Below are 144179 nucleotides of genomic sequence, written 5' to 3' on the forward strand. Positions count from 1 at the left end.
GAGGGACGCGCACGTTACCTGGACACTCCGCTTCGCCGGGGCTCGGCCCGCCGGGAACGCTCCGCTTTGCAGGCGCAGGGCGGGCGTCCCCTCCCGCGCCCCCCGCCCCGCACACACCGCCCGCCGCCGCCGCCGCCGCCTCCTGCGGGGGTGTCCCCTGCCGGCACCCGGCCCGGGCGACCGAGCCACCCGCGGCGGCCACGGCCCGGGCGGGAGCCGGACGCCGCCCTGCGCCGCTCCCCCTCCGCCCGACCCCCGACTTGCCCCGCGGCCGCCGCCCCCTCGGCCCCGCGTCTGCCCGCCGCCGCCGCCGCCGCCCTCACCCGGCGCCGGAGGTGCCGCTCCCGCGGCCGGCGGGTCTCTGCCCTCGGACCGCGCTGCGCCGGCAGCCGCGGCCGTGCCGGGAGGCGGCGGGCTGCCGTGCCCGCCCTGCGGCCGCACCGCCCCCCCCCCCCCCGCCGGCGCGCCCGTCCCCGCCGCCCGTCCCGGCAGGGAGCGGCGCGGGGGGGCCGTGGCCGGGGCCTCCCCCGGAGAGCATGAGGTGGCCGCAGCGGGGCAGCTCCCGAAGGGCTGCTAAGCCTGGACGGGGCGGGCCGCCTGCGTGAGCTGACCCTCGGCGCTGGCATGGGGCACCGCTACCCAAAATATGGAGTGTGGGGCGGCCCAGGGGGGGTGTGCGAGGGGGGTGGGGTGGGGTGGGTGTGTGGGGGGGTGGGTGTCCCCAGCTTGCCTCTGCAGCCGGGAGAGGGGACCTGGCCGCGGACACCCCCCTCTCACCTCCAGCAAGCAGGGAGGGACATGCCTCCCGAGGGTCTCTGAACCCCCGTGGCCCTCCCACAGGCACAGCGCTGTCCCTCTGCAAACTGATGGCGACGAGGAGAGCAGGTCCCGGTGCCCGGTCACCCAAAAATAGCGGGGAAAAATACAGCTCTTACCTGGAGCCTTGCTCATTTTAGTCTCAGTTCTTCGCGTTACACATTTTTTTTGGCTGCAGTCCCTCAAACTGCACCAGCAAAATGACACAGGACATCCTCCTGCTCCTGCCCGACGCAAGCAGCTAATGTCTGACAAATTCTGGCGTGAAAACAATGCAAAAAGTTGGCATCTGGATGTAGCCATATGTGACCCTTTTTGGCTACAAGCTTTGTTCTACCGCACAGGGAGAGGCCGTGGTGCAGCTGCACTAGTCTGTTGTAAGACTTCTGGCCTCTGGGACATGCCTTTACACAGGAGCTTGAAAAAATCCAACCTGGGCCTGAAATCAGCAGTCTTTGCATTTTTGCTCTTAAAATGTTGCCCTGTGAAGAATATTTCAAGTTCTCGGTCTTAATTATTGCGTCTCATTGGAAACACAAAAGTCAACATCTGGCGTCTTAGAGTACATCAAGGCACCAGCACATTCCCTACAGCTGGATGCATAGGACCATACTATACCAAACTGGCTTTGAAAGCTTTTTACAAGATCTAGAAATTTTAAGCATTGATTTTTAACATAGTTTTTTTACATTGTACCAAAAGGACTCTAGACTATCTATCTATTTTGAAATCCCTTTAAACTGTTTTGAAAATCTCACTACAGCCAATCCGTATTTATGTGAGCCTTTACCCAGCCATTTCCCTAGATCCAGTCATAGCCACATGACAAGGGAACCTGCACAGAGGTTTTCCATTTATACCTGATATTCTGAGAACTGGACAGATTCATCTAAAGATGGATATCATACCTGGGTTTTTCAGTGCCTACACTACAAGCTATGTCAAGCTTTTTATAATATTTATTTATGATAACAAATAAAGGGAGTCACAGGGTTAGAATTTTATTTCATTTTGAAACTGAAGTTGGCGTTCCTGAACCTAAAATCCCTCGGTTTTACTTTTTACATTTTTCTCGTGTGACCTAGAATACTTAGGATCTATTTTTAAGACTATTTAAGCCATGTTATTACAGTAATCCAATTTACAATGGGAACTTCAACCACCTAATAACTCAGGTGACGGCTTAGAATTGGTTGATTATCTTGCATTTTTATTAGATCTTCCCAAATGTCCTCTTAAAGTATAAGAGCTGTAGTTTGGAGTCATGCCAATACTCCCTCTAAAATATTTTTCTTAGAATATAATTTACTATATTTCCTTTAATGATTAATCTCTTTGTCATTTATTTTATTATTTGGGCAGATGGTTTGATTTCTCAAAAACCCCTTATGACTACTATTTTTAGCTTAATGATGAAAATAATTGGCAGATGTCTTTCATTTTCTGGGTTATAACAAAAGGTTTATTCAGAAGAATGAACCTGCAGTTATTCTCCCACGAAGCTAGTATTTATACTGTAGATTTACATTCAGCAGCTCACTTTTCCAGCAGAAACTGGAATTCAGTGTGCTGATCAGCTACGGTGCTTCGTTTGTGTAAGGACACATGAGGAAAGAAGAATACACCCAACCATCATATATATCACCATTACAGATACTAGTGCCAAGATACAGTCCTGCACTTAGCTTGGTAACATTAGGTGAAGGCCTTGACATCTTTCTAGCCCATCTGGATGTCTTCTGAGGGAAAACCCAACCTGCGTATTCCTTCAGACTGATGTAGTGGTATTATTGCTTCTGAGGCAGTACGAGACGCTGCTCGCCTTTCCTCATGCAGTCCGTGTCTGCCGTGTACAGGTGGGATTTCACGTGTGGTGTCCGGTATGGAGCACTTCAGACACCTATTTTAAATCAGACTCAAATCGAATGCCTGGAAGAACTGTCGATGCCAATAAGTGAGATGGTTACTATATGGCAAGAAGGTCTTCAGGGATGTGCATGTTCCCACTGTGGCACTGAGAGAAAAATCCTTTCTGCGAAGGAGCAAATCGGTTACCTTAGTGATGTTCAGTAGTGGAAAGCTGTTTTGAAGCAGCTGGGATCAACTTATTTTCTGCTGTGGGCATGCCTTGACAGAAACGTGGAGCATGGCACTTAGAGCCACAACAGTGTTTTCTCTTCCCTTTCTTTTTCAAAACCTGCTATTTCTTTGATTTATTTTCATTTTTCCCTCCTTGCAGCAAAATCAATGTCACTTGAAAAACAGATTTTATATCTGTAAAAGGCTTGTTGAGAAACTTTTCATGCTGTAGCTCTGTGTAGTTTCTATATTTTTAGACATCTGGAGGATTAGGAAAAAATCCTAGTGTACTTTAATAATATTCATGCCAAGCCTTTCTTTCTTTATATTATATTGTACATATTGTTGAATGTTTCAGATAGATAGAAAATAATATACGATTAAATCCCAAAGAAGCTTCTAATGAAATCAATTGCTATCACAGGAAACAACCCAGTGAGAAAAATACTGTAGATGACTATTTTTGAATTCCAGTTGAGAAATTTATGAAGAAGATTATGTTTTACTGTGGTGCCTAGAAGCCAGGGAATGAATTCAGTGACCCAGATCCTTGCTAGTCCTGTGACCATGTTCCATGTTCCACCTGGCATCTAAAATTTTTAAGATAAACAGGATATAAATAAAGAAAAAATGAAACAAAAGCAAAATGCGATTATTTTGGTCTCTGTGCGGTGCCCCCACTACAGTGGGCACTGGCGATGCTAGCTAGCCAGGAGAGGAAGGGGACCGCACCTGGGGAGCGGCAGGGAGCGGCAGGACCACCATCCTTCTCCGTTGGCCACCTCACTGGATGGGCCACATAGCAAACCTCCTGCCAACGGCCCTTCCCTGAGCTGGGGATAGACCTATGCTGAGCTGGGTTTTCATAGGATCTGAGCAGCCACAGTACTGGACGTAGCAATGTATCAGAGGCTCAGGCTGCCTTTTAAGCTGGAGAGAGAGTTTTGCCTCAGTAAAGGCTTCTGAACTCTCTCCTTTCTCCTAGAGAGCTGGCTTTAGAAAGCTGACATTTTGCCCTCCTTAAAGCATCGTCTTAAGAGATGCAGAATAAATGACTATTCCTTGTAAAAAAGAAAAAAAGATTCTTAGAGGGCTATAAATAAGATGACAGAGCTAAGTAGAAGAAGAGGCCTTATCTGAAGCTAAAAGGCATTTTTCAAAAAGTGGAAGTTGTGTGCAAACAAGGGAGCTTACACCAATCATAAACCCAGACAAATTAGGCTTAAAACTATAAACAAAGATTTCGAAGAACAACTTGCTAAAGGCAAGTATAGAAGTTACTAATAAAATCTTAGACCTCAAGAACTAGGAAGTTTTGCAGAGCTGAGAGATGATCAAGGAGTAGGAGGATCACAAAAAAGGCCATGGAAGAGGTGCTAACGCAACCCTTTGTTGCAGTGTTCGCCACCAAAGAGCTCGGAGACACTCCATACTCTTTCTTTACAAAAACCAGGTCTGAAGAGTTATCTCACATTGAATGGTTGGAAGAAAAAAAATAGCTCAGATAACTAAAATGGGTAATAAAGTCAGCTGGCCTAAGTCCTATTCACCCAGAAGTTCCTAGAGAGGTCAGTTATTGAATAGCTGTTCCACTAACTGAAGTGTAAACTTACTATTCAAATAGTTTTTGAAGTCAGCCAAATAGAAAGTACCAAATCTTGAAAAGGGCTGCAGACAGTATTTGTATTTGAGGCAATCCACTTAAAAATATCCTAAAGAATAGTATCAGTTGGCACATGAATAACTCTGAACTAATGGGGAAGCATCAACCTACCTTTTGTGGAAGGAAGCCATGCCTCCTCACTACCTGCTGAAGGCTTCATCAAGCTCCTTCGTATGTAAATGATCCAGTCTATACGGGACTTTTAAATACCACTAATGTTTCTGTCAAGGTCTTTTAGGAAAGACCTCTGAAGACCTTTATGAATAAACTCAACTATCTTGAGATGAAAAGGATTAATAAGTACTTAAAGGCCCATCATGGGATATTAAGGAAAATGGTCCAGATGCAACTTCTGTTTCACAACACAAGAGGCACTGAAAGAAATCCTCAGACAGTGGGTTTGAAACAAATAAAAGGAAGTACTTGTTCCACACGGCACATTACTAAATGACACTTTGCCCACATAATCAGAGAATGATGTAGAAACAAAAATCATAAACTGGTAAAAAAGTGCAAATTATGGAAGAAATATCCATCAGGTGCAATTAAACACAAAAATTCAGATTTCCAGTTCTTTATATGTGTGAGGCCTCTAATAAATGACCGAAAGCAACAAGGCTTATAATAGGCTACCGAAACAGAAAAGCAAGTGCATCATCTGTGTCTCAGCTCCCTGCAGCTGTAACGCCTGCAGTCTTCGTGCTTACTTGGGGAAAGCTCAGACACTGGAGACATTCAGAAATCTTCTTGAGGAGAATGTTAGTTGGAAAAGGTGTTTCTGTAGGAATACTAGAATTTTTATTTACTTATTTACCACTATTTTCATTAAAATACTGACAGCATGAGCACTACATGGAGCCCTTCCTAGTTTGCATAGCACAATTACTCTAAGTGGCAACATCTTTTTGTTGTACCATCGTACCCTCATGTTGATCAAAACCAGGAGAGGGCCTCCAACATATTGGCCTCCAGCAACTGGCCTCTAAATTAGCACAAAGCAAGAGTTAACTCCACAGAAACTGAAAGCAAGTATGAAGCAAAAATCAAGCTTCTGATTCATGAGATTACATGTACGCATCCAAATACATGCGAACTTCCACATGCAAGCGTCCTGTCATCTGTGATACAGCATCAGGCTTCAAGTCTCACTGCGGCCTAGAGCAGAACTGACAGCTATATATGGGCTTTGAATTAAAGCACTCTAAGGAGAAGGGAGGAGATTACATTGCCTAGATTCAGAAATGTCTGCCCAAAGGATCTGCAGATGAAATGTGTGTTCATATCAGAATGACAAAGCCAGGGTTTGAACAGACATGCTGCTTTTTCAGCCCGGAGTTGGCCTTGACAGGTTGCATGAGAGATGTGCCCTGCGGATACCCAGCTCTTGCCTCCTACCCTTCCTCATCTGCAGGCTCCCACACACATTCATAAAAGGATTACAGCATTTGAATAGCCTGGTTACAAAATTGTAGTGAAACATAGATACTGATGCAAATTGTACAGCCTGTTGGCACTATATGAATCATGCCAGGCCTAGAATGAGTCTACATTAATTCCAAGTGTGCTGTATTTCCATTTCCAAACTCGTTCTCTTTTGATATTCATATTGCGAGTTGCCTTCATTTAGATTATTTTCTTTCTTTTTGCAATTTTCCTTTGCATCTATTAATGCTCTTGCCAAGTCTCTGTATACATAGCTAATTTCCAAAGCTTCCCTCATCCTGTTCTGTGTTTGATCTCCATTTCTTCCAAAGGAATGTAAACAATGGCAATCAGAAACTGAGATAAAGAAAGAGGCATCTCTTGAGCTAGCCGTTACAGACAATTCTTTAATAGAAACAGAACCAAAAGAATCAAGAAAGGGTCCATTCCCACTGTAAAGTTCATTTTTGCATCCCAGATATACATACAGTTGACTTGTGTCCTATCATTTTGGTCATGCTCACTTCTTTCATATGAAAAGTATGCGCTACCCTTTGACGCCTGTTCCTGCTTTCTAAGGGAAAGCGAGCTGTTCTCATGCCACCTCCATGGAGAACACAGGCACACGTGTAGCCTCACCAACAGCACATACACCATGACGTCAAGAGCAGTCTTCTCTTCAAAGAACGGAGAAGGAAGACAAGTCAAGCTGGTGATACTGCCACTGAGGAGGCTACTCGCTGTGACGGCTGGTGTGATGAATGGCCACATTCAGATGATACATTTGAGAGTGGCTATAAAACACGTGTCATTAGGAGTTTGCATTTATCAAGTCAGATGTTAACTTTGGTGAATCTGGTACCTGTGGGGATTAACGGGCAAAATACGTGCAACCTCGCGCACTGCAGCAGCTATTGCAAAGTCTCTACGCTTTTGTTTGATCCTTGCTACCAAAAATTACAAAAACACTTGTAACAAATATGGTTGTTCATAAATCCCTGGCATAGCCTGCTGGGTGAAAAGTTCATTAAAAGTCACATTCAATTAACAAATGACTGTCATTGCCAGATGTGTATATCCTGAGGTACAGTTTAATATATGTCAGACACAGCCAAAATGACAGGATAAATGATGATTAATGCTTAGCTGACTATTTCACAAAGCATCACACTAAGTGAATTAATACCTCTGAAATAAACACCCTAACCCTCATAACTTAAGCTAGCTGAGGTGAAAATACGAACTAAGGGAAAAAAGATGAGGTCCAAAAAATACAGAGAATTGAAATGTGTTCACAGTCATTCCCCAGGCTATGTTTCCATGCTTCACCCAGCTAGGGAGGAAACATCTCCTCTTCAGATCAATAAATAGACAAACTTTTTGTTCAGAAGTGATAAACCACAGCAACAGAGTTCCAAGTTCGTTCCCAAAAGGACAGCAAAGGCAAGGTAGAGTCTCAAACATGACTTGCTAGACTTCTGAAGAGAAGCAGCACTGTGTACAGGCTCAGAAAAACCCCCGTGGTGGTGCTCACGAGCCTTTCCAGAGCTTTGTGGAATGTTTTCCAGGCCTAACACATATTACTGCGATGTTACAACTGAAATACAGGCAGCTGAGACTGTGTTTTCATTATATGAGTGCACTGGCAGCAACATCGACTTAAGGAGTTCTTCTGCCCCCAACACCTACTTCACAGATGGTCAATTTTAGCTCCATGAAATGGTGCATCATCTCCTCAGTTGTTCTGTACAACTGGCTGTGGGGTCATGCTGTAAACTGGAGCAGCAAATGGTGGGGTAGGGTGGGCCACAGGCACTAATGAATATTGCCAGAGTGGTATCATGAAAGCATGGTCTCCACTCAAGCTCTGCTATACTGCAACCATCTATATGTGCTTAACTTAATTGTCAGGTGGGTCCTTGAGAACTGGGGTTGACTATGCAGAGCTATGCATTAGCAGATAGACTGTGCTCAAACATTGCCCTTTGCTGGGGTGAAATGCCCAGTTTATGCATTAGCATTTAAAGAGAAGACACTGATTCCTTTCATCATACAACTCGAAGTTCCTAGTGCATCAGAAGCAGTGCAGAAAAGTTGCCAGGCCATTACCTGTCTCCTAATAGTTGAGTTTTGCAGCATGAGGTACAGGAAAGGTACAATGCAGGCACCGGAAAATTGCTGCCTGCCTGCTTTAGAACCGTGAGAAAAACAATGCAAATTGCTTTTGTGTTGTGAAATAGTTTCTTCACACTCTTTGGTGTGCATGATTTCATCTTGTCTACTCAGTCACCCCAGGCCTTCTGTTGATAGAAATTACTTAGCAAGCTAGCTCAGCTGGAAGATTTACACAGTTCCTGATTTCTAGGATATCAGATTTTGGTCCAAATACACCTTCCTTTTAAATTTATCTTTTTATTCATTTTTCCTCATTCTATTGGAAAGCTACAAGGAGGTTGGATGATATTTACTTGTATGGCTGTCTGCAAGGTGGTTTTTTTAGGACGGAAGTCACTTCAGCCTTCCAGAGCTGCTAACACTGGCTGCTGCAGTAATGTCATGTCGTGCGCGAAACCCTGGGCTGAACATTTTGACTTTTTCTGAGCTAGCTGTCCTCTGCACGCCATAGCAGTCAGACAAAGTGATCATATGGGATGAGGATACCAACCAGTCCCAGCTGGAAATGTTGGGAAATTGTCCTACCAGGAGCAATCTGGTCAGATGTCCAGAATAAGCTGTAATGACTGAGGAAAGGTGCTAAAAAGGCAGAGAACTGAGAAAAAAAAAGTTTAATACAAACAACAATCTCCAGTTTTCTCACTCCAAAAGGGACAGGCTGAGAACATCCCTCTTGTCCGCTTCCATGTTTCCCTCCTCCAAGGGTGTTTGACCCGTCCCTCAAACCTGGCCACATAAAGTATATGCCTGTCACAAGCACATGTTGCTCAAAACACAGAAAGGCAAGTAGCAGTGGGACATCCCTTCTGCCTGCACAGGAAGGACAGATGTGATACAGAACAAGACATGGCATATGCAGTCTAACAGCAACCACAGTCAGCCAGTGCTCCTGGCATCAGATTAACTCCACCAGCAGTAAGGACCGCTTGTACAGCATCATATTGCGAGTCAGTTGCAAGAAATAAGGCTAGAAGAGTCACAGCACCTGATTCTCTCCTATAATCCCAAAACAACACATTTCTTCATCAAATGACTAGACACTGTGTGTTGTCATTCATTTATGTTATGAGTACACAGGCTACAGTGACGTCCCTGTCAGGTCTTACTTCTCATGCAATTTATAATGAATTTGATACTTCTGTAACTGCTTTACAACATTATTCTCTCCGTTTTCCTTTTTTTTCCTAAAGCAAAGCAAGTAATGACTTCTCTTTCAGCTATAAATTCCCAGGGCTTTGGAGCACTGCTCTTTTCAGAGTGCCAGTCCTGGCTAAACGAATGCCACGTTAAGGTACCCGGCTTACCTTTGTCATCTCCAAAAAGCCAGATTCTTCCTCAGACTTTTGTTAACTAGGGAGCACTCTTCAGTAAGTGCTGCATAAAGGAGCGGGAGCTTATAAAAGAATATAAAACAGCCTCTCTATGGCTGCAACAGCTAGAAGAGCAAACAAGCCCTGAGACACATTAATGAGGAATGAAGCACAAATTGGCAGAGAGACAAAAGACAAGAGAAACACCATTGTGGAGAATTATCTGCATGTCATCACAAGGTGATCAGAGAACTAAAAATATTACAGGCATCCAAGCACATGACTATCTATTAATTTGGCATTAGTTGTCATTTTAATTTGGTATCTGAGTAATCTGGACTAAAGAGTTCCAAATAAAGAAGACACTTAATGCAAGTAATTTGGAATAAAAAAATCAGAGAATAGAATGGACTTGAGTCTGAGTTCCCACTTCAGATGTAGAGATCATTATGCCAGGGATGATGAAAGCAGCAATAAACTTGCACTGTGTCTTTCTAGGGGGTACTCATTTCATGGCTGGCTCAGAGAAGTCTCCAGGGAGAGAGCACATGGATACCGAATAGCAGCAAAAACCAGTTCTGAAGAGGGGTGAAAGGACATTTTGTCTTTAAAAAAAGGCCGAAAGAAGATGTTTCATGAAAGAACCTCTCAGAATGAATCAGCTCTTTGGAGTGCGTCAAGTTAGCTTTACAAAACAGACTGTTTCTATGTATTCACCATTCAGAAACCTTCAGTGAATCAGTGAATTAATTTCTTTCGGGAAGTTTCTCAAAAGTGCCTCGCCAACATTACTGGAGAATTAATCTTTATAATTCAGCTGTCAAGCAGTGTGACTGATCACCTATAGTCTTATTCTTGCTCCCTCATTAAATCGTCTCCGCTTTAAAAAGACTTTTTTTCTCTAAAAAACAAATCCTTACCTAGTCACAAAATTAATCTCAAATTTAAGCAGCCTTGAAGATCAAAGTTCTTAACTTTGTGTTTATTAGTCTCCGCCAGAATTATAATTACCTGAAAATACTAGGAAAGCAAAAGTTCTGTTCCTTAGAAAGCTCGGGGGGAGAACATAACTAGGGCATAGACAATGGATTTGAAGATACAGGCTGACCCTCTTAAATAACCTTGTACAAGACTCACCGGGCTTCTGTAAAATGGGAATATTAATAATTCAGAAAATCATTAAGAGAATGATCACTGTGGATTTGGAGGTCCAAAACATTATACCAGGTAATGAGACCATAGGGAAAGAGATTAAGGATGGACATATCTGAGATTTGATCAATTCTGAGGCAGGCAGTTTGAGCAAGAATCTAGCCGACAGAAAGACCGTCAGTGAAGGGTTGGGAAGACAGATGAGCTTTTAGGAAGCAGAACCGAAATATTTCTCCCCCGATGGTAATTAAAATGTGGAATGTCCAACCAAAACTACCAAAACAGTTGCAACAAAAAATCATATTCAAATAAAAGTTGGATGTAGTCAGATGGTACCAATTAGAAATCGTATCTTCATCCAGAACCAATGAATGGGTGTATCTCCAATTTATTCATATGTTATTAGGGTGCCACAGCAGTGCCTCTGTTTGCAGACTTTCCATGATTGTGAGAACAGCTGTAATGATTCACACAAAAGTTTGATGACTACAGAAATGGTGCATGTGGTCTTTCCATAATTCAAACTTACTATGAAGTTCCTGCCACAACAATTTAGCAACAGTAAAGAGCTTGGTTATTGTAGAATGCAAAATTTTCAAATCATCACTATGTAGAAGACACACAGCCTGAGTTTTTTTCCACTCTCATAATCCCTGAAAGATATGTTTCCCCTAATTGTCCACTAGAAAACATTATTTCCTCTTCAGAGTTCTAGACATACCATGGCACAGTTCACAATACGCAGAGATGGCTGGTCTTCTAAATTAATAAACCGAATGATTTGAGGCACTGTCACTGGAAAGTTCATTTGCTATGTTGTTTAGAGTTTATGCAATGTTTACTCACTGGAATATGCTTCTAAATTTAATAGAGCTGCTCCTATAAGTAAGTCTTCACCTAGAAGACAGACAAAGTGGTCCTTGCTATATGGAAAGTGCTAAATATTGACTTACATTGTTTCTGTTTTGGTTTCGTGCAACACAACAGAATGTGAATTTCCTCTACTACACTACAGATGTGAAATATATAAATGTATAGGAAAAAGATGTTTGCCAATCAGAAAATCTGAAATTTTTTTTTAGGGTTTTGTGGTTTTTTTAGTTTAGTTAATTTAGGTCAATTCAACTTGATCATGAGAGAATAATATTTGGAACCAGAAAGTGAAAAGAACAAAAACCACAAATACTGCGAAAGCCTGGTACTGTAATGTTGAAATACGGTTTTGGGTGTAAACTAATGCTAGCGCATCACTCATAGAATCATGGAACATCCCAGCTTGGAAGGGACCTCAGAAGATCATCTGGTCCAACCTTTCATTGGAAAGGGAGTTCATCAATTACAACCACTTACGTGATGAATCCTTTTCTAATTTTCCATGCATGTTGATTTAGTGAGTCCCATGGAGTAGAAATGTTAATGCTGGCAATATTAAATACATAAAGCATTCAAAAGCAGAGATTTCAACCATCGCATCTTATGCTGTTGTCTTTTCAGTTTTCATAAAAGATAAACTATATGACATCCTTAGCCTATACCTTTGCTTTCACTGAAAATTTTCTGATTTTGTTGAAAAATTGTAAATGATGCAAAAAATGTAATTTTGGGGACATTTTGGAGGGGTTGTTTGTTTGTTTGTGTTTGTTTGGTTTTTTTAATAGAAGCCTAAAGGCAGAGAAAGTCTGGTAGAAAGAAAAAATACTTTTCATTGAAACACTGAAACATAGGGAAAAACATTTTCCAAACTTTTTAGTTTTAATTAGCACCTATTAGACTACAGCCCCACATCCAAAGCAAAAGTATGACAACATCTTATTCAGAAAAAAAATAAATGCTGATGGCAAGATATAACTTCCACAGGGTTTTCCTCCATTGTAAGGAACTTATAAGGATGTTTAAATGTGTATGAACCTTTTAATTATTTTGCTCTTAAGCAGTAACTGGATAACCAGGTAATGCTACAAATATCAGGAGCTGAAAGTAAAATATATGGTACCAAACATAAACAGTAAAAACTAGGTGAAACTAGCTTAGGCTGGGTTGTTCCAATACACATTTTTGTTGTAGGTGGTTCTCCTCCATAGTCATTATATTCTTATTTCATCTAGGTTTTCCTTCCCTCCTAGATCACACAGTGCAAATTAAGGAGGCATTGCTGCCCTAAGACTCCCTTCCACAAAATCCCCGTGAGATGGTCACGGATGTGCCAGCGTAGGAGTACAAAGGATCTACAGTTTGCTCCCTTCTTTTCATTCACCAGGGCATGAAAGTTTCTGGGACTCACCTTTTTCCTTTCCTGCAGTCAGCTTTAAAAACATTTTTTCAGCTAATGTCATGTTGATTCTTGACACGAGAATGCCACAGTGATCTGCAAAATGTTTCCTAGCCTCCTAAGCTTGACTATCTGTGGCCCTTTCTTTAGAAAGCTGTGCATAAACACTTGTATAAACATGAGTTTCAGCAAGAATCAGCATTTATACTGCTTGGATATGAAAATACCTGCTACTAAATGGAATGCTAGGGATGCTACCTGGGGTCCAGAACAGCATCTGTCACTAGCTAAGTCGATAAGGATAAAAACATAACACTGTAAATTCAATTTATAAGCATGATATAAAAATATTAATCATGGGGTTAATGTATTTCTTTTGCACTAATGTCTATGTTTTATATACAAAGATATGCTGCATATTTATAGGCCCAAACCACGTCACACATGCTGGGACACCAGAATGTGCCCGCTTGGATTTGCAAGTCCGGATTCACCCCAACTGATTGTGCTCTTGCAGGCTGCTCTCCACTTTCATTCTCCATCCTCTGGATTAGGATATACACACAGGAAGGAGATTGTCCGCCTCCTGAAACATGCCTCCAGTCCTGAGGCTTGGAGTCCTGTCACCAAGATGCCAGAGTCCAAAGCGCTCTCCCCCCAGACTCTGTGCTTAAATCAACATGAAAAATAGCAGCAGGTTAACTATTATCCGCTCGCTGACTACACAGGGGAGCTCGGGGAACCAGACGGTTATCCAGGGCACATCATTTAGGAAAGCATTAAGAAAGCTTTAGAGTGCCCTTCAATTTGGCATGTTGCAAGAGATAGATGAGGGCATTTCTGGGCCTCTAATTTACCCAGTATGACGGACATTGGATAGTGACCTTTAATCCACCCCCAGCACCACTTGGACCAGCACCACTTGGACCTTTCTCTTTCACCATCCTCATTGCCCTGAAACCGCCACTGACCTCCTTCAGACCTGTTATATCGTCTGCCTCACCTGACGCACTGCTGTCACAGATTTTACCACCCCGGAAAGAAGACAAATTACATTTTATTCTTTTTCTTGGAGCACTGAAATTGAAATCTGCCTCTGTTGTTGAGTAGCCTGGAGCTGGCTCTTCCTATGTGGATATCAGGCGGGTAGACAAGATCAACATTTTTGTCCCCAAGCTCTGATTCACTGCAATGAGGAGCTGGCAGAAGCTGTCCTGACCGTGCTGCTGACTACTGCAGGTTCTGGAGAGCCAGAGGAGCTGGGAGTCGCCACAGGCTAGAGCCCTGACAGCCCAGAGAAGGAGGGAGGTCAGGTAGTATTTGCTTTAGATGAACACTTTTTCTCTACGGTTGCCACACATTGCCTATGGCACATGTTGTCATTGAAGACAGATGTTTTCTAGGATAAAAGTTAAGCTGCCATGAAAGTCAAGAGACAAGATAAGAACAATATTTTTCAGTCTGGATCTGAAAAGATTTCCATATAAAATAACTTATTTGTATAAAATATAGAGAACATATCATGCAAATTTGCCATAATAATATGCTGGGAAAGCCTGGAAAACCTAAGAAAGCAAATCTAGACCAGGCAATATTTATGTAATAGATCATCAGTGACTTATAAAATCAATGTTTGTAATTAAGTGAGACAGATGAAATAGTAAAAATCCAGTTGCACTTGTATGAAAAAAGTACAAAATCTTGTGTTGGTAGAGAAATAAAAATTACAGTGATTCTTCCTCCTGCCTTAGGTTACAATCAACTGATCTGCAACTGGGATCGGGAAGAAAATCAGGAAGCTATTAGTAATGAATAAGATGTATTGCCACATTTGTGGTAGTGCACTAGATAGACCCCTCCTAAACTCTTGCATGGTTAAATAACCCCCTCTCTTGTTTTCAGACATCAGAATTTTTATATACAGGAAATGGGTCCTATAGAGGACGTGTTGAATTCACAACAGACTATGTAAACATTTCCTGACACCATTGTCATTGTATGATATTTGACCAGTGTCCCACCTTGTCATAAGGCTTCAAGAAGAAAAAGAATCATTTGTCATAGTTACAGAAACAAATACAGGTGAAATGACAGTCTAAAGACAAAACTTAAAACAGTTGAATGGGAAAGTGAAGTGTTAGTGCCTTGAAACAAAAGCCTCCTTGTTGCTAAGTTGTATCTTCAAAGCCTTGTCGATTGGCCAGAATATTATCCAGTAGACCTCAGTCAAGAAATAGTTTATTTGTATTGAAGTAAATACCTCAAATACATTTACTTTTAATACCTGCTAGTACACATCTTTCTTGCTAATGTCATGTGGGTCAATGCTTGACCATCAAAGGTGGTCATAGGTCATGATGTAGTAGTACCTGAGATGCCATCATCCTTGCGTGCCCTTGTGAGCTTGCTGGTCAGATGAGTGGAAACAGGGCATGCCATCGAGATCCAGGCTTCACAGAGCAGACGGGTTATCTGTCAGTTTCATCCACCCATCGACTGGGCCTTTGTTGTCTGCAAACCAAAAAAATGGTTCTGGTCTGATCCCTCAACAGCACTTAAACACCTTGAAATTAGTTGTGACTCTTGATAGAAAGTCTCTATTCAATAAATAAGGAAAATTACTGAGATTCCTGTATTTTTCATTATAACAAACTTCCACATGCAGAGCAGTGAACCAGATGCACGCAACAAAACCTTGCTGTGCTTGGGTAATTTCATATGCATAAGGAGAAAATAAGTGCTGAACATATTCCAAAGCAGTCACAGAAGTACCTATGCTTCTGAACGCTTCCTCCAGCCTGTGGCTTTTCCATCATTATTACAAAGCACCTGCTCCAATACCATTACTCCAGTGCAGAATACCATGAATGATGAAGCTGAGATTTAGCAGTAAAAAACACTGTTTTTCAAACCAACCTGTCAAGCCAGAGAAGAAAAATGGCAGAATGAGGCTTATGTTGTTCAATTTTTTTTCTTCTTTCATAGTACTAAATCAGTTTAACTTTAGTTTCTGCAAAATAAGTTGCCCATCATCACAAATAAGCAATTGTTAAAAATTAATTCTGGCTCTAAGCATTCTCTCAAGGTTTTTTTTTTAAATAGGGACCTAAAAATAGGCATGATTTCTGGGTGGCCTGAATGGTCTGCTAGCTGGAGGTCCAGAGAATCAGCAAGTTCAGCTGAAGTTAATGGGACTGCAGAGGACTTATTTACATATTAATTTAGGCATTCATCTCTGAAAACATTGATTCTTTTTCTCTCTTTTTAAAAACTGGTTCCATATGAAGTCAAAGGATTCTGAAAATAAACACTGATTTACTTCCTTGAATTCATTGATCAGTACATCCATGGTGTCTTTTACTATTAGGCAACACTTGCACACAGGCAATTTGTTCCACTCCAAAAAACAGCAGTGAACTGTTCCAGCTTGCCAAGAGATCATACCGACACCTTAACAGACTGAGCGAGCAATTTGTCTGTTTAGTACGTAGACATAAATCTTTTCTCCTAACAGCTTTGTTTAAGGGACAGGACTGCTTGCTTCTACACCTGAACCTGTCACTGACATATATATGGTCACGCTGGGAAAGAAGTGATAGTGAGGGAGAATGCTTACATTTACAAAAGTTGACTTGAATAGCGTTGCTCTCTCTTCCGTGAGTTTATACAGATGCAGAGTTCATGTTGCAGTCCGAACTTCCCTCGTGTTCAGTACTTCAGTGCTTGTGGCTGTGCGAGTTACTAAAGCGTAGCCATGTCAAGCACGCTTGTACAAATTCCGCCTCTGATTTCCCTGCACAAGGGCAGCTCTTGGGTTCAAGGATTATGGCCGACACGTGTCCCTGCTCGTCTCCCAGGCCTCTGCAGAGGAGATCTCTTGTCACAACTCATCAAACTGCAGGAACTGTGTTCCTTTCTCCAAAATTTTCTAAAAGCAGTAGGAATGATAGATTTCTGCACTGCCCAATGGCTCAAATTTTGTAAGTTTGATATCCTCCATAAAAGAAGCTATTGATGTGGAAATGGTTGTTCTATTTTTCAATAAAATTATTAAGTTATGTAAGGAAGAGCCCTTTTATCATTAAAAAGAGGAAAATACAGATACTTTTTATTACTCAGAGCATATGACACATAGCTAAGAATATCGGAAAGGCTGCATTAGGTCAGGGTAAAAGTCTTCTTGCCCAGCATTATGTCCCTGACTGAGGCCAATAGCAAAGGCTTCAGGAAAGAGTGTAAGTGAAGGACAAGCAGGTGGTGATAGCTTTGCCATCCCGGTTCCAGCAATTACCATTTTAAGGATTTCCTGAATAGAGGTTGCAACTGGACAATTATGTTTAATAGCCCTTGATGGATCTTGCTAGTAGCTATTAATCGAAAAGGGAGCCTCTCTTGTCATTTCATGACTGATTAGTTGCTTTGAAAGCTCTTAGTGAGGACCTTGTGTAAGGCTTTTTAGAAATCCAGGTACGCTGCAGATGCCAAATCACCCTTATTCATATGCTCACTAACTTTTTGAAAGAATGCTATTAGGTTTGTGAAGCATGTGTTCCCGAGAGGCTAAGCTGTGCAGGTGCCCCCAGAGCCTTTGGAAAAATTGGCATCACATTCGTTGCCCTCTGTCTTCTGGGACAACTGCCAGAGCCAGTTAAATAACAGCTAGTGGTTCACCAATTTCATATTTTGTTTAAAATAGCCAGTGAACAGCATCTGATCCCACCAACGTTATTAATTTCGAAGAAATTAGCCATAGTGCCCGAAATATCAGTCCCAACAGCAAAATGATCCCTAGCTGTCACTTTCTTGTTGCTGCAACAGGTAAGCGTTTTTATAGAGCAAATACTAAAATCCTACAGCTTTACCTCCTCGTGATTACCTTTTAAAAAATTAGGACCTCTGTATTGCCACTCCTGACTGGCAACCTTTATGCTTAGCCGAAACTCATAATTGAGGGAAATACGTCCTCATTGCCTTTGAAAATGGAAGGAAGGTCATTAATAATACAGACCACTAACAGCTGACGTATATCAGCATAGCTCCAATAACATCCCTGCAGACACAAAAAAATAAATCAAAAATTAAATTATCTTCTCTAAAAATATAGCAACTTTCTGTAACAGTTTTGCTTTTTGTATGTATGTATGTATGTATTTTAAGGGTTATTTAAAAATACTTATTTCAATAATCAACTGGTTCCAGATACTGCTATCTGGAAGAGATTGACTAGATACTGTCTAGACCACTCTCTTCTTCTAATCTGGGCCTTAACTATGAGGTACAAAACTCTGAGGCCATTTAGAATTAAACTGTCTCATTTAAAACTTGCCTATTAATCCTGAGATAAAAATATCTACATTTCTTGGTCTATTTTTAGATGAGACACTAGTTACATCTATTTGTCAAAAGAGATGCAATTAACAAAAATGTTACAGCTCATATAATTATATGTGCTGTCTACTATATATATAAAAATCATCATCTTTGGGGCACATACACCTCCACCAAATTCAGTGGAGAGAGGTAATGCTGTGGCCAGTTACGGTTCTGGCCTGGAGGTAGATTTCACATAGAAGTTGAGGCATTTATAAAAATTCAGGAGAATGACTTGGCTCCAAGTTAGCCATTACTAGTAAAAAGAAATAAGTAAAAACCAAATGGCTCTGTATGTACAGTGTTGAAGAGTGAAGTGCCAACAAATTCATTGGAAGTGCTGGTACAGCATAAAGATCCATGGCAGTTCTTTTCAAGTAACATATTAATGCATACAGGTACATATGTGTATGTGTTTGTGTACCCATATATGTACACCAGTGTGCAACGTGCCGATATCTAATTACACACATACATATTTATCTATATACACACATCTACATGAAAAATGAGAAACAACAAATATTCTGTGTGTGTCTGTACCTATGAGGATAACTTATACATATATAATGAGATGGTGATAGCATGGCTTTCAGTTCTGAACTAGTTTTTGTTAAATCTGCTCAGAGTAAAAGCCAAGGAAACCAGGCCTGTCTGCAAAAGAAAAAAAAAGAAATCCAGTGAAGAGAGGCAGGTTCCCATTTAACACTGAACATGCATGAAAGATGCGCAGGGGCAGCTTTCACAGCATTTTCTCTGTTCTTGTTAGGCTGTTGATCGGTGTTCATTCATGGGCAGGGGAACAGGGCAGCAGAGCAGTCACAGCCCGCCCGCCAGCGTGCACCCAGGGGACCCCGGGCGCAAGCCTCCCTCCAAACCTGTGCTGAAAGCTGCCTTCGGCAAAGCCACCGTGACCAGGTCTCTGGTCACTGAGGCTTGAGACTGGAGGCAGCCTAATGCAATGCCCGTTATGTGCCCTCAGGTCCTCTCAGACCCCCGGGTGAGCCCTCCAGTACCCAAGAGAGGATGATTTTGAAGAATGCAGATGGACCCAGGTCTTCTAAAGTCTCACTGGCTGACAAAAAATAAGGGGAAAAAAAATCATTCCTTGATGAATTCCACAGGTTTTTTTTAGACTTATCCCCAGGATAATACAAACACAAAGCTTCTGATGGCTGGACCACTAGGCAAGATGGGAACAGACTGAAAGTTGTCAGTATTGGGTTTTAAAGGCATCCATCACACACTGGTACAATGCTACGGCAGTCTCCAAAATGCCAATTATTTAGAAACACTGAACCATACTATGCTATACAAATTGAAGGGGTTTGATTTTATTACAAATATTTCTGTCTTTTCCTGTTAAGAACATAGAGCATTATGTAGTGATGTGGAACTGTCTTGTTAATTTACCCTTGGAGAGCATTTTTTCCAAGCAAACAATACAGTAACAGAGGTAGAAATTAGTTTTCCTCTCTCACTTGCAATGACTGTGATGGGACTTAATAGGAACGTTAATAACAATCTTGATCCAATCTGCATTTAATCTTCTGTTGCCATGAATGGAGTGACAGCAATTTGCACAATCTGATGATTCTTTGTTCTTTGCTTCATGACAGTAGCTGTATAAAACAGTTTCAGATTATTCACTCTTTTCTAAAGAAGGATTAAATCCATACATACTTACAAAAAATATGTATGTTGTTAATAAATTTCTACTCAGTAATGTGTTTTTGGAGGTGACAAAACATAATTTTATAAACATACAAAATAATGCTTTACCATTTAAATCCATTGAATCATTTGATCTCGATCTACTTAAACGGGTATTGTTAGAACAAAAAAAAAACTTGTAAGAGGGAGATAAAGAGAAACATTTATTCTATAGTCCTATCTATTTATTTGAATCAGTATTAGATTTACATCTAGGTCAGTCCTTGAAAAATATGGCCTCTGAATTCCATTTAATTTCAGATATCTCTATTACGAGTCTTTGCACAGTCCATCAGAAACAAGAATTTTATTCTTTTGTGCTCCACTTCTCTCTCACAATAGAGATATAACCCTGGATATCATAATCTGTTATCACAGACATTATTTCAATATTACTTTTCATTTAGAGGATCAAGGGGGAAAAAAAGGGATTTTTGTAGATTTCACTTAAATATGGCTCAAAGTGAGTGAAATGTAGAGTCGTACTGCGTACACAGATTTACTCCAGAAAATACATCCCTGTAGACTCTTTTTCTGTTAACATTGTTGAGATAAAAAACACATCTTCAAATTGCCGATTTCCATTTAAACGCCGCCAGGGAGACATTTCCATTCTTTAAGTTGCACTGCCCTCTGGGGGAGAGGATCTTCAGATATATCTCCATATCCATGTCGAGAGAACAAAAGCCTTCCTCGATTTCTCCTTCAGTTTTAAAGGCTGGACATTTTGCTTCCTCCAAATTTTATGCCGATGCTTGGTATGACTTTGGCATCGTAGCACAAAGATGAGAGAGGCCCCATTACAGTCACCTTTTATTTGCTCTTTTATTCCCTTACACGTTCTCTTTTTTGTGTGTGTGCTTGGAAATCTTGTCTGGGAAGGCCTGGAGGTGCTTTTATATTTTTCTGAGATTTGTGGATGTAAGGTAGTCTATCCACGGTGCAAGGTCTGATGCTGCTGCACTGTAGCGCTGAACGCTTCACGAAGCAATGCCCTACATCCCGGAGAAACACGCTCACGGCTTCTGCACAACTGGAGGTGGACAGAAAACATATCAGACTCAACACTTTTCACAAAATGTTTTAACTTCTGCTTACGCAGTGCACATTCCTAACGCATACATGGGCACTGCATAACTATATGGAGAACTGCTGGGCTTATGGTGCACATGCTACATGCATGGTCACCGTACATATACCTGGTGTTTCCTGCAAGCTGGAGGGTTTATTCTGTGTACGTCAGGCAGTAGAGTATTTGCATTGTATTCCCAGCCTCCTACTTGCTTGTTCCTTCAAACAACAAACGCAATGAATGGTAACTCAACTACTGAGGGCAGGAATTCATGGCAAGAAGTGCAGCCTCCCTCAGCGCGAGGCAGGCAGGCAACTTGTCCACCTCCCATTCAGAGCAATTTTCAGGATTCTCCCTCTCATGCTGTTTACCAGTGTGTTGAACCACTAACAGAAAACTATGGATTTGGAAAAGCCTTGCCTAAAGCATAAGCCCGTTCAGCGTATCTTGTTCTGTCTAGCTCGCCCTTCCTCTTAGTGGTCTGAGGACACGAACTCGAGACAAAATGGTCACCAGGGCTTTTCTGCTGGAGGTTAAAGTGTATGTAGCCATGTTTGGGATCCCCCACAAGGCAGCTCTGGGCTCTCTACAGGCCTGGTGTTCCCTGAAGGAGCTGATGGAAGTTGCTTGTGCAGACCACGGAACTGACAGAGAATTCAGAAAGCTACTCAAATAATGGGCAAGTACGATTCTCATATCCATACAAACTCAAGAGGCTCCCAGGGAAGCAGGAGATCACACTGGGGAAGCCATCTAAGACAGATATCTGGGTATGAACGATTCCACCCCCATTCAAACTGAATAAAACTGAAGCACCGCAATGAAAATACAGGACTCAAACCTAGCAATGCTGCAAGAGGCTTTTCCAGTGGCAAGTGGACTGACAGCAACTAGTTAAAAGAAACCCCACTACAAAGGAAAGTATTTACCATCATGGCTGAAGGTACACAAAGTCCTAAGCATTTCCATAGCAGCATATAAACAGCCAAAATAGACCTCCAAATTCACAAAGAACAACATTGAGAAACTGCTAGTTTCTACACAACTGAGACTTCACGATATGATTTAAAGCTGTCAGGCAAGCTGTATGACTTGAAAGTGAAATAAAACTCCAGAAGAGAAATTCCTGTAGCAGATAGTTTCTCTCTTACAATTTCTTAGAAAAGATGTGTGATGAAGGAGGAGGACTTGGTTCAGTGAAGTGTATCTAATGCTTCAGTATCTTTCCACAGTAGATGCTCCAAATAAGACAGCAGAAATAATGGAAGAATCAGAGAACAATGGTGTGATTTAATATTTTGAAAGAGAAGAGATCAGGTTGGTCAAGACAGAAATAGTCTGCCTTGGCTATCAGAAGTTCTTGCAAGGAAAAAGAGCGCACTGTGAAGATTGCGGGAATACTAAAGCAGAAAAAAATCAGTAACTAATGAAAATTCATCTTTGGAGAAGATTAAGGGCTTCACAAAGGAGAGGGAACGGACTCCTGTTTTGAGAGATTATGAATTCATCATGCGAAGCAAGCCACGGTGTTAGCTGTGAGCTGACGTTGAGCCTCCAGGACCTTCTGGCTATCGTGGTGGTGCTATGTAGAAGATGAACACAGCACACTTCACTGGCTCAAACTAGTGCACAAACAAAAGTGATCATTAAGAATTACTATTGTGGATCTACCGGCCAAACTAAAGGGACTCCAACGTTTTTCCCCAGCCCCTGCCCTCCCATTGCCCTTCTGAGGAGACACAGGACGCAGGAGGACCAAATCCTCATTCACCGCCAAGCCCAGCCTCGCGCCCCAGTGACAGGGAGCAGGAGAGAGGAGCACTCGCTGCCTTCCTCTCCCCACATCTTTTCTCCTCCTTGCCACAGCTGCAAATCCACTTCCATTACCCTGCCTAACATGGGGGAAGGTCCCGTTACACTACAGTGAGTCTTGCGGGGGAACATGGCTCAGGCTCCGGCTCAGACCAGAGCTCATCCGCACCTGCCTCACTGCAGGACTAAGAGGTGCTTATCGGCAATAGACCAAGGACAGCTTGGTGGCCACTGGTGAGTAGACTGTCTAGCCAAGGAGCACATGCACCCTAACTAACAGTCGATCCCATCTCCCACTCTCAAGTACTTCCACTTTTTATAGAGACTTTCCAAAGCTTTCTTAACCTTTAGGTAAGGACAGGCATGCTGCATTTTATTTCAGTTCAGCATTCAATGTCCACTAATTCTATGTACTTACCTTTCAAACTAATAGCTATAACCATTTTGTTAATTATTGCCATTCCCTTTATCACTGGACAATCACAGCCTTAAACCTTCAGCCTGCAAAAGTTCCTTCTTAGCTTGTTCTTTTCATGTTTGGTTTTGAAAATGATTGCCTTTAAAATCAATTATAAATGATAGGTTTAGCAACATTCATAGGTAAGTCCAATCTGAGCAGTAGCTCAGTAAGTAGTACCATAATCACTGCGTATGTTAGTAAGAAAATAAACTTGAGTCAAAAATGTTTAATTTGTAAAATGATATAAAACTCCATATGAAATGTTCTGCCTCATACTGCTAAGTATTTTATTTAAAAATCCAATTTAATTCTTTATCCTTCTAAGTGCCTACTTTTGGATATTAAAACACATTTGACAAATGAAATGGTTGTATTTCTCAGCTGAGACAGTATCCTCAGTATTATTATGTCTGTATTATTAAAATGTACATTTGCTGTTCCTTGATTGTCCAATTATTTTATAAAGATTTTTGAAGAATACTTTTTTTTTTTTGGACTTTTTTCTTTTTTGGACTACGGTCATCTTCTACATAGCACCACCATGACAGCCAGAAGGTCCTGCAGGCCCTTATTAGTACTTGTAAGAAATGCGGTCCCTAATGAGACTCGACGTGGTGAAAATTTTATATGGTTTTTATGGGATGAAGCCTACCTGTTAGCATTGCTCAGGTAAGGGAGACTACAGCCACCCAGCTCCAGCCTGCTAGCTGATGTCGGGAGGTGTTGGGAAACAGCACGGCGAGCACCAGCAGCTGTTGTGGGGAGGCTGGCCTATCGCTCCGGGCAACACCTTCCCCGCTTTCCAGCACTCCTTGGTTTAGGTACGTGCGGGAAGGCAATGAAGAAGCACAGGCCAACTCTTAACCCCTTTATATCCTGTTAAGACATCAGGGGACGTGACCAAAACGCGATGGCGACGCAGGCCGCCACAGCCGGGCGCCCGCCTTTCCAGGGGAAGCCGGAGGCCGCCACCGGCCTAGGCCAGCCGCCACCTGCAGCGGTACGCGGGTCAGCCGGGCCCCGCCTTGCCGCAGCCGGGCCGCTCCGGGCAGACCAGCCCCTCTTTCAGTCACGAGCTCAGGGACGATGAGCCTGAGCCCGAGCCCGAGCCCGAGCCCGAGCCCGAGCCCGAGCCCGCATTGCGGGGGGTGTGCGCTGGCAGCAGTACTCCCACCGCACCGCCCGGGCCCCGGCCGCCACTCCCGCTTGCCTTCCTCCCTCCGGAAGTGACGTTCGCCGCTGCCGTCAGAGCAGCCGGAAGCGCCGTTGGGAGCGGTAAACAACCCCGTCGAGAGCGTGCGGCCGCTGCGCTTCCATCTTTGAGGAGCCGGAGCCCGCCGCGGACCATGGGCGGCGTCCTGGGCCTCTGCTCCATGGCGAGCTGGGTAAGGTGGGGGCGGGCGGCGCGGTGGGTCCCTGCCTCTCCTTGTCCGTCGCAGGCCCGGAGCCGGCGGCCGGTGATGTCCTCCCCTGGGCCTCGCCCGTCGCCTCCCTGGGCCTTTGTCTCCTAGGGGCGGGGGCGTCTGTGGCGCTGCCTTCCCGCCTCCTCAAGCGCGGGGAGGCTGCAGGCCCCCTCCCCGCTCCCACCCTGGCTTTCTCTGCCCCAAGCGGCCGCCGCCCCCGCTCCTCCGGGGCAGGACTCTTTCCCCGGCAGGCTGGAGGAGGCGGGCCCTGGGTCGCGCCCCCGCGGTGGTCCCCCCTCTCGGGATTCTCCGGGGATCCCCAGGGATCCGCCGCAGCCGTTTCGCTGGGGCGATGGGGAGCTTCGTACTTACTCAGACGGGCCGGCCTGTCGCGCTGCTGGTCGCTGCTTAATCCGCGTTACTGTGTGGGAGGTGTTACTGTGTCCGCTGAAATCCCCCCCCCCCATTCTGTAAAGGAGTCAAAATCTAATCAGATGCTTGGAAGTTCGGCGTTTCTTTGGGGGAAAAATAAAAACTCGCGTGTTTCCCTGATCCTAATGATTGTATTTAATTCCTCTTTCTTACGGCTTTGTCTTAGGCAGCTCCACCCTTTGTAGCATCTTTGTCTTATCGAGCCATCGTTTTCTCACTGCACAGTAGTCTGTGGTGATGTGTCACCACCATGCTGAGCATCGTCAGGTGATTTTTCTTAATGGGAAGCAGTAGTTTGAGATGGTTTTAAAACTGTTGGCACTATGCAGAAAAGCAGAGAAGTTGGTAGAGATCCTGCATGGCAGTCCTCAGCTGAGGCATTGCTGTCTTATCCTTAAGTGATGATATGTCTTTCCAAGCCTAGTCCCTATGCAAATAGACACAATCAGGTGGATTGTGAATCTGTAGACATTTGGCTTAAAAATGTCAGTGGGATTGTGAAAACCTGAATTTTCCACACCAAAAATATCGTACCATACTTGGATTAAATGAAATTATGTATATTTAAGCAGTTCATACACGCAACTTAGTGGTCTAACAAAACTTCATATTGATTCAAGCTCCCATTTTTTGTGCTATCGATATATATGGACTTTGGTTTCCCTAGTACAGAGTGATATTTAATTAGAGAGATGATACTTAACTCCTTAATCTCCTGTACAAATTCTATGAAATGGTGCTAGAATTGGTGAATTTGTATGAGCTAAGCTTCCAGGCTGATATGCATATAAATAAGTGACTAGAACACTGATAATACCCTGTTAACGAAGTACTGTCAGTGGTCATTTTGCTTTAATTAATATTTTAAACCCTACTTAATGGATTAGCCAGTTAAGCTTTAATTACTAGCTGAATATAGTTAACGTTAACATTTTTAATTGTTGTCGAATACTAAGCAACAGTATAACTATAGGTTTTAATTCAAATACTTGAGTTAATATATACGGCATTTTCAAGTGCATAAACAACCTTTCTGGTAACTAGCTAGTGTTTGTAGTGCATGAAGAATCCCTGTATACTTGCTCTTGGTTGTGAGTGTTTGTTTCTGTACAGAGAAATTCAGCTAATGGTCTTTTAGATAAAATGATTACATGAGCATGTAATCTTGATTAAGTCAGATTTACTGTGGGTAACTAACGTCCATCCCTTCCTTTAAAGTACCCAAACAAATCAGTTGGTTTTGGTTTTGGTTTTGGTTCCCCCCCCCCATGGCTTTAAAGTGTTGATTTTCTTTCCACATTTAAAGCCACAGCTAATCAGCACTTAAAGCCTGTATGATAGTTCTTATAGGAGAAATCTGTCTGCGCTGGTCTCTAAGCATATGTCAGTATAAATGCTGTTTGTGGCTCTGAAAGAGAAACAAACTGTGAGGGTGAGGTAGCAGGGGAACCAGGTGTAGCTGGGTTTGTGCTAGTGCAGACTGTGCCACGGCCAGGAAGTCTGCTCCTCTTGTGCCTGGCAAGATGCTGCTGCCAGCGTTGCTTCAGCTGTGTAGCTTCTCTGCAAGGCCGTGTGTTGTGCCATGCAGAGCTGCGCTGGGTAGCTGACCTCGGCATCTGGCCTCATACCTTTATTTCTTCTGGGGTTTTTGTGTGGTGGTAGTGGTGGTTGTAGCTCTGCCCTACTGTGTGCTGATCAGGCAGTGTTTCAGTTTAGCGTTTTTAAGAGCAAAGATGAGCTTATCAGAGATGGGGGGTGGGATGGGGGGAAGGCCTTAAGAGCACTGTCATGTCATCAAAAGTCTTCTGATCCTGACAACCTAGATCGGTCAGGCAGTGCCGTTTTCATTCTGCTGGGTCTTGCCTCTATTGCATTGTTCTCTGAAATTGCTCAGCTGCTGTTTTGCTCACTTTAATACTCTCTATCAAGGCAAAGATCTTGATTGAATCGGTTCCTTTAAGCATATGAGTAGGGATGATGTAGCTAAAACCTGACTAGGCCCAGCGGGGGGCTTAGTGTTTTTGCGAATACTTAATTCAGTATGTAATCATGTAGTCATTAGCCCAGTAAGAAGATTATGTTTGATATTAAAAACTTGTTCTGTGTGCATCAGGGGCAGTAACACTTGACTTTCAGTGATTTTGTGGGGTTTCCTCTCTCCTTCATCCTGTTATGTGTTCCTCCTGCAATTTCTACTGTCCTAGAGAAGGAAGTGACTAGTTCAGCAGGCATGAATTAACTTGTCTGCCCAGCTGGCTGCTCCCAGAGTAGGTGTGTGGGTCATCTTTTCTTATTTTGCCTCAGTGAACACCACTGAGCTGCTTATTTTTCTCAGAAATGTGCAGGGATGTGAGTTGGTTGGTAGGTCCAAAAGTTACTGGATGGCAATAGGCTTATGCAGTCATGACTTACTAACTGTTGCCCAAGCTTCCTTAAGAAAGCAAGCTCAAAACTAATTGCAGAGTAACTCTTTGTCTGCATCTCTGACTAAGCTGGGCTTCACCTGGGGAGTTAATATTAAGCTTTGATCTGTGTAGTAGTATCTTACTGTTTGTACTGTAGTATTTTTTGTAGGAGGTGTGTTCTGAATTTAGGAAGAAAGTGACACAACCTGTCCTTGTCTCCTCTGCTGATAAACTCAATTCCAGGGGCCGAATGTTCTTTGCTGTCTGTTCTTTTTGAAGTCTGTTACTTGTTAGAAGTGTTTTTGCCAATAGTACAATGATGTTATTTTATTGGAGTGGTATATATTTTACTCTGTCTTGCTAAAAGAAAGAGGGACTTGGACTGTAATGTGATTCCTTGTAGAAGTGGCCAACTTGTATAAATAGTATCAACTATCAATAGGTCTCTTGTTCAGAGATGTGTATGAGCACAGCTTGTAAGGATGAGCTGTTTGGGGGCAAAATGTTTTAAAAGCTGGTGTTGGAGCTCAGACACTTAAATGAGGTATATTGCCTCATTTGAGGCACATTGTTTCCCAGTGAGGGGAAGACAGTCATCTTCATTTCAGCCACTGCAAGTCCCCCCTGTCTCTAGAAACATGCATTCCTGTGTGTTCCCCTTGACGCACTCAGGAGGAAGCTGCTTGAATTACTTACGTATTTAACAAACAATTTAACACTGGGATTCTCCAGAGAAGTCACTTTTATGCCAGACGGTCCTTGCACCAAATTTTCTGCAGCAGATGAGCCTAGGCTTATATTCTACTCTGCCAAATTCAAACTTTTATTCAACAGTATCTTTAAAAATACTAATGCAGACAGCATTAGTTCAAGAAAGTAATTTTTTGAATAGAGAATAGAAATGTTCTTCACTAGAAAGGTTATTTGTGTGTGTGGAGGAAATAGTGTAATACATTAGTACTATAAAATCCTGATGCATCCTAAGCTGATATTTGTCATACATTTCCTGCTTACTAAGCATAGATGCCCCTAACGTAGTTGCTTGCAGTCATAGAACAGCCTCAAAGCGTCATCTGGTCCAGCCTTTTGTGGCAAAGGGAGCCTAGATGAGATGATCTAGCACCTTGTCCAGTCGTGTCTTGAAAACCTCTGCTGATGGGGACTCTACCATGTCCTTGGGGAGGTTGTTGCAGTGACATTGTTCTCACTGTAAAAAATTTCTTTCTTATATCAAGATGAAACCTTTTCTGGAATCAACACCTTCATACTCTTTGTGCTATAATGATACTCAGCAGAGGAGGTAAAAAAGGGCAATATAATATCTTTTACTGTAGCATAGTGGAGTGAAAATTCTTGGCTCCTCCATCCTCGGAAAGGAACACAAGTACAAAAAGAATACAAGGAAATTATTTAAAAGACCCAGTTTGTGGGTCCAGTGTGTGGGTCTGGTTGAACCTGTAAGAACAGATAATGTGAGCCTTTTCCTTAGGGCTTCTCAGGAGGCTGCTGAGAGTGGCAGTCTGTCTGCTCTTCCCTGCAAGCCCTGGGGCCTTCCCGGTAGCAGCAGACTGCTGGCATTTTTGTTTGTCATATGACTGAACTTTTAACAACAGTCTCTGGCACGTGCCAGTCGTACTGGATGATTGACTTGCACTGGTCATGTGGCTGTGTAACTAGTCTTGTTCTTATGTGACTGACTGGGTTATCTCATGTGGTGATTAACAGCTGTGGCTTTTGTCACATGGCGGAGGTGTCCCTGCGTGTGTGCTGGGGGAGAAGCTGGGTTTTACCGCTGTTCAGTATCTTTGTCGGAGGTTGCATGGTCTGTTGTAGCTCAGATAGGGCAGCGCTCGCTTGGTAACTTCACCTTAGCTAAAAAAGATGTGGCCTCCAAAACTTAGCTGTTAACTGCTCACTGGGATTTCCCATGTCTTCTAGGCAAAATAATTTATTTGTAAATAAAAAAAAAAGCCACAACCCAAAACATTTTGATTGTACCTTTTCTCTTTTGGCTTATGTTTACTTGTGGAACCTTGCCCTTCTTTTGCTTCCTGAATTGACACTCAACAAGTGGCAGAAAATTGCAAAGGGATGAAGTCCGTTTCCTGCCGCGCCGCCCCCCCCCCCCCCCCCCCCCCCCCCCCCAGTGAAATAGCACTATCTCCTCCCTTTCCTTCTTCCCACAATTTTCTTTTTAAAGATTAAATACAGGTAAATTTTGTCCTATTTTTTCCCTCGTAGTACCACAACTGCACAGCATTCCTGTCCACTTCTGCTGTTGATATTTGGTAGCAATAATAATATGTGTATATGTTTGCTTTGTTCTTGCGGTTTGTAACTTTTACATTGCATAAGTTAATTTTGCCAGCTAACAGAATTATGTGGTATGTGAGTAGCTGCTAAATATGCAATAATTTGCAACCTAACCTTTAGGCTATTTTACCTATTGTTTGTGCTCCAGTAATGTTTATGGTCCCAATGAGGATTGTGGCCCAACTCTGCCAGATGCTGAAAGTGTACCTAGATGGCAATTGCGCTCAATTTTTTTTCCTGCAGTGTATTTGTTTAATCTCTGCAGCTGTGGAAGGGAGGATGTAGTTGTTAACTAAAAGCAATCCTTGCATCTCATTTCACTGAAATGAAGTAGAATTCAAGAGAACAAATGAGCCTGAATCCAGTCTTTATTTCCTCTGAATGGATAAATGATTACTTTTGACATAGCACTAATTTCACTGTACAGTGGTGCATTAGGAAGCACTGCCAAGATTGTTAGGGGGCTCTGTAATGTGTTGCAGTGACTTAGTCTACACTAGTGATGGGATGCGTAGGATGAGTCATTTTCCATCATAACTTCTGATGATCTACACAGCCTGATTAAATACTGAAATCTAGCTGTCCTGGTTTCGGCTGGGATAGAGTTAATTTTCTTCCTAGCAGCTGGTATAGTGTTACATTTTGGATTTAGTGTGAGAATAATGTTGATAACACACTGATGTTTTAGTTGTTGCTAAGTAGTGTTTACACTAAGTCAAGGATTTTTCAGCTTCTCATGCCCAGCCAGCAAGAAGGCTGGAGGGGCACAAGAAGTTGGGAGGGGACACAGCCAGTACAGCTGACTCAGACTGGCCAAAGGGATATTCCATACCATATGATGTCATGCCCAGTATATAAACTGGGGGGAGTTGGCCAGGAGAGGCTGATCGCTGCTCAAGAACTAACTGGGCATTGGTCAGCGGAGGGGTGAGCAATTGCATTGTGCATCACTTGTTTTGTATATTCTAAATCTTTTATTATTATTATTATTATTAATCATTATTATTATTTTCTTCTTTTCTGTCCTATTAAACTGTCTTTATCTCAACCCATGAGTTTTACTTTTTTCAATTCTCTGCCCCATCCCACTGGATGGGGGGAGTGAGTGAGCGGCTGCGTGGTGCTTAGTTGCCAGCTGGGGTTAAACCATGACACTAGCAATGCAAAACTTTTTAAAGAATTTGTTTTATGTTCTGTCTCTCTGTCAGATACCGTGCTTATGTGGAAGTGCCCCGTGCCTGCTCTGCCGATGCTGCCCCAGTGGAAACAACTCCACCATAACTCGGCTGATTTATGCATTCTTTTTACTTCTTGGTGTGAGTGTTGCCTGTGTGATGTTAATACCAGGCATGGAAGAGCAGCTGAAGAAGGTCAGGTTACTTCTTTGCTAACATGTTTGGTAGAACAAATGTCACAGATAATTGTAAATGACATCTTGAAAGCCTGGGTTTTAGTTGGAAGTACGTAATTGTGCTGCCAGCTGTGCTTCACAGTCACCATTAATTTGATTGTAGATCAAATAAACAAAGAACTCATGGGACAAATCACTACGTAGATGAAAAGCACTATTCAGAAATAGAGTTGTACCTCTTTTTTAATACCTCAGAGCAGAAAAAATAAAATCTTGTATCAAACAAGAAAATATAATGTATGTATGTGGAGTTTTAAATTATGTAGTATTGAGATGCTTGTATTTGTGGCATTTGATTGATTTTGATTGCTGTTAATAAAAGAATGAAAAATAACCACAATCTAAGATGTCTTCTAGTTTCATTGTGCTGTACTAGTTAAAATGCCATTTTAAAGTCTGCAAATGCATAACAAAAATATTTTTCACTAATGATGGTAGCATATTTTTCACTAAGGATATTAGGAAGTGCGTACAGGATTTTACAGTTTATTAGTTATATGAAGATATGATAGTGCATGTAAAATTATGGACTGATAATTTGAGTTATAGGAGAGCTTATGGATTCACTGAACTCAGGTTGCATGTGCTTTGGTTCTGTTAGTCTTCGTTTTGCTATCTTCAATTTTTTTTCTAGTAGATAGTAACTTCTGTTAAGCATGCTTTTGATTTTCTTCCCCTCAAATGATTCATCTGTAAATGTTTATTTCAGTGTGGTATAGTACCCACATTAAAGTTTCAGTGAGAGCCATGTTAGTCACCTAGGAAAGAAAATTACAGCCTTCTGGAGTATGATTTGACTTCAGAAAGATGTTGCTCATGTCCTGGTAGTGATTGGAAAGGATATTCTCAGCTATTTTATATGGAAGTTACAGATACTAGTAATTGATTGTGATGTTACTTTTGGGGGGGGGGGCTGTTTCTGTTTTAAAGAGATGTAAGCAGGCTGCCTTCTCCTAGCTATGTCATGAACTTGATAGTAACTGTCAAGTCAAATGTACCAAATCCCAAATCTTTTCTTTATCTCCTGATTCAGATCAACAAGTGAAAATTGCATTTCTTTGAGAAGTTCTGAAATTGCTAATAACAAAAAAACCCCCACCACTGTTAATAAGATCCCCCCCCCCCCCTTTTGTTTAGAATTTGCCTATGCGGGATTTTTTTTCCTTGAATGTTTAATATTCTGGTTGGACTGTAACTAACAATACAGCCCTTCAGTATCATATTTTCTAGCAATGTTAGTAGTTGCATAATGTTACAATATTAATGAGTTGTATATTAATAAATAGCTAATACGTATTTACTCACAGGAGGCCTTTTACAGATCACTGAAGTATCTTGTATTTATCACAGATTCCTGGATTTTGTGATGGAGGGATGGGAACAACTATTCCTGGTGTGCACGGCCACGTGAATTGCGATGTACTAGTAGGTTACAAAGCCGTGTACCGTGTGTGCTTTGGTATGGCCATGTTCTTCCTTCTCTTCTCCTTATTGATGATCAAAGTGAAGAGCAGCAATGACCCAAGAGCAGCGGTGCACAATGGGTAAGATACAGAAATGAGAACTGAGATGGGTGGTGTGTGCATATGAGATACTGCTACTGTGAAAATAAAGCCTGTGGCTGCGCACACTGGTCAAATTTACTGTTCCACAAACAAAGAATTTCATAGTACCTAGAGGAGTGTTGTTGCAGTAGAGGGCATTCAAAGTTATTAGAGTTCTTAGACATGGCAGATTAATTTTTGTAAGAGCAAAAGATACACGTGGCTGTCACTTTTCAGAGCCTGAACTATGACAATGGATAATCTGTCCAGAGGTTTCCCAAGATCAGAGATTCTGCTTTTGTCCAAAGATGACAAAATTCAGAGATGAATAATGGTGCTAAGTTTTATTCCGCTGAGATTTTTTCAACAAATAGAATAAAAAGCCTCATCTATCCTCTAGGAATTACATTCCTCTTAACTTCGATGTTTGTAAGGGCTTACTCTTTTCTGAACAGTTTTATTTTAAAGATTGTAACAGTTACAGATATCTCTATACAGATATATAGCATATCTCTTCCCTCTCTGCTGTCTTTTCTTCAGTCTCCCCTCTGCAAGACGAGTGAGTTACATATTTAGTTTCTGAGCTTCCCAGTAAATTTTTCTTTTGTATTTCATTATAGTTAGGGTTATCAGATGGAAGATAATAGTGGAATTTCAGCTTGCGAGTTGACACAAGTGGTAGTTTTCATCCAGGCTTGGTCTATGTGTAATGTAGCTTCTTGAACCATGGAGGTGTAAATATTTGTAACAGGGTATGGCACTAAAAAGCATAAAACCATTTATGGTGCCTAGTCTTGGTGGTCACAGTGATTGCTTAGACTACTGCTTTTTCAAGATGATTGTATTTAACGGAAGCTATGAACAGCTAAGCCATAAAAATGAAGATGTCATTTTATTTTATATTCCGTATAATAAGATTAAACATTTCTAGCATAAAATGAGAAAAAACTTCAAATTATTTCTGTAGGGGAAAAGAAGATAATTAAGACTGAGCAGAATATTGCTTTGTTTACTAGTTTTGTTTGTTTCAATCTAAAGAAAAAGAGGCCAGGTACAGTATTAAGATGCATTAGCAGCAGTAACTCAGTTCAGCCTTTCCCTCTGCCCTGCTTTGTTCAGGAGAGCATACTTGTTACAAGCAAGAAGAAAGTGGTTCAGGTATATTCTATATCGATGCTTTGTGTTCTTTTTACAATAAAAGACACCTTTTACATGATGTGGAATCTTTTTACCTAAAACTGCTTCTTAAGTGTTTGGGATCTTCTTGATACCCTTATCTGGAGTTGTGCTCTCCAGTACAAATTTTGATACTATTTATGCAATCCATAGCAGTTTACTCTTCTTAGCCAATCTAGTGTCAGCACTAGGATAAAAGGAAAAATGATACTCGTTAACTGTTACTGGTAAAATATTTAATAATGTTACTTCCAGTGCTTCTGTAATAACTAGTTGCTTCAATAGTATGCATTACAGGTAGCTTTATGAAAACCGTGGGGTTTGATTTTTTGAAATTGTACATATCTTCAGTAATACTTTGCAATGTAATCTTTCTGTCAGTGGTTTGAAATATTCAGAATATTAGGTTTTCCCGTGTGTGTGTACCAACTTTTTCATACTTGCATGCAAGTTAAGCCCAGTAATGTGGTCCAGTGCCAATGTTTACCTTCTTTGCTTTTGTAACAGCAGTCAGAATGGTTTCTTGCCTCAGGTTAATAATAATAATAGAAAAAAATCAGTTACAATGTATTCACAGGATTGTTGCTTGCTTGCACAGAAGGCATAGCAACTGTAGATGTTACTTCAGATGAGTATTGTATTTGGCTGTCACGCACGGTATATGGGTAGAGTGTTAAGATCCCTTAAAGTCTGGAATTAGAGATGAAATTTATACAAACTTGAACCTGTTCTTATTTCTATAGTTGAGAATGACGTTGATTTAAAAAACAAATAAAAATCCACATGTGGATTCAAAAACTAGTTTTAGTGGGGTATGTATTACACCGTAAATGTTGTAAGTTAATTCAGCTTTCAAACTGGGTTTAGTCACTTCTCTATATCCCAGTGACTTAGTCTGTTTTTCTCGTATTCTGCACTTCTGTCATCTCACATAGTTCCTCTCTACCCAATTGGAATTTATTCCTCTTGTCACCATCACCTGATTGTAACAGCCAGAAGGAGAGATTAAACTTGTTCAAAGTATGGGGAAAAATGGGAAGGGATAGAAAACTTGAAAACCGTGCAAGTGTTTGACATCACGGGGGTGTGGTACATGTCTTTGTGCTATATTCCGTTTTGAAGTACATGTAGATGGTACTGTGCCTATATTTGGAGCTGCCTGTCACTGTGATCAGAAAAAATAGTCTTCACCTTCTTATAGTTCTGTTGGTGTAACTTTTTGATATGAAGTTCCCTATGCAGGGTATATTTGTATACAGTCTGTGTTTGGGGTGAGTTTGGTGAATCTTTGGTGGAAGATATTTCCTTGTCTGCTTTCTAGGAGACATCTGATCTGTTTTGTTTGTCCAAGAGTGTGTATCTTTTACAGAAAAAAAAAAAATAATGCAATGCTACTGCACTGGAACAGGGACTTAGACTTTGATTGTGTCCTTTCTGTGAAGGATAAATCCTTTGCTTTTGTTGTTGTGATAAATCCTCATCAGATGTAGGCCTAAAGAGTCTGAAGTTAGGTGGGAAGAATCCAGGCTTTTGTACATCTCTCTCTCGTAGGAAATGAATCGAGACTGGTAGGGAACTGCAGCACAATTTTTCTGTCATTGTAGGCACCAACCAGATCTTCTACCTTTTTGGTTTTGATATTAAAAACAGGTAGGGATTTTTTTAACCCATTTTTCTGATATGCAGGCAGTTCAATAATCTCACTGCTCTAGTTAAAAACCATCTTAAAAAAAAAAACCAAAACCAAACAGCTCACAATTATATTCCACCCTGGCTTCATTTGTAATACATGAGTGAGATATCTCTGGGAAATGTGTCAAACTTTGTGTCAGTCTAGCACACTTGAAGCATAATTTTCTGGAGAACAAAAATCTTGGGCAGATAAAATAAGATTTTTATCCTACTTCAAAAGAAGTGAGTTAAGAATGAGTGAATTAAAAAACAACTCTTAAGGATGTGCATTTTGTGTACTTTCAAGTTTTTGTGAATTAGATCAGACTTCAGTAGTTGCCTGACTTTTTTTTTTTTTTTTTTTTTATTTATTTCCCTTTAGATTCTGGTTCTTTAAATTTGCAACAGCACTTGCAATTAGTGTTGGAGCTTTCTTCATACCAGAGGGACCATTTACAACTGGTAAGGGAATATTGTCTTCCACTGTATCGTGGTGCAATCATAACCGGTTTTAAAACAAAACTAAGTGCATGCTGATGTCTTACAGTTTTAGTTGTAGCTGTGTAACTGTAGCACTTTTCTGTGTTTAAGGACATTAAGACAGGATGGTAAATTATCTATGGTTCTGAACTGGTTTTGTTTTGTTTCTCTTTTAGTGTGGTTTTATGTAGGTATGGCTGGAGCATTCTGCTTTATTCTTATTCAGCTGGTCTTGCTTATTGACTTCGCCCACTCCTGGAATGAATCTTGGGTTGAAAAAATGGAGGAAGGAAACTCAAGATGCTGGTATGCAGGTAAAGGACTGTACTACAGTCAAGTTTTAAATTTCGTTGTGCATTATGTTAAATAAATTATTCACTGAGTAGTCCATTTTACCAGAGTGCAGAAGGGCTGCTTCATGCATAAGTGTCATTTTCTCAGATGGTGTAGTTCAGCTCTGTTGTCTTGCTTTCCTTTTGATGTCAAGTTAAATAAGGGGGTGAGCAGGGAGAGAGGCAGCAGCCTCGAGTAATAAGATTTAATCCCTGGGAGCAGGGCATCAGTTTATGATAGCAGAGAAGTGGCAATTGTAGGTTTTTGGTTGTTTTTTTTTTTTTTTTCAGCCACAGGTTTTGTTACACCTTAGTGCTGATTAAAAACGAACTAGCCCGTTACTGCTTCATGTCGAGCATAAGCATCTCAAATAATTGTTTTTTCTTTCTGTCTGCTGGTCGGTCATTCTTCGAAGGTATATGCTGAGTGACAGGCCAAGATAGCGAAGGAGAGTACAAGTCATCTCACTGGAGAAACGATATGTTAATTTTAATACAGCGTTTCAGATGTGATAATTTAGGTGTTTCAAAAGACAGCACAGCCTGTCTTCGTGCAATGGCCACTTCACTCTTTAATGTTTTTAATAAGATGGAATTTGGAAATAAGATTTTGTTTTTCATTCTATTGGAGAAGTAGTTCTTCAATTTCTTTTTTAAGCTTTTAGCCAAAGCGTATGTATTATAACTGTATTCCTTCATACTTGCTCTTCTTGGTTGCTGTTAGAGCACTGGAGAATCAAGTGTGGCTTCAGGCTTCCCATTTATTGTGTTCTTTTTAACACCTCGGAGTATTGAGAATAATTTGTTTCCTTTACATTTCAGTGCCCAGAGCTGCTCTCAAATTGTCAGTGTATACTGTGTCCAAAGCCTGATAATCATGCAATATTATTTCAATTTTAGTACTCTCCATTATTAACCAGTTTAACTCTGTTTTTGTCTCTCTTCACAGCTCTGCTGTCAGCTACAGCTGTCAATTATCTGCTGTCTCTAGTAGCTATTGTCTTGTTTTATGTTTATTACACTCATCCAGAAGGTTGTTCTGAAAACAAGACATTCATCAGTGTTAATATGCTGCTGTGTATTGGTGCTTCTGTAATGTCAATTCTGCCGAAGATTCAGGTATAGTTTTAATTCTGTTACCTTTTAGGGTTTTTTTTGTGTTACCAGTCCCAGAAACCTATAATATAATTGTGCCTGAGACTTTTAATTGCCTAACTTTGCTGTTTCATGACCACTTTGTATAGGAATCTCAGCCAAGATCTGGTTTGCTGCAGTCTTCTGTGATCACAATTTATACAATGTATTTGACTTGGTCAGCTATGACCAATGAACCAGGTAAGTGTAGTAGCAATATATGGCTTTTTGGGTAACCAGCTCAGCAGTGAATTGTATCTTCACCTTTTTGCAAGGCAATATTAGAATGGGGTACTATAATGCATGCAAGTTAGAGGCAGGACTCATTAGTTTGTGTTCTACCCCCACCCCAACTTTCTGTAATAATACTGAAGAAATAGTTCTTCCAAAGATAACGTGTTTTTCACTTGCTCTTAATGTTTATCGTATGGAAGAATTTCTACATATTATTGGCAGGATGGCAGTACTCTAAAGCTTAGATTTTGCAGATTACCACAACTCTTCCAAGGTGTCTGGAAGATTCATCTCCCTACCAAGTTTCAGGTTTCTTACCTGGTGACTGAGATGCTACTGATTTATATTTTTCCAAACTGAGGATTATTAAAAATGTATTAATAAATGTTTTCAGTGTTTCTTGTGTCTGAAAACAGCTGAGCATCTCTAAAAATAAATAAATAAATAAATTCAGAAATTCTGGCGATTAAAATAAACTGCCAAATACTGATTTTGGTGTTTTTAATTGGGTCTCTGGCCCTTTTATCTTAATTATGGACAATCTTCTGTGCTTCTGTGTAACAGCATACGTGTGAGTCATATCTAATTCTTGCAGTAATTATGGGGAAATAAGATTGTCTGCTACTTTCAGCTGTTCATCTGTGTTATCTGTGGATGCTGTGGGTTGGGAACCATTGCTAATATGAAACTGACTTTGTAGCATTCTTTTCCAACTCTGAGACGACCCTGGTACCCCATCTACAGAGTATATGTTTGGCAAACTTGTTTTCTAGCGGTAGAATTTCTGAAGCTTAATATGCAGAGCATTTTTATTTTGTTGCATCTAATTATACGAGATGGAACAGTAAAGCAGTTGATACATATCTCATGTAAGTTTAAAATCCTTTTATCTGCTCAGAGAGACAGATTTTTATGCCACATACTGTCATTTGCCTGCTTTAGAGAGACTCAATAGGCTAAAATTAGATTCAAAGCTTTTTTACTTCAAGACTGTCACAGTCACAAAGTTCCTTTCTATTACCGTGCATTCAGTGTGGAAATGTACAATTAAATATTTGTTTTGTTCTTGTTTTATGTAAGTTCTAATGTAATTTCTCCCACAGATAGGCGCTGTAACCCGAGTTTGCTGAGCATCATTGGTTACAACAGCACCACCATTCCAACCCAAGGTCAGGTAGTTCAGTGGTGGGATGCACAAGGAATTGTAGGACTGGTTTTGTTTTTGCTGTGTGTTCTCTATTCAAGGTAAGATTCCTTTAAAAAAAATTCCTGTTAACTTGTATTACTTCTCCTTGTCAGATACTAAATTGTGTTTATTTGGGTAACTGTACTGTGTCCTTTCCTGTCAAATACAGCATCCGAACATCCAACAACAGCCAAGTTAACAAGTTGATGCTGACCAGTGATGAATCAACACTGATAGAGGATGGAATGCCCAGGAGTGACGGCTCCCTTGATGATGGAGATGATGTTCACCGAGCCATAGATAATGAGAGGGATGGAGTTACTTACAGTTACTCCTTCTTTCATTTCATGCTTTTCCTGGCATCACTGTATATCATGATGACACTTACCAACTGGTACAGGTATTTACGTTTGATTATATATTGTGCTAATAATGAGCATACAAGATGCTATCTTTGGCTGGACAAGGAGGCATAAGTTGTGTGCTGTGAGGAATGTAGGTCTTGAATGGGACTTCTCAAGGGAATGATACTGTTTGATCTACATTAAATGAATTGTATTTGAAAATGGGAGTAGCCACCCTTGTTCGCAAGTGCCTATCATATTTTCTAGGATAATTCTCATGGCTCACTGGACTGCTGAAATATGTCCTGCTGAAGTGAACACAACAGAGTCTTAAATGCTGTAACAACTAAAAATAAGTAAACACCAGGCCTGTGTCTGGTACAGAGAGCTGGAAAAAGGAGAGATAGGACATGTTATATCAGCAGGTCGAGGGAGGGGTGATCCTTCCCATCTACTCAGCACTGGTGACACCACACCTGGAGTGTTGGGTCCAGTCCTGGGTTCCCCGGTACAAGAGAGGCATGGACATACTGGAGAGAGTCCAGTAAAGGCCCACAAAGATAATGAAGGGACTGGAGCATCTGTTACATGAGGAGAGGCTGAAAGAGCTGGGGCTGCTCAGCCTAGGGAAGAGAAGGCTCAGGGGGATCTTATCAATCTGTATGAATACCTGAAGGGAGGGTGCAAAGAGGACAGAGCCAGGCTCTTTTCAGTGGTGCCCAGTGACAGGACCAGAGGCAGTGGGCGCACACTGAAACATGGGAGGTTCCCTCTGAACATCAGGAAACACACTTTCACTGAAAGGGTGACTGAGCACTGACACAGGTTGCCCAGGGAGGTTGTGTAGTCTCCATCCTTGGAGATATTCAAAAGCCATCTGGGCATAGTCCTGGTTAGCTGGCTCTAGGTGTCCCTGCTTTAGCAGGGGGGTTGGACCAGATGACCTTCAGAGGTCGCTTCCGACCTCAGCCATTCTGTGATGGGGTCTGGTGGAGAAAATGAGGTGGTCTGCTCCCTGAAAAAATCCTTACAATAAAATGGTCCTCCTATGTGTGAATTGTTATTATGTTAACAGCTTGAGCAGATGTTCTTCAGAGTTCAAAAATATAAATTACAGTCTCTAATAATTTGTTAAAGGACAATTTGTATCAAAATAGCAACACTAGAAAGGGTTTTCCTTCAAAAGTAACTCTTAATAGGTAGTTCTGCTCTGGATTTGATTTGTGGCCCTGCTTGAGTCAATGTGACATCAAGATTGTTAATTCTTCTAGGTGTTGTCTTTTAGCAAGGTAAAATGCATTATTTATATCTATAAATGCTATCCATTTCCTGCCCTTCCACAGATTTGCTTAGAGATTCCTCGTAATTATTTCTGCTTCTTGACAGCTTCTCTTAGTATTTTTTGGGCTGCTGTTGCTTTCCATCTTCCTGTGACACCAACTTACAAATGGTGTTCTTATACAGATCGGTGTGAACTGCCTGGAAGAGGAAGGGTTGAGATGTCCTTTGAGGTGTGGAGCTGAAGTGAAAATGATGTACTGTTGAAGAGTGGCTTACTACACAAGTATGTCATATTGAAACAAAAATGGCAAATTATCTTTTTTCTTTTCCTTCTTTCACAGTCCGGATTCTTCTTATGAGACAATGACCAGCAAGTGGCCGTCTGTCTGGGTGAAGATATCTTCCAGCTGGATTGGCATCGTGCTGTACGTGTGGACTCTGGTTGCTCCGCTGGTTCTTACAAACCGTGACTTTGACTAAGCTGTGCTGCTCTCTAGGGAGATTGTGCTAGCATCACCGTGTCTTTGAAACAAACAGTGTTCCAGATAATAGTGCAGTTGTAAATACGTGTGTGTGTGCGTGCGTGTGTGTGCTACCCATGTAGTATACCCTGCTTTATTCTGCATGATTACCTTGAATCATGTCTTTTGTCATTTCACTGAATGACTTTTTCTAGCTGAGCTCAGTGACAATTGCTGTAATGATGGTTTTCATAGGAGCTTCGGGAACATTAGATCTAAGATCAAGACCTTTTGGAAGTAGGTTTTTTTCCCCCTCAATTGCATTAGATAGTTGTAGGAAAAAAAGTGCAAGTGTTAATTAAGGTAGCAAACCAGTATTAGATCAGGTTTCGCAAGCAAAGGAGGGGCTGCCTTTGATGATCCCTGTTGCCTTGATTCCAAAAGAAAGTCTTGAGTAAGCATTGCTAAGACTCAAAGTTGTGCATGTTGGAGTTTACTGGACATCTTGCAGCGTTTTGGCACTGACAGCCCGACCTTTTCCCGCCCTGAGGGCAGCGATACCTTTAGCACAGATGTTACGTGGGGAAGCTTGCACCTGAAGCTGCGGAGGAGCCGATGTCCTCCGTGGTGCTGTTGGGTCCGACGTGTCCCATTGCAGGCAGGAGGACGGTCACCCTGGGGAAAAACATCCTGGTATCGGATGCTCAGAAGCATGTTTTTAAGGCACCTGTTTACAATGTGCATCTATGTATTACTGGGTTTTTTTGCTGAAGTAGTTTAAATGGGATAGCTGTGCTGTAATTTATTGCTGTTTCATGTGCCACTCTCTTGGCTAAGCTACAATCACAGACTTTGCAAGGAGCCGAGTGGTGAAAACTGTGTAAGCCCTTTAGAGGAATTTTTTGAGTCTTGTGGTTAAAAAGAAGTAGAGGAAAAGGAGCACTGAATTATAGTAACTAAAGGAGGCTCGCATTAACTGAGGCTTCAATGGAAGTGTTTCTTAATATATTTGGGGCTCTAAATTTTGAAATCTTTTAATGTATTCAGTATTTTGCTCGTTGTCCATTGCCAGAGATGGACTTGAGCCTAGAAAGTCTAAATCTAGGCAGAAGGTAAGACATTAATCTGTTTGATTAAAATACTGTATAGTTCCTGTGCATTTACAAAATCTTAAATGCTTTTGTGCTTGCTGCTTTGTAATTAAAGTATGTAAGCTGCATTATTTCTCTCTCTCTTACTTGCTACGGCTTGAGACTCGAGCAGCCTGACTGGGAGTGACCCCACAGCCTTCAGCAGATGTCAGGCTGATCTGTTACCGTGGTGTTCATACTGTTACTTCCTGTTGCTAATTATTCTCTAAGATTTTATTTTAATTCTGCGCCTAAACACTGACATTTACTGCAGAAGTCTGACATGTCAGTCAAACTTGAGATGGTAATGGAAGGATTAGTAAAGGCTTGTAGTAATTTGGAATATGTTGTTACCTTATTAATAAATAAATTTGGATGAAGATGTCCAATGACTTTTGATGTCTCATACTCCTGCTGAACGTGGACAGTGGAGGGTTTTGTGTTGTATTCTCATCCTCGGTTCCTGGGATGTTTTAGAGCGCTTGTCATCTGAGAAGTAACAGCTGACAGTGCTGCCATGTACCCCGTAAGGCAGTCAGTGCCTGGCTCTGTGGGAGATCACACGTAACCCCCTGCATGAAGTTTTCCAACAGCTCTCCTCTCTGCCCTTTGCACCCATCTCTCTGAAAACACAAACACGCTTCACACTTGTAACTGCATTCCTACTTCAACTGCTGCTGCATTGTATTGCACCTGTGTTTGTTAAACTGGTGTTCAAGTGTTTTACCAAAACTTTTAATCCTGTAACAAATAACTAGTCACTGAATCAGGAAGATGAACAGACAGCTGGGGCTATAGATTCAGCTCCTTGTACAAGTGGCTAGACTACTCCCTTGAAAAAAAAAGGGGGGGGGGATTTCTAATGCAGTGCCAGAGTTGTGGACAGTGTTTTTCCTGTTGCGTGTATGAAGTTACTAAAATCCAGTTTCTCCCTTCACTGGAACATCTTATGCACTGGAGCTTCTCAAAACTCCCCAGCTGCAGCTTTGAGGGCAGAGAGGGAAGAAAACTCTTATCTTCAGTTATGGTGTAACTTACTGTTTATATTAAATCAGGAGCTTGGGTGAGATGATTTAGTTAAAAGTGTGGCAACTGCACCTTCACCTAGCGTTGCAGTAACCCCTCTGGCATTCAGCTGTGTAAGAAGACAACTACAGTAAGTTCGCTTGAATAAACATGGAAGACTTCAGTAAAAGCAACAATGGAAACATGCCTTTTGAGTAGGGGTAGAGCTCTTCCACTGGAAGGAAAGCTACGGGGCTCTGCCACAGTTTTCAGTAAGAAAACAAAGGAGGAAACATTCCTTTGTGTACCACTAAAGGAAAACAGTTTGCTGCATGAGCCACTTGTTTTGGAGGCTTATAAATAAACCTTGAAGTTCGGAGATAATGAAACTATTTTCCAATAAGCATGCATAGAAGCAGACCTCCTTGCACAGCAACTAAGGTGTGAAAAAGGCTGTTGAATCCACACCCACCTGGCACATGGAATGAGAGACAACTCTTAACAAGCATCACACTGAAGTAACATTTATTTTATCAGAGTAGATGGTCCAAGTTAGAAGTACTCATGCAGTCGAGGGGCCTGGCAGCTGTAAAGAACTTCTCCCCAGTTTGTGCTGTGTGTGAGCACTTCCACTGAAGTGAAAGTAAGGCAGAACCAAGATTTAGCAAGGTACAGGCACTTTGTTCCCAGTTCAAGCAGGGAAAAAAAAAGCCTACATCAGGTCCTGGTCCCCCCCCACCCCAAAAAAGCCTCATGTTTGTTAAACAAAATGTTGTAAAAAATAGAAAAAACCCAAGATACAGAAAGTCAGTGCTCCCTAACCATACACTACTAGTTTACGTCATCATATGTAAGACCAGAAGTATAAGAAATCATAAATCAAAGCTTACTATTAACAAGTGTTCAGTTACCTGGGATATGTAGCGATATGTATAATACCAAGTATTTGACAGCAGTACAGTAACAGTCTGACTTGGTGTTGCCAACTGTGCCTAACAGCTTGTCTAACCATGTAGTTAAACCGTTGCTTGTAGGAAGTAGCATAGGAAAGGTATTTTAGATTCCACGTTACCTGGTTACATAAAACAGTGATTTACAAAAAACTCATATACCAAACGATATTCTAAATAAATAGTTCATCTTCATGACTATATACAGAGTCCCCATGACATTAGTTATCCAAGAACAGCATGTCTGTGTCCATGGGTGCTGGGGCAAGTTCACATAGATAGAACAGCGTGGCCTCGCTCGCTTCTGCCTCCGTCAGCGGCTCCAGCCGCACCAGTTTGCTCTGGGTGGGCTCGGGATCCAGGCTGCTCTCCAGGAGCTTGTCCACTTCCAGGGCTTTGTCAACAGAGGAAGGAGTTTCAGCCACGGAGCTCCCGCTCTCGACGGCAGAGACTGGGTTCCCATCAAGGAATGCAAGGAGGGGAAACGCGGTGTACTGTATGAGCTGCTTATCTAAGGGAAAAGAAATTCCCAAAACATTATCAGTTCACGTGCCTGTCTACGTGCAGAAGGAAAAAACAAAATCCAACCCACAGAATTTATTTAAAGAATCATTAATAACAAACTTTATAGATGTTTGTTTTAAATGAGTGATTAAAGAACTGTTATGTTATTTTTTAAAACAACGCTTGTTCAACTGTTAAACTGTTTCAACAAAACTCTACCACTAACCTGATTTGGGCTTAGAAACTTGTGTTTCCTGTGAAGCCGCTGGGCCAGCATTATTCTTGGTAGTTTCTATTCCCTTTGTCTCCATCTGGAAACGAAAGCAAAATCTTAAACACACGCTTAAAGCCTTTTCCAATAACAGTAGAGCACAGCTGACCAACTACGAAAAAAAATCAAATTTTTATTTGCAAAGGGATGCAGTGGTATTGGTTACCCACACTAGCAGACCTTGGCTGAGAAAATGTGAAATGGAAACACAGGCTTACTCAAGCAAGAACCAAAACCAATGCTCATAAATGAACAGGACAAATTCAAAGAGCTGGATCTTTGCTCTGCTGCTTATTCTTCTGTTTCTTTTCCCACCAGACAATACAGATGAAACCACTCTGACAAAGTGTGTACCATGTTTGCAAGTGCTAAAACCTTAGAGGATACAAAAGTCAAGGGACTGGTACAACGTACAGGTATTGGCCTCAAGGTAATACGAGTTTTAAAGGACATTAATTAGCATGCTTTTCCCTTTTCTGTTTAAAGCCTAACAAATGGTGAATTCAGCTGCAGCCTTCCTCTTCTCATGGAAGTCTTCAAAGCCAGAGCATGAAAGAAGTGCTATTATACCAGTAAAGAAAACAGTAAAGGATGAATAAAGTTTGCATCTCTCACTACTGTGTACATTGAGCAATGGATTTAAGACTTACTTTGGTATTAGTGATATGATCTGTGGGATTCATCTGCACGGAGCTTGTAAAAAGCTGAATAAGACAAAACACATCAAGTTTTAGGTATCTCAATGTTGCTATTAAGAATACAAGAACATCACATCTGCATGTACGAGAATAATCCCTGTGCTTAAAGTTTTCACCCTCTATCAGGATTAGAGTTTATTTATAGGTAGTTACCACTTTTGCAAAGACGACCTAGCTTTGGAGTGTAATGGTTTGGAATTCCATGAACCTCAGTCACAAAGGAAACAACTGCATTACGTCTAACTTAGACTAACATGGTTTGCTGCAGTCTTAAAATACCAATTCCTTCTTACGTTGCTGCATGGAGAATTCTGTGTACAGTAAGGAAGAACACACCCTGGTCAAGTTTGCAAGTGACACCAAACCGGAAGGAGTCATCAATGTGTGGGAGAGCAGAGCTGCCGTTAAGAGGGATCTCAGCAAGCTGGAAGAGGGGCTGACAGGCACTCCATCAGGTTCAACAGCCAAACGCATTTAGGACACAATAACCTCATGCATGGGCCCAGGTTAGGGAACAAACGGACAGGGAGCAGCTCCTCGGAGAGGGACCTGGGAGTCACGGTAGACAACAGCCTACCACGAGCCAGCAGCATGGCCTTGCTGCAGGGAGGCATGCTCTGCTACAGGCAAAGCACAGCCAGGAGGTCAGTGGAAGCAATCATTTCTCTCCGCACAGCCTCTGAGGCCGCTCGGGGAAGAGTGTCCAGTTTTAGGCCTCCCAGCACGAGAGTTTTCAAACTAGAGGGCGTCCGGAGGGCCACAGATGTTTGGGGGCTTATGACATACGAGAGGCTGAGGGAGCTTGGCTAATCTTGTCTGGAGAGGGCAGACAAGGGAGGATAACTGCACTCTGCCACTGCTTCCAAAGAGGTGTTACGGAGAAGACAAATTCCACAGAGGTGGACAGAGGACAAGAGACAAGAGTTACAAGCTGCAGCAGGGAAAATTGTGACTGACATAAGGAAATTCTTAACAAGAAGAGTCAAGCACTGGAACCGGCACCCAAGAGGCTGTGGAATCTCCCATCTTTGGAGATTTTAGAATTTGAGTCAACAAGGTCCTGAGCAACATGATCTAACTTTCAAGCTGCCGCTGCTTTGAGCGAGGGGGCTGGACTAGATGACCTGCACAGGTCCCTTCCAACCTAGACCATTCTACTCGATATAAATCTGAAGAGAAATTGAGAACACATACATACTCCTAAGAAATAACCTGAAATGGCAGAGAAACTTGTAAAATAAATGCCAAGAGCCTTTTTAACCCCAGTTCATTGAGAAGACCACAGATGATATGCTGGGCTATTTCAAAGCAACTGTATTAATCTAACTGGTGTCCGAGTTCATGTAGCAGCAAATATAAGCATTATTTCATTAAGAAAGCCATTCTTCAATCAAAAACTTAAGCATTTGCTTGAGCAGTGGTGTAGCACTGAGAATTATATCAGTGCCCCAGAAACACATGTTCATAAATACTTATAACTTTCCTTTTTTAAAGGAAAGAAAGACCAAAAAAAAAAAAAAATCTGTTGTGTTTTAAATCTATTTTAAACAGTAACAACCCACACAAATATTTTCTGTAGTGTATTACCAAAATACTTAAAATAAACATTGAAAATTACATCGACCAGGAGATCTGGATCTATGCTGAACTGTCGTCCTGACAACATAGCTTGGAAGTCCTCTAAACTGCAGTCGATACTGTCAAGATAATCCAGAAGTTCAACTCTAGAAGACAAACAATATTTTATTGCTGTATCCCTTAACAAAAGGAAGAGAAATTCACAATTAAGCTTTACACAGATGTACTACATGCATCTAAAAATCTTCACCAGAACTAGAATGAACTAAGTCTTTCATTAGAAACAACCTCTAGAAAAAAAAGAAAACTTTTAGCCTCTTTAGAGGAGAACCCAAGTAAAGCAGACAGGTGCTCCGAAACAGATACCACATCAACATAACACGTGACATGACATTAGCAGAGATGCGATTCTTGCATCCAGGTAGCCCTAATGAGTCCCATCCGCCTGCAAGAGCTACGCAGATAAATCCTGACAGTTCAAACAACGATATCCACAACATTACACTGTCAGATTATGCACCCCAACTCACTCGCTTCATGATGAAAATCAGAGGTCCCATCTTAAAATATGTAAAACAGAAGGATCTTTAGAAACCAGCTGGAATAAAGGTGACCTATAAATTTAAAGTTCTCCATAGAAGCTACTATTCAGTTCTTTTTACTTCAGTCAAACAATCAGTTCTAATACTTGAAGAAACAAAAGACCAGGCTACTCACTTTCCAAGAAGATTTATATTCTGTGAAATGACTCCATTCTCATTGAGTATGGAATCCATCATTGAGACCGGATCTTCTGCAGTTAAAGTTGACTGGTTATTCAGCTGTACAGCACTCGACATGAGTGGGCTTGTACTCTCACTGACAGGGCTGAGGGGATCGTTAGCTGGGACAGCAACTGATTCTGTGATTTTATCGCCTTGAATTACAGGGGAATATTCTTCTTCGTTATCATCTTCCACAATTACAATATCGGGAGAATGACTACAGCTGTAATATGAGACAAATGAATTAAAGCATTTCATACACTCATTTAAATTGGTACTATTCCACAGGTTTAGTTACTTCTCATTTTAGTTAAGCTACTACAAGGAAATAAACTTTCCTACTGCTTTTTAATATGAAACACAGCAAGATACTCTAAACATCTATTTTCCATTGATATGGTGCTGTAATACTCAATACAGTTAATAGAGCTCAGCTAGCAGACACTGTTGTGCTAGACCACAATAACAACTACTAAAAAGATATAGGAACACTGATATTTTTTGCATTAAAACAACTATAAAGCTCGCATATAAATGTAAAGTATGTATGAAGTGGACCAAAGCATATGAGGCCATCAAACTAGACAGACGATATATATTTTGCATCTTTCCTGTTGAACAGAATCAACTCTGGAGCATCCATAACATAAAGGATCTCAGTCAACAGTGCTGTAGTTAATTAACCTTGTCATGTATACCAGGAAGGCAACCTAAAAACCAAGAGAGCGCCTCAAATAATTTGCTTTCATCCATATTCTGGTTTTCTTAACCCTTAAGTAGCTGTTATTTGTGCTGCCTCTCTATCACAGCCTTATCTTCGTGAAGCTTTTCTATCAGAGAATGCATTCCCAGACATCAGCTGAACAAGAACAACAGTACTAGTTCAAGTATAAGTGAGAAATATCTGTTTTATTCCTTGAGGCATAATACAGGCCATATCAATACAATGCAACCCAGGAAGAGAGTTGCATCTTAATCCCTGGACCAAGTTTCAACTGCTCACAGCTGAAAGATGAACTGCTTCTCTAGTACAGACAGGAAGGAACATAGTCACAAAACACTTGGGACTGGAAAAAAAAACCCTTAAATTAAGTGGCTTAATAAAGTTCAAAGACCACACCAATGCTTGACAAACAGCACGCGCAAATTATTCTCCATAAAAATCTGTAAAAACAAGGGAAGTCATTCCTGTCTGTATTCATAACCAAAAGTAAGACGACATCACTTCCTCTGTCTTTGGACAAGTAGTATATTTAACAAGGGTGCAATAATACTGACTGCTGCTTACTAGTTTCTATCCTCAGCTTATTAAAGCTCCAACAGCCAATTAACTATTTGGAACAAATCCAGAGGTCAATAAAATCAGAACCTAGTGTGAATTCACAGATGAAGCTTCTCTATGTGCAGGAGTACTGAATAATTCTGACCACTTCATTAAAAAAAATTATCTAAGACATCTGAATTATTGGATATTATACAACACTGAAAGCCAATTATCTATATAGACTTCTAGAGACTACTTACTTGGAAGAATCTGAAGTGGTATCTTCATTTGCTTCTGGTGTAACGGGAAGATTTTCTTCATCATCCATGGGATTTTCTTCATCACCCACATCCTCAGTGACATCGTAAATAATGATGTCATCTGAAATCTGTTCCCTTTGTTTTAAGCCCTCATTTCTGTTGAGAGGTACCTGAGAATTATTTCAAAAAGAGTCAGGGGACGGAAGGGCAATGAGCTTCAGCATTCTGAGTGTTATTGTATCTTACAATGCTTCAATTCTGGAGAGGTGCAAGAACTTTCCTACACCTCGGAGATTACAAGCTGTTTGTATACATCTACATTTAATAGAAAAAACATACAAATAAATGAACAAGCTGGAGAATAGCAGCTACAGAAAAAAATGTCTGGCAAATACTACAGGCATAGAAATAAAAATATACTAGCACTGTCAGCAAAAGCAACAAAAAAGCTGCGACAACAGGACTACACAAGGACTAAAAATATTAAAACAGTGACTGCCATTTAAATAGTACTTTGTTATAAAGCTGTTAATTCTGGTACCATGCTACAGCACTCATTCTAATCATTTCCCCACCAACCATTATTTGGACAGCAGAAAATAACTTTCTGCTGCATGACACATTCAAACAGCACAGCAACTTGACATGATTCTGCTGGGCTGGATGCTGCCTTTCAGAGCAACATGCTGGATCCTTGTCCCTGTATGGGGCGAGGGGCACCTAACTCCCAGAGATAACAACACAACATACATATGCTATTTCTAACAGCACTATTATTAAAAGCTAACTGCTTTCAGTGGGATCACATCAAGCTTTATTTAATACACAGGTTAACTGGCTTATACATGCTTATACTGAAAAATGAATAGTGATTATCAACACACTTGTCTTCTGAAGGAAATACAACATGGCATATCACTTCTAAAAGTTGATAGCTCTCAGTACACAGCTATGTTTTATTCCCCATAAGACAAGCTACTTGATCTGTCTGCCCCCCTCCACTCCTTCCTTCATCATAACAAATAGTACGCATAGAAGAAAACTTACATGGTGGTTACTGTCAGCTGGTTCTTTCACAATTTGTTGAAATACATTCGACTTTGTAGGTCCATTAGTGTTCAGAAGTAGAGGCCTAAATCAGAAAGAGTAAAGGAAGAAAGCCATCTCAAAACTAATTCTTTGATTTTAGTCAACAAACCATGTCGGCATATTGACTGGACAGCAAGTTTTCAAGATCATATTTACCTCTTGCGTTTTAGGCTCACTAGTTGGTTATTCTGCACCAAGGTAACAATAAATTGTACAATCTATAAGGAAAAGAACACTATTGTTAGTCGCTCTACCCTGTAATTGTTTCTCTCAGAGTACCAAGATATCTTATAGCAGGACTTCAATAATAAAATCTGCACATAAACAGCAGAACACTTATTTTGTGTAGTAACTTTCATATAGAACTATTCAGAAAAGTTAAAAATTGTGGTAGAACAGAAAACACTGCTGCTAATATCTAAAAAGAACAGTTATTCAGTTGTCTGAGGAAGGCTTTTTACATAGCAGGCGATAAGAGTAGACTTTTACACTACATCATACAGTACACAGAAAAACATCCAGTAACTCAAACTATTAGAAGAATTCTAATAAGCAATGACAGAAGGCACATAGGGATGTTGACTGTATACGTAACCTGTATCTGTAAATACTGGTTCTGGTGAAAGGCATTTTTGACAGATTCAGAAAAAATGACATGTACACTTAACAGTATTCATCAGCTGCCTTTCCTTTTGAAATGTTAGACTTTCTTCCCTTATGTTTTAAATTTAAGGATTAAATGTATGTATCCGGCTTGAACAAACTGGAAAAAAATAATCCGTAAGAGTCTCTGCTACAAGGCTGCTTTCAGTGGTGCTATTTCTGATATGTAAAAAAAAATTAAATCTGTGAACTCTTTGCATTTACATCAGTTTTGGTAGATCATAAATCTAACTGTTCAACTAAGCTAAGCTAACATATTATCAGTGGGTTCCACGCAATAATCTGTTCTTCTGAGAACTTCAGAAATATAGTCTGTGGGTCAGCTAAGTGGGACAGCAGTGAATTTCCAATACAGAACTTTGTAATTCTTGCAGTGAGAAAGAGTTTTTCCCGAGATCATCCAACACGGAGTATTAGTCATCCGATTCCTGAAGTAATAAAAAATGGATGGACCATTTTAAGAGGACCTTAATGCATGATGTACGATGCTCTTGAACCTTTCTTTGAAAATGTTTACAAGAGTTTGGCCTTATCTTCTGCTTATGTGGTGAAATACACTGAATGTTTGTTTCACAAAGATTTGTTCACCATACACCACCCTGTTGTTTTTTCTATTAAAGAGACATTTCACACACTACAAAAAAAAGTGAGTGCAAAGCGAAGTAACATGTGGCACATTATTCCTAGTTCAGAAGCACTCATTCACATACGACACTTGAATGAAGCCTTACCTTCCGAATAACTTGCTGTTGTTGCGAGTGTTTTGCTCTCAGTTCTGCCACTTCCCTCCAAAGGGATTCATTCTCTCTGTTTGAAAACGATGATTTAAAAGTCAAACTAAAACTAAGTTTTAAAATATTGACATTAATGATTTCTGTTAAAGATTAGCTGGCTTCATTAAAGCTCTGTGAAATGAGTTTTTAGATGGGGCGGGGGGGGGGGAGGGGAGTCACGCAGTCAGCAGCCTCGTCAAATAATTAAAAAATGGAGACCTAAACACAACAAATAGCCTGCAGAGAATTTCCAGCCCCTTTAAAAAAAAATAAAATAAAAAAAAATCCCCAATTTGGCAATACTTAATATACATACATTCAGCATTTAAAAATTAACTATTTTGTGTCCTTTTCTGTAACAAAGTTATCTTCTCGTCTTCCTTCTAGTAATTAAATCCTAAGGAATTAAATAAAAAAAAAAAATCAAGCATACAACTGGTTTCTGGCAGCAGCAAAGGACCAAACAGCGTAAGAACGCAGTTTCCTCTCACCACTAAAAAACAGAGTTCTTCATCTATATCAAGCCTGTTTGTCCTCCCTCACACACCTCTCGCTAGACACAAGCCACTTGTCAGCAACTGCACATCCACCTTGAAAGCATCTTTACAGAACAAGCTCTCAAGTCACATACGCAGCTGTAGGTCATCCTAACAGTTGCCTCTATTACCTCCAGTAAAGGGGCATGTTAGGTGCTAAAAAAATAATAGGAGCACAGCAGAGATGGCAGTTTTCATGAAACACTGCCATTTTACAAACCTTCGTTGCTCCAGTACTCACAGGAGTCCAGTTACTGAGAAAGTATAAAAACTGCTGTAAAGCAGCCCTTGCTATCGTATCCATGAACCTCGTTGTTTCCAACAGCATAAAGCTTATTAAAAGGTAGATAATCAATACCGAAAGCTTCAATGAATAAGGAAAGACAACATACCACCCTCCTCTCTTTTGCAGTTTAGTTTTCAACACAGATGTATGCCAAAAAAGACAGAAAATCCCTCCACTGGTGTTTGGGTTTTTAAGAAACTTTAAGCTAAGTTTTCAGAAACAGCTGTTTATATGCACTATGATGAAGCTTATTACTCACTCCTCAAACTGCTCCTATGTCCAACATACAATTTAAAAGTACAGTTCCATCACAAATTTAGCAACTGAAGTCAGGGATTCTGAACTTTCTCAATTTCTCACCAGCTTTATTAACATGTTGTCGTGGTTTAACCCTGGCCAGCAGCCAAGCACCATGCAGCCGCTCCCTCACTGCCTCCCACTCCCAGTGGGATGGGGAGGAGAATTGGGGAAAAAAGGTAAAACTTGTGGGTTGAGATAAGAACAGTTTAATAACGGAAGTAAAATATAATACTGACAATAATAATGATAATAATGAAATATAATAATAGTAATGAAAAGGAATATAACAAAAAAAAAAGAAGAGGGTGGAAAAAAAAAAAAAAAGAAAAAATCCCAGTGATTCACAATGCAATTGCTCACCACCCGCTGACTGATGCCCGAGCAGCAATTCGCCCCTCCCGGCCAACTCCCCCCTGTTTATATACTGAGCATGACGTTCTATGGTATGGAATATCCCTTTGGCTAGTCCAGGTGAGCTGTCCTGGCTATGCTCCCTCCCAGCTTCTTGTACACCTGCTTGCCGGCAGAGCATGGGAAACTGAAAAACCCTTAACTTGGGATAAGCGCTACTTAGCAACAACTAAAACATCAGTGTGTTATCAATGGTATTCTCACACTAAATCCAAAACCCAGCACTGTACCAGCTACTAAGAAAAAAATTATCCCAGCCGAAACCAGGACATGTGTTTTGTAGGACTAGGCCTTCTGATTTAGCTCCAGTTTCTACCTCAATCATTTTAAACTCATGGGACAACAATATGGATGTCAAAGACCACCCATTCTATCTTCTCATCTCTACAAACTGCCAGGTCGTTAGCAACTGGATGTCATTTCAAGCAAAGTCAGCCCTGCTCTGGGCAGGGGTTTGGACCTGATGGCTTTCTGAGGTTCCTTCCAACCCAAATTCGTCTATGATTTGAAAAGGGTGAATATGAACATTTTTACTCTAGACTGGCCAGATTCTAACAAAGACTCTTCCTAGACAAAATAAGTTTGCCTCCAAAAATTCCACCACTCAAGTAATTAGAACTGAAGACTAGAAATGACAGCATTTACTTCTTAAAACTTGAACTAATCACTGACTTCTGCCACAGAGGTACACAATCATTTATGGTTTCAAGTTAACGAAAGTTACGGAGTCCTGAGATAGAGTTACTGCTGAGGTGCTGTGACTTATAGTGCATGAGCTTATGCTCATATAGCCTGTCTCTATCTACATACTCTAAACGATTAAGTAATTTGTGACACACATCTCATTGTTGAGAATAAACCCTAATTACTAAATAGGTAATAATGCAATTCTAAAAATACTCTATTTACACTTGGATTTTAGATTCTGTACCTCTGTCACTGAGGTAACTAATGAATTTCCAAATTAGATTTTTAAACAGATTTTCATAGGCATTAACTCTTCTGCAATTTTTAGCAGTGGGGTAATGAAGACAACAACAGGAAAATAAAAAGCAATAAGCAAAGACATTAATTGTAGTAAGAAAGTATTATAAGCAATTTGCACAAACCAAACTCTGACTCAAACTAAACACAGTAACTACTTCAAACTCGAAGATGTAAAAGAGCATACTTCATGCTAAAAGCCAAGCTGAATATTCAGCCTCAGCAGCATTATGGAACCATTATTAAAGGTGTATTTAATTGCCCACTACTAGACAGTTCTTCAAACACCAACATTGCCTATTACTTTTAGCCGTATCAGAATACTTTTTAATGCAATTCTTTTATTGAAATTTATTTTCCTAAAGCAATATTTAAAGTTAGGCAATAAGAAATCAAGAGACACCTAAAATCAGGTCTTTGTCCGGCATTTATTATAAGAATTACTCAATTTTAGGGATCAGTTGCTGACGGAGCAACTTACCTCTTCAAAGCAGACAATCGAGATTCAATAGTCTCTTGTTTAATTTGCACCTTTTGAGCACTACTTATTATTTTGGAGAGATCTTCCTGACGTATCTTGTTTTCTTCAGGTCTCGAAGAAGAAACCTTTAAAAGATTAGAATCCAGAAACAACACTTTCCTTTACTCATTGTTAACTATTATTTTCTTTTGGTGATCAAGTATATTTTCTTCTAGTGTTGATAAACTATGTATTTAAGTTAATAAACCAAGCATCAAATAAAAAAATACAGCAACACACAGAAATGTCCTCTTACAGCTGTCACCACAGTAGCTTTAGTTGTTACAACCACTTGTGTACATTCAGATTCTTCACGCATTCTCCTAAGTGCTCTACTTCATCACAGCTGCTTCACAATAACCCAACGTTAGTAAGTACATCCCTCTCACCACAGTTTAACTTGCCATATTTCTATTTGGCATCTATATTCACCTCACTCTCAATAACAGCAGAGCACACTTCAGAATTACATTTAGCAGCATAACAAACATGTTTATAGGTTTGCCCCCCGTTCTCTTCAGTGGAAAGTTTAATGCTTACAGTAGCTTTATTCTGAAACAAGCTACATAAACAAGCAGATTGTTATACTACTGATGGTAAAGTCAAAGCATGCCCTGCACTTCTTCTAATACTCATCTGCAAAATGTCATATTTGCATAACTTGAAACTTGAATTTGAAACTTATTATAACGACAGCTAAACAGGTTAGATAAAGGAGCCTAGTCAAATCCCCCAAAATATCTTTAAACAAGTCAAGATATATATGAGAGCAGCGCAGTTTGCTTCCCCAAATTCCAAACTCATTTGCACTCGCAATCCTGCAATTAAACTTGACACGAACTTTCCTACTCATTCATACTTACTAGTACAAGTTTTCCACATACTGAGTTTTCACTAACCTTCCTTTTAATGTGTTCCAACAAGTCCTCCCGGCCCTGCTTAAAATACGGGTGCTGAAACTCTACGGCACCATCTCGCTCCAGTTTGACAATCCCAGAATCAACATGGACAACTTTACGGAAGCCATCTTTAAAAAAAAGAAAAAGAAAAAAACCCAAAACCCTCTCAAAACCCACATTAAGAAATTCAAACTATGCTGTTCCAACTATCCTGTTACCAGTTTTGAGGATGAGAGACAGTATCCTAGTTGCAGGGAACACAGGGCCACTGCTCAAAGGAAATTGTCTGTAACTAAACATGTACAGATCTAGAACTATGCTAGAAAGCAAAAACCCAAGAACTTACACATGTTTAACTGTCTGACAAAGCTTGCCATGTTGTTGTGCTTGAAGTACTTGGGAAGAATCTCTTTTGCGAATCTCTGTTCATCCAACACCAAGAAACTCTGGCCATTCTAAAATGAGAGACACACATTAAACTACTTAAAGACCATTGCAGAAAACACGCTGGGCTTTTAGAATTAATCACCAGATAGGAATGTTTCCTTTGTGCATGCAGTACGTAACTGATCTGCTTGCCTACAATTTTCCACAACAAAAAGTGTACAAACCCTGGAGTTGCAAAGCAACAGAGTATTATCAATTTACATTGCTATCCGTATCTTAAGGGGAACACCTCTATTGTTACTCCTTGCTTTCTCAAGAAATGAATTGTTTACCAACAATTACCACAGTTTCACTACAGGACAATACCATCAGCTTTGTACGTAGCTTCAAAGTATTGGGAAGGAATCTAACAAAGAAACCGCGCAAGGAAAAAACACCAACAAGCAGCTGAAAGTCCCTTCTGCTTTCCAGTATAAAAGCATGATTAGTTTCATAGGACTTGTAGAGCAAATGGAGTAGGCAAAGAGCTGAGGGTGTCCACTGGGTTTTGGAGCTACCAAAAAGGTAATCACCCAAGGCAATATCCCCCTCCTCCTGGGATGCCAATTGTGAGGGAGGACTGATCTTTGATTTCATCCACAGGCTTTGACTAAAATAGAAGGCTCAGCTCTTTGTTCTTCAGTGACTGTGCTCCATTAACTAAAGGACAAGTAATTGGCAGAATCCAAGTTAGCTACTTCAAAATGGTTTAGGTTTTGTCTGTACATCCACAGTACTCTCACCCCGTATTTAATGAGAAGCCTATCATCTCTGACAAACGTCAGCACTGATACTGCATCTTCTTAGAAGCCCTTTAGTTCAACGAGTCACATTTGTTTCTTACCCCCCAACGCCAGCAGTTTTATGATCCCAAGAAGCCTGAAGGACCAACCATGAGACCATGTGAAGATTCTTGCCCAAGAGCTTGTTTCTGACAAACCAGCAAGGATTTTCAGAAACAGGATTTATAAGTGGCTCACCATTGGATGAGTTAGGAGCTTAAGACTGAGAGGAGGGTAGGGATGAAAACTTCCCAGTAATGCCTACCTACCTCCTTCTGAAAATCAGTCAGTGGAAGGGAAAGGGGAAGCAGAGGAAAGAGCAGGAACAGATCGTTTTAGCCAATGCATTAATGAAACTCACCAGCTGAAGGTACTCAAACAAGCAGCACTACAGTGACCTGTGACGCCAACAGACAGCTTTCATGCAGCGCCTCACTTCGTTGTCACTTTGACATTGTTCAGGCCTAGCACAGAAAAATCTGGGAAACGCATCTACCAGTTCTTGTCGCCCTGACAGTCGTTTACAGCAAAGCTGTACAGACGTCAAGGCCTGACTTGAACTCACTGAAGCATTACTACATAGCTGAATACTGTTTTCAAGTCTTACTGTTACTGACTGCAGCATGCAGCAATCTTCCAAGTACTTCATTTGGTACTCCTTGTACGTGTTTCCACAGACAACATGTACCCGTGGCTTCACTGATGTATGTATGCAGGGAGACAAAATTTGGCTGTTTGTTTTCAGATGGTGTTTATCCTTACAGTGTAAGGATATGGATTTAAACAGGAGGAAAGTGAAATATTATAGTAACTGTACTCTTCCTCCTCTGTTACACCTGGTACACTTTCTGGTACCCCATAATATTGACATAGCTTATTTTTAAAAGATGTCATCACTTGTGCACCAAGTGATCCCAATACCTTCCCCCACACAAGAACTGCTGGATGCTGATAACATCAGCTGTGATTAGTGGATTTTCCCTCCACAAACACCCTGGCAGAATCTCAAACAATTAGTCTTTATTTTTAATTAAGAAAATAATACAAGGATACCTAATAATAGCCTTGATATGCTTACTTGAGATAAACATAAGCAATGAATATGGAAAGTCTCCATTAAAAGCATAAGGTGGCAAAAATGGCACTTCTTAAGCTAGACAACATCTGCATGTTCGTATAGCCCTTAGCATCTCTCTTCCAGAAAACAGAAAAAAAAACCTAGAAGAAAAAGCTGCCATAATCTACCGAGTCTACCCGCTTCCTTCTTCAGGAAGTACTGGCTGGTTATTGGTAACTCATCCGTAAAATGTTTAAGAAGACATTTCGTCATTGCTTGAGCATTTAAAATAAATTCAGCTGAGAGCTGCCATCTCAACACCACTTGAAGATGTTGATATAGTTTGAGAACAGGATTTTTTTAATATAAATTATTTTAAAAACATCTAAGATATAGAGAAAAATGAAGTTATTATTAAAAAAAACTGCTTAGCATTTATCTTGAGTTAATGACACTTACTGAAGCAAACTTGTCAGCCCTTCATTACACTGTAAGAAGGTGGTTACTTCCTGCCTTCCAATATTTTAAGATAAAGTTTGTGCTCTGATCCGCTACAACAGCCTGCATTTGCCTATAAAGGATTCAAGATGAAAGGACACCCAATTCAGGTTTTCCATTTTTTTAGAAAAACAATCAAAGTGGATGTATATCAACACGGCCACTGTACACGTTTAACCTGCAGTTCTCAGGACAGGGACTTCAGTTACTGAAATAAACACAGGCAGATCAACACTTGCGTCGTCCCCCGCCCCGCATCACTACTGATGGGTACCCAATTTGACTTTGTCCACAGAGGTGCTCGTCATCCACCCCCTCCCCGGCACACCCGTCCCTGCACAAGACCGGGGACGGGGGGTGCGGGTGTGTGTGTGTGCCCGCCCGCCCGCTCCAGCAGGTGGACACGAAACCCGGGACGACGCCACCCGAGCGCAACAGTTGTGGCCCCACGTGCCCGCCCGCCCGCCAATGAGCGCGGGCCGCTCCCAGCCGGCCCGAGCCCCGCCGCCCCTCCGGGCGGCACACCGCGGCGCGGCGGTCCCCGACCTCCCCCCCCCCCCGCGATAAACGCCGCTGGATCCGGATCGGTGCCCGACGGGGGAACAGCGGTCCTGTTTGGTTCGTGTCCAGGAGACGCACACACCCCGACCTCCCCATCTTCTTTTACCCCGGAGCAGGACGCTTTCACGCAGCTCCCGGCTCGCCAAAGGCGAGCCCCGTTACTTCGGAGCTCGCCAGCCCGCGGTGGAAAATCCCACCGCAGCTCCGCGTTTCCCGTGCTACGGATTAAGAGAAACCGCGCGCCAGCGCACCACGAAACCCGACCGCTCTCGGATTTCTGCCCTCCCCGCCCCCCAAGCTCAGGGACGCCCGCCGACCGCCTCCCGGGGAAGCCCCCAGCCTGCTCAGTCGGGGCCGGCAAACAGGTCCCCCCACCGGCGGCCCGGGACTGGCAGGGGACGCGCCTCCCCGGCGGGCACCGGCGCTCCTACTCCCCAGGTACCCGCAGCCGGAGGCGAGGCAGCGGCTGGGGGCCGGCGAGGCGAACCGGCCTCTCCCCAGCAGCCTCGCCCCGGGCTGGGAGGGCTGCGACAGCCCAGAGCGGCCGCACGGCGGCTCGGCCGGGGGGCGCTCCCCCGGCTCGGCTGAGGGGAGCCCGACCAAGCCCAGCAGGCGTGCCTGGCTTTTCCACCCTTCCCACGCGCGCCGAGGCCCGCTCCCCCCCCTCGACGCCACGGGCCCCGCGGAAGGCCCGCCGGCCGGCCGGCCCTCCCCTAGCAGGCCCCGGTTGCCCGCCGGGCGCGGGAGGGGCTGCCCGGCGCCGCCGGAGGAAGGGGAGGGGGCGCCTTCCGCCGCCCCGCGCACGCGGGCGGGGGCGGGGCGGCCAACCGCCGCGGCGGGCGCGCGCCGCACCTGGCTCCAGGTGATGAGCTGGTTGCTGGGGGCCTCGCCCACCAGCGCCCACAGCTTGCTGAGGAAGGCCGGGACCCCCGCGCCGGCGGCGGGCGGCGGCTGGGGCTGGGGCTGGGCGGGCTGCGGCGGCTGCTGCTGCTTCATTGTCGCTCGGGAGCCTCCGCCGTCTGGCCGGGGGAGGGGCGCAGGGGGAGGAGAACCAGACCGGCCTTCCCCCGCCCCGCCCCGCGCGCGCGCGCCTGCGCGCCCGGCGGCCCCCGCATGCGCAGCGGCCCGCCGCCCGCGCGCGTGCGCGCCGGCCCGCCGCCTCCCCGCCCCTTCCCCCTCGCGCTTTACATAACGGCCCCACGTGCGCCGCCCTCACGTGTCACAACAGCGCGGAGCCGGCCGCTCGCCCGCCCGGGGCGGTGCGCCGAGAGGGAGGCCGGCGGCGGGTGGGTCCCGCCCATGCGAATGTGGAGGGGCCAGGGCCAATGGGGGCGCGTCTCTCCCCTGGGGGTGGGGCCCCGCGGTGGGCGGGGCGCCCGTTCCCGCCGGGGCACCGGGCTCGCGGCAAGAGGCTGAGGAACAGCTGAGGGAGAGCTCTTCGTCTCCGGCCTCTAGCGAAAGGCTGTCCTCCGCCTTCACGGAGGTCACGGAGGACAGAGCGGGCGACCGCAATTGCAGGTACTGGGCATCTCCCTATCAAGCCCGTTGCTCAGGGCACGCAGAGGTCTGCAGCAGCTGTGACAGCATCTGCTAAGATGTCCATCAGTCTCCCCCCCACCGAGGCGCAGCACTACACACGACAGGCTTAACACCTACTATAGACCATGCGTTAATATCAGCTGTATAAGATGTTAAGGACAGTATTGCTTCCTTGGGAAGTCCCTGAGTTGAAGAAAGATTATGCAATCCCTTCCCTTTAGGAAGTATCAAACATGTAGTGGAGATAGAGACAGCGTCTATAGCTGAAGCACCACCAAACAAAAAGCCTCAGCACCATCCCTTTCGACCTACTGCTTGACTTCCATTTTGGCAAGTTACTTGCCAATGTAGGCATAGCTGGAGACGCCTCACCTATCGTCCTCAAGCTTCTCATAGTTGTAATAATTAAAAAAAAAAAATCTGACTTCCGAGTTTTCAAGTTCCTCAGTTTGATGACATTTTCAAGGAAAATAAGTACAAAACTGTTCAGGTTTTTCAAAGCTAGTTGAAAGAGTCCCTTCTGCTGTTATCTCTCAGCAGTCTGCTCTTGCCTGTGACTGGGATCCAGGGAGCGCAGCAGAACAGGTTAGCAAGGTCTCAGCAGTAACTTACAGGTGCAGGGAACATGCCTTTTTAAAAAGACTACCCAATCCTATGTTTTCAGAAAGGTCTAGTAGAAAGGTTAAGAAATAGCTAGTCAGCTGAAAAACACAGGCACAGATAGCATGGTAAATCATTATATACATGCTCTAAGAAAAAGAACACATAATAGAAGCATATGCACAACAGAAACATCCAAGCTAACTCTAGAAAGAAAGTCAGGCAGTCCCTAAGGAGACCTCTCTCCAAGGCAAGTTGTGGTTAGACTTCAGACCTATTGGCTACAGAGACTCTGAAAAGCAACTGATTTAAATCAAAACGATATCTCTAGAAAAACAGCCTAATGAATGGTAGAATGCAATAAAATGAATTTCTTTCCATACTCTACCACGTATTTTGCAAAACAATCACAAACGTAATTGCAAATAATTTTTAAGAAATTGTTCTATGGAACTAAAACTAGTATTTTCACAACAAATCCTCATCAATTGACAGTGTTACTGATGTTTTATTTTGTTGAGAGTTCTCAAAAAAGTCTCAAAGAATCAAAGTCAGCTTGATCTGCTTCAGTTTGCAGTGAGAATAAAGCACAATGGCACAGAAAAAAAAAATTGAGAACCTCTAGTCTGGTAGCCTGCAGGAGAATGAATTTAAATATTTCCATTTCAAGCTGTATATCACACAGCTTTCTCTTTTCTCATCAACAGCCTGTAACAAACTCGTTGACTGACATTCACTAGATCATTCCTGAGAGCAGAAGTCACAGTTACTAAGTTTATGGCTTAGCTTTTCAAGGTCAGTATTTGGAATGATAAAACTTAAAAAGAATGCCTTTTAAATTTAAGCACAAGTTTACAGTAATTGTCCAAGTAATTTTTCATACTGACGTGCATGCAGCAAGCTCCTACCAGGTTCCATTTAGCTACAAATGCTAGATAAGCAGGGAGAATATGGTTGTGATTTAATCTGGACACAGTATTGCTCTCCATCTTACATTTTTTGTTTACAACATACATTTGAAAATAGGAGTTGATTTGCAGAATTGTTGGACAATATTTCAAATTGTGCTTGTAAATGTTGAATTATTTCAAAAGGTAAAATGCTATATCAACATCTTTTGCTCACAGAAGTGGAACCATGCACTTAATTTTTTTGCATTTCACCAGCAGACTGAACATCATCTTGGTGAGAAGGACCATTGTATAACTTGATTTCCAGCGTCTTACAGCTGAGGGAATTCTTTTAACCTTTCTTGCTAAACCTCAGTTTAGGAAAAAAAATTTTCTTCTGAAGCCTTAAGGCTTAAGAACTGGAAGTTATTAATTTAATACTTAGCATAAAGTGTTAGCGATGTACAAGTCAAGTAACCCTTCAATTAGTTTTTTATTATCTTACAAGGTCTGAGCACAAGGTAGTTGCTTGCCCATGTTCATAAAGCCTCCTGTTACGTTATTTTACAAGTCAGCAATTGTAGAACTCACCAGTCTTTAGCCCAGGGCTATTTGACTTCCCAGTATCTTCATGAGCAGTGCTATCAATCATCTTTTTCCACTCTGCAGTAAAATTTTCCTCCATTCAGCTTGCATAAATCTGGTAATTATCAGTTCTGAGACAGGTCCAGCTATTTAAGTCTTTCACAATACAGTTCTCACCCTCCCCTCACCAGAAAAACATAACACTAAAACTTTTTGGGTATTGTGAAATGCTGGGAATTCAGAAAGAACAGATCTCTTCCCATATCCCTCAACTAACCCCTTGAGCCCCAGCAGATCCTGTTCCTCCCTAGCCTCGTTCCCCCTCCCTAGGACCCACAGTCCCCCCACATGCAGGAGTTCCAACTAAGATCTAATGCTTGGGGACTAAGAGAGCGCTGCCAACAGGGAACATCTCATTTCCAGTGCGCTCTCTTACAGCTTTGATAGAGAGGCTATATAGGTAGCAGCACCTCAAATCTGGGCAGGAAACCAAGGAAATAAAGCTGGATACTTGTTCATATCACTATTTATTTTGACATCACATATGCTTAGAATCACAACCACCACTGGTCTCTTCCTCTCATGCTAGAGCAGCAGACAAGCCCCACAGCAGTCCCATACGCTCTTAAAGGAGCTTTGGCCACTGATAGTCCAGTTTTGATGTGGTTTAAGACAAATAATTTGGGATGGGGATTCTTTGTTTTACAGCATACTTACAAATAGAGGTCACAAAACAGCCCTCATGTAACAATACTTTTCTGATATGAACTTCACCTATCTTCTCTCACTTCCTATTTTCTTCCACCATAGTGGAATATGCAGCAAGGGTCAACAGCCAAGCTTTCCTTACAGGCTGTTGCTATGGCTCTTGCAAGTCTGCAGTGCAATCTGTGTAAATTCCTGTTACATCAGACCCTGAGTAAAGCCTAAGTCAACTCCCCAAAGGATATCAGTCTATAGATTTTCCTTAAGACAAACAGCATGATGCAAAACAAGCAACTGAAAATGACAAGGGAGCCAAAGGTAGGCTGACAGATTTCAATGCAATACTCTCCTCTTTGTGACCACTATTTGTCCTGACTGAAATGAATGACACTTGAAGGTTCTGGCAATGATGAGGTAGTAAAGAACGACACGGTCGTCCTGTAACTCTCAGGCATGCTATAATTTGTATTTCAGATCCAGTTATCTTTATTGATTTGTCTATATTGATCCCTGTGAAAGCAAAAGACAAATCAGTCACTGAGCTTGCACATATGTTGCCCCTGGAAGAAGCACAGAAGGCCACAAGTAAACCATCCTCGAATGTCTGTAGTATCAAACACTGTGCACAGCACTTCACAGCCAAATTTGATGCAAGCCTTCCACCTTTAAAAAAAGTATTACGCCATTTAAATAACTGAAAGTGTTCCTAGGAGTCCCAACTCTGCACGTATTAGGATCTCCTTGAATTAAAAGTGGCCCTAAGAGGCCTAGCTTTAAATTAATCCTCCTTGAACCTGGGACAGCCTTTGAGGTTCCTGTGTTCACGATGAAACTGGCTAGAGTAGGCAAAGTAGATGACATTTCAGAAAGCTTCTGAAGAGACTGTTCTTCCAAAGCCAGTATCCTTTCAGTTAGTTTTATGCTGTCCTTGTGCATCTGATTCAAGTACTGTTCAGTTTTTTGGATGGCTAAGTGATTAATTTTCCTTCTCTTCTCCACATGCCCTGAAGGAAAAGCAGATGGCACACTCAGCACACTGGATATCTAATAGACAATGATACAATAAAGACTGGCAGTAAGTTTTAAAATTAAATTATGATAACTGTTCCCCACAGTGTATTTAAAATTAAGCTATGATAATTGAAACCCACTTCCATTCATGACCAATGGCTTTTTTTCTTGAAAGGAAAATTCAGACCTACATTCATATTTACTACTAACCCTTCAAGATAGCTTGCTATGGAAATGGCACAGAAGTGGTATCCATTTCTTATTTGCTTATGTATGAGGAATACTTGATTTAGGCTTTTCCCAATTAGACAAGATCTTCTATACTCCATGAAAATGATCAGTGTATCTTAAATATCATTTTCTCATACTATGAGGAAAAGAGTTACAAACTTGGAAAAGATATATTTTAAACAAGCTAAGATAGCATTCAATTAAATGTAGTCAGTTTCTTTAAAAAATTCCAGTCTTAAAATGCTTGAAGCCATAAAAAACCCCCCACCTTTAAAAAGGAGACAAAAAAAATCTGAGTCTAAACTCATTTCTTAACATGCTAAGAACAAGTTCCAAATTCAGGCCAGATTATCTGATCTTCAGGGCTTTCTGCAAAATTAATCTTTTTATTGAAGCTTTTGCAAGGATGGTAGATTTGGGAAAAAAAGGGAAGGAGGCTTCATGGGCAGCATGCCTAGCAGAAAACTTTATAGAAGTTCTAGAGCAGTTTGTGTGCCATGTGTTGGTAACTGGAAAAACAGTTCCTATGGTCAAAAAACCTAGGCATATGTGCTCATTTGGTCATCCAAACTTAACACTCTTTTATTCTAAAATGAAAAGTAGATATAACAAACTTAGCATAATTTTCTCAAGATTTTGTTTCTTCAAGTAGCATTTCATAACACAGAAGTTGTGAACATTATGGCAATGAAGGGCTCATAAATCAAACTGAGCAAGGCATGAAAAGAAGCTTTTATTTAACCTGAAGCTAGTTTAGCAAGCACATACTACGTCCATGATTTAGTTATTCAAAGGCCTCCATTTCATGCTATTTCACATTCCAAACATTAGGACCTCCATAAAATAACTGTTCTGCCAGCTCAATTCCAGAGCATGGGAAAGCCTTCTTCAAAGAACATCCCTTGCATTGGTTTACTCTTATCAAAAGCACAAAGCACAGCAGAAATTCTTCACAAAGCACCAGTGAGCAACTTTAACCATGTATTTGACATGCAAAATTAACGGTGTTCTTATTAAGTTTTAAAATTAGTCTGTTTAAGGCCATTCAGAGATATGATTTGAATGGACAAAAACCACCTGCTCTGTGGTTGTGGAGTCTGTCATGTCATATCTCTCCCCACGCTAATGGCCATTTAACAGCTCTCTTCAGTCTGTTTAAACTGGAAAACCCTCAGACTGAAAATAGAAACTGGTGAATCTCAATCTAATTTACCTGAATCTGAACAGGTGGAACTGTAATCTTCCGTGTCTGTGTCTAATCCACTATTGTTCATTGCTTGTTCAGATTCCTCTAAGTTTTTATAAAGGAAAATAAAATTACTTGATTTCCAAAAATGTGACCCAATTTACTAGTTTTCCTGTATTGTGAGGGATACTAGAGAAAGTAATGACTTGCTGTAGTTTTCACAGGATTCTGCTCTTTCCTTCCCATTTTGGTTAAAACTACTGCTGTAGCAGCCACACACCACAGTTCAGTGGACAGCTGGTGACTGAAATGCTATCTATGCTGCAACTGCAGCTGTCATCACCTTTGTTTAGTTAGTAAAATGTAATCAAGCTATTTTTGAATTTGCATCAGTGTTTTCTTCCTTGCTAGGCTGCTTATTCTTCCCCACACAAATTGGCCATTATGTTGAGAGTGTATGTTAAAAAAAAGACAAAGCTGCAACTGGTAGTCTTCTCTATTTTGCAGATGTAAGAACTAAATACAGACTGAGCATATGGACTTCACAGTTCTGGCAGACTCTGTCTGTGGTTTGCACATGTTTGGTGCCTTATCCTGAAATTTTAATGTAGTCTCAGCAATGTATCACTTCCTCCTCTCCCCTACTCTAGATAAAAGCTACAATCATATCCCAAAGTCACCTCCTTTAGGGACATTACAAATAACAAATTAGTATTTCTTTCGTTTCTCTACTCATCATTAAGGTCTGAGGAACAAGTCTCAGGGTATGGTGCTCTGTATTAGTGATAAGTATTATGAATCAGAATCTGTACTCTAAAGCTGTATACTAAATTCTTCTTTTACCAAGCCAGTCACACACACAGAGGATCACTAGGACATTCCACGTGCAGATTTACTAGTTATATTACTAAAGAAGCCCCATAAATACAATAATCTTTTTTCCCCCTGAAGAAACAAAGCTTTTGCCCCATGTTATTGTTCAGAAACTGCTGTCCTCTAGTTCTCTTCAGCTAGGTGCTGCTCCTTCAAAAACATACAGAGAACACTGCAGGCAACCTCAGGACATAAAAGGCTCTAGTTTGGTAACATTTTCCCCTCCCTTCCTCCCCCTACAATGTCATATTATTCAATCCTTTCCACTCCCTCCCTGCTGTGCTACCTCCTGCACTATGCTGCAATAACTATTACATCAAGACAAATTGGATTAAAAACACACACAAAAAAATAATTCCTTAAACACCTGGGGGAGAGTAAGTTTTTAACCTGTATCAGTTCTATAATCTAGTTCAGGTAATTCAGATACAAAAGCAGTTGCATCATCCAGTGAAAGAATGGTCTAGGAGTGGAAGTGAAGAGCTAGGAAGCTTGAGCTGGGGCATATTATACCTTGAGATTCTCTCCTCCCAGTGAAGTATTTATGAAGAGGGGTAAAGTACAATAAAAGCAAGACAATTCTGTTTTCACATACTTCAAATCATAGGATGAAGCATAGGTTAAACCATATTCCAAGTGCTTGGTATTTTCCTGATCAAAACAGACAAGATCCAAAACAAAATCTGTGTCAACAAGTAAAAGAAAGTATTAGAAAAAATATAGCCTTGGGTTATCAGAAATCTCTCTATGTAAATAAACAGCAAGCAGAAGAATACAGTATTTTTTTTTTCTTACTAGATGTTCTTGATTTTCGCAGCTTCTATTCTGATGTCTGAGTACCCAATCTGTACTGAAGTATTCTGGAAAGAGAAGGTAAACCTGGGTGTGAAGTACGTGTGATAACACAATGCATAGTTTCAGCCGTAGAAAAAACATACTTTTAGATCAGTTTTCTTCAAGTTTTTTCCAACAGTGAGAACAAACGTAGGAATTAAATCCAAACACACAGCAACTCTTCCACTAGTTTTAGAAAACACCTTAAGTTGCAGAAAACATCAGGGATACTTTCTATAGAGTGTACCCTTGCCCAGTCTTAAAATACCACTGGTGTGCTGCCTTACTCTCACTTTCTTACATGCCTCCCCTACCATTTCCAGGGACGCTGCATCTGTTCTGAGGCCACAAGAAAGATTAGAGATTTATCCAATCCCAAACTGTCACCTTAGCAAGCCTTTACACTTAAAGATTTTCTGCCCTTTTAGCTTGCCAGTTTCCCTAATTTTTCAAAATCTTGGTTTGTCAAGATATTCTTTCCTAGTTAGTGAACTTGAACATTTTTATTGCAGTTTTACTCTGACACTGACTAAAGCAGATCTCAGGCTTAATAACTTTATTATACAGATTAGTTTCTTTCCACAACTATTCAGCAGAGTACTCCAAATCCAGCTGGCTTAAAAAAAACTTGAAAAACAGTTGAAAATTATGATTACCGCTGTAAGAGCTGTGTTTTTAAGAGGACAATTAAAATGGCATTATAAAGCTAGGACTAAATCTTGTTTCCTGTATGCATTTCTGTTGAAGCCTGTAGGAGATATTGTGGAAGTAAAATGAAAGCATTGTTTGTGTAATAGTTTTAACACTATACTAAAAGCAAAACCAAAACACAGGTGTACTCAAACATGCAGCCAGGGTAACCATCAACAAAACACAGAAAAACAATGTTTCTCTATGCCTATAGACCTAAAATTACAAGTCTGTCTATACTTCATTTAAAATTTACAAAAACTTGCTGTTAGATCTGTGAAGTTTCTCTGGAAAAAGGGAAAAAAACATCTATAACCTGACAAGAGCAGTTTGTAACTATGGCTAAATCAAGATGATGTAACTTGAAAAGAGAAGAATCACTCTCATCTTGTGTACGCAGTTGCCAGGTGACCACGAAGCGCAGAGCTCTCCTTTTGAAGGCTCAAAGGCAGGGAAAGCCACAAATCTGACATACGGGCTCTAACCATGGTTTGCACAGGATGACTTGCTGTGAAGTCTTTTATTATCCTCATTGTGAAGAGGGGTGTTTCTACTTAACATTTGTAGGACAACACTACCAAAACCAGCATCAGGTGTGTGGCCAGTACCCCCTGCTCCCAGCCCCTGGTAATGCAGTTCGCATAACTAATGCCATTTTATACAGCAAGCAGCCATTCTCTGTGACCGAGCGGGTCACGTATTCATTCCCTTTCCCTCATTATCAGGCCCTGAAGCTCCTGTGGACCAAGTAGACAAACCAAACGGATTTCTTCTTCCCCTCCCTACCAGCCTCAAGGTTCCTGGGTGCCAGGCCGACTACTCCCTTCCTTGCTGGCCTTCAAGGTTCCAGGCACACGGCCAGCCAGGTGCTGTTGATGACCCTGTCACAGAACAGGGAAGCATAACAGCACACAGAGCACTCTCTGTAAAATCAAGCAGTTACAAGTCCTAAGTGGGGAGCTTGGACCTGGACTGCTGCTGGACAGTGAGACCTGTGACCCCTGCCCCGGTGACCAGGGACGCCTCCACTGTTGTCTGCTTCCTCCAAGGACTGAGCAAGTGACTTGTATTCTTTTATATGATTTTTCAGTCTAGATTACGATTATTATATTGATACAGCAAACCACGTATTAAGATTTGACCTGACATACAGAGGGTCCAGGTGGTTAGAAACCATAAGTTAAGTTGTATTATAAATGCCGTATTACGCTACTTATAAATTGTACTACATTGATTCTGCTTGTAGAAATCCTGTGCCATTCTAATCATAAACTCCATGCTATACTAATCATAATATCCTGTTAAGAAAATAAAGCTTTAATTGCAACTACAGCTTAGTGTCATCATTGTTCTGCTCAGGATCCCTAAAAGAACCTCTCTGTCCCCTTAGTGTCAGGTGACACAGGTGTGGATACATCAGGACTGAACACATGAACTCAGTTTGCATGCAGACCGTATATAAGAGTAGGGATGCCCAAGTCTCAATGGAGACCTTTCTGACTGGGCCAGCCACCTACTTTCTTTCAGGCACAGGGGGACTGCAGACCAGTCACCTCCTGTATCATGCGCGTGCTGCAGGTTCAGCACCTTCCCCCAAATACCAGACTGACTGTTTCTGCATAGAAAGTATTCACCTTACAACCAGCCTGAGAAGTTCCCATGAACACTGTTTCTACTATCAGCCCACACTCAGCTCAGTTCTCCTGCAAAATACTGTTTTCATTATCAGCGTAGAATAAAACAAAGGACCAAGAGATTGTCCTCTCTTCTCTGAAAGACACGGCAGCACTCCAGAAGGGCTGCTGTCACCTCAGTAATGCACTAGTCCACATCCTGCCCCAAGCTGCCAAACCAGTTATGCCAACAGTTGAGCCTTCCAGATTTAGTCAGTTAGTTGTAGGAGTCCAGCTTCTGACTCATCGTCACTGACAGGACAGCTGGAGAGGTTAAAGACATCTGACAAAGGCATTTTGAGTCACCCCACTACCTAAAAGTATAGAATCAGTGGGATTTTAATCAGAGCCTAATCCTTTAAATACCCATTTGAGATAACTCAATAAGCTAGACACTGCTATACTTATTCACTAGCACAAGGGTTTGAAGAAAAGGCTGCATCTTAGAGGAAATTAATATAAAGGGGGTAGACAGACATGCTTTTACAAAAACGTTTGGTTAACCCACCAAATTTTGGATACTGACATGCCAGAAGTGGCATTTTATGCACAGGTATTTAAGACTCACCTTCCCAAGCATTCTGCCAAAGAAGATCCAAACCTAGATACAATGCTCATTTGAGTGCTGAAGGGTTCTGATTTAGTATCTGCCTTGCTGATCCACACGAAGCAGCACCAGTTCTGCCTATTTCTTCTTTCTTGATGTAATCCAGGTTTGCGCCAGTGATATGGTGGTTTCTGCTCATCCCCGAGCAGCTGTTAATGAGAACAATATGCCCATTTACTAGTAAAAAGCTGTCAATATTGACTCAAACACAGCACAGAATTCTCACGTCAAAACCTCTTCTACCCTGGGGAGAAAAATGAACTGTGTTAGAAAATGCTGATATTAAATCCAAAAGTATTACTACACACAAGACTGTGGGTGTATGCTGCTCTACTATTTAGATACTGATCTGGAACTGGTAAAGAATAGAGATATTGCTATGAATCAACTGTTTACTCAAGATTTTTTTTAAAGTTATACATAGGCGTTGACAGACAACACTACCTACAGTGTTACTGAAGGAAGCATGCCATATACTGACAACAAAAGATTTTAATTTTTTTTTTTTTTTAAACAAAGAAATTGTTTGTTGCTGCATAAACAAGCAGAGGACCAACTCTTAAACTCAAGGACTTATACTGCAAATGGCAGGAGTCAGAGGCTGACAGGCACTGTGTATGCCTGGCCAGTTTACTATTTTATCTCTTTTCTAAAGAGAAAGCTTCCTAGGGCAAGCTGTCGGAGCACTGGTAAAAATGGGAAGAACCATTATATCTAGCCCTACCATCTGTTTTCCCTTTTTCCACTGTGGGATCACAAGATCTGGGACTCTTGCTTAACAGCAGTTTAAGTTCAAGGCTCCACCGGAGCAAGCATTACTCCTAATGTATGCTCAATAATCCTGAGGAGCTCACTGCGAAAAATGCAACTTGTGAACTACAGGCAATTGTAAGTTTGTTAGTATTTTTAGATCAATAACCACTGAGGTAAAGCAAATATACAGTGTTTTATACCACAACATCCCAAAATAATAGTTTTGTTTTGGGTGAGGATTATCCAGTGAAAATCACCTACATCTCAAAATATAACTTACTAGCTGAATTGTGTCTAACAGGCATGTATCCTTTTAGGCTCCTTCATTTCACAATGACTTGGAAAAAACACTCGGATTCTCCCCAAGTTTGAGAGAACTTGTTTTACACTGCCTACCCTAATCACAAGTAATCTTTTGATCTTTCCTTTCCACAAAACACTAGGCATTCTACAGGAGAAGATTTCAGATTTGCTCCCAAAGATGCTCTCAACAAATGTGAGAAATGCTGATTTTAGATTAAAAGCTTCCAAATAAGATTTTAGTTAAAAACCAGAGGCTGCTTGGTTTTGGGGTGGTAGTGGAATGTGTTCGGGCCAAACCCACCACAAAATTTTATGTTTGATTTTTATTGTTAATGACTTAACACATCAGTATCTTAGCATCATCATTCGATGTACTCTAAAAACATTTATAGGCAGATGGACTGCAAGGAATGTGAACAAGGAAAGCCAGCTCATGCTGTAGGGAGGAACACATAGTTCTGGCATACTAAAAATAAAAAGAAAGCATTAACACACCATATGCTGTGCAATAGCAAATAGCGTTATTTAGAAGTGTTCGAATAAAAGCTAACGATGGCAAAAGTTCAGACCTACTAAAAAAAAACCAGTGACTTAAGTCAGCCACATGCTTCACTGCATAGAATAAACATGAGTTTTATCTAACAATTTAGTTTCTTTCATTTTACACAAACCTTAGGATAACATATACCCAGTTAAAGAGCTTTCCTTGTTAACAAGGTTACTAACCATGCCAGATAGGAGTTGAAATGCAAGTGGTGAAGCAAATTTTGGTTTGTACACAGCCCGTGACTATTTTTTCTTAAATGACTGACTTGTCTTGCACCTCAGTTGTTGTATCTTTCTATGGAGTAAGTTCTGTTTTAACCTCTGCATTAGTACTACTATGCAGATGCACATTCTCTCTCAAGCTGTATGAGCAAAGCAGTAAAAAAGGGAGAAGGTCTTTACTAAAGCAAAGTATTTTCTTGTATGTAAGTAAAATTCTTTGTGATCACAAAACCACATAATTTCAACTCAAGTAATGTTCATTTTCAGCATTTTTGGAAGCCACAGGCAACACGGGTGCAAGAACATGGGTGCCTCTGTGTGTGCACAGTGAATAGTCAAACAAGCAATTTTTTCTATAACTTTAAACTGAAAATAGCAACTAGGACTGGATTATTTCTTAGAACGCATCAGTTAATGATCTTGCAACTGGGGAGAAGCCTAAGGAGACTTAGGAGAGGTAAATCTTTTAAGCAATAGAAACACTGCAAACTGCCACGCAATAGACAAGGTCTACTGACTGTAGCATGGAACTGGGTGAAAAACTCATAAATCTTAATCTAATTTTCACTTTGTTTATAAAATGGTGGTAGCTTCACATACTCTGCAGCAGACGTGGAATCAGTTAGTTACACACTGAATTCTTCAGGACTGGCAGCAAGCTTCTCCATCTCAGCCTTGTTGAAGTGCTCACTCATACTCTTAGGGTAACCAGCTCCAATTACAGGAGTATACAGATGGCAATCACTACGTTTTCTTAAGTTTTTGTTCTGTTCTCTTGGTGTCAAAACACAGAGGTCTTCCTATTGACTTATTTGGTCTTTTGCTTTGTAGCAAAGTAGTTAAAGCATGGAATCAAAACAGGACACCTTTGCTCAACAGCTCTAACTCCAGCCCATCAGAAAACAAGGAGGGAAATGCAATAAACTTAATCCATATTAAAAAGCTTCAGTAAATTACCATTCTGCAGTTGAGCCTATGAGGTAACCTGACATCAGCAAAAACATATGTCAAGGATTAAAACACTCTTAAGCATATTCTAGAAAGACACATTTACACCAAAAGATGCATGGTTCAAGTTTGTCAGATTTTAACTGACAGGTCTCAAGTATTACTGAACTGTCTGAAAGAACTACAGTTGATTCAAAGCAGCAAACAATGACTTCAACATGTCTTTGTTTTGTTCCAGAAGATGTATTTCATGAGCGTCTCAGATGGAAGTTTCACAGTCCACAATGTACGTTCATTCTGGTATACCCATATGCTGCATACTACTTAAATTCCCTTTTAAAAACATAACTAGAACATTTATTCTTAATGCAACATAGGAGTTGTACTAAGAATTGGCATTTGCACTCTCATCAGAAAGGGAGCCGAAACAAAGAACATTCCCACCTCAGACCAACACTGAACCCAAGCTGCCATTCTGAAGCCTTTGCTTTCGTACATGGCAGAACTCCATTCGTGTTCAACAGCAAGAACTAAAATACATGTGTGTCTCACGACTCATTCAGAGCAACTGTTGGACCACAATAGCTTACATTCACTGAACACTTTCCCCTCACTACTGCCTGCTTCTGCTTTAACTCCACTTCCAACACAAACAGAAAACCCAAACAAACAAAAAGCCCCAAGACTCACTTTTCAACTCAACCTGCCAAGTGAAAAGGAATAATACCCTGAGAATCAGCAGCCCTGTAAGGAAGAAGTCTCCACAGAGACAGAAAAAGGGTCCCTTTTCTCATCCTTGTTCCCGTCAACATTAGGGACTGCTCCCAGCCCCCTTGTATCTGAATGGAGCTTTTAGAAGCTCCATTTCTTTTTCTTAACTCATGAGTAGAGTAGGCCAGACAGGGAAGGGAGGTGGCACACTTTTTTAAGCAATCTCATTCCTCTTTTCCCACATTCAAACATACGGAATGCCTACCAACCCTTCCCAACATACACTCCTGCCCCACATAATACTCTTCCTTTCTCCTACTACTTTAGCCATTTTTTAGTTCAAAAACAGCTAACACAAACCAGCTATGACCACAAGCTAGAACATGCTGAACCAACTGCCATGAACCAGAACAACTTCAGCCACAGCTGAAGGCGAACAAGAAACAAGGAGGAAGGGTATTAGTTCGACTGGCTTACAGCAAAGCTGTCCCCTCATTGTTACACAGAGACCAACAATGCTCAACTCCAAGATCAGTCTTTTTCCTTGCTTAGATAGATCTAAGAATTCTGGTGCTGTTTTCCCCTTAAAATTAAATGCACTGCTCTTACTGCCATCTTTTTCTATGTCTGAGATGTCCGCTCCAACGCTTCATTGATTGAGGCCACCAACTCCGGCTTCAACTTTGTTTCTGCTTCCTGTCCCATCACACTGATTTTCCAAACTCTGAAAGAAAAAACCAAAAGGGCAACTCAGTGATTGCTTGTAGGCAAAACCCCCCGCTGCCCTATACCAAACTGCCATTTTCTTTGAAATAATTAAATCTTTATTCCATGTAAAACAAAATAAAAATAAAATTCAAAACTATATGGCCCAATTTAATTTATTACAGAAGGAATTATCCAAGTTAAGTTTAGGTTATTCAAAGAACGCGAGGAAGAGACTGATATGGGCACAAACAGGGAAATGAGGATACCTCATGACAGTACTGAATAACCTCCAAGATGCTCTTGCTTCAGCATTGCTAAATGGACAACAGAGTGGATGGATCTCCAGTAGTTTGCTCGCTCTAAGTGTAGATATTACACAGTATATAAGGGCTTTGAATTTCAGTCACTGATAACACGGATTTGTTGATCAGCATCAACAAGGATCAAGAATAGGCTTCCTAACACTGTATTTTCAAATTCAGAAATCTGACACATTGAATTTATCAAAATTCCTTTTCAAGAGAAAAGTAAGTTTTCCATGACATTTTGATCATAATCACTACATTTAACTCAATCATTTTTGTCCTCTTAGTTGTTTAGTGTTTTTTATGGGAACCTTTGTAGGCAAACTATCAACAGTTTGAGCAGCAACAGCTTAATATCTATCACAGAAAGGAACGTGGTCCTCCGATGACTAGAGCTGTGAGGCCACCAAGTTATTTCTCTGCTCTTTCAGCAAGGCACACTATTTTTATAAAGTCCCTCAAAACCCTCTCATCTCTGAAGGCTCCAAACTCCATTTCAATCAATACTTTAATTGTACCGTGAGTTTTCAATAAATAAAGCTTTTCAAACTAATCCAGAAAACAGATCTGGCACTTTAAAATTCAGTAGGGAACTGAATGCTCCCAGGTAACAATGCCAAGAATATAAAAAAAGATGTTTTAATTTAAGTACATTCCAGCCTTGCTTGTTAAGTTACAGCTGCATACAACTAGCATGTAAAAGATTAAACTCAAGTTACACAACATTCTTTCTCAATGTCCTGGTTTCAGCTGGGATAGAGTTAATTTTCTTCTTAGTAGTGGTACAGTGCTGTGGTTTGGATTTAGTGTGAGAATAATGTTGATAACACACTGATGTTTTAGTTGTCGCTAAGTAGCACTTATCTTAAGCCAAGGATTTTTCAGTTTCCCATGCTCTGCCAGCAAGCAGGTGTACAAGAAGCTGGGAGGGAGCATAGCTGGGGCAACTGACCCGAACTAGCCAAAGGGATATTCCATACCGTAGAACATCATGCCCCATATATAAAGAGGGGGTGAGCTGACCAGGAGGGGCAGATCACTGCTCAGGCATCCGTCAGCGGGTGGTGAGCAACTGCATTGTGCATCCCTTGTCTTTTCTTGGGTGTTATTTATTTATTTATTTTTGTTATATTCCTTTTCATTACAATTAGTATTATATTATTATTATTCTTAGTTAGTATTGTATTTTATTTTACTTTAGTTAAACTGTTCTTATCTCAACCCACGAGTTTTACTTCTTTTTCCCTCCTCCCCACCCCATTGGGAGGCGGGAGGGGGGGAAAGCAGCTGCGTGGTGCTTACTTGGTGGCTGGGGTTAAACCACAACACTCAATATTTCAGATAAAGCATTAAGTAGCATAGCAATATTTAATGTATTATATCTTTCAGGAAGTGAGTATTTTCCAAATGAGTCTAATAAAACACTCAATTTCCATGTATTAAGATTACTCTGCTAACAGTATAGTGTGACTACTAAAATATTTTTCTACCACTTTGAGTTTTTTTTTTATCTCAAGACTGAACAAATGCCACTTCAACACTGCATGATATTAACTTGAATGCTTGAAAATAAGCATATTCAAGAACAGCAATTTAGAATGACCATATGTAGGTAGTAAGAATTACTGTCACCTAAGGCATAATTTCAGAATGCCCTGATGAATATGCTTTTATCAATCAGATATTTGACCCTGAAAACTACACATCAGAACACATGAGAACTGATTCAGTTAAGCTTTTTTTTTTAAATTAAAAAACCCCAAAACATTAAGACTACCCAAAAACTGTGCTGGTACTACACAGAACGGGGCAAGACATGAGAAATTTTATGGGAGTTTGAGACCAGTTGTTTTTAACCACTGTCTCAAGTGTGTGGATCACGAACTACTTTTAAGGGACCTGCAAAAGATAGCTGGTAAAAACAAACCTAAATCTGCTAATATTGCAAGTGCTGTATGTATATGTTCTTATCCATCACAAATTTTCCAGGAGTTCTGTTCAGAAAGAGGCTTGAAACAGATTTAGACATAGACTTCAAACACTACGAAGCCTACTATGTTAAAAAAAGTTCTGAAAAAGGTTTCCCTCATTTACAAGCACTTGTATAGTAGAATAAAATTTAAAATCACTCAAATAGCTATGGAGCAAATCCATGATTTGTAATCAAAACGCCTTTTAAGTAATCGCTTGTCATCTTATGTGTGCATTTTGCAAAGGGAATAAAAAACCCACTACTCTCACATTTAGATTACTTCAGTATTAAGAGAAGAAGTGCTTCCTGGACTGGATCTGACAAAGAGACTAAAATTCTAAGAGAAACCTATAGGAGATACCATTTTAATGACACAGATCAATGCAGGAAAAACATCTGGGTCAGTTGTTTTCAGAAAGTGAAGTTTTACCATCTGTTTCACTTACTGCTTTTGTGGTAGGCCTAGAGTGTGACTATAAGACTGTAATGCAGCATTTGGGGAGGGGGGCAGCGTGAACTGGAGAACAGATCACTTGCCACTTAATAAAAAAGAATCATTCCTACATCGACCTAACTCTAGATGCTCATTCATAATCAAGACAAGCAACACGTCAGTTATTGTTTGTAATCATAAGACAAAAAACTCGGAACCATGATGTGGCATTAATTATGCTAAATTCCTCTTTCCTAAGATTAAGGATGCTATAACTTCCAAAACAAAAAATACCTTGAAGAGATTGTGAACTGAAGGAAGAGTCAGAGTATCGATACCCAGTGAAGGTAAGGATAATCTACTGGTAACTGACCAAAATTCATTTAATGTATCAAGAACCATGATAAAAGCCTATAGTATTTGGAGAAGGCTACAGCTAGAGGGATAGCAAATATTTCCCCATTCTTCTATTAATTACTAAAGTATCATAATTTCAATAACATTGAAAGCACACTGAAATCTGGCTTCTGCAGATAATCATTAGAAGACTTGGGGAGTGTTTGTACATTTTGCTAGAAAAGTAAATGCACACAGTTTATGAAAATTTATACATGTTGGGGCACTATGGCTATGTTTTCTGCTCTTAAAAAAAGAAGCAGTTTTCTCAGTAACTAATTAGATCGCAGTAAAAAAGAATAATCAACTTACATACAGGAAAGCCATTAGCCATTACATTGCCAGCACAAAAATTTTTATTGCTAATGGAACAGATGTACTACAGGGATTGTTAACAGTATAAAAACCATCACAGCAAACACCCATGGCAAAGGAGCCTTGCAGCTCCATCCTCTTGATCATTGTAGCTGCCTAGACAGATGTGTCATATTGATACTATTTATATACACATACACATTCATTTATGAGAAGAGGAAAGACATTAAATATTCCACCTGAAATACCTCAGAGTAACCAGGTATAAGTAAGGAATTCTGAAGAGCAGTAATACAAACCACTGCTAGATATTCTTATTTATTTAAACCAAAATGTGTGTTAGGAGTCCGTACAGCTGGCAGTTACAGGTGGACACCAGTATACTCCTCAGTGTCAGAGGTATATAAACTGGACATAATCACACAATTTTAAACTATCTAAAGTTTTATGTTTTAGCATCACTCAGTAGCTGTGGTTACTCACTGCCTCAAGAGAGCTGTCAATGCCTCATTTGCTTCTGTTTAAGATCAATAACTTCCTTCCAAAGGGTGTGTGTCCCCCCCGCCCCCGAAAATTCAAGGGAAATATTTCAGTAGATCTTAAAAAAGCCCAACATTGACAGAAAAAGGGCGAGGAGAAACTGGGATTTTGTAAGTAACACTAAACTCCTCAACAATCATCAAATGCTTCCTTCATCAAGAAGGAAAACCCATTTACATGAAAACAGAGAATATCTAGGGAGATAAAACAGGGCAAGTGAAGAGATCATTATCGACACGTCCTAACACCTTATTAGTTAAAACTGCTTTTGAGTTTAGTTATTATCTCTAGCAGGAAATACATCCTGTGTAAAGTAGGCATCAGAAGCAAGTTTCTAGTGTCCTTCACTTAGTAACTGAAAGGCAACAATAAATGTCATCCCATGAAGCACTGTGGTGCTCATGAACACAAGTAAGTTTTAAAGCAAACAAATATGACAGTGATAAATTAAACACGCTGATACCTGAAGCATGGATGACCTTTAGGTTCCCAGAGTTATAAACCTGGGTCTCATTTATTAAAAACATGCACTAAAGTGATGTTGAAAGATGCCACAGGCACTGCAAAGTGAAATTTTCCATTTCAATTTAGACAAATTAAATTTTGTTTCACAATTTACTTAAATAAGAGACCATATTGATTAAAGAGGACTTCATCACATCTTGAATTTAAAAACCCTAGACCTGAAAAGAAAAGTGCATATGGCAAACAAGAGAGGGGGGAAATGGAAATAGTAGACAGAAGAGCATGTTGGTCAGCCCTGGTAATGGTTGCCATGTTGTTGCATCCTTAGATCACGAAGGCTGCAAGTCAGGCAATGTTTCTATGGAGAGGTAATACCTTTTATTAGACTAACTAATACAGCTGGAAAAAAGACCTGATGTGCATCTGGGCACATAAGCCCTTTGAGGTTACTGTGTGACCAAAAGCTTGCGTGGCACCCTGTCCCATTATAAGCCAGTCTAATAAAAGATAATTACCTCCCCCCACAAGCCTCATCTGATATATATTATTATACCACATGCAGTCTCTGCAAAGCAATGATAGTGAAAAATCAGGATATTACTTTAGCAAGAGTCGTGTACCATCATAATACGTAATCTCTCAAGACTGTTACAGCACTCCATCAAAACGTCACAAGCAGCAAAAAAGCTATGCCAAACAAGCAAAAAGCCCTCAGATACAGGAAGACAGTACATTCAGGGAACTCCCTAGATTGAGGGAGCAGCACCCTACTTGCTTATTTTAAGTCTGTAATGCAATGCTATGGAAAAAGGTAGCAGGAGGAAATTCAACCCCTGGGAACAGGGAAGAACTTAATTATCACAGTGGTATTTCTTAAAAGGAGTTCCTGTATTATAGGAGCTGTTTCTCTCAGAAAAAAGAGCAACATGGGAAAGAAAGTTAGCCAACAATCCATCCTGAACAGAAGAAAAGAGACAGTACTTCACCTGGAGAAGCAGAGATTATGTACATCTAAGCTACTTGCATTGACAGCCTCCTGAATTAGCTTTAAGGTCAGCTCTTCAAGGCAGTACTCAAAAGCCCTGAAAAGGTCTCAGTGAGGTACCAGTCTTCAGCTGGCTCCTTGGCTTTCACCACCAGGAGTTCTCTCAGAAAAGCCTCAAGTTGCACAAGAACATATTGGGCAATTTAAGTTTCCCAACTTTCTTTTACAATACAGGATTTAAACCTCTGCTTAAGAAACACGTTCTCATAATGCAATTACACATCAGACATAACTGAGTAACTCTGCAACAAACATAAAGCACTCCAGGCGTACTACATTTTGGCCACCTTCAGGCATCTAAAAAGATGATGTCTAAGCTAATGACTCCAGATTCAGGAAGCCACGCACATCCAAAAGGTAATTTATCCCATACTGGAAGAAGGTGACTTAAGAGATCCCATTTTCAAACTAGAGTTCCTCAGTTTAGCAGATAGCTTATTTCTTCAATTGTCCACCCTGCTAGATACATGGACACAAAGAAAATTATTATTAATTTGGCGAATACTGGGATCCTAAACACATTATTTCGGAATGTGGTTCAATATTGTTAAAAAATGATAATGCTGTACGTAACACAGATGCAGTGGCCCAGCCTATGAAATGCAGTACATAGCAGGCTGTTGGCTACCACATTTCATTATCAGATCAGTCCAATCCCACTAAGCAGGCCCCTGCAGCAACTGACAGATGTACAATTTCGTAATGGAATAGTTTTCCACAATCAAGAGAAAAACTGGAATGACTGTTGCCCAACAGTACCCAAACAAAGAAGGAGTTTGACTGTTGAGGATGATGGTACAGAAAAGAAAACAAAAAAACTCCCACCCATAAACCAAGAAAGAACCCACATGCTGAGAGTCTTGACACATACCAGATTTAGAAGGATTCGACATACTGTTTTCATGATTAAAGTGTGGAATCCATTACATCCTGTTTTGCTTGAACCTGATGAACAACTGCTAACATCTTGTAAATCTCCTCTGGGTCATGCTTATCAATTTCTATATAAGCTAAAGGTCCCCAGAACAACCAAAATAGAACACTGAATAAAAGCAGTGAGAAAGAGACAAAACAACTGCTTAAGACATTCTTTTATTTAGCATCTCCCTCACATTCTCAACAGGTTCATGAAAAGGAAAGAAGCATATATATGTGACCGGTACCCCCTGCTCCCAGCCCCTGGTAATGCAGTTTGCATAACTAATGCCATTTTATACAGCAAGCAGCCATTCTCTGTGACCGAGCGGGTCACGTATTCATTCCCTTTCCCTCATTATCAGGCCCTGAAGCTCCTGTGGACCAAGTAGACAAACCAAACGGATTTCTTCTTCCCCTCCCTACCAGCCTCAAGGTTCCTGGGCGCCAGGCCGACTACTCCCTTCCTTGCTGGCCTTCAAGGTCCCAGGCACACGGCCAGCCAGGTGCTGTTGATGACCCTGTCACAGAACAGGGAAGCATAACAGCACACGGAGCACCCTCTGTAAAATCAAGCAGTTACAAGTCCTAAGTGGGGAGCTTGGACCTGGACTGCTGCTGGACAGTGAGACCTGTGACCCCTGCCCCGGTGACCGGGGACGCCTCCACTGTTGTCTGCTTCCTCCAAGGACTGAGCAAGTGACTTGTATTCTTTTATATGATTTTTCAGTCTAGATTACGATTATTATATTGATACAGCAAACCACGTATTAAGATTTGACCTGACATACAGAGGGTCCAGGTGGTTAGAAACCGTAAGTTAAGTTGTATTATAAATGCCGTATTACGCTACTTATAAATTGTACTACATTGATTCTGCTTGTAGAAATCCTGTGCCATTCTAATCATAAACTCCATGCTATACTAATCATAATATCCTTGTTAAGAAAATAAAGCTTTAATTGCAACTACAGCTTAGTGTCATCATTGTTCTGCTCAGGATCCCTAAAAGAACCTCTCTGTCCCCTTAGTGTCAGGTGGCAGAATACGAGAAGGAAAATGAGGTTGAAGAACCAGAACAAGCAAGCTTGCGCACTTCTAACATTCACATTAACTGAAACGGGATATTTAAATTCCAAAATGAGAGTGCTGTTTATACAGCTCTTTAGACACAGATGTTAGATTTGCAAGAATTGCCAGCATTTCAGAATCATACACAATTGTGCCTTCTGAGACAGTACAGTTTGTGCATTTGAGTCTTTTGACATTTTTAACTGAAGATAACGTATTAGGTTGCTTACCATGAAAAGTTTTCTTGTACCACAGTGCAAATACTGAGGACTACAGAAGCTGTAGTCATACTGTCTGCAACCAGAATAACTTAATAGTAGCAATACTGACACTCTCCAGCAACATTTGATAAAGGCCTCTCATACCTTACAAGGTGAACATGACTAACCAAGAGTCCAAGACTAGAACACATCCATATCCGTGATCTGTGAGATATCCTAAGACTAAGTAGAAGTATAATATTTAAAACTGATGAACAAACTCAGGATATTATTACCTAGAAACATAAATTGAAGGTACTTACTTTCCTTTTTATCTTTCACAGCAACTTTTCCTGTCCTTTTTTGAAAAAGGGATGTTGGTACTTGCCAGAACTGTATTGTTCTTGCGTAGCAAAGCTCAACTCATATTGCATAACTCTCTGAAAGTAATTTAAAATGAAAAACAAACACAAACTTTGAGTTAAGTGGCATCTCTTTGTGTCCAAATAAAAAGGCAAAACAGAACAGTTAAGACTTGCATTAGCAAGGACAACAGTATGTTCAGCTGCCAAAACTGGACACAGATGTGGCCAAAGTTCTTATGACCTTCTGTGAAAAAAAAACTAAACAGACTGAAGTTTTTCCCCAAAATGGGACTGGGAGGTAGGGAGAGAGGGGGAAGAAGAGAAAGAAACGTTCTCCCTTTGGAATCTGAAGGTCCTTTACAAATACTCTAAGTGACAGTGGAGGTTTCCAAGTTTGGACAAAGCCCCAGAGTGAAAAAACCAAACACCTCCCACCCACAAAAGCACGCCCCCATAAAGCCTTTGGGCTATAGTCTCAGCTTCCATAAGTAGATACTGCCCAGATGCTCGGTTCAAGTAAACTGCACTATGCTTCTTAATACCCACTGAGAAACTACTATAAACACAAAGTGTAATACATAAAAGTTCTTCTGTGTAAGACTAAATAACTCGATTCTTAGAAAAGAACAACTCCCCTACACAGCCTTCCCCTAGCCAAAAAACCCAAACTTAAAACAGAGGAACCGAAAAGGACAGCAGTTCACAGCAAAAACAACTTACAGAATATTATTTGGGGACAGAAAACAGTAAGAGGAGAAAGTTAACAAATTGAAAGAGGAATGTATGACAATTGTACTCTGCCAAAATCGGAAGAGCTTTATTAGGTAGACATACACATACATTCTTTTTCCTCCCCCAAAATCTTATTTTTCAGTAAGTACAAAATTTTTTTATCTTAAACTTTTTATAGCTGTTTCTTATGGCTGCCACTGAATTACCAAGCATAACAGACAAAATATTTTTTCCTGTTAAGCTAAGATGAACGTAAGAATTAAGGACAGAAGTAGTTCAGTGCAAAAAAGCACACCCAATGACTAAAACTTTGTTGCTGTCTTAGGATAACTAAAAATATTTACAAAACTTGTCACAATATTTGGACCAAGTTTTTTTTCTGTGACTGACAGACTGATTACTCACTCAGACAATTTGTGCAAAAAGAAAATAGAAAGAATGACAGCAGGTTCTTGGAATGTATCTATAAAAAAGTTAGTAAAACAGTTTTGCTGGGTTGACTTTCAGCTTACATATTTATGAGATGCTTCTAAATCTCACTCTAACCAATGAAGAGAAACTAGCTAGGAAAACTAAAGTGGAAGGAAACTCTGATGAATGATCATAAAATGATGAAGTTGCAATCTTTTAGAAGGGGAACACCAGGATAAAAAACAAGATAAAAATAAATTCAGAGAATTGGTAAGACAGATCTCATCAGATGCAAAGTGACAGTAATGCATTAATAAATTATACAGTAGACATGGTGTACTGTAAGGTAGGAAACACTACATTTTTCTGCAGAAAAATAAGAGGAACAATCATCCGAGTGACAGGTTCACAACTCAAGCCTTAAGACCAAAGCAAGTACTTTTCAAACTCAGGGTATGTGTGCTTTAAGTACTGGGCTTTGAAGCTAAAAAAATTAATCTTGCCTTTGCTTCTAATCATCCCCTGCGGCTGTGCTCTGAGATACGACATCAGACAAGACAATCAAGCAGATCTAATACAACTACAGCAAATCTGACAGAAATGCAACTAAGAAGACCCAATGTATTTTTAGGGCTATGGGGACAGACTTCTACAAATTCCAAAATCCCAGATTTCAGCATGCATGAGCTTAATCTTTACACAGGAAAAAAAAAAACCAACTCTGAGGAACAGAGAGAAGCAGAGGAAGTAGCTAGGTGAAGGCTAACATATATGGAAGACAGGGTAGAGAGGACAGATTTTTAGTAACTCTTCATTAATAGAAATTATTTGAAATACCAAAGTAATACAAAATTTTAAATAATACTAGGGCATCCTGTGAGTCTTAGACTGTTCTAGGAACTGTTATGTACAGAAAGTGGAGGGAGTGCATAAAACTGAAGATCTGTTTTTTAAACAATCAGTAACGCAACCAAGAGTCATCATGAATGTACTTCAAGAACAAATCAAGTCAGTAAGTATATCAGTTAAGGCTTTTGTAGGAACTTCAGTACAAATAATCTTGATTTTGTAATTCAGTTTGGTCATTTTAAACCTTCACAGAAATACTTATTACCATCACTAACCTTTTTTATTGTTTTGTCTTTTTAAGCATATTCTCACAGCAGAATATTTAACTCAGAAAAGATATCCCAGCCAAAGAGTGATAACTGAGCTGGATCAGCTCCCTGACCTGCTTCCCTGCACAGCTGACAGACCCTGGAAGGCAGTGCAGGGTCAAGAAAACATCCATCGAGTCACTTCACTTGCGACTCACCTGCCTGCTTCTCAGCTCGTTAACAGCAACTGGCTGCAGGTCAGAGCACTCTCAGGAGCTGGTTCTGTCACTAAGAGGAGCCAAGCAGGTTCTTCAGAGGTTAAGAGATGAAGCTTTAGCTGATCCTGTCATCACAAATACGGAAATAATAGGAAAGTTAACTCTGGTCCCTGAAGCTCATTTGGGAGACACTGTTCTTAAAAAAACCAAAACACCACAGACACCACAACCCCAAAACTACAAATAAAGAAAATACACACACGAAAGAGAAAGGAGTGATGGAATAGAGATTCAGAGAGATGTCAATACTAAAAGGACATTCTAGGCAACTTCTCCATCTTTCTTTAAAGACAGGATTCACATTTATCCAGTGGATCTTTTAAGGATCATAATGTTCTATACTTGTCATATTAGCGGCATATTTACATGCTGCACTGAAACTATCACAACACCGCATCAGACAAGAGCTTGTAAAAACCACTGACTTTTAACAGACATCTTATTTAAAAGATGCACTGAGGGGCCCTAATACATTTCATTTACAGAATAAGCCACAAAATTAACATTTTAGCAGCTGAAAAGCTTTTACTGACTCAGGATTTCACAACTCTAGCATTTTAGTAATGAATGAAATTCTTTTTCACAACTCTTTCAGAATTGAAATTCCTTATTTCACTAATTTTAAGGCAAAACCGTTAATCTTATTTAAACCTACACAATACTTCTGCCATGACATGGTGTGGTTTCTGGAATCAGAGTAACTCAATGGCAGCATTCCATGAAACACCTGTTGGTCAGAGAAGCCTTCATCAGCAGTTCACGACTAAATAGCCTCTTAAAAAGGGGGGGGGGGGGGGGGGGAGGAAGTCTAAATGCTTTTGACTCTTCCTCTCCAGCACACAAAAGCCTGTAAAGACAAAGGAGATTGGCCCTTGTTTTTTAACTATCATCCCAACGGAAACAGTTAGCCAGCATGACTTTTGAGTTCAAAGTGACAATTCTGAAAGTTACCGAATCAAATAAACCGCACACAATCTAGCCATATATAGAGATACACTCCTCACTCTGTCTCAAAAGACATCCAAATAGGAATCTCTCACACTTGACAGGTATTTTTTTTTTTTAAATATACAGAGAAGAATCAGAAGTCTCAAACCCTGACATCTAGAGCACCATAAAAAGCTCTCACGAGCAGTTATCAAGTTTCTTGGAGCGTGAGCAGCAACTCCTATGTGAGGTCTTGCTCAGTGAGCCATAAATTCAATACTATCCTAAAATAATAAATGCACAAACCCAATGTAATGCATTTAATTAACAAAACAGTGATAAACCACAGCAAGTTTATTTACTGATACAGTTGTCACATTCCCACCAGGCATGGGTTCAAAAGTTGTTTTCAGCCACAACTGTCAGTTTATCACTCAACAACCTAAATTTAAACACAAGCCTGTAAGTTACAGGCTTCCAGTAAATAAAACTCCCACATCTTCTCGTGATGGCTGCAGTCCTTCGCAAGAGGACCCTCAGCTGAGGCTGTCCATTCTGTTGCACTGTTCAAGTCATACATGCTGCAAAAAGAACTGTGCCTCACAAGCATAGGAAGCTTCTTCATCGTATCTGGAGTGAGCCAACCCACGCATTTAACAGATTAAACAAAATCCATGCTTTTCTTGATGAGGATTCTTACAAGAAGCTCCTCTGCAGGTTCCTACTCTTCCTCTGTCCCCTTTACTTTGCCACAATTCCTCCCACAGCCCCTGGTTTCCCTTATCTATCCACCTGGGTTACAGGCAAGATGTGCTGCACCTGACTTGAAGGCACTGAGACACTGGAAGTCTGACCAGCATGCTCCAGATGACCACCCAACTGACTACTGCCTCATGCAATAGTTAAGCTGCTGAATTCCTTCCTTGGGTGGTACAAGTAACCCATGACTTTCTCTTCCGTGAGGGCACTAAATTTTCTAAGATTTGGAGGACTCTATCCCTTTTCAGGTGTCACAGGAGTAAAGACACACACATTCTGTAGAGTTCATAAAGGCACAGGACCTTTACAGATCAGCTGTTACCCATGCATGTTGCCTGCAGAACTGATCAGCCACAGAAGCCTTTAATACTGATTACCCTAAGGAAGTTCTGAAAAAAATAACAGATTGAGAAAGACATAAAGATCTGTATTAAAAAGAGTACCAATTGCTGCATTTCATCCCTAGTGCTTAAACCCAGATGTCTGGATTATAGTTGATTTGTCAAGACACAGCTGAAACCAACCAACTCCCCACCACCACCCACCAAATTGCCCGATTTCCATCCTTTCACCTGAAGGAATCACACAAAAACACTCAAGAGCCCTTTGCTATTTAAGGCATTAGAAAACAGTATTTTATTTTTTTAAAAAGAATCATCAGTGTGGCATTATTACTTAAACTGACATTTCACCTAAAGGTAAGCAGCGGCCTCAAAAAAAGACTGTCTTGTTTCCATGTTAATGAAAGTAATTTCTTTCTTTTAATGCTCTTTCAAGAACAGAATAAAATCAACACGAAAAGACAGCATGCATCTTTCCCAAGCTGTTTTTGTGAGCCTCAGTCAGAATCACTAGGTCATTGCTAGGGACACTTTAACTACTCTCTGTGATGCCTTAAAGCGTTCATTTATTCTGAGGCACAGGAACATACAGAATCCATAGCATTAGCTGAAGACAGGTATTATTAAATACTGTAGCATTCTTGTGCAGCCTTCCTTTCAAAAGCAGCTCTTTCTTGCTTTGGGAAGACGCATCCTAGTTTTAAACTACAGCCGATCCTCACAGCAGGCTGGTGAGGATTAAGGCCGGGCCCTCTCCTACGTACATACCCAAACCACCGTGAAACTCCACCAACTGCACCAACTCAGCCAGGCGTCGCCTGGGACCGCTCTCCTGGCAGCCGTAAGCAATCTAGACACAAGGCAGAGGAAGACTTCGTGACCAACCGCGAAGCACCAGAGAACCAGCTTCGAGGCCCCAGCGCGCTGCCCCACAGCTAAGCTGAACGCGGCCGCTACACAACAGCGCTTCAAGCTCCCACCCGGCCGAGGGCTCCCGGCATCACTAACAGTTATGAAGTCGCCACAGGCTGGCAGAAATAGCAGTTTAACTGGGGGCGCGGCAGCGAGGCCGAAGCCCCAGCTCTCCCTCACCGACCGGTGCCACCCAGGACGCAGCGGGGGAGGCGCAGCCGGACCGGCCGCCGAGGCCGAGCCCCCCCTCACCTCACGGGAGAGGGGGAGGGAAGAGGTGGCGGCGGCGCCGCCGCCAAGGAGGGGGGCGCCCCGCCGGCAGAGCCCGTGCTCCCCCGGGCCGGGTCTTGCGCCCCAGCCGCGCCGCGCTCCCCGCCCGCGGCACTCACTGCGCCCCAGGCGCTGAACCCGCTGCCTTGGGGAACCCCCACCAGCGCCCACAGCCCGCTGGGGCACGGCGGCACCGCCACCGCCTCCATGCCGCGCCCGTCCCGCCTGACCGCGCCCCGGCGGCCTCCCGCACCATCGACGCCAGGCAGAGCAGCAGGGTAGAGTGCCGACAGCTCGACGACGCTCCTTCCCGCACCACGCAAACGAAGGAAGCAGAGGGGGGTGGGAGGAGGCAGACATGTTGGCCTAGGGCGGAAGTCCCATGACACCGGCCTCCTCGCTCATTCCCACGAGAGGGAAGGTTTGCCCTTAACCAAGATGGCGGAAGAGCGGCAGTGGGTGGCGGGAACGCTTCCCTTATTCCTCTGTGCCCGGACGGGCGCTTCCCCATCGCCGCCTGCTCGCAGGTGCATCTAGTTGCTGAGATTTCCTTAGCTTCCCATTTAAAGAAGCCCTTACAGTTCCCCTTCCCAGCTGGCCATTTATTTTATTCATTACTGTCCTCTTCCTGTGCGCCCCTGTGGCAGATGGCTTCCGGTGTGGCTGTCGGTTTTACCCCTTTTCTGTCTGCCCCTGTGTGTGGCTTGGGTGGCTAGTACCACCTCAGCATCTGGCTGTAAGCAATTGCTTAGTGGTAAAAAAATACTGCAGGAAAATCCCGGAGGACAACCGGCACAGCACTTCCCTCTTCGATTGCTGCTTGAGGGAGGCTGCCGGCCAAGCCCCGCTCTGGGCTCAGTCGGCAAGGCGGCATGTGGCCGTGGGGTGGCCTGAGGCCTGTGAGGAGGTTAGAAGGAGCCGTCAGCCAGGCCTGCCTGCCACAAGGCCTCCACTCCTCACCCCTGAGGCCGAGCCCCCAGCGGAGGGTGAGCAAGCCGCTCTGGTGTAGGAGAGTTTGGGGTCCGGGGGAAGCACCCGGTCTTCTTTCAGCTTGTGTTGCACCGAGCAGTGGACAGACAGACCTGGTGGTGGCACCCATCAGTGTCCTGCCATGCAGTGGGGCCAACGCTCACCTGTCTAGGCTGTGTTAAAAATTAAACATTTGTGAATGACGGTGTCACAATCTCTGTGCTAAGAAAAGAGAGGCACAATCCAGCCAGCGGGAAAACTGTCCGTGCCACCATTTTCCTGAATTTAAACACTATCATATGGCAGAAAATGGCACCTCTATGTAGCAACTAGGAGTTTCAGTCCCTAAGCTTTATCTGGAAATGAGGATGCACCTTGTTTTGTTTTTGCAGAGCACAGCTGCTGGATGTGTCCGTGGTGATGGTGAAGCGAGGAGAGCGATTGGACTGATTGACCTCTGTGCTTCTATGAATTAATTTTTCAGGATCAAGAATCCTGCTATCACATTCACATCTTTATTTAAATAAAATACATACTTCCTGGGGCCTGGAAGAAATATTTAGCTATCTATCTAATGTGTGTTTTCCTGCTTAAGTCAATTCATGAAAATGCTAGCACAAGAAGACAGAGACAGCGGCTCCCAACGAGTACCTGTCCTGTGTGACTGTGTGAAACATTCAAGTGCCAAAAAGGGTACATGGTAGACTCAAACTGCTTGCCTCTATTAGAAAGAGTAAGGTAGCAAGGAGAAAGAAAATTACACTGATAGCAGTCAGACGATACGTGTAATGAAAGAATTTATATGTAATGCAGTGTTGGGATGTTGGATGAGATTAGAAAACAACCCAAACTGATTTATTTTCATACTAATGCAAAGGACTAGAAATAACCGCAGTAAGATATAAACCTGGATCTCAAAGAAATAAAATGGTGAAATAGCAATAGTAAAATCTTAAATCATGACACAGAATAACATCATGACACACAAAAATCTTTTGCTGTTCCAGGAAGACACTGTGTAATGGTGAGATACTACTGTATACTGAAGTGGTGGCAGACTTCAAAGGAAAACAACTGAGTGGGTTCAAACTCTCCTTGTAGGAAAAAAAAAGATAAAAGAGGCTCTGTCTGCTAAAAACTGACTCTCATTTGGTTAGGGGTGTCTTGAGTGCATAATATTATTAGAAAGATAAATTCTATGAAGTGGTTAGTCATGATTGCTGGATTTCATTTCCCAGTATGGGCTGGAGAGCAAAATTATATTAATAACAGTGGGACACAGTTGTTCCTAGTGAAAGTTAACAGACTTCTTCATCAAAGAGTCTCTGATCTGAGAAGAATAGTATATTTTATTAAACAAACTTTTAAAAAGCATTTAGGACACTGTAGAAAAGCTGGATATAGCAACTATGAATGTATTCAGTTTAAATAAAATACAGGAAGAAACAGACAAGTATTCAAGACCTTGTCTTCAAAAGAGTCTATTTTGAGAAATGTAGGAAACTATTCAGAGAGGAGAATAAAAACCTGTAAGTCATCTGTTAATGACATTTCTGACAAAAAAAGTTTGGAAACTTTTTCAAGAGGATGAAGAACTGGAATATTGTACTAGAAAATTAGAAAAAATTGTACTGGAAAAATTAGGCGGTTTTGAAAAATGGAGTGATAGAAAGTCTCTGCATGACTGCAAACCACAGGCATGTACTAAAGAGAGCTGAGGGGAACTCTGGCAACGTGTCTCTGGGCAAAATGAGAAATTTCTCTGGGAGTCCCAGGGTGGGGTGGGTGCAGACCGAGGCATGCAGGCATGCGTACGGTCAGCAGCAGCGGCCACTCCCGCAGTGATGTTTGTCCCAGCTCCTCCAACAACAGATGACGCCTGTCATTTCATGGCACGAGGAAAAAAAAAAAGACGAAATGCAAAGTCACGTATTGAGGGATCAGCTGCAAAACTGTCCTATAAACTTAGAACTCGTTTGTAGGAAATGAAGGCCCTAGGTATACTAGACAAAAACAGGATGACTGGGAGTCGCTGACATGATATGGGCCAAGAAAAAGACAGCGGCAAGCCGGCAAAGTATTTCTGAGCCTTAAGGAGATGCTGAAGGTGGTTACATGTGGGAATATTCTCAAGGGAATGAGCTCACTTGCAAGACAGATCTGATCAGCTGTGTTCAAAATCAGGTGTACTAAGATTGCAGTTTTAATAGAATTTGTTAACTTGTTTAAAGACAGTAAAACAGAACTGTTTGTGCTTTTTGTCTGTTCTTTCATTGGCAAGGAGATTTTGTCCATTTTAATTATGTGAAAATAAATCTAAATTAATTTTCTTTCTAGGTTTCTTTCTTTCAAGGTGGAAGATAAGCAAAGAAAACATACTTTTTTGCAATTAAAAATCTCATGTTGGATGAGGACGTTGGAGTACAATTTTGTATCAGAAATAGCCCTCAAAACCATAGGCCAAAGGGAACCTCCTTAAACTAAAGAGGTATAACATACAGACATTTTCAAATTAAAATCTTTCTGGGTAGAATGTAAGCGTGGTTTTAACGTGTGCCTGTAGGTGGTGCTAACGTTATTCAAAATCGCATTTTTAAGAAACGTTTCCAATACCAGTGAAAACATTCTCCGCACAGCTTTTGAGTAGAGGGAGGCACATCTATTCAACAGACCACATATTGATGATTTGCAACTAAGAATAATTCACACACTTGATTTCTAGTAAATGAATCACCCATAAATCTATGTTCAAATAACATTTAAAGGTCTTGTTCGAACCCACAGACGCTAATCATTTCAGAAATGGAGTTAAAACCCCATCTTTAAGCAAATGTTGAATCAAAGAATTGTGGCATGTTGGATATTAGTCTGCTCACTGTTTGGAGCACCATCTTACACAAGCAGTAATCTAATGACTGAGTTTATGTTTATACCATATTACAGCTTGCAGTTTTTATTTTACCTATATGTAGCATATAGTAATTCTCATGTTGTAGGATTTGTAGCACTAGAGTCACAGCTCTGTCTACCAACAGTTCTCAAGGCCTGTGGGAAAGCAAGCCCCTGTAAGCCTTTAAGTATTTTGGTGAGAAAGGAAAGCAAAAATTTCTGCTGGAAGCGATCTGTGCACAGTTTGCAGAAAATGGAAGGAGCTGGCATGATTTTATGCCTACTGTAAAACAGTATCTGTTCTTTGATATTAAATAAAAGATGATTATTCATCCAGCCATGTTTCCTTTGGACTGAAGTGTAAAATTTCTACATAGTTCAGGATACTTTTTCTTCCTCCTGCCTCATTCACACATACTTCCATTGGCAGCCTAGGTTGCTTGGCATTCTGATGCTTACTTACAGCTTTTGGATTCCAAAAAGTGGGAACTCACTTCTGAGTCATTGTTGCTGACTGATAATTTTCTTTTTTAGCATTGCAGTTTCCAGTTGAGGCAAAGTCCAGAGACAGGTTGTCCTCTAGCTCACCTCAATGCTTTATTAAATTAAAAGGAAATCTATTTGAAGCAGTGGCTCATTTGTGAGATGATAGGTGGGCTGCACAGCCTTGTGAGAGAGGAGGTGGCTGGGTGGTAAGGATGGGCCTTAAACTCGCCATGTTCTAGCACCCCAGGAGGCACTTTGTCCTCGGTACTCAGCCTGATTGAGTGCAGCAGGGACGGGCAGTGAACCCGCTCCCTTCCTGGCATGCATCTCGGTGCAGTGATGTGCTACATCTGTTTCGGGTCAGGGTGAACACCAAATGACCTCATGGATTCTCCTGGGACGTGGGAGTACAGTGATGTCAGGGGAAATCTTGGTTTCACTGTGGTCAATATAGTAAACCTCCACAAATTTCTCCAAATTTAATCAGAAAGGTCTATTTAATAAGGGGTAGCCAACTCTGCTGACCTACAAAATGCACGTGGAAGTCTTTGTATGGCTGAAAACTACAGGCATGTACTAAAGAGGGCTGAGGGGAACTCTGGGAACGTGTCTCTGGGCAAAATGAGAAATTTCTCTGGGAGTCCCAGGATGGGGTGGGTGCAGACTGAGGCATGCAGGCATGCGTACGGTCAGCAGCAGCGGCCACTCCCGCAGTGATGTTTGTCCCAGCTCCTCCAACAACAGGTGGTTCCTGTCATTTTATGAATACTGAACCGACAATAAAGGAAAATTATTATAACCAGAAGAACAAATATTTCATTTTGCTCTGGTGGGGCTCAGTTACTTAAATTTGTCACTTTCTTTGCTTTTCTTGACTGTTTTATTTTCTAAAGTACATTGTCCTAGGGCATCCGATCTGAAATCCACCACGCATTTGTCATCCCTTAGGAAGCTCTTTTGGATTAGGTGTTGTGTGCTGTTGGAACAACAATAGGACTTGAGGACAGACAGTGCCTTGCAGGGTTGATCCTTTAATTTTAAGGCAACACAGACATGTGCAATCAGCGTGGGTCTTAGTGTGGTGAGCTAACCACATAGGTAATACAAATTACTCACTGCTTATGGGTAATTAACTTGCTAATTATTCACAAAACATTTTGCTCTGTGGCGGTTTCATAAGTTGACAGGAATCACCCAAGCTGAAAGAAACCTTTAAAAATTCTTTTTACCATTGACTCACTTCATGTCAAATCACATCATATCTCAGAACAACGTTTTTGTATATACAATGAGGTAATAGTGAAAAAAGAAACTCCTTCCTTCCACGTGAATGCCAGCTGTCATTTCAAGTAACCAGAGATACCCATCTGTGTGAGGAATAAAGGAGTACAAAGAGTGTGCCTTTGAAGACCATGTACCTGTTCCTGATTTGAGTTTTAGTATTCGGATAAGTTTTAGATAAGATCTAAGTTTTAGATAACATCTGAAACTTAGATTCTGGTTCTACAGTTTTATGCCTCAACAATTCTCTTGAAAAAATAAGAGAGTTTCTTAATGCTTGTGTTTTCTCTAGTAATTTTTTGCTCATAATATTCTACAAAGGGTAACCTGTGTGCCTTGTGTCAGTGCACTTTTGGTACATATGGGTGCAAAAAACGATGGACGGTACCTGAATCTTCTACAGCAACGATCAAGAAAAGTATAGAGCTGCACCAAGCGTTGCAAGCTATGCTGTGTTCCTCGATGCTGGGATCTTTGAGGCTGTTTGGGCAGTCAGGTCTTGTTTTCTTAGGACTTCAGACTATGGTGGAGACAGCAGCTTACAGTGGTACTGGGCTTGCTGGGACTTCATTTTTCTCCTTCACCCCAAGAGGAGGTGGGTTTCTCTCCATCATAACAATCCCCCTTCTCCTCTCTGCTGGGATATAAACACTTGCAACAATGCTCCCCAGTAACTTTTTTATGATAAAGGATGCCCTAACCCCGCAGACCTTTTCCCTTACTTTCCCAGAATTACCACCTTTTCTCCCTCCACTGCTCCAATACGTAGAACTTTCTCTAGTCCTGTTCTACCATTTTAGTAGAAAGGAGGAGGAGCACTGACAATATGGGCTGTTTTGAAACCCCCACCTGTAGGCTTATGAAATAGATGGCATAATTATCTCAAATATGTCACTGCTTGAAAAATAGCTGTACTTTGAAAAACACCATTCTTTCCCTTAAATGACAGATTGTGAATATCTGAAGATTTCTAGACACTGAAATGGTACATGCACTGTAACTAAGCCATAGGGATAACACAAAAGCTCCTTTCCAAAAGGGTGAATGGAGGACGGGGCAAAAGCCTTTTAAGATTTGTTAGTTCATACTAGACCATTTGTCCATCATTCTTCTGTTGCTTTTGAAAATGGCTATTTTTCTGATGTGCAGGAGTAGGGACACTCATATCATAATGCACTTGGGCAATTGTGAGATGCAGTGAATTACCAGCCACAGGGAGAAAAAACATCTTTCAAGACTTTGTGCTCGTTACATTTTCTGTGGCAGTGTCAAAAGTACCAAAATTAGCCAAGGTATCCTGAATTTGTTGGATGTGTGTGCTTGCCTTATGCTGTTTTGGTATATCAGGCAAGTGATGGGAATCATATTAAATGTGGTTTTGTTACAGTCATGCTGATTGAGTGGCAGTGCCTTTTATAAAAACATGCTGATCGATGTAATTGGTATTTTCTTGTTTAAATTGCTTTCCTTTATCTGAGATTTTGAATTGCTGTTCAGTTAGTGATTGTGATGAAAATTTCAGAATGATCACCTCTGTGCTTTCTTCTTAGCGTCAAAAGAATTTCCATATATGAAATGGAACTGAATTTTAACTCTCATTTTGATCCTGTCATTCAATTTTTTAATTTGTTTTTACACTATAGTGTGCTCTCTGAATTATGCAGTCAGATGAGATTTTGGCCTGCTGTTTCATGGATAAACAGGGAAAGGGCTAATAAGAGTACTTATCTTTACCTTTCCCTACTGGTTTTCAGCATTAAGAATGTAGAGATTCATAAGCGAAATGTTAAGACTGACGTGAATGAGAGTGTCTAGATATGAAAGTACCAGAAAAATTAATTAAAAAAACAAACAAGAAGGGATAAAAGAATGACATGTGATGATGGCATCCAGATTAGCAGCTGATAAAGAACAGAGCACATTTACTTCCACCTTCTCGAGACATCCTGACAAGGAAAATGAAGGACAGGCTAAGATAAAGGACAGGCTACATGTGGAAATGGAGTCCAAAGAATTATGAGGAAATCAGCAGTGTTACCTAATGACTTACAGAGGTGTTACAGGATGGAAAAGGCAAAATATCACCATTCCTGTCAAGCCCTAACGGGTACAACAGGCACGTCAGAAAACCAGCACATGGTTGCCAGTCTAAGAAGACAGGTGATGTGATGAATAGCCAGTGTCCCTTGTCCTCCTTGTCACTGAAGTGACCCTGGCCAGACTACTTGGACATGACCATGTGGGTGTGAGAGAATCCATGTGAGTGAAATCAGTTTTGTTTCCGTTACCATTGCTTATTATACAGTTTCACACTGAGCTTTGTGCAACCAGAGTATTGCAAAAACCCCACCTAGTTTGTGGCTGTGCTCAGATCTGTAGATATCCGAGAGATATAAATGAAAGACAGAAACTAGTGTGCACAGTTATTTGTACATGAATTTTTCCATCATATGATGTGAGCTTTGTAAACAGCAGTGTGAACATTTCAGCTGCTTTCTGAGTTAGACACAAGTCATCTCAGAATATCACGCTGCCTATAGGATGGTGCTGAAGCAGCTCATGTAGAGAGTGGAAGTGCAAAATCCAAGTTAGGCTCTGAAGGTCTAGAAGATCCTGAGTCTTTTTACTGCACGTTTGGTGGGGATTTGCATGCCTCATCCATTCAGTTTCTCTTAATTTCTTTGCTTGTATCCTTTGCTTGTATTTACGCTGCAAGGATCATCAAAAATATTGTAAACTTCACCATTTAACATGTCAGAAACTGAAGATGGAAGCTCAACAGCAATTTATTTCCTTTATAAAATAAGTCTACCAAAGACTCCTCAAGGAATCAAAGAGCCAAGCCAGTTGATAGCTTACAGACGTATAGCCAGGACAAGTCTGTAGTGCAGTCCATTCTAGAGATGCTTTACATTGTGCTGCTAAAGGACAGTGAAATCTTCCAGAAAATAAATGCGATTATTTTATTACCAAAATCCTGCTTAAGCAAATCAGGGTCACAGAAAATTCGTTTTTTGCATAGACTACTTAGAGAACTTCTTTGACGAAGTTGTTGCCAATAGCAGTTTGTGTTTGCCAGGTGTACCGGGTTTTATTTTCTTGAATTGCTGGAAGATGAGAAAAAAGTCACAGCAATGATCTCACCATTCTTTCATTTATATACTGTCTGACATGGAGTAAATAGGTGAGATGGGAAAGCTGAAAACAAATTTCTGCAGAGAAACAATATTCTCTTCCCTCCTTCAAAACAACAGTGAAACTAAAAGATACCAATTGGGAATACTTTGGATTATTTCTTGCCAGGTGGATGGCCAATTACTGTGGATGAATTTGTCCATTTTCAGAGATGGAAAACATTTTGCCTTTTACTGAGGCTGAAATATGGTCTTCATTTGATCTTCTTGAAAGCATTTGACAATGAGGCTTAAAACACAATATAGAGATAAAATACCAAGCATAACCATATTACAGTGCAGTTGTTGACTTCTCTGTTGAATGAATAACAGCTAAAATTTCCCTTTCTTTTGTTTTGCGAAATTATATTACCTTCAGAGCAGGCATGCTATTTTCATGATTTATGACCCCTGTAGTGTGTAATGGTGATTCTTATCAGAGTTCAGGAAGTTTAGTGGAACACTGTAGAGAAGGGTAGGGGTTGCTCATACAGAGTGGGTTGTACGAATAAACAGCCGATTTATGATCTGACCTTCTTTTCAGCGTAGGTCGTAGAACTTCAGTCTGTATTTCTTGCATCAAGACCATTACCTGTGATGGAGTGAAAATATTGGATGACCTGGGAGTTAATATTTGTACAATGGGGGGAAATTCATCTCATATAACTGTAGATATTTACAGTACACACATCTACACCTGCCTTAGTCACTCTCCTCCTGTGGAGAATGGAGGCAAGTGAACACTTCTAGAGTGCAAGTCATCTAATGTATTTCAGACATAAGACTTTTGGATGAAATGAGTCACTCCCAAAGTGAATGAAGCATAGGGATGTCGTGGTTTAACCCCAGCCAACAACTAAGCACCGTGCAGCCGCTTCCCCCTCCCCTCTCCCAGTGGGGTGGGGAGGATTGGGAAAAAAAAAAGTAAAACTCGTGGGTTGAGATAAGAACAGTTTAATAACTAAAGCAAGATAAAATACACTACTAACTAAGAATAATAATAATTGTAATGAAAAGGAATACAACAAAAAAAGAGAAATAACACCCAAGAAAAGACAAGTGATGCACAATGCAGTTGCTCACCACCCGCTGACTGATGCCAGAGCTGCGATCCGCCCCTCCCAGCCAACTCCCCCCAGTTTATATACTGGGCATGACGTTCCATGATGTGGAATACCCCTTTGGCTAGTTCAGGTGAGCTGCCCCGGCTATGCTCCCTCCCAGCTTCTTGCACACCTGCTTGCTGGCAGAGCATGGGAAACTGAAAAGTCCTTGGCTTAAGATAAGCGCTACTTAGCAACAACTAAAACATCAGAGTGTTATCAACATCAGTCTCACACTAAATCCAAAACACAGCACAGTACCAGCTACTAAGAAGAGAGTTAACTCTGTCCCAGCCAAAACCAGGACAAGGGAGAAGGCACACTGCCCGGTATTAACTTAGCCTTGAGGTCTGTTGTACACAGCATAATCTATATGCCAGTCATCTTCTCTCACATAGCACAGATTGTTGTCAAAAGTGCCTAGTGACATTTTAGATGCCCTATGGCATCTCTGGAGGCTTGGCCTGTTTGGAGCAAGTCCTACAGGACGCTGTCCTGGACAGGCAGCTGAGGCCAAGTGGGATACATTAGGGCATCTAAAATGACTTTAGAGAATAAACTAATCCTTCCTGTTTATTTCAGTTTATTCTGCTTTTGAAAGATTTACTATGACTACCCTCAGGTTTTCTAATTTTGTCCAGCTTCCCTGGCCACGGGTGTTTTCTAGCTCTCATTGTTCTCATTGCTCTGCTCTACACTTGTCTGGTTGTTCTGCATCTTCCTTGAATTATGGTCAAGAGCTGTACTTTATACCAAAGCTCTTGTTGATGTTGGACAGAACAGAAGGATCCCTTTATAAATCTTGCAATCTGTAATCCTAATTAGAAGTCTAGTGTGTTGTTTGCCTTTTTTTTATTTATTATGGCAACAGCATGATGTTGTTAGCTCGTGTTTGGCTTGTAATTCTTTATAACCTTCCACTCAGTTTCAGCAGAACTGCAGCTTAGCCAGTGGCTTCCTATTCTCTGTTTCCAATAAATTATTTTTTGCATTTTTCATACCTGAATAACATTTTACTTTTCCTGAACAAGATCATTTTTTAATTGTTATTTCGTCCTCTAACATGGTTGCAATCCCCTCCAGCTTCGTGTTGCTGGTATTTGTTTTAAGTGTACTCTGTATTGTATCATTCAGGTGGTTAATTTAAATACTAAACGTATTGCGTCCAGGGAAGACCCTTACAGGAATTTAGTTGCTACATCTTTCCAGTCTCTCAGTGCCACACTAGAAAATACTCTGTAGGTATGCTTATCTACCAATGCTCTTCCATCTTATGGACATTTCATCTAGAATATGTTTGGTAGGAACAAGTAGGAAACAGACGCTTTGCTGAAGTCAGTTATTACATTGCCCTACAAGGAAACTAGAATGGTTTGAAACAATGTGTTCTTGGCAAACTCCCACTCTCCTCCTTTTCTTCTAGGTACTTAATTACTATCAAATTTTGTTTGATTTCTGAAACAGAACTGAAGTTATGTTGGCTCGAACCTTTATCTCCTTTTTAAAGGTAGGCACTATTTTTTATTTTCTAGGCCTCTGATGCTTCCCCCTTCCTCCAGGAGTTCTCAGGAATAACTGCTGACATGCTGCAGCAGCCTGCTCTGCTGGCATCTTAGAAGCAACTCTGTAAGACCAAGCAGATTTGGAAACGTGTAACTTATATGAACATCATTTCAAGGCTATTCCCTCCCCCCGCTTTATCTTCCTCTTTCTTATTCTGGGGATTGCAAGCTTTGCCTTTTCTCGTCTTATCTACCAGATCTTTTTGATCTGTGGTTTCTTTGATCTGATGGGCACTTCATTGAGAGTCATTCTGGAGCAGTATTGCTAACCTTGACATTTTCTGCTTACAAATTTGAATAAGTAATATTACCTTTAGGTTCTTCTGTTTTCTGACCTTTCCTGTCTTTCTGTTGAATCTTGGTTGCTGGGGGTCCTCTCCATTTACTTTTGTAGAAGGCAGAAACTCTTCTCCTCCAGGCTCTTTACAGGCAGATGCAAATAAGAAGGTAAAGATGAAATGTTTAGATCTTCAGCTAGACTTTCTGAAAGATGATCAGAGACATTTGTTTTACCTCAGAAGTGCATGTTGTTTATATGAGTAGGGTTGGCCTCAGCACGCGGCCGAGTACCCACACAGCCGCTCGCTCACTGCCCCGGCAGCAGGACGGGGGGAGAAAATAGGAAGAACAAGAGAGTGAGAAGATTGTGGGTCAGAATAAAGGCAGGGAAATAATTTACCAATTAATCTCAATATTTGAGTACTGATTTGGGTATTGGGAAACACACATAACAAAGACATTTAAAACACCCATCTTCCCTCATTCCCAGGCTCAGCTTTAATCCTTCAGTCCAGACTCCTGTTATTGCTGCAGATCACACTCAATCCCTTTGGTGAGGCAGCGAGCAGCACAGGAGGCAGTTGCAGTCAGGACGTGGCGATTTCTCTCTGCTGCTCCTTCCTCCTCACTCTTCTGCTACACTTAGGTGTGGGTCCCCACAGGCTGCAGTCCCTTTGGGAGTATCTGCTGTGCCATGGAGTGCCTCCTCTTCCCCTGACCGTGGTGCTTTGTCTGCTGTTTCCCCTGATCCCCTCCTCATCTGCCGGTTCCCTCACGTTCCCTCCTCCTGCTCCAGCATTTTCTGCCCTTCCTTACACATTCTTTCCCCGAGGCACCACCATCTTGGCTGAGGGACTCAGCTGTGCCCTACGTTGGGTGCGTTGGAATGGACTGGAACTGGTTGTGTTCAGCATGGGGCAGCCCCGGCCTCTCCTCACAGAGGCTGCCCTGCAGCCCCCCACTACGAAAACCTTGCCATGTACACCATGTGTACACCATGTACACATTGTATTAGATGCTGAGGGGCCTAATGCCAGTGCCTACAGCTCAGTGAGATAAATGCTGTCCGGAATGGGGCAATGTCCTGTCATGGAAGCTGTTTTCTGGTTAACAGACTCCTTGGAGATCACAGCATCCATTTCATGCCATTGTACCTCTTTGGGTTGTTTTGAAAAACCCTACATGGAGTTTTTGGAAGACCAGAGACTTGGGTTTCCTCTCAGTTTTGAAGTGTCGTGGTTCTCTTCTCTTCAGGGGTGACACCTGTGACCTCCACTGGTGTAACTGGGAGCAGAAGTAACTCCATAGACAAAAAGTGAGGATCACTTTGCTCAGGGAGAAAAAGGGTGAGAGGGGATGTTTATATTGCCTGTAAAGACAACAGACTAGTAAATATTAAGAAGCGGAAAAAATGTGTAAGAAGATGAGTGCCAAAGTCTGTGGAGGAGCACAGATAGACTCATCCTGGAATGGAGAAGGCGGCCTCCCACCGTCAGAGCCTGATACTCTGGAATAACCTGCTAGGACAAGTAACGCAGACCAAAAACCACGCTGCTTCAGATTGCATTTCTGAAAAGAATAATATGGCAGGGTGTGATAGCAGATGTTTGGACCCCAGGCTTCCTTTCCCAGCTTTGTCTTTTATTGGCTTAAAAAGACTAGGAGTTAAAGGAACATCCCACAGCTCTGCACAAAAAGGAGTTTTCACATTCATTAAATGTAAATGACTGTATAGATAACTCCTTTCCAATGCAAGTTTCTTTTGTTTAGGATTTTCAGTCCTGTGATCATGATCTTTCAGGTTTTCATAATGAGCAGCTGTTGCATTTTTGTGTAGAACTTGTTTCTGTGCAGAAAGTTTCTGATCGGGCAAGCTGACCTCTGCTTGGTTTTGGTAGTGAAGCCCTGAATGGGATTTCATGTAGTGTTTACTAGAAGGAGCTTTTAGTTGCTTGGTAAACTGGCCATCACATTTCAAAAATTATTGATTTATGTATAGCCAGTCCTTTAAGGTAGACTGGGCTAAACCTGGACATTGTAAATACTAGGGACATCTTTTCTGCTCATGTTGAGAGGACAGTTTCTGGTGGAGATTTAAATCTATTAGAAGCAAGAACAAAATGAACATAGGTATGTCTTTGAAGGGCTGTAGGTCATACATGAAGAGTTTGTATTTTGGCTGCTGTTGTCAGAGCTGAAAGAATGGGAAGAACCTAAAAGTCCTGCAGATTCAGCCATTAGTGTCTCAGACCCATGAAAGCTGAACTATACCATCCATTTGCCAGATACCTAGTATAGCTACACTGAGGAAGTGGCCAGCATGCTGCTAAATTATAATAATTTCTTGCACTACAGGTAGTACAAGTTGGAGAATTATGTTTGAATTTATCCCAAGTTCAACTTACATCTGGTTAGAGCAAGAGCAATGAGAGCTTAAAGGCTGATAAATTACGTTTCATATATCGCAGAACCCTAGACCAACAGTGTCTGTTTTCCCAGGTGAATCTCTATTAAGTTTTGTTTCCGTGCAGACCTCACTCATAGAATCACACAATCGTAGAATGGTTTGGGTTGGAAGGGACCTTAAAGATCATCTAGTTCCAACCCCCCGCCTGGTTCCACTAGACCAGGTTGCTCAAAGCCCCATCCAACCTGGCCTTGAACACTTCCAGGGAGGGGGCATCCACAACCTCTCTGGGCAACCTGTTCCAGTGCCTCACCACCCTCACAGTGAAGAACTTCTTCCTTATATCTAATCTAAATCTACCGTCTTTCAGTTTAAAGCCATTACCCCTTGTCCTATCGCTACATGCCCTGGTAAAAAGTCCCTGTCCAGCTTCCTGGTAGGCCCCCTTTAGGTACTGGAAGGCTGCTATAAGGTCTCCCCGAGCCTTCTCTTCTCCAGGCTGAACAACCTACTCAGTGGAGACCCTCAAAATAGTGACAATGTATGGATATTAAAATCGTTCTGGTCACACTTTTATGATGCATAGCTTTGCTTGTAAGCACTGGCCGTAATTTACTTCATTTTATAGTTGCATGGCCTTTTTAATGTCCCATTTGTTTAGCTGCCTGCTTTCTTCCAAGCCAAAGGGGCTGCATTTCAGTGGTGAATATTTTCCCATTTAAAAAAAAAAAAAAAACAACACATTTTGGGATCATTCATGCTGAGAAACATTGTAAATATAAAAGCGCTTTCATGACAGCTAGCTGGCTGTGATGAGAAGCTAAACAAAAACATTTGAATACAAAATATTCTCAGTGACATAATTTCCTTTCAGTATTATTTGGAAAGACTTTATGAGGACAAAACTAATTTTTGTGGTCAATTATATGCTTTTATTTTAAGTCTAACTGGATACAGAATTATGCAACAGAAGTCCTTCTGTCTGATTCTTCCCAGATCTTGGCAGGAATAGGCTTACTGGTTACAAATTTTCAGTGGAGCAAAAAATCTGGTGAAGTGAAAACAAAATACTGGACCTATCTACTGAGCACAATGGATTATCAATAAATAAAATAAAGCAAGCCTCTTTCTGGAGAAAAATATGGAAAACATACTTTGAGTGTGATTGACATTTCTTTGCTCCTTTCTCCTCACTGATTTCAATGGAGTTCTGCAGAGCAGAATGTGCAGTAGCGTGACTCATGATGTGTCACACTTTAATAAATGAAAATGTAATATACGGATTTCCTCCCATGGTGCTACTGTCACCCCAGTCTTGCTTCTTTTTCTGACTCCTCTAATTATCCAGTACATACTAATTTTCATCCTTCCCAAGGTAACAATAACCCATAATAAATTACATCACTTGGAATAATGTGGTTTCACAAGGTTTTTTTCAGTTGTCCTGGACCTTCATCAGGGCTGTGTTGTAAGCTTTTCTCCCAGAGTAACCTCCAAATAACATTTAAATTATAATTAAGAAAAATCTGCACAGCTGCTTCTCCCCTGATCTTGATGTTTTGGTATTTCCAGCGTCCTTCCCCAGATCTTTATCCACTCTTTCCAAAGGGTTTCCAGGCATTTGGTTCTGGTTTCTGTACTCCTCCGCGTGACGATCACTCTTGCCCTGATTTATGGTTGCCACTGTTGACAAAGATGACCTTTATCCCCCAAGTTTCACTACTGTGAGCAGAGAGATGACACTCCATTTTATATTCCTCAGCTGTGGGTAGGTGTGCCCGGCAGGGTGAACAGAGCTCTGAGGACAGTGCTCGGTTCAGTTTCGTTCTGCCCACCTTACCCGATACAGGGTTCAAAGCTGAAGAAGCAGAGTGGAGAATCAACCTATCCTTCCCACACCAAGTAAAAAAAAAAAAACCAAACAAATCTATCACTTGGGGGATAGAAGCAGCTCTGAAGAAAGCAGGCACACTGTGACTTTGGCTCTTTTTCTGAGCCCTACTATTTAGATCGTTGCCATTTTAAGAGCCATATGGAATGAAAATCATATTTAGGACCATGTTGTGAAGTCTTTTTTCAAGACGAGTTATTTTTGGGAGTAAAGGTGTTAAAAATAATGATGATAATGATAAACTTGATGAACTAAGAAACAGTGTAGCTTCATTTTCAGAGAAGCAAAATTAAGATCCCAAACTCTCCTAGCACATTGCTGGATCCTTATTGCAAAGCCCACAACCCAACTCAAACTCCATGCCCAGTGAACCTGGTCAACGGAAAGAAGAGTTTCACTGGGAGAGGGACAGCGTCTCCTTGACTTCAGCTTACTCCACTCAGCTGCTGGGATGGCTTTCACTGATTTTGAAGACCAGGTTCTAGGACAGGGGCTGTAAATAGCCACAGAAAGAAAATGTTTATGCTTGACCAAATTAAAGCTTTACGCAATGGGTCATCGAAAAAGCTGAAATATACAGCTACTTGTGTTTTGGTTTTACTTATAAAACTAAAATTGACAACCCAGACTCTCAGGACACTGAGTCACTATGCAGCAGCAGCAGCAGGAGTAGCCACGTTTTAAAGAACATTAGGGAAAGCAGTTGGGCAGAGATTTCTTCCTATACTCAGTCTTGTTCCCTGTCACCTTCTGTTCCTTCTTATATAACGATTGTCTAATCTTCATCCTGAAGTGTTCGTGCTTTTATTAAGGTTTTATGCTGACAGATCTCAAGAGTTATTGGATAACTCGTCAAGACATATGTACAGTTAATTAGAAATGAATGCGATATTACATCAAAAGGCTTCAACTGTTAAGTTTTAAATGGTTATAATTAACTTGCTCTTTGATTCTGAGCTGGATTGACTAAAAAGACAATGAAGGTCAATTTCCGTTCACTTGAAAAAATAAAAAAATAGAATAGCCATTAATTTAAAAAAACCCCAAACCCTCAATTGTGAAGCTGTTCAGTTATGCTGTGCTGCCTTGATGTGAAGGCAAGGCAATGAAAATCCTTTTAATAGGCACTCCTGTTATCCTTTATTATAAAAATACAGAGTCCAATTCACTTGATATGGGAAAGAAAAAGGAGAGTCCGGTCAATGTTATTTAGTCGGCTTTGTGCAGATTTTGATTTGATTTTAAGACTCCCAAGCTAAGGAAGACTTGATTTTTAAGTAGTGCTTTTTCAGATGAAGATCCATAATAAGCTTTCAGAATTTGCAAATATAGCTAGTGATAGTGGTTTTATTTTTTAAAAATTACAGATTTTCAGTATGTCAAAACATTACTATTTTATTATCTAAATAAACATATAAACTAGTTTTTAAATATGTATGTAAAATTGGAACTTCTCCACCCTCAAAAGCCCTCTTCACCAGACCCTACATGCATAAAATTCAGTTATTTCCACTAGAGGAAACAGGATGCCTGGCCTTTTGCATTTTTCTACGCATGTCTTGGATATATTTATTCCCAGAGAAGTAGCTACCTGGGTTTGAGATTTGCTTACTGCTTTGTTTAATCCTGAGGGGATGCCATTAGCTCCTTTGACATCACATGAAAAGGGCAAATGCAACGCATAATCACATCATTAGGACAAATACAAACACAATTATCCCTCAACAGTGCAGCAGAAGGAAAATACAATGTAAACACTAAAATTCTGACTGAATGCTTATCAAAATCTGTGGTTGGCTTTGGATCTGGCAGGAGCAGCTTGGCTGTGCAGCCTTCTTAGTTATTCCTGCTCTCCACATCATAATGCGACAGCCAGAGCATCTCTGTGGGTGGCAGCAACACTGAAATCAGCAGCACAGGCTGATTGCCCATGCCACAAATATTTTTAAGACTGGGTCCTTTAAAACAACACCAATAAAAGTTTGTTCACACTGCAACAGAAAATGTCGGCACTCCTGCCATTGCTATCAAAGGTAAAAATGAAGAAAATGGAGCCTGTAACTTCTGGTCTATCCTGAACACCACATCCCATAGTGCAGATTATCCTGTATGTGGTGCTTATTGTCAAGTAGGATCACGAGATACTTGGAAAATTCTAGTACCGACCTTGTGCTGGATTTTCGTGGGCAGATTTTGCAGGGCTTGAGGGAGGGACTCACAAGAGATGAATGACTGCAGCCCCAACCCTTTCCCAGGAGAGGAAACATCCAAGTCTGGAATTTTTTGTCATAGGTTTTGGTGCTGTGGGAAGGTGACTCTGGACACAGAAGTTCATAAAAAACCATGCTGGTATAACATTAAGATCTATAAACATTTTTGGCAGTAGTCTGTACATTATTAAAGTGAAGGTACTGCTAAAAAAATGTTAAAGGACACGGAGCGACACCGTATAGCATTGTAGGATAGGAAATCCACAGTACTACTGTGAAGGAAACAAAGTTTTAGGAAAACAGAATACCATAATTATCCAAACTTGAATCTTGCCAGGGCGCTAGAGTTGACATCTTTGCCGTGGGATATTTTTATGACCACTAATAAAAATTGTTTCAGTCCTATGCCTCATCCACTAGGCAACACTGGGCCCTAGCTTGAAAAGCATGTTCTTAGTTTCTCTATTTAGTATGTGAGGGAAGAGTGTTGCTGATGATTTCACTAATGTTTCCTTTGACGATCCCATTTCAGTTTTGAGATCCGACAGGAAAGAAATCTGAGCTAATACAACCACAGGTTTTTATAAGTTCTTTGCATATAATTTTCTCATGTTTTAAAACTGAGCTCATTGCACCTGCATTACAATTAAAATACCTTTATTTGGCTGTTATGTAGATACAGCCTGAGATTTGTATCTAGCTCCTTATTTAGATACCCACTTTGTATCTCAGTAATCAGCAATGGGAACACTTGAGTATTCAGTGCTATTAATGCTGAACTTGTGGGATTTCTGCATTCAGATCTGAGTCTGATTGAGAGCTCAGTGACCTCGGCCAAGTCTGACAACACAGAGCTGAAGCTGGAAAGACCTGTTAAATGTCAGACCATTCCCTTTGTTCTCACAGGATTGTGCCTTCTGAGTTCAGGTGAGACTGAGGGCTCCCTGGCAGTGGACTTTCTATCGTGGACCTTGAGTGAAGTTTTGATTTTCAACTGTGTGCCACCAGATTCACTTCGATTCTTACCGAGGCAGGTGCCACAAACCCAGAACTGCAAAGCTCTCCAACTGGGTGGGCAGAAAGCTTGGAATAACACCTGAGAGAATATCTTGAGCAATAGGGAGTGTTAATAGGCAAATAGATTTCCTCTAGGAATATATGGTTTTTTTCCTTTTTACTTGCTCCAGAGGAGTTTCTCTCTAAGAAAATGCTTCACAGTACTTGGCAGGTGAGAATGGCCCTTAGGAAATATATCTTCTGATTGTGCTAGCCTGCACATATTTGACTTTACATGTTTTCCTAGGAGGATCAGGGCTGGAAGGGGAAGGCTTTAGGCAGTGTATTTGCATGCTTAACAGAGGAATAAATCAGAATATTTGCAAGGGTTTCTAAATCAGCCTCATCCTATTATGCTTTTTCTACTTTCGCTCTGGAAGTCTCTTCTCACCTGGAAGCTGGGGCTTTCAAAAGGTTAACAAATAAAATGATGTGATACCAGTATTTTGTTTAACAGGCAAAAGAAGTTATAAAGCTGAGGATTGACGAAGTTAAAATCTTCATTTAAAAAATGGTAACTAGTTGAAGATTTTAACTTTGCACAGCATTTCTCCCCCTTTTTGTATATAGACAGAAGTTTGTACAGCATCCTTTTGAATTATTCTGTCATGCTTTATGTGTATATGGTGTGTATGTATATGTGTTTATTAATTTTCAAATGTAAATAGCTGTGAATATTGGAAATTGTAATGAACTGTTCATATTTTAGATGAGCTTAAACCCTTTCATTTATTTTCTTGTTAGTTGAGTACATTTTAAAATATTTTATTTCAAAATTTTTTGTTTCAATGCACTTAACTACAATCTGAGATAGCTGAAAATGATACAGTGGATTATACAGTGCATAGTATGAAGTCATCTGGTGCTCTTAGAGATCTACGTGTTTTAGAAGAAATAATGAAAGAAATTGTTTGTAACTTGTATCCATGTTAAAAAAACTAATTTGGATTGTAAACTGTGCTGCAATTTTAAAATCAAATTAATTCTTTAGGATCTGTGCTTCTTGTGCACCTTTTTGTATTCCTCACTCTGTATTTACTGGACAGTAATTGTAAAATGCATGCTTTTTTTCTGTCCTCATTCATGTATATCGCACACTATATAGCAAAGACTTTTTACAATTATTTTGTAGAATGAGGACATTGGCTATAAAGCTCATTAGACAGAGCTTACTTTCTAAAATAAAGGAGAGAACAAGGTAAGAGCTAAACTCTCTTTAGCTTAAGATCAAACTCTCTTTAGGTTGAAGCTTATGTCTAAATGATATAAACCAGAGATAAGCCTTGTGTAAACCGAAATGAGCTTTTGCATAGCTTTTTGTATCAGTTTAACTAAATTAAATGCAAACCTTAAATAAAAGCATATAACTTTCCATCTAGACAACTCTTGGCTGAGTATTTTGTTGGCCTAATGTGCTAGCAGATATTTACTACTTTTCTCATTGTTATCCTTAATTTGTAGCATATTGTGTAAATGCAATTTATACTTACATATCGTATAAATAGCTTTTGTGGTCTAGCATGGCATATGCAAAGCAATATGCATGCTAAAATAGATTATCCATATGTGGCTAATTGCAAGTGCAACACAGATATATCGTTATGTGCTCTTGTAATTAAAGATAGGAATGCAATGCACAAGTAAAAAAGAATAAAGACATACATTCAACATTGATTTTATATATTGTATTCTTTGTTGTATGCTCTTAATATTCTCTAGTTACTGGAATCTGTTAAATATTTTAAAGATAATTCACTTAGGCAAGTTGTTAATCCTATAAAATGCTGTGGAAACAATTTTTACAGGTCTTCTTTGCAAGCAAAGGCTTACTTTGAAAAAGGTGATTTGGGACTGAATCTGAGAGCATTCTTGTAATACTGCAATTATATATCTGCATACCACTCTGGAACTCCATAGTTCCAGGTTGGAAATGATAATTCAGTGTGTCTGTGATTATGTCAATACATACATTTTACTTGCTCAGTTTTGTTATGTATAATTCATGTTCTCTGGACAGGACTTTATTTTTTCACAGTGTTTTTGACTTGCCTACCAAGCCAAGGACAGAAATCTGCAAAAACACTGATGATAAAGAAGACTCTTTACCTTGGAGATTATCAAATACAGCCCTATTTTTTCCCGCAGACTAGATTAATCTGCTTAATACATACAGAATTGCAGACAGAATTATGAAAATAATTGATATCAATTATCACATTAGCATTACAGCAGAAAGATTAAAGGGCAAGTGAACAGAATGTCCTGGCTGCTGTTACTACGTTCCTCTTAACAGTTTCATATTTTCTAATAACCTGGAGTAAAAGAAAAAAAAAGGAAGAAGAAAATCCTCCAGCTTATTGTGAAATATCTGTGATGATAGTTTCCCTTGCAGCGAAGCTTTTTAGCTGTGCATAGTTCATGACCTTTAGCAAATCTGAACTGTGAGATAATGTAAAGATTAATAGTTGATTTAGTATTCATTAGATTAAAAACATGGTGAGAGACATTAGTACTGCAAATTTGGTCACTAAGAAAATTCATTAACACCCCCCCCAAAAAAAAGAAAAAGGGGGGGAAAAAAAACCCTCTTTTCTCTAAGCTGAAAAATGTTTGGACAGCAAATTGTCTCTATGGTGGAGAGAGAGAGTCCTCTGTGGGAGTTTTGGCAGTCTGTGGTATGTGTCAGTCCTCTCAGCAGAGCCAACTTTAGATGCTCTTTTAGCTGAAAAGTCCATTCTGGAGTCATAGAGCTTCTTTTCTGTTCTGGGAAGCTCCCCAGAACCGGAAAAGGGATGATGTGCATTCGCCCAGCCCCGGCTGCGGTCCTAGACCTCCTTGCATATTACTGCTTCCTCCTCTTGGCCTCCTTCATCCCTTTCCATGCATGGAGGAGACCTGCAGAGAAAGCAGGGAAGCATGATCTCTTTTAGGTGTGCAGCTGGCGGAGAAAATATGGATATTTACAACATTAAACGTAAATATCTCATGATACAGAAGGTCTAATGGATGTACTGCCTACAGAACAATGCAGAAAACCTTTCCCTTTGCTATCATCACTTTACCTTTGACTAAGCTATGATTTTTCAATATTTAATTAGGTGTGCAGAGCTGTTTGTTAGCTGTCTACTAGTGTCTGTTTCAGTGTAACTTTGGGTTGTGTGTGACAGATTGAACATCTTTTGCAAAAGTGAAGCAAAAAAAAAAATTAGCTAATTTTACTATATGTACAACTGCTAAAGTCATTAATTGCCCATCAGATAAAACTCTGTCATTTGGAAAATTTTGCTAAACTAGATGTCAGTGACAGGCTGATGGTGTATGTGCATGTGTAGAAAATCCCATCTAAATATTTTAGCTACTATTGAGAATATGGTTGGGGAAAATGCATTTACTGAAGTCAAAAGTCTTTGCTTACCTTCTGTTCAGATATACAGCACTCTAAAATCCCTGCATTTATGTGGTTACTGACTGTACTGCATCTCTTCCCCTGTCGGGGCAGTGAGCAGGTCTCACGGGCTAACAGCCTGGGCTTGAGAGGATGAACCCAGATCTGCAATGGGTCCTCTTCTCGCTTGCTTGTGCTTGGAGCCATGCTGTTGCTACCATCATGGCAAAGATCAAGGCTTGACATCTACAAGGATGAAGAGGAGCCGCTGGTGCAACTGGATGACCAGAAGCTGGAACAGGCTCAATGCCATGTGGTGAAGGTCCTGGGGGAAAACGATTTCAAACTCTCCAAGATAAATGTGGTCTCCAAATCCATGGCCAGAGCCATGGCTGTTATCAGTGAGTACTAGAAGGAGAACTTGAGGAAGTTTTACAAATGCAGAAAGCACAAGCCTCTTGAGCAGTGGCCCAAGATGACACATGGTTGGCGACACATGCAAAACACGCACAAAGACAGTCTGAGACCGAAAACCATGAACAAATGGAACAAAAAGCTATACCCTACCCAGAGGTTCACTGTTGGGGCATAAAACTGCTGTGTACTAATGTTCTTAATTATATCGGATAAGTATTTCCTCATTAAACAGAAGGTTGCTTTGGGGGAGAAAAGGATTTTCCCAGCTGGTTCGTACAGCAAGGAGAGGGAAACTGTGGCTGCATAGACCTACTGAGGAAATCTACAGAAGGACATTACCTGATTTAAACGCAAAATGGCAAAAAAAATCTTGTGTAGGGAAGAGACAAGGAAGAGATAAAACTGATAGGATTAGGCAAAAGTCTGATTAACAAGTGGAGAGCAAAACTGACTGGGACAGGCTGAGAGTCGAGGAGAAAGGGCAAGTAAGATTGCAGGTGAGGCATACTTTGGAAAAAGGTGCTGGGTTTGGGAGCTTGGGGAAAGATGTCTGTAAGTGGAAGTCTGCAAGATGACATCCAGACCAGAAGACATTTAGCAAAGGAGAGGGACTGGGAAAGGGCACACTTCTTGGAACAAGGTGACTGAGGAAGGCTTAGAGCTGAAGAGGCAGAGACTCCCTGGATGAAGAGACAGGGATCGGGAGACCTGAGGAAACTGAAGGAGTAACGACACGGATGCTCCAGATTATGCCTCAAGGAGCTGGTTAGTGGCGGATGTCTGTAGGGAAGAGCGAGAGGTTCCAGCCCTGCAAAAGGCACATTTGGGTCTGATTATGGAGCTGCATGCTGGAATTCGGCCTGGTTTCTTTTCAGTTTTTGTTTGTGGCGTGTTGTTTTTCTTTTCTTTTAATCTGGGGCATTACACAAAAATAAACTGTCAAAAAACATTATTGAAGTTGCAGTTTCCGCTAGCTCAGGAGCCTCTGTAACGCGAATCTCTGTGACATGAGTCTCAGTGGCACAGTTCATATGAGTTTACAGTGTCCTCATACCAATAAACTGCTAAGGCTTTCCCAAGGCAGCAGTTTATATTATTACTTGCTGCTAAAAGGGTACCTGGAACCAAAGAAAATCATGGCTATCCCTTTTGCATGAATGTGTATATGTATGTATATACATACATACATATATACATGTGCATATATATATGTGCATATATATATGCAGAAAGGGAAAATATATGGTGATATAGTTAATATATATTTTTTTAATTTACATCATCTATGATGGCATAAAGGGGTTTGCACTTGTTCAGATTAAGGACCTGTCTATCCTATCAAGGAGCATCTGCTCTTTGACAGTGGCTGTAGCAGATGCCTATGGAAGAATAATCAACTATACAGTCATATTATACTGTCCCCCTCCTTCCCAGCTTTCAGGTTCTAGTGATCTATGGCTCAGAGATTTTCTGTGCTGGAGGTGATATCTTAGCGTTTAATAGCTCTTGATGGCTTTTTCTTCCCACTCACAATATCCTGTGACAATGAATTTCAGTTTTATACTGTGTGAGAGAAAGGACCCCCCTTTACTTGTTTGTACCTGCTGCTTGATGTTTACTAGTTGCTGTCATATGAGGCACAGTGAAAAATTGTTCCCTCTTCACTGTCTTCCCGCCATGCTTCAGGATTATTCAGATGCTTGTCATATCTCTATCTCCATCACCTCTTTTACAGGCTGAAAAGACCAAGTCAGTGTACCTGCTTGGTACCCTTTGATTGTACTTGTCACACTTTTCTGTGAGATATTATCATCTTACTCAGAAATAAAAAAATTACATTTGAATGAGATTAGGTAGCCTAAAAAAACCCCAATAAATTCTTTAAGTTCTGCCACAAAGTCCTTTTTTGAGTATATACCACATAGATACCAAAACATGATTGCAGGAATGTTCGAAACAGTTTGCAAACTTTTTATAAGACTGATTCACATATGTGTTTGTTAGTATGACTCCATATATAAAAATTTGAAGGGAACCATATGCCCTCCTCCTCCTTGCCTTCATATAACTCAGAATAATTCATTAATATTTGGAAATGTGACAGCTTAGAAGTCTGATATAAGAAACCTTGTTGGTCTACATGCAAGAAACCCATGAATGTTTCTTTACAAATGGGATAAGCCATGCCTACAAAGGAAAAAGCTAACATTTTAATGACCATTTCGTATACAGAAAAAATACTCTCATTGTTATAGGAACAAATCTACTAATTTCTAGTCTTTACTTACATGAATTTGGGGGCACAGATTTCATAATGGAAAGAAAACAGAAAATATTCCTAAAGCCAGTTTGATTACATTCATTTATTCATTAATATATTCATTTTGATGTTCAGACTGTCTTCTTGAAACTGTGTATTTGATTTTTCCAGTCATGATTTTGCTTAAATGGACAGGATTTGAAGGTAATAGTCTCGTAAACACTTGCAGAACTGGAATAATTTGTAGATATGCGGAATCTTTGGGATAAAATCATCATAAGAAAAGGGAATTTTCTGATTATATCCCAGGAAAATATCACTATACAGTTCCTACAAACAGCATGTATCTATGTCTTTTCCTTAAGTTTTAGCACAGGTAATGCTGCCAGGATTTTTAAAAAAAATCTTTTCACTAACTTACTTTTCTCATAGCACCTTCTTTTAGCATGCTGGCCAAATACTTTCCTTCCTTTGTTTTGAGGCAATCACTATTCTCTAGAGAAGGGCAAACCAGAGCCATTGCATGTAATTTGAGTCTTACCCCTAGGATCTTCCTTTTATTAAAAATCCCTGCAGTAACTCTTTTGTAAACTGTTGTCATTTTTTCTGTGTGTGTCAATTACAGTCTATGGTAATTTTATTTTAAAATAGAATGAAGGCAAGTGGTCCTATGAAGATGTTAGGTCACTGGTCTCCCTCTTCATTTTCCAGTCAATAAACAAGGGGAAAGAAACTTCCTTGGAACAGTTCCTCTCCAGCAATGTCTCTCCCACAATTTGGTTCAGAGGATATTCTAGGAAAGGCTCAGCAAGCAGTGATCCGAGACGCACCGGGGTAGGGAGAAGGTACTCAACACACTGAGCAGCTAAGCCTCAAAACAATGTTTGAAGCTTCTCGTATCACTTGTCAAGCAGGTTTGTCGATAAACCCTACATATACCTCTAAACTGCGTGCAATCCAGTCCACTCTTACAAGTATTAAAAGTTATCACTGTGGGAAATGCTTAATCTTTAGATCGATCACAGCAGAAACATTAAAAATGTTTGAGAATTAAATCCAACAAGAAAAAAAATCAAATTGCATTTTCCTTTATGTGGTCTGCCTACTATATCGGTATTGTGAGCAGTTGTGTGGAAGTGAATGGAACACGATTAACAGCAACTCTAGAAATATTTCTGTACTACTTATTAATTAGAATTCTTTTTTTTTTTTTGGAGAAATTACTGCTTCATGTCTCTTTCTAATTGTAGGTGCAGTTTCCAGCTGAGCACTTGTCACGTATTCTTGGTGATAGCACTTGCAGGGTAGAATTCTCTATGAAATTTCCTCCAGCTCAAATCCAATTTTCCTAGTCTCATGCACATGAAACTAAAATAAGGTATCTATGTGCACACGCCACTTTTGTATGTTGGTTTATATACAAATTAAAATCACACAGGATTTTTCCATTTAACAGGTAACAGCTAGCAGAGAAATATGTTTTACTGTAAAGTACAGGGTGCTTAATGTTCTTTCTGCACTAATAGCAGCGGCAGACAGAATTGAGGTATCATCCCACAGCAAAAAGGGACATGTGTCCCCTGGGGTAAGCTTTTCTGCATCATAGCAAAACCACCTTTCTTTTAGGTTGCTAATTCTTATTGACGCCTGGGGTGCCATTACAAGGGTAATTTATAATCTTTTGGGGAGATGTATAAGGCAGGATGTCAATATACATTTAGGTGGATTTTATTCTCTGTCATCATGAGCTTTACTTGGTAGAAATGCTTGTTTCCTAGACAGATAAGGAACTTCTGACTAAGTAGTGTAGAGCACCACCTGATCCTGCTTCCAGTCCTTGGTGGACACTAGTCTGTTTTCAGTGAGATGTGGAAAAAGAGGAGGCAGCTCAGAAGCTGACCTGTTGCAAGACTGAATGTGTGGTCTTATTGATTTTGCTTATCTTGACTGGACTATCTCCTAGGAACTTTATTTAAAAAGACTTTGCAGTTTGGTTAATCTTGAGCATTGCAGAGTTTAGCATCTGATAAGGTTACAGCTGCCTAGAATGTGCTGATATAAAAGACCCATAATTTTGTTTGTCTGAATGAAATCAGACCACTGTGTTTGTGTAACTCCAGTTTTGGAGCTAAAAGAGGTCCAAGGGTGAAGAACACCGAGCACAGTGGTGGAGAAGTCTTAACAGGACAGGTATAGGAACCACCAAGCTTTGGGAGAAAGCTTAAGTTTCTGCGTTTAAGTTAACAGAGAAAGTGAGTCACAGGAAGAAGTAAGTTTGGAGGACATTCAGCATACATTTTTTATTCATAGCAGGATGAGAATGCCACCTAATTCTATTATGTTATTTGCCTGTGTTTTAAGTAGAAGAAGCTATCCACAACACTGATTTGTTTGTGTATGTTCACCTTGCCTGTGAGTTCCTGGGCAGGGTTAATTGGGAATAATTAGGCCACCTATCGTTCTGACTTCCCATACAATTTAATTAGGTTTTCTTTTTCTCTTGTATGTCAGAAGCCTTTTATGGACTGAGATCTTTGATGTGAGAAAAAATCTCCAATTGCTAAAACGTACTTTGGCATTTCCTAGTATGTTCTTGCCAGCAGTGCAATTTTATTGCTTTTTTAACAAAGGGTCTTTAGCCTGGGTTTGAGCAGCTACACAGCACAGTAATATATTTACTATGTAGCCATTACTATTTCAAAGGTAGTGCATACCAGGGAGGATGATAGAGCTTCCTACGCACTTGTATGCTTTGAATTTTAAATATGAGCTCTGATGTTTATGCATTTGTGGTGCAGGTTTGACTGATTCAGGCTGTTGAACGCCCTCTCTGAAGCTTCATTTGCCACTTTCTTTCCCTAAGATGGGGGTGGTCTTTGGGTATTCCATAATATGTACATTTTTGTATTTTAAACTGCCTTCGAAATGTAAACACTATACTCTCTCCGCTGGCTTTTTATTTTGGAGTTACATGATGAAACTTACTTTTATCTGTGGTGCACAGACATGGGTAGTTATCAAGCACAGAGAAGGCTTACCAGGGAAGTCTTTTAGTGTTAGGTGTTAATAAATGGGTTTCAATTCCATCACCGTTCATATCTCTTAGCCCAACAGACAGGACATTTGGAGAAAAGCCTCAGCTTTAGGTTCAGAGCTCTGCTCTGACAAAAAAAACTCTGCTTAAGTTTAGAACGCTGCTCTGACAAGTTCAGAGTCACCAGGTGTGTACCCAGACTTGGACTCAGTGGCTAGAGTTGTACAGAGTGTCCTCATTTACTAGCTTATGGCCACTGAAATTAAAGGTCTCCTTCCCCTCCTACTTCCCTTCCTGGTAGCTTTCCGGTTTAGGCTCCCATTGCCTACCTTGTTCGAGCTCTGGGTCTCATGTGAGACAACTTACCTTACCAATATCGCAGATAAAAATGGCCATCTGTCTTAATGCGTTAGATCAGGTCATGGCAGGGTGCAGTGGATGCCACACCACGTGCACGAGTCACTGGGTCTTCGTGACCAGGAGCAGAGGAAGAAAGGAGGAAGACAGGCCAGAAAGGAACAAGGTTGCAGCCTCCTTAGATAGGCTCATTGCTACCTATGAAGCCATGGTCTGTGGGGAGCACGTTCACTCCCGACTGATCTGGATGAAAGTTGAGGTCCTTCTCAGATCCTCAGCCCAGGCTGACAAATGCTCCTCACATGCTCGGGTCTAGACAGAACAAAAATCTTGGCAACGCTGGCTGAATCCTTCCTGCTGGACTCCCTGGTTCTAGAAGAGGGGAGAGATGAAGTGCCAGGTGGGACAGATATCTCACCTACAGCATAAAGTGCCAAGAATGCAAAAGATTAAAATTTTAGCATAAAAGGCAGCTCTGGTTACCCTGCTTCATGTCTTTACTGGTCCACATTACACTCTAGGTTGGGTACTTACTTGACACCTCAAAAGCGCAGACATTGAGATCAATGTGGACATCTGGGAAGTTGTTTGTGGGCTACTCAGAGGTGCTCCAGGTATGAAGCATTATCAGGTCCTGCACACAGTTTCTCTGTGAGGACAGACTGTATGGAAAATGGGGCAAGTGTGCATCCCTCAGACATATCAGCTGGTGCAGTCATACTAGCAAAACCAAGTTTGCAATGATTCTTTGCTCAAGCGAAGAACATTTACTACTCTTTGTGGGAACAGATAATTGAGGAGGAAGTTCTGCATCATAAGGGGCATTTCTGAGAAGATTCTTGGATATGCTGTAGTTGATTTTCAGAGTGGTGCTTAGAGCCCCAAGTTAGCCTAATGCTATTCTTCTGAAGTTTATAGAAAGCATATTCAGAGACTGGGCCAACATGATATATTGATTCTGTTCATGTGTTTCTGTTTATGGTGACTGAAGCTGGGATTGTGGTGATATCGTTCCAAAGATCATTAAACTTTTAGCATCTTTTTTGTTCTTTCCTGCTTCTTCAAGTTATAGATCCTAGCTGTAGGTATAGCTGGAAGATGGCTGTCAGAATGGAATATGATAGGGAGTTGCTGGAAAGGAGCCATCGCTGTGCCTTGTTGCAGATTCAGAGCAAAAGCTTTCAAAGAGCATTCATGCGGCATTCCTACAACCGCAGTGTGTGGCACTCCTGAAAAGTGTTTGGAAGAAAGCATCTGGCCCACCTACTTCTAGTAGGTACCTTACATTGACTACAGAGTTAAAGCTGGTGTAAGGAAAAGAAACCAATAGAGGTTAGTTTTTAGTTTTGTTGGGTAGAAACAAAATCAAAAGGTCCTTTTGCTTAGTCAGAGCAATTAAAACACAGTAAGTCAAACAAAGCACAATGAGGAGTAAAAAGAGCTGTTAACTTGTCAGTGATTTGATTCATTTGTTGTAAAAAATGGAAATAAAACTGAGAATCCACTTAGAAAGTCAGACATTTAATTGTTCTAAAAAAAAACCTGTTAAAGCAATCATGAAATGCATGCATCCTGTGAAGGACTCTAATTCTAATTGCTGTGTGTATAACTCCAGCTCTGAGTGTGTGAGATAAATTCAAGTGAAAGCTGTGCCTCTGGGTGGAGTGTTTTGATCCAGGTGTAGAAAGGGATCCAGAGTTATCATGTGTAGCTGTTTCCTTGCTGATGCCTCTCACAGTAATGAGATTGCTCTCTCAGACTGCTGTATGACTGCAGCTTCAGGCAGATAATGATTTAATTACTCAGTTTTTGGATCGTTGATCAGTGTCATTGATCTAGAATGTGCTTTCAGTAACTCTGTATATCTACCAGGTTGGTACATATATGCTCATGGGCTGAACTCTGATCTGTTCAGCTGCGATAACACCATAATATCAGTTTATAATTAATATAGTCACTTGTGCTCACTATCTGACTATAGAGAAAAAAATAAATACTATTCCTGACAATGTTAGTATTCATTCTTCTCTCTGAAATTCCTTGAGTAATTTTGTAAAGCTTATGTTCTCAGAAAGCAAACTGCAAGGAAAAATTTAAGATGCTTCTTAAATTATGTTCTTTAGTTCATAATACAGTTTAAAAGTTTTATGGAACAACGAGATAGTGTTGAAGAACTTTAATTAGTTAATTTTTTACTTAGGAGTTTGGTTATTTCTGTCATTTGGTTATTTCATTACATGTGCGGCAGAACCCAGTTACAATCTTCTCCTTCCAAAGCAACGTGCTTGTGACTTTGGAAAACTCCTGGGAGTTGTGATTTCAGTATGCTTGAGTATGTGAATGGATACAGCCAGCCACGCGGCCGAAGGACTGTTTTATTCACATTGCATTCAGTTATACATCTATAATCTACTCAAATTCTCAGTGTCACCTCTGCTCATGGTGGCTGTGGAGGCACTCTTATTGACAGGAGACTGAAATATGCTTGCAGTGTAGCTACTGTGCATAAAAACTGCTTTGTGTTTTTCACTAACAAGAACTTCATAAGCAGTGGCCTAGAGAAGGGTGGTGTCATCGACAGCTTCTCTCTTGGCATTTGGAATATTTTTACGGGAAAAGTAGAAAATGATATCTCCAAGCTTTTGGCAGTTTATCCAAGTGTCGTGGTTTAACCCCAGCCGGCAGCTAAGCACCACGCAGCCACTCGCTCACTCCCCCCCCACCCCTGGGATGGGGGAGAGAATCAGGAAAAAAAACCTCGTGGGTTGAGATAAAGACAGTTTAATAGGACAGAAAGGAACGAAAAAACAATGATAATGATAATAATAATATGACAATAGTAATACTAAAAGAATTAAACTATACAAAGCAAGTGGTGCACAATGCAATTGCTCACCACTCGCTGACCGATGCCCAGTTAGTTCCTGAGCCGCGATCCCCCCTCCCAGCCAGCTCCCCCAGTTTATATACTGGGCATGATGTCATATGGTATGGAATAGCCCTTTGGCCAGCTTGGGTCAGCTGTCCTGGCTGTGTCCCCTCCCAACTTCTTGTGCCCCTCCAGCCTTCTTGTTGGCTGGGCATGAGAAGCTGAAAGATCCTTGACTTAGTAGAAACACTACTTAGCAACAACTAAAAACATCAGTGTGTTATCAACATTATTTTCCTACTAAATCCAAAACACAGCACTGTACCAGCTACTAGGAAGAAAATTAACTCTGTCCTAGCCGAAACCAGGACACCAAGTATTTCATTCAAGGTCACTCAAGCAGATCTTGTGCACTTCATACCAACTCGTTCAAGCTGAAATCACAGGGAGGCCCACCTCTTCTCCAGGTCCCTCAAGTGTATCTTCCTTCTGCTGGGATTTAAACCATCAGGGCAGTTGATTTCTCTGTCTTCCATAAAGAAGTTGAGTGAAGATACTTCTGCTGTGTCTGATACGGTATATGCTATTTCTAATTTCTGCGTTGTGACAGAACAGCCAATTTGGAGTGAATGGTTCTGAAACGTGTTTAAGAATAAATAAATGTTCCTGTGTTCAAATTAGTGGCCTGGAGCTTTTTTCTTACTCTGAAACTGCTTTGATCCCAAAAAAAGGAGTAGCCAATAAATAGGTTTGGTGTATGGCACCAAAGTATAGTATGGCAGTATGGCAGTCAAATGTGGCAGAGTGTATGCTAACAAACACAGTATCTACAAACTGATGGGGTTTTATTATTGTTTACTGTAAAAAACTTGTTGTAAAGAGACAGGCAATGGTTTTGTTTCATTTTGCTTTTACTATAAGAGTGGATAAGGGACAGAGGGCACAGCTTGGCATTCAGGGAGTGGTAGCTCTTTGGCTACCTCTTATGTGAGCAAGAGGCAAGGGCAGCTCTGGATAGAGGCAAAGCAGTTAATCACCTACGACAGCAGGCTCTTGACAAAATGTCTGTGTTAGAGACAGGGAAAATCAAACTTGCTCACGTCAGACAGTGGTGTCAGAATGTGAGAAGGCAGCTGCTTGGGGGGAACATTTGTTATTCTCCAACCAGGAACAGCAGGATCACAAGCCCAGTTTCCTAGAGTTCCGCGATGAACCTGTTTCACCTCTCACCTGCCAAGGCTGGAGGTACTATTCTAAGCAGCTCAGTTTCAGATGATGGGGTTCAATTTTTGCTAAGAAACTCTGAGAAGCTAACTCTGGCCTGGGACGATGTTTGGCTTGTCAAGCTGGATGTGACACAAGCACAAGCTTATGAGCACACAGGAGTAGAAAAAAGAAAAGGTTCTATTCATAAATCATTCTCATTCATCTGCCTTATAAATGCAGGCAAAAGAAGATCACTTGGTATGGGCAACAGGAACCTCCAACCTGGTTAAAACACCTTTCACAAGGCACTTTGTATAACTGATACAACTATATTCCACTCATAGAGTCATCACAATGCGTTTGTTTCAAAAGCCTGTGCTTGTGAAGACATGCAAATTGCTTTGTTTAAAAGCTGACTGTAAAGTGACTGGAGTGCATGTTTTTGTCTCTTAATATATGTCCATTAAAATATTTTTTTCCAGAAGAATTATGCAGAAAAATAACTTTATTAAATGGGAATTGAGACTGTTTAGATTTTAAAAGTTGTTTTTTAAAAAAGGAAAGTTGTTTATAGTTAAAATTCTAAAAGAATTTTCTAAGCACTGAAAAAGTTGACTCCAAACCTTTCCCTTACTTTAAAATAGAGGTTGTCCGCTTGCATTTTTTTGAACTGCAGAATGTTTCATACATAGTTCAGGTGCACTTCCAAGGCATCTCTGTTTTAACTAAGGGAGGAAATGAGTCATCAAGTGCTATTCAGCACTCTGTGGGCACTCTGAGGATGCAATGGCATTCCTAGCCTCCCAACCTAATCTCACAGTGATACCCTATGGAACCATTACCCTGTCCCATTTGTGAACTATTCCAGGAGTTCCTCCTTCTCACCACTTCAAGGGGTGTGGTATATGTCTTGTGGATGTCAGACAGGTGGAGATTTTGTTATATGGCTCGCAGAGCAAGAATATTTGTCAGCCGCCTTTAAAATATTTTAGGTCTAATGACAGGCACTGAACTGCATTACTTACTGGCCTTGGAGCAAAGGTTTTTTGTACGTGGATTGTTCTGAACCTCACTTTACATATGGAATAAGCTTGGTTGAACCCTCATGCACATTTTTTGTTGAGAGAGCTCAAGATATTAGCAGAAATGCTGAACTGAGCAACTCAAGACTCATGGGTTCACATTTTTGATTTTGCTTTTCTTTAGGCAGGGAGAGGAGAGAAGTCTGCAGAAGCCATACTATTTGCTTCAGCTGACAGTGAAGTGCAGATTTCTTGGTTTTGTGCAAAGGATATTGGTATGCTCTGCAAAAACTTTTAGCTTCACTTGACATGGTATTGATACTTACACAGATTTCTTCTTGTTATAGAATTACGGAAATGAGCCCAAAGGAGGCTTAATCAATGACTAAATAACAGGGCTGAAATAGTGGTAATAAGAGCACAATATCCTTACTAAGTGAGCACTGTCAGAGAGAAGCAATGATATTCATGAATTATAAACAGGTGCTCTAGAGTACCACATCATTGCACATTTTCATACTAAGAGAAAACAATCCTTTCATGTCCAAAATGAAAGATACAACAGAAGCAACTGTTGTTAAACTGCAATCCTAACATTACATGGCTTCGTTTTTTTGGAAATCATTGGATTAGCATGTTACTTATTTCTTGGGACAATAAGGACTTCAATTCATTTATTTGCAGTAGAGAGAGCAGTTTCAGTAATATTTTCACAAAGAGTCTTTTGTGTATTACCCACCCTTATAAACTTACTTGTCTGCAGGTTTTCAGTCTGTATTTATGAATTTATTTTGGTCTGCATCTGCTTATGTATTTGAATAAGAGGTTTTCTACATCTATGTTATTTTAGGGCACTTCCTTTACTCCCTTCTCCAATGTACGTACGATGTATGATTACATGAAGTGTTACTGGAGAAACAAACTTTTGAGGACAGAAGTCATGTTTGTTTCTTATCATGTCCCAGTTTCTGCGTGCATCCATGGCAGTAGATCTGAACTCATTCCTCTGGCAGGAAGACAGTTTAATATAAAATTGACATTTCAATCTGAAAATTTAGTATTTTTTGCTTTAGAAAGAACAGAGTTCCTCTGAAGTGGGGTGCTATATTAGCTACTGAGTCTCAAACACAGCATAAATGGCATCGGTCCTTGATGTAGACCACGCTGAGAAGAACTGGAGGCAGTTTTCATCCTAGCTATGAGTTCCCAGGACAACAGTGAACCACTAGACCTAGCTTAAAGGCAGGCAAAAGTACTTCTTGCAGTATACAGTCGTATCTTGAAACTCAGAGTATTGTGGAGGCCAAAAATACAAATGGATTCAGAACCCAGCTGGATGAATTAATGTAAAAAAATTCCCCTGGAGGTATTAAGTGCAAAGATGTGGGTACAACTTCTGGCTTATGATGTCCTAAGGTAAATGCTTTCACAAGCTGCAAGATAAGTATCTCTGAATACTTTTTCCTTATAGCCCTTTCCTAGATACCACCACTGATCAGTTAGAGGTGGGACATGGAGCTACACTGAGCTAGACTGTGTCTAGGTAGACCAATATAGCCACATTTATTTGAGATACAGTTGACTGCGCATGTGCCAAACATCCCCTTAAATAACAGTCTACGTGATGGACCCTGATTGTCCAGAGAGCGGTAATGATAGTAGTTAACTAGAGAAAAGGAAATTCCACTCATTTCCTGGTCAGTCAGTCAAAAGCTGGAAAGCATGGAAAAAAAAGAGCGTGACATGGTACTGAAGGAGAAGAGGCAGTCTTGTTTGCACTGCTCGCCTGGAAGGTGTTTCCCGGCACCCTCACCTGCAGGGTGTCCTGTGCTGGCCCCTTCCTCTGAGATGCTCACCTCTCACCTTCACCCTGAGGAAGAAGGATGGGGTGGCCCACCGGTGGGCTCACCACTGGGCAGGGTGGTGGGGAGCTGGAGACCAGCCCTGCTGCAGCATCACTGGGGCAGGGGCGGACGGCCCGGGGGGCTGAAATGTGGTCCTGGGCTGTGGGCAGGGTGGGGGGAGCCCTGGGGCCCTGGGCAGGGACAGGCAGGGCTGGGAGTGCCCTCGGGACCTCGACAGACCCTTCACACCTTTTCCACAGAGTGGGTTAGCTCTGGACTCCACATGAAATGCTTTCTCACTAGGAAGCAAAAGCGGTGAGTTTAGGCTATTTTAATGGGTACTGGCTGACTAACAGAAAAAAACCATACTAATAAAAACCAGTATTGCTGAAAGAAAAAGCAAGAGAAAAATGCTTTTTTTCTTGCATCCTTTTCCAGAAGGCAGAAGGAAAAGATGGAATGGAAAAGAATGAATTATAAACAACACAGGAAAGATCAGCTCAAGGAGTTGTTCAGAGAAAGGAATTTGAATTATAAAGGACTAAAAAAGCCACAGCCCACTTGCCTGAAGTGCAGGAAAAGCCATGTTGTTCTAGGGTCAGAGGTGGCCTCAGGCAGGAGGACAGGTTTGCTAGCATGAGCCACCGAACTCACTGGACACCTGACTCTGGAATGGGCTGCCAGGACATCCAGGTGCTGGGGAGATCCCTTCGTCCTGAACCGGGATGCTGGCAACTGACCACACTTGGTGTGACTGCGGGAGCAGCCAACAATTGGTCAGACTGAGCTTTTTGACCCAGGGAAGAACGTGGAAGATGGACAACTTCTTGAGAGAAAACCGAGTAGACCAAGCAAAGGAGCTGGCTGTACAAGAGGAATTAGAATAGCCGTCTGCCCCATGCATAATTCATCAGGCAGTACGTATCGTATATTTTTTCCTCAGGATAAAGACAGGGGTGATGCTGAGATATTTCTAAGTGCTTTCAAGAGGAAGAGTGAATTAAAGTAGGAGACTGATGGGAAAATGTACTAATATCATATTTCCTTATTCATGGAAAAGGCCCCTAGATTTCGCGTGGCTGATAGTGTTATGAAATGTAGTAATGGACTGCTTAAACTTCCCTTACTTAAAAAACTGCAAATGGCTTCAGATGGCACCCAGAACATTTATGAGGAAATTTTAAGGAACTTAGGAAATAGGTTGATCTTGAAGTATTTTAAATTAGGAAATTACTTAAGGAAATTACTTCTAATAAGGGTTTAACAGCTCCTAAAGTGGTCTATGTGCTATCAGGGCTTCAGATATTTATGCTTTATGCCCATATTAATTAAATTCTGTAATACATCACTAACATACAAGTAGCTCGTAAGATGTCCAGTAAATACTTAGAGCTCATTTCCATGTTTTTTACGTAAGGTAAATAAAACAAGTTATCTATCCAGAGATTGCAACAAGCAAAACCCAGTAATTCTAGTGTCACTGTGAGGTCCATGACACATAATTATCATCAGCAGGCTTACCCACACTAAAATGGAAGTACTCACTTCTGACGATGGTTTTGCTGTAGGATGGATAGTTCACAGGCTTTAGTTACCCAGAAAATGGAAATCACACAGTCTTTCAGTAGTGAAGATGTGTTCTTAGAAAGTAAGCATGGGAGTAGTCATAACTAATTCTAGATGCCTAAACAGTAGAGACTCACTTCAGTTGCATAAGCGTAGGTTTCTATGCAATTTGTGATGGTATCCAGTGTGGCTGCTGGCTACCACACCAGAATGGAGTGGACTTCTTATACGTCCTCTGTCATATCTGCGAAAGCCACAGGATGTGTTAGATACCCTTGCAGCAACTCAAGTCTCACTAGATGCCAATATTTAGGCAACTGAATTCAGCTCCAGAGAACTAGTCTAAGCAACTCATTTGTGTTCCCTTTATAGGCAGAGGAATTCTGTCCTTACTTTAGAAAACAATAATGAAAATGATACAAAAGTAAGTCTCTCTAATCTTGCTTCAAAGCTTTTCTGTGTTGTGGAAGCTACTCTTCAATGGGCAGATCTCCCTCCCCTTATACAGAGTCTGAGGTGGATGTAGCATTCCCTCTCTGGAGATGCTGATCTTTCTCTTTTGATATGGTAGAAGATATAGGTAGAAGAGACAACTAGTTTGGCTAGCACATGTCTGTGTGGGATAAATCTAGCCTTAGACACAGTGTCAAGATGGAACAAAAGAGGATGGGCGGTGTGACAAGGCATGGAGAGGGAGAGGAGTTAGTCTGTGGGTAGAATGAGTAGGTCTGGTGGACTCAAGGCAGACTAGGAGGAGCGGTGTCCTGTCTGCAGCAAACAGAACCATTTCATTTAGAATCAGCAGTGCGTTCACTGCAAATATGGAATTCCTAGTGGGACTGCAGCTCATGTAGCCTCATCTGAGCCAGCTGCCAACTAGCTAGCAGTGGGTACTGCTAGCAGCATAGGTGGCAGTAAGCTGGATCTCGGCATAGATCAGCTGCCTAAAATGACCCTAGTTCCATGGAGGAGAGTCTGTACTGAGCCTGCTCTGCTGCAGTTACACTGCCAGCAATATTACAGCTAGCTAGTTTAAAATTAGCTTCTGTATGCATGTATGAGCAGGATATATTCTTAAGTGTAGCAATGGAAGTTTCCCCAAAAACTGATCATTAACTGTGTTAATTACACTTAGAAGTAAAATTTTCACCACTGTCCCAGCTAGTGAGTAGAAGGTATAGATGATGGAGTTTGCTCCTTAGGTTCTGCTCCTGTGAATAATGTGATTACATCTCAGTAGAAATGGTGGATGCTCTGGGGAGTGTTTTAAATCAGATTTTGTGTGTTGAGGTTTCTGAATGGAAAGCTATTGTATGCTGTCTGAAGCAGGACAATGATCCCTCCTAAGTTTGTGTTCAGTCATTTTGCTAAGTGCAATTATGTGTTGGTGAGCTACCACAATTTTAATAGAAATGCCTTGATACTTTCATAGAATTTCCCAGATTATCAAAAGTCAATGGTCAGTGAACAATCTGGGCATTTGCAATTGTTCATTGTTAAACTGACTTCTGTCCTAGATACAGAAACTAAAATTAGTGGTATTTACTCAGGCTTAACACCCTATATTACACTTGCAGGAAATAATAAGCTAGAGGGGAAGTATTCAAGATGGGGGGTAATCTTTAAGCAAAAATACAGGCATGGGTTGTTTTTTTTTTTTGGAAAGCCTAGTTCAAAGAGTATGCGGACATATAATTTGGGGATGCAATGCAATTACCAGAAATAATTTAAAATGGGTTACTTCACTTGAGTATGACTCTTTGAAGAATAAATAGTAATTGTTTTAAATGCATAATTACTTTAATATTGGCTCCTTTCAGCAAGTCGTAGACTCCTAGATTAAGCTCTAAGTCCTGTGCATCTGTCCACTCAAATTTTGTTTATTCTTCAGGCTGTCATAGTTCCATTATTAAACCCCTTGAAGCCCTTTGATGTGTTCCTGCACATAAAAAGGCTGGTGCAGACTTTCATGCAGCCTGATCTTTGCTACGCTAACTTTTTTTCAGCACAACTGAAGTCTGAGAACAAGTTAAAGTCATTAAGAAATCCTGCTAACAAGAAATAGTGTATTTTATAAAAAATGTATTTATAATAAAAACATTAAAAGTTTTTTGCAAAGCCTTGCCTGTGAGGCTGCAGATATATTTCTGATTTTCAGAAAGAAATCCAGTATTGGAACGTGGCTGTGTTTCTTTGGAAGGCACAGACTGCTCTCTGCGCTGAGCCACAGAATGGCGTGCTTTGATCTTACAGCTAAGTACCATGCTCTGACACCTGTTGGGAAGCAGCGCTTGGGATTTATGTAGCAGGTCCTTTTTGGACAGTGCTGTGAGTACCATCTTGTGGACTCTGAGGTCCTGACCACCTGTGGCATTCAGCTGGGCTCTGTTGATCTACACCACCAAAACAACCTTGATTGCTTATTTTTTGCCTGATTTGCACAGGGTGACAGCCATACCTGTGGCACGATCGTCTTTCTGCTGTCCTGAACCACAAGTGAGAGTTCTCTGGGCTATCATGTGCAGGGCGTATACAGACATCCCACCTCTGTGCAAATACTTAACAAAGTAAATATCGCCGGAGGCTTCCTTAAGTTTGCTGTATGCCCTCTCCACTTTTCAGAAGCTCATCTTACAGATGGCTCTGTAAGGCTTTGGCTAGTGAGCTGCTGAGATCCTGACTCCAATGGAGTCACACTGCCAAGAAGCTGGCAGAGGAGGGCACTCAAATCTCAAAGCTGAGGGAAAAGGCTTTCTCATGGATAGTCCCAAGTTTCTGCCAGATCCCTAAAATTTGTACAAATACCAGAGGAATCCAAGGAGTTTCTCTGAGGTGAGGGTGAAAAGGAAAAACAGGCTGTCCTTTTCCCATGGTTTATTTGAGGAAAAAATTACTTTACATTTTTCTTCTCCTTGATCTTGCTCATGTAAGTTATAGCTGTTAAGAAATCCATGCTGTCTTTGTAATGAGCAATAAAACACACTGAGATCCATGTGTTAGCCCAAATCTGATCTGAACAGCTAATTTCTAGTTTTCTGTAATTCTCTGTCTCATTTCTATTGTCTTTCACCGCAAGGGAAAGACTTCTCAATGCCAAGTTGCAATGCACAGAACCTACATGTGCTTATTCTAAAGCATTTTATAAGCCTTTATTTATAAGAAAGGAGCATTGTACAGAATAATAAAAACTAATAGGTGTGTTAAGCTCTCGAGGAAGCATGGTCATCATTGATTCTGATCTCTTTCTTACAATTCAAAGGTATATGTTTTATCAGAAAAACCTCTAAGTATTATTGACATGACATTGAGACGTTCATTGTTTCTTGCCTTTTCCTCTGACTTCCAGTTTTCCAGAGTGCATTTTACCTCTATGAGGGTTCTGCTAATCCTCAGTTTGGTCCGAAGGTGGCAGCATCTTACTTCAATAGAAGTTGTTGAATGGCGGTGTGGCTTAATCCTGATACTGTCTAGGTTCTCTACATTAGACACACTTTTAGCTAAGCAAATGAAGACGTATTCTGTGCTTGCTTTCTGGAGCAAAGAGCTTTCAGTGTGAGGTACAACATCCCAGAAAGTCCACTAATTGTTGTCTACAGATAACTTGCAACGTACGGTAATAAAAGCAGAGTAACTGAATGCTTTGCTCTTTGCATTTTAATGCCGTGGTAATACCGTTACAGAAGTCCTCTGACTGCAGCTACCACTTGCCCCTGGTACAGTGTTATGGCATGACTGCTGTGACAAACCCTCAGGGGGAACACTCATTTTCTGTACATTTGGGGTCCCCTTTAAGCTGCGCTGTACCCTCTAGTGCTCTTTGGATTTTGGCTGCTCAGCATGTCGAGGGTGGAGGGGTCTGTATGTGCCCCCATTATCCTGGATAGAGTTATTACCTAGGCCAGTTATACTTGGGTAAAGAGCTGTCAATTTTACAAACCTGTTCGAAGATGGTTTTGTGATCAAAGTGCCTGGGGACTGAGACACCAATGGCTCCACCTCCTGTCGTAAAATTCCCGTGTGAATTCAGGCCGCTTCCTTCAGGTCTGGGTGCCCCACTTTCCCAGTTTGGAGGGGAGATAACAACAAGGTAGCCCACACACCTTTTTTCTGTCCTGCCAGCTTTGGCTGTAGACTTTGTGGACAGGAAGCGTCTCTCCATCATTTGGCCAGGGACTAGCACTGGGGCGGGGGGAAGGTTCCCCGTCCGGACCGAGAAAGGCTGTCATTATCATTGTAGCATAAATAATGATTCAACATCCACTTAGCACTAGGACAGCCCTGACTGCAGCTCTTCACTAAATGGGAGGGAGGGGGAAGCTGGCACAGCTGTGCAGTGCAGGCTGTGCTGCCAGGGACGGGCTGTGTAGCTAGTGGTTTCTTAGCCTCTGTGGTAAATCCATGTCTGTAACAGCACAACGGTCACTGAATCAGTTTCTCGAGCTGTAATACATCTCCCTGCTTTTGCTTTTTTGATCTTTTTTTTGAATTTTTTCTTCTTTTTTTTCCCCTGAAATGGCACTGCTGAAGACCTTCATAATGGCTGAATAGATCTAAACAATAGCTGCACTGACCACGCCAGCTTGACAAGGCTGAATCACACACAGCTCTGAGTTCAGAAGGAAAGAAAGTGGAAAATGTTTTGTGCCTCTGACCTCTCAAGTGTCATCTTCTTAGCAGCTCAGATCACTCTTCAAAATTATTCTATTAGTCATCCGGCTCCCTGACATCTGTTTCATAGTTTCCTGTCCAGGCAGTAATCCAAGTAACCAAAATAAATATTTTTTTTTGAAGCAGAACACCTTGTCTGTAAGCTTGCAGGGATGACAAACCACAGTAAATATTCCTGATTATGTGAAGCTCCATCATTACAACTTGAAAATCCAACTGAGAGAAGGGACAAGGTAAAGATGTGTGTTTATAAGAAGCAGTTCTTTGCAGAGCTAAGAGTATGTGGCATACCACATGTATCCCTATCAGTGACATCGCCACTGATGTCATTATTGATGTCACTGATAGGGATACGCCACTGATTTCCACTCACCAGTCTAAATAAGGATTGCACCCTAAGAAGCAATAAAGATGAGTACGAGTGGATCAATAGTTTGTCTTGATCAGCTAAATTATTTGGATGATAAAGAGTTGTCAACACACTAGCATTATGACTCAAGCTACAGACAGTCAGAACATCAATCGATACTGATAATTACAGAGCTATAACAATAACACTAGCTGGGAATCTACTCTGTTAAATGGGCCCGGTGCTGATCTCATTTGCTGGGACAAGTGTAAATGCATTACTTCACTGGAGTTACTTGGAGTATCAGTGAGCTCAGAATTTCGCTGACTATCCATTACTGATTTCTGAAGCATCATTTTACAGCATTAGCTGCTTATTTTAAAAATCTAGGGCTGTGGCTAAGCCATCCACTGCTGCTTTGCATTACCTTTTAGTAACAGGATCCCCAGATTCCCTGGTGAAGCTAACAGTAAAGATTATATTCTTCTAGAAGTGTGTGGAAGTCCCAGGGATGCTTTGGGTCACAGAACTTGTCCCCTGCGATCACAGGTGACCATGCAATGGGCCTTTTGCTTGTGCAGAGCAGTCCTGAAGGCACATGGCCTTTCCTCCTGTAGGTCTCCAAACACTTTATGAAGGCAGTTAAGCATTATAACTACACATACAAGACTTATTTAAGTAGCAATAAGCCACAGTAGACTGAGAATATGAAGTTTATTGACACACATTACCGGTGGCTGAATGCAAGACTGCTCGTGATACACCTGATAGATATGCCAGTAAGTCTCTCACTACAGTTTGGCAGTTCATTGCTGCAGAAGCACACAGCAAATTGGATTCAGCCAGAGTCCTGGGTGTGGAAATTGCAGTCAATATTATCTATCATGATTGTGGCATATCCTCTAATGGGCACCCAGCAGGCATTGGGTGTTTAAATTAACCACGATGCATTAGTCTTGAAGATAATTAACCTTTTTTAATTTTTTTTCAAATTCAGATACATGTTAGTGCATGCAACATAGGTCTTTGATATACTGCAAGAAATTTCTGGAGATTGCCCTGGCAACATACAGAGAGCAAATGACAGTCTCTTGTGCTTGCTGTTTAATGTGAACAGTTCAAGAGGGGAAGGCCATTTAGACTTCATTGAAAGGATGAAAATTGATTCTGTTTGTTCCGTGTGCTTTTATAATATGTGGTGTAGGCTTGCCCCCTAATAAAGGGGTTAGCTTTTCAAATGGGTAACTTTTTAGAAAGTAATCATGGCACATGTGAAAATGATGACAGACAAACCACAGATAATTAGGGGACTGATCTGGCTCAGTTAATCATGAAAAAGTTTTGATGATTCTGTGAACCTCCAAGATATGTGGCGCATTTTGAGGTTTTTATTCCTGACCCTTACCATTGACTCTCTTCCTGCCAGCTACAGTGATCCACTGTTCTCCGTGTATGAATGCAGCTTCTCTTGCTCACAGACTCATGGGGTAACTCTGTGGTCCAGTGCTCCCAGTCAGCAGCAGTCAGCAGAAATGGCTAATGTGGTTGGATTGCTCAGCACTACCTCTGAACAGACCTTGTTTGTTGTGTTAAATATGGCTGCAACAGTGCTCATGTTACATGGCATCACTAGTAGCCTCGGTTTGTGTGACGTAAACTTGTTCTTGTTTTTAAAATTCAGCTCAGGACAATAAAGGGGATCATTAGTCGGAGAGTGGCCAGTGAGACATGCTTAGTGTAGACGGATGATAATTTAACTAATGTTGCACTTAAAACCAGATCTACAGCTATCTAAATCTGTATCTAAGTTTATGTATATATATATATTGAAGTTAGTTCCACACGGGGAATGAAAGTTTTTTTGGATACCTCTTATTTTGGTAGATTCTACTTTGCTTGGTCATACTGATCGCATGGCTAAAGGATCCATAGTATATAGTTGTCCAGCTGACGTTGAAGCAAGAACATTTTTATAGGGAATTTTACTCAATCTTGTTTCCTAAAAAAAATGGTGAGGCAGGCAAATACAATTTCAAAAAACCCGGCAGATTGTACTGCTTTGCTCTATTAAGTCCCTCAGCTTCTGCCAGAATGTCCGTGAGAAGCAGCAAAACTTTTATATGAAGTACAGTAGTGAGATGAGGGTGCTGGAATGGAAACTATGCTTTTATTTCCACATGTCACCAATTCAGTGCCTGACCTTTGATAAATCCCATAACTGCTGTACAACTCCATTTTCCTTCCAGCGGCCTTGCCTTTCACCTTCATTAATTCCTGAAAGGCTGTTAATGTTTCAGAATCTTTGTCTGAAAGGTTTTAAGAAATGTGGAGCATTGTAGTATGCAATAATAATGACAATAAATATCTAGTTCATGTTTGTATATCTGCTTTTGATTTCTTGCTTTGTTTCTGAACCTGAACCAAACCATTTTCATGTTTTTCCCTCTTCTCTTTTCCTTTCTCCTCAAGATCTGTCTTGCCCTATCATCCAAAATGCCACTAGTTCTATTGCTCTTAGAAGTAAAGCATGAATTCTACTTTTATTCTACAATTTCTCATATAGTCCTATATGGAATTTACCCGGTAGATAGATGCATTTGCTAAACAGTGTGCAGTATTATGGTTTGCCACAACAGAGTTAGCATCTATCTGGGGGCAATCAATGTGTTTCTATAAATTTCTTTGCCAATGTGTTTCTATACATTTCTTTGCTTATATGCAGGTAATCTTTTTTGTATGTCATAGCTTTGAAATTATTTGAAGCAGAATATAGTAGTGGAAGTACCCTTGGAATTCAACTAGAGCACAAATAGTTATTTCTATGTTGAGTCCTGTGCGTGAATAAAAATTCCCCATATTGGTGCTCTACTCATATAAAACTGGAATTGGAAAGAACTGCTCTATGTTCCCTATTGCAAAGTTGATGTTTCCTTATATTACTCTTTCTGTGGCTGTAGTTCTGGCATCCAGGGTAGCAGAAACCCAGGGGAGAGTCTGATAAAATCATAGTTTCTGTCCTCAGTGTGTTTTCAAAGAAGTTTTTCTCTTAGGCATTCAATTCCTAATTATATGAAGTTTTTTTAACAACTTTTAAAAAGTTTACTTGCGAATGGAAAAATCTATAAATTCCAGGGAACTGTTGTAAAGTGGTTTTGCTGGTAACTGAACAAAGGACTGGATTGTGTTAAACTATTCAGGTGAAATGTTATTTGTTCCCTTTTTGATAACAGAAAAAGAAAGAGCTAATATTTTTTTTTTAAAATCTACTTTGTATATTTATTTGTAAACAGTGCTAGAGGCAGTATGTGTTTTCTGTGTAATACAAAGTTCTGTAATACAAACGATATACAGATACTATCCATCCATATGAAAATGATCAAGTATCTTGGAATTCTTTACAGTGATCTAAGACATGGAGTAGGTTATCCAAACGTATCAATAAAAAGTGCTCTCTGAAATCGAATTGAACCATAATTACATTTTTCCAGATACTTGTCTATAAAATCTTTGCCTGCACACACAAGCAGGAGCGTACCAACCCAAATGTGACAGTCATCTCTCCGACCACGTAAAGTGCATATTGTGCTTTTGGAGAATTTTGCATGTATAAATCTGATTGTGTGTCTAGAAGTGTGAGAAATGGTGCAAGTGACGCTCAGATTCCCCTTGCTTTTTTCAGATAGTAGGGAGCCGGCCATCACATAAAAGATTAAGTATATATTCTCTCAAAAATCCAGATGAATGCATTATTTTTGCATGTATGGCTATCAGAATATGACAGAACTCCTGTCCTCTTATCGCCACCAAACTGGAGTGTTCAAAATGCTGTTTTCTCTAGAATGCCATGGCAGGTCTTAAGCGTAAACAGGACTTGTCTCTTCACTCTCTTTTTCACAGCATGCATCTGACATACATAGGAAATTTTGCATCAGTGTTACTTTTGTAAATGCAGAGCATGAGCTGTTGGCTTGCCTAGTTGTAAGTTGAATTACGCCTGAATTCTGCACATAGTCAGGAAACAATAAATGAAGAGGCCACAAACACAAGCAGAAATACATTATGTCATTTTCTGAAACTTTTTTTTAACAAGAAGTAGCAGAAGAAAAGATTGTGATAGTGTAGGAAGAGAAAACTGTGAGAAAAAAGAAAAAAGTGAATGAAGTGTAAAATATGACTCTAATGAAAAATTGCTTTCTTTAGATGTACATTTGCTTTGAAATCCATGCTGTGTCTCCTAGTACCTGCTGAGCTTAGCTTTAAGCCCTGAAGCTATGATTTAAAATAATATATATTTGCTCTTTCATCTCTGTGCTCTATTGTATCAATTTCCATGAAAACACCTGGAAGGATTCTTAGAGCTCGTCATGAACTCTGACTCTAGAGATTTTCATCTTTAGTTCCTGCTGTGAGCTGATACTACACATGCCACGATCTGTCTGTGGTTTCTTTCTAATCTTTGGTATAAAATGTAACATATATCACAGGAACCAGTGCAAACACATTCACCTGGCTAGCAGCCTTCTACAAATTTGTTTCTTTTTGAGATTGCAATCTGAGCTCATTTTTACTTAGAAAACCGATATACAATGCTGATCTCAAAAACCTTGGAATTTCTAAATCCAGAAAGTTTAGGCATGTTAATCTATCCAAAGTTTGAGTACCTAATCTCCAAAAGTATTTAAGACTTTAAGGTATCTCTTCTTTTTCTTTCTGCTTTTCCGCATTTTTCTAATGGTTATCATGGGGGCCTTTGCTCTCCATGCCAGTGACAAGGACCTCAGGCCCCTCTCTTTATCAGATGCTCAGATTTTTCCATTGCAAGGTCTTCATTGACTGAAAACCCACAAAGTCTTCAGAGATTGTTTTGTAAGTGAAGGAATATTGATTTCACTCTGAATTAGATTAGTCACTAATCTCCTACTGTTAATCGAGGGGCAACGATAAAAGCATCCTTTAGAGAATATTATGGGTTACATTATGATGATTTTGTCAAGGATCCTTAGTAAAATATGTCTGGTTATCATCCTCAGATGATATATAATGATATTAGCAGGTAAATGTTTGCAATATAACCCCATAGTTTTAGAAAGGTGCTTAAATGTCACTTCTTTTCCAGAAGTCTTGAGAAATAGAAAAATTATGCAACATTTCAAATTCATGAACTGAGTCACTGTCCAAAATCAGAACAGACACTCTTTAAGATTTAAGTGAGGAGGACTTTTTCCATAATTGTTATTAACTTTTGTCACATAACTTCCAATTTTTGCCAGTTGTTCAGAATTTTTTAAAAAAGAATTAAACAAAAAAACCCCCAAATTCAAACTGAGCTGTAGGGCGGCGTTTTCAGGGAGAGCGATACTATCAGCCATATGAGTCAGTCAGCTACCAGTAAAGTAAATTCATGTTGCTAATTTTGCAGAGTGAGAATCGTCTTTTGAACACAAAATGTGCCCTGGCTGCTTTGTGAAGTTTAGGGTTTTGACTGCAGTCTTTTGTAAGATGTTTTGATGAAACGTGCCAAAATGGGCAGGAAGAATCTGGAGGACTTTTGAACAATGTTGTGCTCATCAGTGTTTCTCTGTGTGTGAAGATAAGGCCCCTTGGCATTTCCTTTCTTATCCTGCATTAGGAGGAGTGCCACCAGCAGGTCGACGGAGGTGATCCTTCCCCTCTGCTCAGCGCTGGTGAGACACATCTGGAGTGCTGGGTCCAGTCCTTGGTTCCCCAGTACAGGAGAGAAAGGGACATACTGGAGAGAGTACAGCAAAGAGCCACAAAGATGATTAAGGGACTGGAGGACCTATCATATGAGTAGAGGGTGAAAGAGTTGGAACTGTTCAGCCTGGAGAAGAGAAGGCTCAGGGGATCTCATCAATGCATATAAATAAATGCCTGAAGGACAGAGCCAGGCTCTTTTCAGTGGTGCCCAGTGACAGGACCAGAGGGTGTGGGCACAAACTGAAACAGAGGAGATTCCCTCTGAACATCAGGAAACACTTTTTCATTGTAAGGGTGACCGAGCACTGACACAGGTTGCCCAGGGAGGTTGTGCAGTCTCCATCCTTGGAAGCCATCTGGACACGGTCTTGGGCAATCAGCTGAAGGTGGCCCTGCTTGAGCAGAGGGGTTGGACCAGATGACCTCTGAAGGTCCCTTCCAACCTCAATCATTCTGTGATTCTATGATCTGCCTCCAAAATTTGGACTGGAAATGGTGGTGGGAGCTGAGAAGGAAGGACTGTAGCAGAGAGTCAAGAAGGCATTCGGGCTCTGCACTGCAAGGCAAGGGCAGGGGTGGCCTTGCCTCCTTCCCAGGCAGCAGCTGCCGCCTCTTGCTGCTCCAAATCCAGCAAGCTCCCACTGTCACCCATTTTCTGCCCCAACAAGCCTCATCTAAGCCATGCTGCTCCCCCAAACTCCTCAGCTTTCAAAAACATAAAACGGCCCTGAATATAATTTAACAATATGTCATCAGTTCCTTCATAACTGGCTTCCAAAAGACACTATAATTAGCCATCTTCCAGGAGACAGAGCCTCTCCTTCCCAATTACTGCTGTTTCCATGGCTGAGTGGCAGGGGGAAAGCAGGAAAAGATCCCAAAGGCCTTCTCCATTCCCAGATCTGCCAAATATAAAGGTTCGGGCCCTATATGGGCAGTCACTGCTGGCTCCATCCTTGACTCACAGGAGAAGCTGGCTGTGGCTGTGTATGTGGGATTTCTCCCAGAGGGTAACAAGCCAGGGCCCAGCTCTTAAATCTGATGCTGTAGGCGATCTGTGTCTGCTCACACCACTCTGTTGGAGGCACGAAAAGCGAGTACATGCACCATCACTGCAACGATTTGTGAAATACCAGTATAGTCTGAGCTGTTCTTTTGGTGGCAATTTTTCTCTAGACCTTCCTAAAAACACCTTATTTAACAAGGTAAATATGGCAAATTTGAGGTCAAATTTCTTTTATGGGACTTCAAATTAATGTGGTACATCAGTCCCTACAAAATACTGTGTGAGTTGGTTACTTAGGGCCTTTTGCAGAATTTTTGCTTTAATCCTGGCAAAACCTTAGCCTAGCTTTTATATAGCCTGCTACACCTTAATCAAAACAGAGCATAGCAACATTATGGCTATCACCAGAATTTGAGGAGTGGGATTTGCTGAGCAGTTTGATATAAGTCCCATTAAGCCAGTTGTCACCAGTCCCATAGCCACAAATCCTCAGGTCTGCTTGTAGAGCTAGTGAGTCTCCAGTGAGTTTTGGGGTACTGCAAAGGATATTGTGGTATTACTTTACACAATAATCAAATGCAAACTAAAGAAGAGAAACCTGCCTGTGTTCAGTAGTAGTGAGTGTTCAGATCAATTGGGAGGGGTGGCAATCTCCTATCTTTCTATCCCATACTCTTTGTTAGCAATCCCAGCTTCCCTATAACTGAGTTTATGAAATGACAACAGTTTTGCCAAACAGGTAAACACTTTTTACAGTTGCTATCCTAAAGAAAAAAAGACACAACCCCCCCAGCCCCTTCAAATGATTTGCAGGGCACTGGAAGTGCATTGGCAATCAAATCATCTCAGTGTCTTTAGCTACACTTTCTGCCATCTGGAGACACAGTGCCTGGAAAAAGTAAAAGCACAAAAATCCATTGTCATCATGTAATGGGAACAACTCAGTGTCTTTAGACGTATAGGGAGAAGTAGTGGGTTAAATAGCACAGTAAATGCTCATTTTTCAGAACAGTTGAGTCAAGCAATGTAATGATACGACCTCTACACACAGATTTTAATGTTGGGGATCTCTCAGCCCTGGCTATTCCTGCAAATGACTGTTAGCAGCTGTAGCAAACTACTTAATTCTGGGAACTGCAAGTTACTATTTGGTGTCGTGGAGCCCAAGCAGCTGCAGAGAATTACTTAGCCTGGAAGTGAGATGTTTCTTCAGGGATTGTATTAGAATTGCTATTTTTGCAGTTGCAAAAGTCCTGGAAGCCTCCTGGTGCTGTCCTGTGAAGGCATCTTGAGCCCCATCTCTAGCAGAACATTGCTTGCTAAGGGTGAAAGCTATTTGTTAGGTTTTGTAGATGTTACCAGCTTGAATGCCTATTAATGGCAGAGGCAACAGTTATCTGTGATGTGATGTATTTTCCAGATTTATCTTTGCTCTTTGCACTGATGTTCCTGGAAAGCCTTTTTTTTTTTTTTTTTTTAAATAATTATTTAAAACATGAAGTTAACCACTGGGGAAATAGTGAATGTCTTTCAAAATCTTCAGATCTGTTTATCATTTGGGAAAATATGCTTTAACTGAAACACAGGGAATGCTTTAATCAGACATACAAGTTGCTGGCCTCAAATCCCGCATGAAATTTGCTGGCAAAAGGGCAGACTAGATGACCTGCTGGTTCTTTCTGGCTTCCCATTCTGTTAATTTGCTAATCACATCTGTGGAATTAGAAGTGTCTTCAGAGAGTTTTGATGTCCAGACTATTTGTCGTGCTAGTTCAGTAATGTCCCAGACTGGGGAAAAAAGAAATCCAGCTCACTTGATGTCCTCCAAGCACAGGAATTGCCTGATGTCTTTTGGATTAGTTCAGCTCGTGTAGTGATTAAAAGAACTTATATGAAGCTCAAACAAAGTTGTTTTTCCTCCAGTCTAGCAACCAGCAATCACACTAGTGGGCCTAATTCTCTGCTGTGTTATGCTGTAACCCTGCTGGTTTCAACAGAGTCATGCTGGTGTCGAAATGATTTAAAGGACCAGTGAGTGAAACATAGCAGCTGAAACATATAGATTATTTTAAAAAATTACCAAATCTGGAAAGTTGATTGGCAGCTTTTTTTTTTAATTTTTTTTTTAATTCCAAGACATGGATGCTCATATTTTGGGACTTGCCATAAAAGTTACAGAAACTAAGGTCTGGACTTTTTTTTTCTTGGGCATCTGTTTATCTTCCCTTCAGTTCATGATTGTTCCTTCCTCTCAGGGTATTCTTCGGTGCTTTGTTCAGCACAAGGAGGCTCCTGCCATTTCCTTTGGGCCATGTGAGCTTGTCTGGACACAGAAAATGAGCAAAGAGAGTACTTTTCCTACTTTTATTCTGCTTTGTATTGACTTCTCTGATTTGAATGTTTTTCCACATATTGTTTTTTGTCGTCTCACACCCTAACAAGATATTATCATATAAGATAGCACAATCTGTTATGAAATACTTAGGGCTTGCCAGCAGTTTTTATTTGACACTTTAATAATGATCTTTAGGAGAGAAGTGGGAATTGCAAAGAACAAAGAATCTCCAGATGTCCTAAAAATGTACGACGTAGGATTTGCAGAATATTTCTCTACTTGAGAGATTTCTAATTTTCGTTTGAAACAGAAGAGTCCTGCATTACCCTTGCCTGAATTAAAATGAATACAATTTCATTTACAGATTGTCTCTTAGATTAACCCTGTACCCTGGATGTGTCTGGTTTATTACCGAAAGTGCAGTCCTTGCTACTTCTCCTATTCTCAGTGGTTCTGTAAACCTACTTTAATAAAAATGCAATATCTGAACATAATTCTTCTTGCAGCTCACCTTCTCCTCAGACAAGGAAAAAAATGTCAAGAAACTAACTATGAGGTTTTGGCATATGTCTTCTGAATGGCAAACTAGCTCTCAGCTTCAATATTTTGTGCTATTTGAATTGTGCTGTACAGAGTCACATGCTTTAAGCTAATTGCTCCCATGCAAGACTTGTAGGAAATAGAAAAGCGAAGTTCCTGTGGTGAGTTTTTTTTGATTTTTCTGGGAGCTGAGCTGAGCCTGAAATAGAAAAATTCCTTCTCTACTCTGGTTTTCATCTTTAGTTTCAAGTCTTTTTTTTTCTTTCCCTTTTTTTCTTTTTTTTAAAATCACACAAATAAGATGTATGTGAACCCAGTGGGTTTCTCACCATTATGTCAACTCAGGTGTCATAGAAGCCTAACCAGAAGAAGTACCATGCTTGACCAGATACTGTAGGGAATATAGGAATAGCAATAAACAGACTATTTCAAGGAACTAATATATAATTCCAGCATTTTGTTAAAACACATTTGTGTAAACATGTCTTCTCACATGTCACCAATCCTGTCCTTGCAGAGGTGATGGCTGTTGTTCTGGGTGATTCTGTCGGTGGAGTTCCCCTGCTGGACACATATGATAATGGGACAAAATGCAGAGAGGGACCAGCTTAAAGCTTTCCCCTCATCACTTCTTAACAGCATTTCAAGAGATGTTTATCTTAGTTTCCTGTTCTGAACCTCTGCAACTTCTTTTCCTCACTTACATTTGGACTTTTGGTGAAGCTGTTACTCACAATCAGTTCACATCTTTATTTGTTTTAATGCAAATTACATTCTTTCATTTACACGGAGGAAGACAATCCTGTAGCTCATCAAGTTGGGCTCCTTAACAGTGGGGAGGGTTCCTAATGTGTATTTTGCTTAATTTTCTAAAGAGGTACATATACTTGCACCTTCTGATGTTATTTCTGATAGCTTATTCTGTTTCTGAACTACACTCTGTAGGGACATGCTTTATAAATAGTTTCTTTCATAATTTTAATCGTAATTATGCAGCTATTAGGCTGTGATTTGACAATGAACTGCATGGAGGCACAAGGCTTTGCCTACTGCAATCACAGATTATGGCAGTCACAGCAGTTTAAATTTAATTTGTTCTAATTAATGATAATATAATTTTCTAGTTACCCCATAACCTTATGGTCATTCATCTTAACTATTGTTTTTAAGTGTTTTAAATAACAAGAATGCAGTCAGGAACCCAGTGCTCAATGTTATAAACAACTACTACGCTATTAGGAGGAGTAATTTGCAAACTACTTTCTGGAAGCTACCCATCCCCAATGCTTTTTCCAGTGCTGCCTCCAACATTGTGCTCAGCTCTGGTGAGCTGGGTAACCCTTGGCATAGGCAAATAGTTTAGGTATATGCTGTCAAGAGCTCAGTCCTATCAACCTAGAACCAAACTCCTTGCCTCCCTGGAAAAGGAGAAAAAAGGGAAATTTCAGAACAGAGCAGTTTACTCAGATGAAACGAATATGAGTCAGGATGACCACTTCCTTGGAAAACTGCTCTTGTTCTTGACAAATTCAGGAGGTAATCTGCCTTTTCCTGAAAAAAATGCCAATATAACCTATGTTTAGAAGAGAAAAGAGTTGTTTTTTAATGTACGGGATCTTACTAAATGTAATAGAATTTGTTTGTTTTGCATCTAAATCTATCTGCTCATAGTTAGATATATCCAAGTGGTTTGTGTTGTTAGTATTGTAGGTATTGCATTTATAGAAATGTCTTTCAGCCTGAAAGATCCCAGTGTGCTTATGAATACTTGCATTCATTGCTGGAATGAATTGTCTTCTCAGAATAAAGCGGGAGGTAAGTCTAACTGAAGTCGAAGTGATAAGTCTAGAATTATTATAGACATGAAAAGAATGGGTTTTTTTCCTTTCCTCTTAGCAATGCAATTTCACTATTATATTTGTTAAAAAACACTTTGTTGTGCTGTCCTTTATGGGACGAATGTGCGTATATATACTTGATGTGAATCAATTTTATTCGTGGCTCTGTGCTGATTAGAATGAAAGTCTCTGTGGGAGAGGGAAATTGCAGTTATGAAAGGCAGCCACAAGCCTTCTAGAAGCTACACTCTTGCTTAACCAGTAATTAGTGGGTAATTTCATGAGTTAGTGAGTGAGGCTGGTAAGGTGTGGGTTATGCGGGTGGTATAATGATGTCTTCTGGGCTTGTAACCCATACTTCTGTCTGTTCTTGTGCTTTTTATGGGGGATATAACTCTATTGAAGCTAATTCTGTATGGGTGTTGTAATATCCAGATGGAGCACATGACTGAGAAATGCTATGTAAGTTTAAAGTAGGAACAGCTGTAAAGATACAAGAGGAAAGAGACTACAAGCGTGTTAAAATCTTGGGGGTTTGAGGGGTCCAAACCCTGGAGATGTGGCAATCCAAAGGTGGAGGTGGTGAAGGGTAGTTAAAGGAGGCTGAAGAAACCCTAGGAAAGATGGGGAAGTATGGGGGCTGTTCAGGCTACAACATGTTTCAGAGGTAATATAGATGCAGAATAGTGTCTTTGAACATCTAACTACTTTTGAAGGAGGCCTCATGCTGCAAGAGGAGGGAGACCAGGATTCTTCTTGAGTTCCACCAACTCAGGAGAAGAGAGGTATGGACAACCTCCCTGCTTCAGGAAGGAAGAAGGTTAAAGATGCCAAAAGAGCAGACTAGAACAAATCTTGTTGTCTCAGGTGTGGAGTCTCCTATTTTTTGTGTGTCTTAATCAGACTGTGCCCACCATGCTGGGAAAATACTGGTTTATGGTATATCATAGCTTCTGTGCTGTAGGGCTTTAATATCCTAAATTTGTAGTTTAGAGAACTAAGTCAATAATGTCCTCAGCTGAGATGAACTTGTGTGTTTATCATGATCATCGCAAAAAGGGTGTTCTGTCCTTCTGTCCATTCATATAGGAAATGCTGGGAGTCTTGTAAAATTCCCAAGTACGAAGTACAGATCGTTCCAGAAAAAAAAGACTACGAATCCAGCAGAAGGAGTGGAAACTGCTGAAAACATTAGTTTGAAAAACACTGTTCTGCCTCTTCGAAAGCATTTAGAAACAATTTAAATGATTAATAGGTTCTAAAAAATGTTTCCTATGGTTTTCAGATATTCCTTCCCCCTCGTTCCTTATTATAAATTACTGTTGTTGCATGAACATAGTCTTTATTCCTTTGAATGAGTATATAGAACTTTGCTACCCTACTCACAGCCTTCAGGATATTACAGATATTGTCATGGAAATGGTTTATTGTTTTTCAAAAAGAAAATTCTGCCTCCAGGGTGCTTAGTATTACCTTATCAATCATTACATGGGTAGAAGGCTTTATTGAAATATTGGTGCTGCTTGAAACAGATATTCTAATAGGAGCTAATACTATCTGGCTTGAGGCAGGCAAGCCAGAAATATCCTCTGTAATTCTTGGTTAGTAACTTCCATCGTGCACTAGTCTGGGAGGATCCTTTTCTTTTGGGATGAGAAAGGAAACCATTTCAGAGTGGTACAGCTATGGCAGCAGTGCCCCAGCTGTTCTGCTCCTGCTAAGCCTATTCCTGATGGATACCAGTCCCCAGGACCCTTAGTTAATAG

General features: G+C 41.0%; 2 protein-coding genes and 1 long non-coding RNA gene across 5 annotated transcripts; 1 reads left to right on the forward strand and 2 right to left on the reverse strand.

Annotated features, from left to right (window-relative positions):
- Window positions 1-24595: 24595 nt before the first annotated feature.
- SERINC1 (serine incorporator 1) lies at window positions 24596-42642 on the forward strand. Its single transcript, XM_050894543.1, has 10 exons — window positions 24596-24698; window positions 31075-31236; window positions 32628-32821; window positions 36051-36130; window positions 36325-36462; window positions 37430-37599; window positions 37725-37815; window positions 38952-39093; window positions 39204-39434; window positions 41001-42642. The coding sequence occupies exons 1-10, from the start codon at window positions 24660-24662 to the stop codon at window positions 41137-41139; spliced, it is 1386 nt and encodes a 461-aa protein (XP_050750500.1). The 5' UTR covers window positions 24596-24659; the 3' UTR covers window positions 41140-42642.
- Window positions 42643-43763: 1121 nt separating this feature from the next.
- On the reverse strand, window positions 43764-60325 carry HSF2 (heat shock transcription factor 2). Its single transcript, XM_050893955.1, has 13 exons — window positions 60182-60325; window positions 56352-56460; window positions 56006-56133; window positions 55068-55192; window positions 52028-52103; window positions 50790-50851; window positions 50592-50676; window positions 49545-49714; window positions 47974-48243; window positions 47297-47402; window positions 45631-45684; window positions 44936-45020; window positions 43764-44716 (listed from the first exon to the last, which is right to left on the reverse strand). Exons 1-13 carry the CDS (start codon window positions 60323-60325, stop codon window positions 44427-44429), a joined length of 1704 nt encoding a protein of 567 aa, XP_050749912.1. The 3' UTR covers window positions 43764-44426.
- A 2965-nt stretch (window positions 60326-63290) lies between these two features.
- On the reverse strand, window positions 63291-89023 carry LOC127014898 (uncharacterized). Of its 3 annotated transcripts, XR_007766237.1 has the most exons (10): window positions 88947-89023; window positions 88280-88361; window positions 87473-87559; window positions 85425-85549; window positions 82925-83041; window positions 74846-74960; window positions 70715-70902; window positions 67745-67809; window positions 67545-67632; window positions 63291-64652 (listed from the first exon to the last, which is right to left on the reverse strand). It is a non-coding gene; the product is annotated as an uncharacterized LOC127014898 (long non-coding RNA). The 3 variants fall into 3 exon arrangements; XR_007766235.1 differs by lacking the exon at window positions 67545-67632; XR_007766236.1 differs by lacking the exon at window positions 63291-64652 and having other exon boundaries at window positions 67205-67632.
- Window positions 89024-144179: the final 55156 nt, after the last annotated feature.

Source organism: Gymnogyps californianus, chromosome 3, assembly GCF_018139145.2.
Source record: "Gymnogyps californianus isolate 813 chromosome 3, ASM1813914v2, whole genome shotgun sequence".
Lineage (NCBI taxonomy): Eukaryota > Metazoa > Chordata > Aves > Accipitriformes > Cathartidae > Gymnogyps > Gymnogyps californianus.

What these genes read in the sequence shown, in the direction of transcription:
- SERINC1 (XM_050894543.1), top strand. Translation starts at nt 24,660, where the DNA reads ATGGGCGGCGTCCTGGGCCTCTGCTCCATGGCGAGCTGG. An exon ending in AGAGGGACCATTTACAACTG is followed by an intron (nt 36,131 to 36,324) that starts GTAAGGGAATAT and finishes TTTCTCTTTTAG; the next exon opens with TGTGGTTTTATGTAGGTATG. An exon ending in CAATTCTGCCGAAGATTCAG is followed by an intron (nt 37,600 to 37,724) that starts GTATAGTTTTAA and finishes CACTTTGTATAG; the next exon opens with GAATCTCAGCCAAGATCTGG.
- HSF2 (XM_050893955.1), bottom strand. Translation starts at nt 60,325, where the DNA reads ATGAAGCAGCAGCAGCCGCCGCAGCCCGCCCAGCCCCAGCCCCAGCCG. An exon ending in CAGCTGACAGTAACCACCAT is followed by an intron (nt 49,715 to 50,591) that starts GTAAGTTTTCTT and finishes AATAATTCTCAG; the next exon opens with GTACCTCTCAACAGAAATGA. An exon ending in ATCCAGATCTCCTGGTCGAT is followed by an intron (nt 45,685 to 47,296) that starts GTAATTTTCAAT and finishes TGTCTTATTCAG; the next exon opens with CTTTTTACAAGCTCCGTGCA.